The sequence below is a fragment of the Xenopus laevis genome, chromosome 5S (genome assembly GCF_017654675.1).
Source record: "Xenopus laevis strain J_2021 chromosome 5S, Xenopus_laevis_v10.1, whole genome shotgun sequence".
Lineage (NCBI taxonomy): Eukaryota > Metazoa > Chordata > Amphibia > Anura > Pipidae > Xenopus > Xenopus laevis.
The window spans coordinates 36,549,667-36,693,845 of record NC_054380.1 but is presented as its reverse complement, the minus strand read 5'-3'; the positions used below and the strand labels follow the sequence as shown (position 1 = coordinate 36,693,845).

Genomic DNA, 144,179 nt, shown 5'->3' with positions numbered 1-144,179 from the left:
CTATTTTAAATACATGCCATCTCAACTTCCTTCAATCTTTTGTCACTAAAGAGAATGCTGGAATCTTAATTTACTTTAGTGCCCATGGGATCAAAGCAAACATATTTTTATGGTCATCTGTTTCACTAAAGCAAAAGCAGCACAACACAAACTATGGACAGAAATGCCTGGGAGCATGTATACAAATGTATCTACCATATAAAGGGGACCCGTCACCCCAAAAAAATATTCAAAATCCTATTTTATCACATTAGTCAAGCAAAATTAACTTTAATTACACTATAAATTATTTGAATCTTGTTTCCTTCAGTCTGGGAATTCAAAATGATAGCGAGCAGGCAGCCGCCATTTTGTGGACACTGTTATTAAGACAAGTCTTGCATTGTCTCAGAATCTTGTTTGTGCACCAGAATAGGGGACCCAATGTACATCCCCATGACCTGGCTACACAATTAAATGGTAAAGAGAACGGGGGAATATGTGGAGAGCAGTGACATCTAGGAAGTGCTCAATGGAAAGTGAAAGTAATTGTCTGCCCCGCCTCTATGCCCATGGCATAGAGGAGGGGCAGACAATACTTGATTGACAGCTGAAATTTTTAAATGAGCTTACAACAGCTATGAATGCTTTAATAAAAAATGTTTAATTTGAAAAGGACTTTTATTATACAGATTTTTGTGTCTGGGTGACAGGTCCACTTTAAGGCTAAGGCCACACTAGGCGATAGCGCCGCGATTTGACTCGCGGCGACTTTTCGCCGCGACTTTTAAGCCGCAATCGCTGGGGAAACTTTTGCGCTGGCGTCTATGGGGAATCGCGAAAAATCGCCAGCGTAAAAACACACGCGGCGATCTTTTCTCTACTGTCGCTCGAAATTGCCTCGCTAGGCGATTTCGAGCGACAATAGAAAAAAGATCGCCGCGTGTGTTTTTACGCTGGCGATTTTTCGCGATTCCCCATAGACGCCAGCGCAAAAGTTTCCCCAGCGATTGCGGCTTAAAAGTCGCGGCGAAAAGTCGCCGCGAGTCAAGTCGCGGCGCTATCGCCTAGTGTGGCCTTAGCCTAAAGTAATGCATAGAGTCATAGACCAATCAAAAGATGAATGAAATGTTATCAGCTGATCCACCACCAATTAGTGAGGATATGTCAATAAACAAACACAATGCAACAGGCTTGTTTTTGGTGGCCAACAGATGGTTATACATTCATAAACACATTTATTAATATTAACTTTGCCAGAGCTTGTACTTCATGAGAAAACAGTCTTTTGCCTACATAAGTGAATAAGTATAAATATCAGATAGTCACTCCATCTAAACCTGTAATCACTATAGAAGTTGTGCTGAAGGAAGGAAACCATACTGAATGGAAGCTGAACATGCCACATGCAATTTATATTTGGGCTCTACCATATAAATCAGATGGCTGATTTATATGGTAGATATAAATTTACATGCAATTTACATGCAAAGGAATTCTCCAGTGAGGACCCCCCACTGATCTGTCTCCATGTTATTTGTTCCTGTAACTGGAGATGGGAGCTTTAAAGGAGACATTTTGTGTAAAAAATAAGAATGTACCAGTGTGTTATACTCATTTAGATATAGAAGAATTGTGCTTAAAAAAGTAGTGTTTCAGGCTGATTTATTGAATATTTCTGCAAAAACTCTAATAATCCCTCCCTTCTCTTCTACTTCCAGCTCACTGCACTGTAGGACAGGAACCAATCAGCAGCTAGCAGGACCTGATAGGGAACTGAAGCCTGTATTTGCTTGTGTGACTGCAGGGCTGCGATTGGCTGTCCCCTCCTACTGTCCTTCTGGCAGGGACCGTTAGGACACACCCACCCCTCATTTGAAACACAGACATGGACCAGAGAACATCTATAGGGAGCTTCAACAAAGGGGCTATTTTTAAAGATAATATTAATTTTTAGCACCATGTAAAAGTAACACCATATATTACTTCTAATTGCCTAAAAAATTAAGGTTTTTTCATTTATCCGATATGTCTCCTTTAAACAAACTTTTTCTGTGGCACAACAACTAAACACCAGTACATCCTCCCATTTGATATTTGCCTACTGTGTGATATCATGAAGTCAACATAACACAATAAAATGGCATAAATGCTGGCACAAAACAATTTAATTGGTCAGTTCTCCTGCACCTGTAATCAAGTTTACTCTCTAGAACTAGGGGGCGCAGTGAGACAGTTTTATGGAGAGTTTACAGTATTTCTTTTTTACCCGCACTGCACTTTTCTGATCACTTATACTCAAAATGATTCTATCAACTTTTATTCACAGTCTCAGCCACAAACCCATCTGCAGCTTGCAGACCACAAGTTAAATCATCTTCCTTACAGGAGCTTAAACATACCAATTCTACTATATGCATATGGACTTGCTGTACCTGCAGATGACAGGCATTGAACTACAACTTCCATAGAGCTCAAACTGCTAAAAGCTACAAAATGCTTGGCTTCTGCAGGGCTGAACAGGGGGGAAATAAGGGATAGTGGAGGGATTTATTTAGTTATTTGCTGAAGGAAACATGGGGGTTTTACAATCAGAAAGGATGCAGGACATCCAAAGTGATGGTAAATAGGCAGGAACTAAGAAATGTGTATTCATATATAAATAGGTCTCCATATATTACTACAGTACAGTGTAGAACCTTAACAACACAAAGATGCACCTACCTCTCATAACGACACAAGTTTACAGGGTAATTGGCCCATCTCCACCAGTCTACCCCTGCACAGCACACATCTTATTTCCCTAATCAGGTTCAGCTGATAACAACCCCAGGGCTACAAAATAAACTGGGAATTCCATGGCCCCCATACAGGTCAGCACATATAGGCTTAAAGTTTCTGCTTTATTGTTTAGTTTAGACTTTCTGTTATATTGAGAGTATATAATTCAGGGTATAAATTGACCATCAGACAAGCAATTCTTAACAAGGTCTCCAGCTCCCCAAAGGAAAAAGCACCCAAAGCAACAATGTAGGCACTTACCTTTAACCCTATTGCTGTGTATATGAGATCTCTTTCTTTGAAGCTCCTTGATTCTGTATTATAGAGCTGGCAAACTTATCAAGATGATCGCCTTCAAGCCTCAAGCCATCCCCATGCTTGGCACACACACAGGGCGCTTCCTCTTTACTCAAAGTGAGCAGATAGACGGCTGTTGTGCTGCTCAGTGGGAGGTGAAGTGTCAGAAGAGGAAGCAGAGTGAGCACATGTGAGTAAGCAGGAGGTGTTTCCATACAATGACAGGCAGACAATATGTTTATGCTTTCTTTAGTATCGGAAAATGAGTGATTCTAAAGAAAGAAGCCTTTATCCATACAGAGCTGACCCTCAAACATCCCATATCTGCCAGTTGAGGCCAGTCTATACTTTTATACTATATCCTGTAGCATTTTTGATAGGTTTTAGTAAAAATACATAGTAACACAGTATGTTAGGTTGAAAAAAGACACCAGTCCATCAAGTTCAACCTTTCAACTATTTTAACCTGCCTATCTGCTAATAGTCAAATATAATATAATATAAAAAGTTTACATTAAAGTGGTTGTTTTCCTTTACATTTATGCTCAGTATGATGTAGAGGGTGGTTTTCTAAGATCATTTGCAATTGGTTTTAATTTCTGATTTTTTTGTGTGTTTTTTTTCAAGTTAATTAACTTTTTCATACAGCAACTTTCTACTTTGAAATTTCAGAAGCTATCTGGTTGCTAGGATACAATTAACCCTAGCAACCAGGTAGTGGTTTGAATAAGAGTCTGAAAGATTAATATGTGAGGGACTGAATAGAAAAATAAGTAATAGAAAAAATAACAATGGCGTTAAAATTGTAGCTTCTCAAGGCAATCATTTTTTGGTTGCCAAGGTCAGTGACCCCCGTGATTAAAAAAAAAAAAAAATCCACATTGGTGTCAGTGGAATTGAACTCATGGCTTCAGGACTTCAATTATAGATGTTTTCATGACTTTGGGTCTTTTCGCCGCTTCAGGGTTTCAATGTCAGCTCCTGTCGTGCCACCAGGTCTTTTCACTGCTTCAGGACTTCGGTGTCGGCATCTTTTCGTGACTTTGTTTCTTTTTGCCGCTTCAGGACTTCAGTGTCGGCTCCTTTCGTGACTTTGGGTCTTTCCGCCGCTTCAGGACTTCGTCTGTTTGGCACTTCCGCATTTGGCTGTTCAAGACTTCGATTGGGCGGCACGGCTTCAGAGCTGTCAAGGGGGACCCAGCTCCTTGAAAAGTGCAGCACTGCCAGGCTCGGGACACTTGTCCCCCCCTGATGGCGGCCCTGTATCAGAGTAACCGTCTGACTGAACTCTGACTAACAATTACACTAACACCTTCTCTGTTAAACTTATATGGTTATAATACACAAAAGCCATGAAAGCCATCCTGTAAATTATATCCTTATAAACGGTGAGTTCTGATGTCATCAGTTATAAATGGTGAGTTCTGATGTCATTTCTGTCACATGACTCACTGAAACTTGTGTATTATAATAAATAAAGTACCCCCAGTTGTAAAATATGAGGATATTAGAAGTTACCTCGGAGTTCCATGACCTGTATAAAAACACTCGGCCTTCGGCCTCGAGTTTTTATATGGTCATGAAACTCCTCGGTAACTTATAATATCCTTATATTTTACAAGAGGGGGTACTTTATTCACTATATGTAATACAATCTTGTGACTTATAGCAACTAGTCAGCAGGTAACATTTACTGTTTAAAGCAAACATCTTTATTATATATATTTGTGTGTGTGGAGGGAAAGAGAGCTGCATAGTAGTTGTGATACAAAACAGCACTAGACTGTCAGGTTCAAACTTGTAGAATGGTCAGAAGTCATTAGTAAATTATATTTTAACACTATGCACTACTTTCCCCTATATAGCCCAGCCCAACACATTTATACTTTATTTATCAATGTTTCCTTTGCTTAATTCTGCTTAAACAACTTGACCCTGCACACCATCTTTCGGAAAGTCATTTTTGATGGTCAGTGCTCCCTAATCCCTGTTTCATAAAACAAATCTACACCCTCAGTGATTGGGGATTTCCTTGTCCTTTAAATGAAAAAAAAGGCAAGTACTTAAAGCTTCTGTTTTCAGTGTAATCTCCTGTGAACTAATGTATTTGTCCCCCCCCCCCCAATAACTGTGTTGCAGGATTATCATGGGTTTCCAGTTTCGTGAATGAAAGCCCTGAGCGACTTCTTGTCATTCCACCATGTGCGCTATATTTAGTCATGTGAAGCTGCAAACTGAGGTGATTCATTTATCGTATGTCACTCCCTCCTCCCACTTGCTGCTCTTCTGAGAGGACAGTGGCCTGTGGGGACAGTCCCACCTCCAAGGTGGAATCCCCCTTTCAGTTCATGGGTGGATGAAGTAAGGTTTTCAGATTGTGTTAAAAATAGTCGTTTAATAGAAAGAAAACGAACTCCTGTGTTCAAGGAAGTAACCCTGAATGTAACGTTCTAAGAGACCTTGGGATTTCATTTATTCATATATTGCACAGTGCTGTGTGTCCTTATGGAGATTTATAACAGTAACAATGTCAGCCAATCACCTTCTTGCTTTCATTGTTCTGCCAGAAGCTGGTTGAAAAAGTGAATGTAACAGTCGGCACCCTAAACCCAGAACCGATTCCAAGCACACTGATATCGGCAAATGCTTCTGCCTGAAGCAGCCGCCTTTGGCTTCGGGAGGAGCCCTCAGCTACTCATATGCCGCCAGGTCTTAAAATGAGAGATGCAAGACAAGGGGTTCTGGGCAGACAAAGGGGCACAACTGTAAGCAAGTCTTTGGGCAGAAGGTCGTGGTACAAGGGGTTTAGATAGAATTTTAGTCAGATCAGTCCGGTTCGGGGCAGGCGGAGAGTATTCGTAGTCAGGCAGGCAAGGGTCAAACCAGGAAGTCATTCAGGGGGTTAAGCAGAATCGGAGTCAGTAAACGGGCAAGGGTCAGGAGTAGAATCGTCAAAGCCAGGCAGGAGTCAAAAACGGGTATCAGAATACAGAAGCTCAAAAGCACAAAGCACCAGGAACAAGATCCTATAACGGGCAATGATCACAAGCCCCACTGTGCTTCCAATATTATTAGAAATTCGCACCAATGCGCACTGGCGTCACACGACATCGACGGGGCAGGTCGGTGCGGGTCTATAAAAGGAACCCGGAAGTCGGGCACAGGTAGGCGCAGGTTTAACCCGACCCGCACATCACTACAGCAGACTGCTGCTGTCAGAGGCGAGTTTTTCAACTCACCTCATAGCAGTAGTACCCCTGTCTCCAGCTTGCAATTTTAACAATCTTATAGCTAGGGTCCAAACTACTCTAGCAACTATGCCTTGATTTGAATAAAAGACTAGAACATGAATAGGAGAGGGCCTGAATAAATAAAAAAGTAGCAGTAACAATTCTTTTATATTTTATTAAAACAATTATTTGTACTGATTTTTTTTAGATGGAGTCAGTGACTCTCTTGAAAGCTGTAAAGAGTCAGAAGAAAACGGTAAATAATTAAAATCAACTGAAAAGTTGCTTAAAACTGGCCATTCTATAACATACATACATCTATTAACTTAAAGGTGAACTAACCCTTTAAAGTCGATTTTACATTTCGTTACCGCATTCTTCACAGGGACATTTCTTGTTTATTTTACTATTATTGTTGCATTCTTGAGAGCAAGAATGTAGGAAACAGGCTCTCACTTTTGTCCCCTAAACACCTACCTCTCATATTACTCTTTTTTTGTACCAATGTTTAGTTTTATTTTTTTTTCATTTCGTGTTATGCCTTAAACTAAGAGGGAGAACATCAAGTCATTAGACTCCGTCTGTTATGCTTGCTTTGGTGTGCTGTGCTTTTTAGATTTGTCATCGTCTTTATGTCAATAGAAATAGATGTGAAACTTGTCATCAGCCATTTTAGTTTTTTATGACTAATGAAAATAAAAAATGTAGCAGTTTAGATTTACTGGATTTCTTTTATGTCAACACTAAACATGTAACGATGTATTTGTTAGACAAGTAGAGGATATGTGGAGCACTTGTTTCTAGGGATTTGGGCAAAATTAAAATGGCACAACTAAGAAGAAAACATTTTAAGAACTGTAGGTTAAACAGTTTATACTGTAATCAATGCCATTATTACCCAGACTGTAAGGCTCATGAATAAGCAGTTGGGGCATGGAGTAGTGAGCAAGCAGTTTGAAGGCCAGCTAGGTAGAGCATAGGGGGAGAATGGCCATTGGCTCCCCAATATACACCTGGCCAAATCCTTCTGCTGGGCCGAACCGAATCCTAATGTATATGCAAATTATGGTTGGGGAGGGAAATTGTGTGACTTTTTGTCAGAAAACAAGGAAGTAAAAAAAAAAAGTATGGCATTTATTCATGAGTAAGAAATGCAAATGGAACTTAAGAAATATGCCAAACTCATTTTGCACGATTTTTTTTATAGTTTTATAAATACATTGCTCAAGTAAGGAGAAGGAACGAAGAATTCAAAACTTTTAATTGAAGTATCAAGAAAGAATATGTAATACATTTTGTAGGTTTCGTATTTTGTACCAGTCACCAAAGAGTTGTGCTGTTTAGTGGACACAAACACTGACACGAAAAGACACTAAAGTCTAAATGAAGTCCCAAATACTCTGAAGCAATATGTAAAAAAAGCACCAACTCCTGCCTGGTAATTAACATGTGTTTGACCCTTAATGTACATAAGCAAAGTTGTAAGAAGAAACAACCTCCTTATCAGTAACTTAGCATGGTTAAAACATATTTCCTTCCTCGTTTCAAAACGGCTATGTTGCTCAAGATTAGTAACTATGATTGTGTGCTGAAAGAACAATTTTTTCTGAAGTTTAAAGGCAAACATGCCTTATTTTTCATTTGTATTTAAATTCCTGTTTAGTTAAAAAAATATACAGTACATCCAATGTCAGGCTTTTCAATTGGTCTTGATTTTTTATACGTTAAAAAAAAAAACTCGAATGTCTAAGGGGCAAATTTACTAAAGGGATTTTGCAACTTCGCAAATTTACTATCAGTCACCCTGGCGAAAATTCACCACCGATGCTGATAGCCTAGCGCAACTTCGCACCCTAATGCTGGCGAAGTTGCACTCTGGCGAAGGGGGCAAAAATACGCAAATTTACTAATATCGGTCTTTTTCTGAACCAGAGTTTACTTCGCCAGGTTAGAGCAGATGAAGTGCAATACAGTAGATAGGAGTTTTAAAAAAAAAAGTTGCCCAAAATAGTTGGTGGTTTTTGGGTGATAGACTGAAAAAGATCGAATTTTTTTTAGGGTGCCCACCTTCCCCCCTACATTTCTGGCACCTTAACTATACTTTTGGCACATATTTAGGGCATTAGAACACCTAAATAAAATTTGGCGCCGTAGGCAAATTAGCCTTCACTAGAGCAACTTCGGAAACGGACCACTCATCGTAACTTCGCTAGCGCAACTTCGGAAACGATTGGTAACTTGTGCGGAACTTCGGATCTTCGTGAATTTGTGATGTCCTGACGAATCTACACCTGGCGAAGTTCGGGGGAGTGCGGCGAAGACAACGCTGGCGGATCTACAGAGGTAAGTAAATTTGCCCCTAATAGTCTATCAAAAATTCGCATCAAATTACATCAAATCAAACTTGGATGTCATGAAGGCAATTAACATATTCAAGTGGTTCAACTGGCCCCTGCCATTGACTTGTAAATAAACTGGGCAGGTTTTAGGTGGGCAATATTTGAATTAGAACTGTTTCCAGGGTCGAGGTGTGATAAATCTCACATTCAAATTTACATTCGAATATGGGGATTAAAATTAGAATGTGTGAATTTTAATAGACTATTCGACCCTTTATAAATCTGACCAATAAAGTTAATCTCCGCTTAAATGCACTTCATTTTTGGCATAGATAATATTTTATTTTATAAACTAAACTAAACTAGAAGGTATAGATACACTTCTACTTGCGTTCTCAGTCCAACTTGTTCACCATTGTAGAACTAAATGTAAATGTGAACTGCCTAATTTCTTTATTAGTGATGGGCGAATATATTTGTTAGACGTGAATTTGCAACGAATATGCTGGTTTTGTCACCGGTGAATAAATTCGCCAATTTGCTTTGATAATTCACTGGCGAAAATTTGCCAGCGTCGAATTTAGACGCCTTTAATCGGTGCCAGTAACTTTGATGGCGGCGCTCATTTTGATGCTGGCGAATTGTCGCCGGCATCAAAATTGTCATTTCGCAACTTTTTCACCAGTTTCGCGAATTTCACAGGAAATTTTCGAAATTCGTGGCGAAACGGGACAAATTCGCCCATCAATACTCTTTATACTCTCAATCTTTATACACATATTTCAATATTCCTTATAGAATTTGGACTCTTTATACAATCTTCTAATTTTTGGCACTTTCCATGCCATTGTTTCATCATTTTTGTTTAGGGTCATATGAGCGAACGTAGATACTGTGTCCACATGATATTAAAGGCTTCCCGCTTCACATATGTTTAGTGACTGACACTGAATTCTGATTACAGCAAAAGGTATAATCCCCAATAAACATTTGTCATTTATATCCTTTATGGTATTTAGCTAATCCCAGTGTAGCCATAAAAGAGAATTTGACCTTGAACTTATTTTTAAAGGACAAGTCAACCCCAAAATAACAATTTGCCTAATACAATAAAACGTAATTCTAAGCAACTTTCCAATATACATTCATTAAAAATGCTCCGTGCCTTTAAAGATATTTGTAAAACCAATTGCTATTAAAAGCAGCATTTACTTAACTCCTGGTTGTTACTTTTTAAACAACGTTGCAAAAGTCTTAGTTCCCCAGCAAAGACAGGTCTGTTAATCAGCTGCCTTGACTTACATTGTATCAACAGTCTGAGTCACCAGGACAGAGAATAGAAAGGTAAGCACTGCTTTCAATAGCAATACATATACAAATATCTTAAAAACCATAAATAATTTGTAATAAATGTATTTTGCAGAGTTGCTCAAAAATTATCTTTCCCCGATTTTTTTTTTCCTCCTTGAGGCAACTTCGGGCGACTATGGAAAACGCATCGCCGTGTGTGCTTTAGCGCAGGCGACTTTTCATTATAGCCTATGGGAAAACACGCTGAGGCAGTTCGGGGAGATTGTCGCTCAGACGAGGCGATTAGTCGCCAGGTGACAAAATCTCCCCAAATCTCCTTGTGTGAACTAACCCTAAATTGATGATTTTTTTTGTTCTGAACCTCTCCAATATGAAATTGAAACTTTTACCTGGTTGCCGTGAATACCCTAGCAACTAGACTATGTTTTGAATGGCAGACTGGGAAACTAATAGAAAGATACAGTATATACGTCAGTTGAGCCGGCAGCCAGATTGCAGTTTATATTTCACAATTGTAGAATAGCAAGGCAAATAGTTAAAAAAAAAATATAAAGCCCAACTGCAAGCTGCCTTTGTCAAAGGTAAAGGTCATTTTAAGTTAAGCTGCTCCTTTAATATTCTACTGCTGCATACATATTTATATACTCTGAATTTTTGCCAGCTGGGAGACTAAGAATGGGTAAAAGTTATTTAGAATTTAGAACCACTTTTTTCTTCTTATTACAAGCTCTGTATCTCAACTGCATTGCAATAGTGACAAAAACTGCACAACATCAGTATGCATTTTAGTTTTTGTTCTGCTGTCTATTCACCTTGTACATTAAGCCTTTCCTCCCTGTATTGTGAGCCTGTGAGCTATGAGCCATGAGTACCCAGTGGCCCTGTAAGAATAAATGTGCACGACTGTATTTGTCTCATGTCTTATTATTTCTAGCTATGGCTACACCCATTGTACAGACAATTGTTGCTTTCTTGCATTTCAGTTTGTTATTATGCATCCCAGCTTAGCCTGTTTAAGAGGAGGAATGTGATGGGCGAGGTTTTTCTTTCCCAGCAAACAAAACAAAAGTAATAAAAGCTCAAAAGGAAGACTAATTATGTGACACAAAAATAGGAAGCTTAAGTGTCTATTTGGCAGTGCAAGACATAAAGTCATTGTTCAATATCATGATCGTCATTATTTAAAGGTCAAATAAATGCATTATTTAAAGTGATACTAACACGTCCATGGTTTTCATATGAATGGATCAGGAGCAATAACTGTTTTTAGAACTGTTTATTCTTTTTAACCCTAATAGTTTGTTATGCTACAGTCCCCTCTTATGTTATTGTGTTGGAATTTTCCCTTTGCTACTGCCGCTGATACCTGACTTGGGGGCTAAAAGGCTAGAGAAGCTGTTCTGTTCACAGTGATGATCCAGCCTATTGGGTTTTTGTCCTACATCAGTAACAGGAAGGAGGCAGACTGGAGCCCCCACAGGAATATAATATGAGGCTAGAAGGGTCCAAGAATTTTGTTTGGGAATTAACATTTAATACTAGAAAGGAAAGAAACTGGATGTTCATGTATAAATCTAGAAAGTGTCAATATCAATTTAAACTTTCTCATAAATGTGTACAGTTATTTCAAGGGAGATTGCTAATAATGATAGTACAGGCTTAGGACCTGTTCGGGACCTGGAGATTTCCAGATAACTGATCTTTCCATAATTTGTATCTTTATACCTTAAATCTAATAGATAATCATCTAAACATTAAAATACTCCAATAAGATGGTTCTGCTTCCAATAAGGATTACTTTTATCTTAGTTTGGTTCAAGTACAAGCTACTGTTTTACTATTAGAGAAAAAGGAAATCATTTAAATTTTTGATTATTTTGATATAGTCTATGGGAGACATTCCATAATTCGGAGCTTTCTGCATAACTGGTTTCCAGATAATGTCATATCTGTATTAAGACATTATACACAGTTCAGAGAGTTATGAATCACTACATTATTTCTTGTGCAGGTTGAAATGGCAGCCATATTTGCTGAAAGCTGGTGACAGTGTTGGCGGGATTGATGAATCACTTCTGTTTATGTTATACGTGTGGGAGCCAGGGGTTGGGTGCTTGGCTCCATACACTGGCACCATAAAGAGAAACACCAGGATAGATTGCTGCTGTGCAGTGGCATGAATTGTAAATTTTGCAGAGAAATCACATGGAGAGGATCCCAGGAAGAGGAACATAATTGCATCAGGAACAGAAAAATGATGCTCCCTCTTTAATTATGACAACACTGGCTCATACTAAAGACTGAAATACATACAGATTTTATAAAGAAATGAACACTACCAATTAAGAATCAGATAAGCCAAGTGTTTTAAACATCAGATACAGCTCTGTCACGAGCGCCGCCCGGAGCAGGTCCAAGAGCTCCGGGCGGCGCGTCCTCTCCTGCCGGCGTCGCTCCCAAGATGGCGGCGCCCATGGCCGCCACGTGGGTAAGCGGCGCCGGCGCGATGACGTCAGTGCGCCGACGTCGGCGCAAGGACGTCAATGACGTCACTAAGGCGCCAAATTCAAATAAAAAGCCTGTTTAGACGCCAGAATGGCGCCCAAGTATAGGATTACCTTCCCTAAAGTGTATCCTGGGTTTCCTGTGTACCTTATTGCCAAATCTTGTTCCTGATCTGTTTCCTGACCCCTTTGCCTGGACTTTGGACCTTGTTGTATTCTGCCTGCCTGTGAACTCTTGCCTGATCCTGACTATTCTTCGTTTAACCCTTTGGACACCGCGACCTTGTTCCCTCAAGAGGGCTTCCTCCTTGATCCTGACAACCTCCCTGGAGGGAGCTCCCGGCTCCCTGACATTATACTTGGGCCCTGGATCCTTCTGAGGAAGCCACACCTCATGTCGGACGAGCGCTCCGCGGACTGGCATCCCGCATGGAGGACTACGAAAACCAGCAGGTTCGCATTGGGCAAGCACTTGATGTCCTGCTGGCTCAAGTGCCTTCTGCGTCCTCCACTGCTCCACCTACTGGGGACCCCCCCATGACGGCAGCCCCCACGAACACAAGCTACCCGACAGGTGAGCCTCGCATTCCACCTCCCCCTCGTTTCAGTGGGGACCCACAAGCCTGCAGGGGATTTGCCACGCAATGCCAAATTCAATTTGAGTTCCAACCCACACAGTTTCCTAGCGAGCGTTCCAAGGTGGGGTATGTGATGTCTCGATTGGAAGGCAAGCCACTAGAGTGGGCCACGTCTCTTTGGGAGAAGAATTCCCCGCTGACTTTTGATGTTAAAGACTTTCTCCAGGCTTTTCGTATAGTTTTTGATGCTCCAGGTCGGGTTACGAACGCCCCTGCCCGTCTCTTGCAGCTCCGGCAAGGAAGCCGCAGTGTCAATGAGTATGCTATAGACTTCCGAACACTGATGGCGGAGACTTCCTGGTGTGATGACGCTTACAAGGCCGTATACTACCAAGGCCTATCCATCCGCATCAAAGATGATCTCGTCTCCAGAGAGACTCCTGACACCCTGGAAGGGTTGATCGCTCTATCCATTAAGGTGGACACTCGTCTCAGAGAGCACCAGGTGGAGAGAGAGCGCAGTAGACGATTTTCTCCCATGTTGGCCCCTCGCTTTCAAAGGCCGATTCTGCAAACACCCGCTGTTCCTGTGACCCATGTGTCGACGTCTCCCTTGGAGGAACCCATGCAAGTAGGAAAGACTCGCCTCTCCGAGCAGGAAAGACTCCGAAGACGTATGGCAGGTCTCTGTTTATACTGTGGTGGGCATTCCCATTTTGCCAACGCCTGTCCTGCCAAAGCCAAGAGTTTTGTACCCCGAGGTATGTCTCAGGTTTCTCATGTAGGGGGCATCACTCGAGGTTCTCTGGAGAAGTATCAAGAAAATTCACGCAGGCTTCTTCTTCCTTTGCAGATTCACCTGGCAAGTAAGTCTATCTTCGAAAGGGCCTTCCTCGACTCCGGAGCGGATGGCAATTTCATGGATGCCTTTTTTGCCGAACGCATGAAGATTCCTCTGCTTCCATTGTCTTCTCCCCTGCGAATTACTGCCATAGATGACAAACCCCTGGAGTTTGAATTCGTCACAAAGTTCACGGCGGAACTATCTGTACAAGTTGGGGCGCTGCATCAAGAAAAACTTTCATTCTTCATCATCCCCTGTCCTTCTACTCCAGTGATATTGGGTCTTCCATGGTTACGTCTGCATAACCCCACCATAGACTGGTCCACTGGGCAGATCTCTCGTTGGAGTTCATTTTGCCTGCAACATTGCCTTCCGCCAAAACCCCTCGAGAAGGTGAATGTCTCCTCTGCGGAATTAAAGACTTTGCCCTCCACTTACAAGGGATTTTCCGATGTATTTTGTAAAAAGTCTGCAGAGTTCCTTCCCCCACATCGCTCCTACGACTGTCCGGTTGAACTCCTGCCTGGAGCTATGCCCCCCAGAGGGCGCACCTACCCTCTCTCTCCTGCAGAGACTACCGCTATGAAGGAGTACATCCAAGAAAATCTCCAGCGGGGGTTTATCCGCCCTTCTACCTCTCCTGCAGGGGCTGGGTTCTTCTTCGTGGAGAAGAAGGACGGAGGCCTTCGGCCTTGTATAGACTATCGGGGTCTGAATAAGATCACCGTGAAAAACAGATACCCTCTGCCCCTGATTGCCGAGCTCTTTGACCAGCTGAAAGGGGCAAAGATTTTCTCCAAGTTGGATCTCCGGGGGGCCTACAACCTCATTCGCATCCGGGAGGGTGACGAATGGAAGACGGCATTCAACACTCGGGATGGGCACTATGAATATCTCGTTATGCCCTTCGGCCTATGCAATGCCCCTGCCGTCTTCCAGGAGTTTGTGAATGATGTGTTCCGAGATCTCCTAGGAAGGTTCGTAGTCGTATACTTGGACGACATCCTGATCTTTTCCAAGGACCTTGAAAGTCATCGCTCCCAGGTGAAGGAGGTACTCTCTCGTCTGAGGAAGAACTCTCTCTTCGCCAAGTTGGAGAAGTGTGTTTTCGAGGTATCCAAGATCCCCTTCCTAGGATACATTATCTCTCCAGAGGGATTTGAGATGGACCCCGTGAAAGTGTCGGCCATCCAGGAGTGGCCTCTCCCACTGAGTACCAAAGCAATCCAGAGATTCATCGGATTTGCTAATTATTATCGACAGTTCATCCGGGGGTTCTCTTCCCGCATTGCACCTATCCTGGCCCTCATCCGAAAAGGGGGTAAACCCAGCCTGTGGCCTCCATCTGCCATAGAAGCCTTTCAGTCCTTGAAAGAGGCCTTCACGTCTGCTCCTGTTCTTCGACATCCCAATCCTGCACTACCCTTCTGCATCGAAGTTGATGCTTCTGAAGTCGGAGCCGGAGCTATCCTGTCTCAGAGACACTCCTCTGATGGAAAATTGCACCCCTGTGCGTTTTTCTCCAAGAAGTTCTCATCCGCAGAGCAGAACTATGATGTCGGAAATCGAGAACTCCTGGCAGTCAAGCTTGCCCTTGAAGAATGGCGTCACCTCCTGGAGGGTTCTGAAATTCCTGTCCAGATTTTCACTGATCACAAAAATCTGGAGTTCATACAGTCCCTCAAGAGGCTAAATCCCAGACAAGCCAGGTGGGCCCTTTTCTTTTCCCGATTTAACTTTGTTTTGACTTATCGCCCAGGTTCCAAAAATCTGAAGGCCGACGCCTTGTCTCGTAGCTTCACTCCGGTGGACCGTGACCCTGAGAGACAGGAACCAATCATTCCACCAGTCAAGATCATTGCCTCTCTGTATCCCCAATTTGCCGACCAGATTCTGGCTGGGCAGTCCTCGGCTCCTCAAGATACTCCGATTGGCATGGCCTTCGTCCCTCCAGAACTTCGCCTAGCCATCCTGCAACAAACCCACTGCTCCAGGCAAGCTGGACATCCTGGTCCAGCCAAGACCCTTGAACTTTTGAGGCGCCTAGTCTGGTGGCCTGACATCCGCAAGGATGTAAAGGACTTTGTGGCTGCTTGTAATGTCTGCGCCACTTCTAAGCCTAGCCATTCCCGCCCCAGTGGGTTGTTACAGCCTTTGCCGGTACCCTCTCGTCCATGGACACACCTCTCTATGGACTTTATTGTCGAACTTCCTCCCTCCGGTGGGAATACTGTGATCTGGGTTGTTATTGACCGCTTCTCCAAAATGGCCCATTTCATCCTCTGAAGAAGTTGCCCTCTGCGGTGGAGTTGTCCCAGCTATTTATCCAGTACATCTTCCGCCTGCATGGTTTCCCGGTGGAGATCGTCTCCGATAGAGGCACCCAGTTTACTGCCAAATTCTGGCGTTCCCTATGCAAAGACCTGGGAATTGTTCTTCAGTTTTCATCTGCATACCATCCGCAGACGAATGGGGCAGCTGAACGTGTCAACCAAGCCCTGGAACAGTTCCTGAGGAACCACGTATCCCTCTGCCAGGATGACTGGTCTGATCTCCTCCCATGGGCGGAATTCGCTCATAATAATGCTTGTCATTCCTCTACAGGGAGGTCTCCGTTCATGTCGGTGTATGGTCTGCATCCTCAAGCTTTTCCCCAAGACTTTGTGCTATCTGATGTCCCGGCTGCTGACGACTCCGCAGCCCATATGTCTGCTATTTGGGCTGCTACCAAGTTGAACCTAGAGAAGAGCGCTCTTGTTCATAAGACTTTCGCGGATCGTCGTCGAAGATCCTCTCCTCCCTACAAGGTGGGTGATAATGTCTGGCTCTCTTCCAGGAATATCCGGTTGAAGATACCATCTCCCAAGTTGGGTCCAAAATTCTTGGGTCCATTTCCAATCTTGGAGATAATCAACCCTGTGGCTGTCAGACTCCAACTGCCACCAGAGATGAGAATCCCCAACGTGTTCCACGTGTCTCTGGTGAAACCCGCCATCACCAACCGGTTCTCTGGCGGTCAATCTCCTCCTCCTGCCATCTCTGTGGAGGGTCAACTCGAGTACGAGGTGGAGAGAATCCTAGACTCCAGGATCTCCAGAGGGTCTCTTCAGTACCTCATTCAGTGGAGGGGCTTTGGCCCTGAAGAATGCTCCTGGGAAGGTCACCGTGATGTTCACGCTCCTCGTCTGGTGAGGGAGTTCCACTCCAAATTTCCCCAGAAGCCAAATCCTGGTGGTCCGGAGGCCCCCCGTGAGGGGGGGGGTACTGTCACGAGCGCCGCCCGGAGCAGGTCCAAGAGCTCCGGGCGGCGCGTCCTCTCCTGCCGGCGTCGCTCCCAAGATGGCGGCGCCCATGGCCGCCACGTGGGTAAGCGGCGCCGGCGCGATGACGTCAGTGCGCCGACGTCGGCGCAAGGACGTCAATGACGTCACTAAGGCGCCAAATTCAAATAAAAAGCCTGTTTAGACGCCAGAATGGCGCCCAAGTATAGGATTACCTTCCCTAAAGTGTATCCTGGGTTTCCTGTGTACCTTATTGCCAAATCTTGTTCCTGATCTGTTTCCTGACCCCTTTGCCTGGACTTTGGACCTTGTTGTATTCTGCCTGCCTGTGAACTCTTGCCTGATCCTGACTATTCTTCGTTTAACCCTTTGGACACCGCGACCTTGTTCCCTCAAGAGGGCTTCCTCCTTGATCCTGACAACCTCCCTGGAGGGAGCTCCCGGCTCCCTGACAAGCTCACAGCAAATAAGACAAAGATGGGGAAAAAATGTGTCCTGGTTATTTTAAAACCTGATGGAAGGTGCAGCCTTGCCCAGGCCAAGATTTGTGGAAGGGCCACCAAGGCCTAGGGCGGCAAGATTTTAGGGGGCAGCATGCTGACCAGCCACACCCACATTGGTTCATAAACACTGGGGATGTGCTGGAGAAAAAAAAAACATGTTAAACACTGCATTACAGAGATTCTTCTTCATTCACATCAGTCTCTGCCCCTGTATGGTCAGCAACTAATAGACAAGCCTTTGGGTTTTTTGGACTACAGAAAGAAAACCATGCATGCACAAGGAGAACATTACAAAATTCCAGGTAGATATTGGTTTGGCTACAATCAAAGATCCCAAATAAAGATAGAAAAAAGATGAGACTGCTTAGAAAAATTGTCATAATAATAGAAAAGAGCATGGCAAATTCCTTCATATAAATTTAGTTAAAACAATCATTAAAGAAGCAAAGTTGGACTGGTGGGCCCGGGGCCCACTGGGACTAATGTCCAGAGCCCCCCCCACCACCCGACTATGACGCGACGAGCACGCCTGTGTGAAGGCGACGCTCAGCGCTCCTGAATGAATAGGTTCCGCGCTGCGTGGCGCCGATCGGGAGAGGGGACTGGTGTCGAAAGAGGGGACTGGCCCGACAATGAAAGAGATACTGTAATGGAATTTTTTTTTTCAAAACGTATCAGTTAATAGTGCTGCTCCAGCGGAATTCTGCACTGAAATCAGTTTCTCAAAAGAGCAGGTTTTTTTTTATATTTAATTTTGAAATCTGACATGGGACTAGACATATTGCCAGTTTCCCAGCTGCCCCAAGTCATGTGATTTAGCAGCTCCCTAACACAGTTGCCTTAGTAGATCTATGAACAGGACTCAATAGAAAAAGCCAGGTCCCACTGTGTCACATTCAGTTACATTGAGTAGGAGAAACAACAGCCTGCCAGAAAGCAGTTCCATCCTAAAGTGCTGGGTCTTTCTGAAAGCACATGACCCGGCAAAATGACCTGAGATGGCGCCTACACAGTAATTTATAATTGAAAAAAAAACCACTTGCTGGTTCAGGAATAAAATTTTATATTGTATAGTGAATTATTTGCAACGTAAACAGTGTATTTTAGAGATAAAAAATACATCATAAAAATCAAGACAGAATCCCTTTAAATAAATATTTTGAGCTCCACCCTGTGGTCAAGGCCAGAATTTCAAGCTAAAAAAGAAAACAAAATAATTTGCATATATGTTCCAGGGGCATTCATCCCTACTTTAGGTTCAACCTAAAATGTATATATACATAGTAAGTTAGGTTGAAAAAAGGCACATGTCCATCAAGTTCAACCTTTTTACTTTTTTTACTGCCTATCTGCCAATTGATCCAGAGGAAGGCAAAAAAACCCCATCTGAAGCCTCTCCAATTTGCCTCAGAGGGGGAAAAAGTTCCTTCCTGACTCCAAAATGGCAATGGAACTAGTCCCTGGATCAACTTGTACTAAGAGTCATATTATAGCCTTTTGAGAACTGTATCAATTTTAAAGGTTTTATTAGTTGTTAATCAACGAGTTTGCTTTATGTATGTAGTCAGACATACTGCCACTCACTTGTGGAGTTAGTTTATATCAGGTTTATGATTTGGCACCTTGAGACATTTATGTAGATTCCTTTATTCGGTTTATTAAAATCCTGAATCAAATCCTGTAAAAACATCTGGGACTTGGCCAGATTAAATGGCGATTTCTGATTTTTTCCTGCATCTGGCAAGAATCAAGATGCACCTAATGCATAGTTTTTGGATCACTGTATATCCTCTGCTAAAGGGATTAAGTTAGGACAAGAACAAAGCATTTGGTTGAGTGGAATATTGTAAAGAGATCTAGGATTTATCATGTTTTTGAAATGGAATACTCAGTTACACATACATAAAAATTGCGTACCTTTAAGAATTTTGAGTGTCAAGTTGGAAAATGTTTTGCCACACCACAATACACCAAATCTTTTTTCAATTTACCTCAATTACAAGCCCTGTGCATTGGAGCAGTATGAATTGGTGACTTTGCAGTGTATTATGGAAACCAGTTGGACTTTGTATAACGTGTAGCATTGTGAACTTCTTTTTTTTAGGACACACATGAAAGTGTTTGCACTTTTTTCTAGAATGGCCCCACTTGCGGTTATATAGGAGGCTTTAAACCCCATGCCGGGAGAGGGGTTCCAACCCACATAGACATAAGTCACTTAGGTCTTAAGTACAATGCCTTGACCAGTTGGATCCTGCTGGGTATTGCATAAGACTGCTCTTGCTTTCAAATATCCATTGTTCACTATTCATATGCTGATTTGTCTCAGAAATTAATTTTCAGCCTGCTCAAATCTTGCAGAATGTGTTGGAGTTTGCCAAAGTAATTTTACACTGATGGCCCTCAGCAATACAATAAGGCATAATTCTTTTTGGGTTTCTAGATCTAAATTTACGCTTTACATTGGGGATGAACACATTTGTAATGGTTTAACTTCATTTTAAGCACTCATGACTGGAATTTGCTACATAAAGTAGCTTGGATTGGTACAATACGTAGCATTGTGAAATTCTCTTATTAATGGTTATTCCTTAAATCAAATTTGAAAGAATCACACAATAGCACCTAAGTATGCACAACTTTTCTAGCATTGTCCCAGTTGGGAGTCATTAAAAGACTAACCAGGAGCAAGATATGCTTGGGTCTGCATTCCTTTTAAGATTAGTACTGATCTAGGGAATATTGAACTCAGCTGAAAAACTTAAATTTTGTACAATCTGACCACATTAGGTGATTTAAATTACTGAATTCTGTCGAATGGGTGGCACACCTAAATATAAACATATTGTACAGTTCTACAAATAATCAGTTGCTTTCAGTGTCGGACTGGCCCACCGGGATATCAGTAAAACTACCGATGAGCCCAGGTGTCAGTGGGCCTCTTTCATGGTCCTTCCCTATTTCTTAAGAGGAAAAAGAGGCTTAATAATGGGAAAATAAAGTAAAGTAGAGTAGGGGGCCGATTCATGAAGCTCGAGTGAAGGATTCGAATTAAAAAAAACTTCGAATTTCGAAGTGTTTTTTGGGCTACTTCGACCATCGAATGGGTTACTTCGACCTTCGACTACGACTACGAATCGGACGATTCGAACTAAAAATCGTTCGACTATTCGACCATTCGATAGTCGAAGTACTGCCTCTTTAAAAAAAACCTCAACCCCCTACTTCGGCAGCTAAAAGCTACCGAAGTCAATGTTAGCCTATGGGGAAGGTCCCCATAGGCTTGCCTAAGTTTTTTTGATCGAAGGATATTCCTTCGATCGTTGGCTTAAAATCCTTCGAATCGTTCGATTCGAAGGATTTAATCGTTCGATCGAAGGAATAATCCTTCGATCGTTCGATCGTAGGATTTGCGCTAAATCCTTCGACTTCGATATTCGAAGTCGAAGGATTTTAGTTCCTAGTTGAATATCGAGGGTTAATTAACCCTCGATATTCGACCCTTCATACATCTGCCCCTAAGTAAATATAAAAGACTAGGAGAATAAAGAGGTTGAGTGAGGAGGAATAATAGTTTGGAAAGTGGGCCAATGGTCTAAGGTTTTCTGGTGGGTCCTTGGCATACCAGTCTGACACTGGTTGCTTCAGATGGTGCGGGGTCCTTAGAAGTATTTTTTTTTTTTGAGACCCCCAGATGCAAAAGCATGCCTGTTCATTTACAGAGCCCTTATGCCCAGGATCTAGCAGTGTTGAAAGACACAATGTAGCCCTTACCACCAGCAATAGGGTAGACAGTAAGCACAGATACCTGTTGTGGTCTGAAGCCACCGACACTGGTAGGAAGCAGGACACCTTTGTGCCTCCCCCTGCTACTCATGAATACAGCCGTGATGAATGCTACATGAGTGTAGAGAACTGCAGCAATTTTTCAACCTACATGCCAAAAGTGGAGAACTGTGCCATTTTATGTACTTTGCATCCTGCTCTGCACAAAGTAAATAAGCCCTTTTATCTCTGTAAAATCATAGATCAGTGATCTCCAATGTATGACCTTTTAAATGTTGTTGAGCCATGACTCCCACAATTTCAATTAAATAAGCCCTTTTATCTCTGTAAAATCATAGATCAGTGATGTCCAATGTATGACCTTTTAAATGTTGTTGAGCCATGACTCCCACAATTTCAATTAAATAAGCCCTTTTATCTCTGTAAAATTATAGATCAGTGATGTCCAATGTATGACCTTTTAAATGTTGTTGAGCCATGACTCCCACAATTCCAACGACAGACAAAATCTGTCGAAGGGTGTGGGAGATACAGTTAATATCTAAAGGAAACAGGAGACCTATTACTGCCATCAGTTCATTAACTTGCCCTCAAACTAGGGATGCAACAAATCTCTGATTTGGCTCAGGAAATAGCCAAGTCTACCTTTTTTTAACAGGACTAGTGGCGGAACTACCGGGGGAGCAGGGGGTGCGATTTGGGGCAGGGCCCGCACCCCCTCAAACCCCCCGGCAGCTTGCGCACCGCTGATTCCGGGCAGAAAATCGAATACGAAGGGGGGTGGGGGGGCCAGGCTGCATGTCCTGCACCAGGGCCCGCCCCCTTTAGTTCTGTTACTGAACAGGACTTGGGTTTAGCTATATTCAATAGCATTGAAGAACGAACGCCGAACCCTATAGAAAGCAACGAAGCCACTATTTTGTGTAGGAGAGCATTTAGGGAATAGTGATCATAACATGGTCTCCTTTGAGATTCTGTTGCAGAAGCAATTCTATAAGGGAGTAACTAAAACACTAAATTTCAACTTTGACAGTATAAGGGCATCTTTGCAACATTAAGTTGGAAATGCTTTTCACAGGGTTAAACACAGAACAAAAATGGCAATTTTTTAAAATGCTGCTTAATAACTATACATGTCCGTATATTCCCCTTGTAAGCAAGGAACGTCGTTGCACAGCAAAAGCTTTTTGGTTCAATAGAAGCGTTGATGTTGAGGTGGGTAAGAAAAGACGTGCTTTTAAGGCTTTCAAGTTAGCTCGGACAGCCAAATCATTTATAAGTTACAAGGAGGCCAATAAAATGCAAAAAAAAAAAACTATAAGGCAAGCTAAAATTGATATAGAAAAGTATATTGCAGCAAGCAGTAAAAAGAATCCAAAATTATTTTTTAAATATGTTAATAGTAAAAAAATGAAGCAGGAAGGGGTGGGACCCTTACTATCAGAGGGGGGTCAGCTGGTTGATGAAAAAAAAAAGCACAGATTCTGAACTCATTTTTCATTTTTTCCCTCATTTGTCTACACAAATGAGGAACCAGTTAATGAAGGTTTCCTTCTTAGTAGTCCCAATTCTAGTAATAAAAAGATTGTATACTCACTGTTAAATCTCTCTCTTCAGTCACTTGGGGGACACAGGAACAGTGGGTATAGCTGGCACCACTAGGAGGCAGGACACAATACTAAAAATAAACTAGTCCCTCCACTTGATATACCCCCCTCCTCTGCAGGCAGGAGCATGCTCAGTTCGTACCAAAGCAAGAAAGCAGGCGGTTACCAATAGAAAAAAAATGGTAACTAATCGAACTATGTACAAAGAAACTGGTGGTTGACTTTACCAACTGAGTTGAAAGAATGGCCTCTTGGGGGACACAGGAACAGTGGGGACTTACCAAAGCTGTCCCCTAAATATATGGGCAGGAAGAGAGGCCTAAGTGGAACCAGTCACTGTGGCTTGAAGAACCTTCCTGCCGTAGCTGGTGTCAGATGCCGCAAAGGTGTCAAATTGGTAAAATTTGGCAAATGTATGAATGGATGTCCACGTAGCAGCCTTGCACAATTGTTCAGCTGAAGCTTGATTCCAGAAAGCCCAGGACATACTCAATAGGGATGTCGCGGACTGTTCGCCCGCAAACTAATTCGCGCGAACATCGGGTGTTCGCGTCCGCCGAATGTTCGCGAACGTCGCGCGACGTTCGCCAATTTGGGTTCGCCTTAGCTGGCGCTTATTTTTGCCCTCTCACCCCAGACCAGCAGATACATGGCAGCCAATCAGGAAGCTCTCCCTCCTGGACCACCCCCACACCCCCTTGACCACTCCCCTTCCATATATAAACTGAAGCCCTGCAGCGTTTTTTCATTCTGCCTGTGTGTGCTTGGAAGAGCTAGTGTAGGGAGAGAGCTGTTAGTGATTTGAGGGACAGTTGATAGTAACTTTGCTGGCTAGTAATCTACTTGATACTGCTCTGTATTGTAGGGACAGAACTCTGCAGGGATTTGAGGGACATTTTAGGTTAGGTAGCTTTGCTGGCTAGTAATCTACCTTCTACTGCAGTGCTCTGTATGTAGCTGCTGTGGGCACTGCTGCTGATCTCTGCTGACTGCTGCCTGTAACCCAATAGTCCTTGTATGGACTGCTTTTTTTTTCTTTTTTGTTTTTTTAGTTTGCTACTATAAGAGCCCAGTGCTATTAGTCTAGCTGTGTTGGGGAGTGGGACTGGTGTGCTGCTCCTAGTAGTTCAGCACCAACCAGAGTAATTTTTTTTTTTTTAATATACATATACATATTTTTTTATTTACTTATCTTACTGTTCTTTAACGTGTCCAGTGCTGTTTGCTGTTCTTCATAGTAGTGCACCAATAGTAGTGCACTTGAAGGCATTATTTGCCCAGTGTGTTCTTCAAACAACTGCCACCTAGCTGTGTGAGCTTGTTCACATTCTGTCTAAATATCAATAATAATACCATCTCCAGAAACACCACCTAGTGACGTTTTTCAAGCAGCAATAATATATTCCGTATCCACTGCTGTAGTGTATATACGTTGACCTTGCAGGCATTGTTTCAATTTGTTTGCCCAGTGTGTCTTTCATTTTCAAACAACTGCCAGCTAGCTGTGTGAGCTTGTTCACATGCTGTCTAAATATCAATAATAATACCATCTCCAGAAACACCACCTGAGTGACGTTTTTCAAGCAGCAATAATATATTCCGTATCCACTGCTGTAGTGTATACGTTGACCTTGCAGGCATTGTTTTCAATTTGTTTGCCCAGTGTGTCTTCATTTTCAAACAACTGCCACCTAGCTGTGTGAGCTTGTTCACATTCTGTCTAAATATCAAATAATAATACCGTCTCCAGAAACACCACCTGAGTGACGTTTTTCAAGCAGCAATAATATATTCCGTATCCACTGCTGTAGTGTATACGTTGACCTTGCAGGCATTGTTTGCCCAGTGTGTTCTTCAAACAACTGCCACCTAGCTGTGTGAGCTTGTTCACATTCTGTCTAAATATCAATAATAATACCGTCTCCAGAAACACCACCTGAGTTGTTGTTGTTGTTGTTTTAAAAAAAATGCCAGGCAAAGGCAGGCCGTCATGCAGAGTGTCAGGCCCGAAGGCGCAGTTGCAGTGTGGACCAAGGAGGAAGTGGTGGAAGCCAAGGTTCGAGGTACAAGGGGTTGAGCAAAAGAGTTGTCAGTTCAAGCAAGGTCGGTGCAGGCGGCAATCAGACGTGGTCAAGAAACAGGCTGGAGTCAGTTCAGGCGGCAAGACAGACGTAATCAGAATTCAGGCAAGGAGTCGTAAACAGGAATCAAACAATGCAGATAACACCCAGGAACTTAACAGGAGTAAGACCTATAATCGGGCGCAGAGTGGAGCATCAGACGTCCTAAAATAGGCAGAGTTTGGCGCCAAAACGTGAATCACGACGTCATGCGCCATGCGCCAATTGCGTGCTGACGCTGCACGTTTTTTGACGCAAGCGTCAATACGCAGCGTCAAGTTTGACGCATTCGCGTCATGTTTGACGCATCCGCGTCAACACTGCGCGCGGATCGAGCGCCTGGCGTCCGTCGACCGCGTGGTCCCTCTGGGCGCCGCCATTTTGGATTTGGCGGCCCTTCTGGACGTGGCGTCCGACATTGTCCCTTACAGTACCCCCTCCTCTACGGGGGGCCTCAGGACCACCACGATTGGGTTTAGAAGGGAATCTTCTGTGAAATCTTTGAACCAGAAGAGGAGCATGAATGTCCGAATGCTTGACCCAGGAACACTCTTCAGGCCCGAACCCCTTCCATTTCACCAGATACTGGAGGGAACCTCTAGAAATTCGAGAATCCAAAACAGTCTCAACCTCAAATTCTTGGTACCCGTCGACGGATACAGGAGCAGGAAAGGGAGAAGAGTGACCCGCCACGGCTGGTTTCAGAAGAGACACATGAAAAACGTTTGGAATCTTCATCTCCGGAGGTAACTGAAGACGGACAGCCACAGGATTTACTAGTTCAATTATGGAGAAAGGGCCAATGAACTTAGGGCCTAATTTAGCAGACGGGACCTTGAGGTGAATGTTCTTAGACGAGAGCCAAACTTTATCACCGAGAGCATACTGAGGGGTTGGAGAACGCTTCTTATCGGCATGAAACTTCTGGCTGGAGGAACTCTTCTCCAAGTTCTTCTTAGTGGTTTGCCAAATGGCGGACATATGAGAAACTTGATCGTTAGCAGCCGGCACATCGGAGAGAAGAAAATCTTGAGAAAAGGCCAAAGGGTGAAGCCATAGACACAAAAGAAAGGCGATTGGTCCGATGAAGCATGAAGAGAGTTATTGTGAGCAAATTCGGCCCAGGGAGCAATTCAGCCCAATCATCTTGACACAATGAGACATGACATCTTAGAAATTGTTCAAGAGCTTGGTTAACCCGCTCAGAAGCTCCATTGGATTGAGGATGGTAGGCAGAAGAAAAATTAAGGGAAATATTGAGGGATTTGCAAAGAGACCTCCAGAACTTGGAAATAAACTGTGAACCTCTGTCAGACACAATCTCTAGAGGAAAACCATGCAGACGAAAAATGTGTAAAAAAACAGTTTAGACAGTTCCAATGCAGAGGGTAGTTTACGGAGCGGAATGAAGTGAGCCATCTTACTGAATCTGTCGATCACTACCCAGATGACTGTAAAACCTTGGGAGGAGGGAAGTTCCACGATGAAGTCCATGGCCAAGTGTGTCCAAGGGCGGGAGGGAATGGGAAAGAGGTAACAATAATCCCTTGGGAGAGGTATGACAAGATTTGGAGGCAGCACAAATGGACAGGAAGCAACAAAGTCCTTAAACATCCTTTCGTAAGGAGGGCCACCAGACCAGCCGAGACAGCAGATCAATCGTCTTCTTAACCCGGGATGACCGGCCTGCTTGGAGCTGTGGGATTGAAGCAAAATAGTTCTGACGAAGATCTGGGGGTACAAAGGCTACCCCAAAGGGAGTATTGGCAGGTGCTGAGACTTGAGCAGACAGAATTTGGGAAGCCATAGGAGGAAATAAGGCAGCGATAATTTTGGCGGATGGAACAATTGGTTCTTCATCTTCAAACGTGGAATTTACGGAAGAAAAACTTCTGGATAAAGCATCCGCCTTTTTGTTCCTGGAGCCAGGTCGGAAGGTGATGATAAAATTAAAGCGGGAAAAGAACAGGACCACCGTGCCTGTCTGGGATTCAGCCGCTTAAGGGTTTGGATATATTCTAAGTTCTTATGATCCGAAAAATAGTCACAGGAACAGTGGAACCTTCCAAAAGATGTCTCCATTCTTCCAGAGCCAATTTAACTGCCAGAAGTTCACGATTGCCAAACATCATAATTCGTTCAGGCGGGAAAATTTCTTGGAGAAAAAGGCGCAGGGATGAAGCTTCCCATCATTGAGTTGCCTCTGGGAGAGAATTGCACCTGCCCAACATCAGAGGCGTCAACTTCTATGAAAAATGGAAGAAGAGGATCAGGATGTCTTAGGACTGAGGCGGAAGAAAAGGATTCCTTCAGGGATTCAAAGCTGCTTTGGCAGGAGCAGTCCAAATATCAGGCCTCTCCCCCTTGCGAATAAGGGCCAAGATAGGAGAAATTCTAGAAGAGAATCCTTTGATGAACTGCCTGTAGTAATTGGCAAACCAATAAATCTCTGGATGGCCTTAGTACTGGTAGGCAAAGGCATTCTTGGATAGCAGAACCTTGGCTGGATCCATTTCAAAACCTTCAGACGAAATAATGTAACCCAGAAGGGAATCTTCGGGGTCTCAAAGAACACTTTTCCAGCTTGGCGTAGAGGGAATTTCCCTCAAACGTGAAAGGACTTCTCGGACATGACCTCTATGCCGTCAAGATGCTTGGAAAAAATGGGATGTCGTCAAGATAAACAACCACACACAGTCCCAAAAGATCTCTAAAAATATCATTGACGAACTCTTGGAAAACTGCAGGGGCGTTGCAAAGTCCGAACGGCATCACGAGATACTCGTAATGTCCATCCCGAGTATAAATGCCGTCTTCCATTCGTCGCCCTTCCGAATTCGGATCAGATTGTATGCCCCTCTGAGATCCAGCTTGGTAAAGATACTAGCCCCTTTAAGTCGGTCAAAGAGTTCTGAAAATAAGGGGTAAGGGTAACGGTTCTTGGCTGTAAATCTTGTTAAGGCCCCGTAGTCAATACAAGGTCGTAGAGTGCCATCCTTCTTCTCAACGAAGAAAAACCCAGCTCCAGCAGGCGATGAAGAAGGACGAATGAAGCCACGCTGGAGATTTTCTTGTATATATTCTCTCATGGCCTTAGTCTCGACGGAGACAGCGGATAAGTCCGGCCAGAGGGGGCATGGTGCCAGGAAAGGAGATCAATGGGGCAATCATAGGGACGGTGGGAAGGAAGGGTTTCTTGCGGATTTTTTTACAAAAAACATCACAAAAGTCCAGAGATATGCCTGGGGAAGTGAAGGAAAATTTATTGAAGAGCAGGACAACTTCATAACAGCATTGGAAGGTAAACAACTCTGTTGCAAGACAAACTCCACTGAGAAATCTGGCCTTCCGACCAGTCGATGACAGGATTATGGAGTTGAAGCCAGGGTAGTCCAAAAACAACAGGTGTGGAGGGGCAATTAATAATAGAAAAGAAAGTCTCTCCACATGCAGTGCCCCACCGATAACGGAAAGTTCTGTAGTGGCATGTGAGATATAAGCATTGGACAGAGGTCTGTCGTCGATGGCCAATACTCGAAGAGGTGTAGGCAATGACTTCAAAGGAATCTTGTGCAGAATGGCAAATGACTGGTCCAGGAAGTTCCCAGCAGCCCAGAATCCAGAAATGCTTGCGAAAGAAAATCTGCTTAGTGTGTACTTGAAGCTGTACAGGAAGCAAAAGACGTTGAGGGGTCTGTTCAGGATAAGAAACAATTCCACCCCAGTGTGTCTCCCACACTTACCAAGGCGAGAAAGATTCTCTTGCTTCACCGGGCAGTTAAAGGCGAAGTGTGCCTTGCCTCCACAATATAGGCATAGGCCGGCAGAGCGTCTGCGGAGCTTCTCTTCCTCGGTCAGGCGTGCCCCCCGATCTGCATGGGTTCAACAGGGGGCGAAGGGAAGAAGAGGTAGTTAGAACGATGGGCTTCTGAAAAATGTGGAGCTAGGAGAGGCTGGAATCTCTTGCTCTTATCTCTATCGGACAGATGCTCCCGCATTCGAGTGTCCACCTTGGTGGCCAAGGTAATGAGATCTCCAATTGTCAGGAATATCACGGGACACTAAATCGTTTCAGACGAGTGGAAAAGTCCTTGGTAAAAGACCGCATGGTAATGCATCGTTATTCAAGTGGTCTCGGCCGCTAGAGTACGAAAGTCAATGGCATAATCACTGACTGGGCGGTTGCCTTGACGGATCTGCAAGAGAACGAGAGGCGGCAAGTAGTGACCCCGCAGGAGCGTCAAAGACTTTGCGGAAGGAATGCAGGAAGAGGTCTATATCGTAAAGTGGCGGTGAATTCTTTTCCCATAAGGGAGATGCCCACTCCAGAGCTTTTCCTTGCAGGCGGGTAATAACGTACCCACTTTTGCCCTCTCGGATGGATACTGAGTAGGTGGAGCTCCGAACTGGATCTGGCACTGGGTTTACAAATCCTCGGCATGCCTGCGGATCACCATGGTAGAGAGGAGGAGCCGGCACCTTGGGTCCAGTACCCTGAGCAGGAGCAGCAACGACCACAGGAGAGGAAGCAGCAGGGGGGATTCACAGACAGTTTGTCCAAGATTGCCTCCAGGGCTTGCCCAAAATGGACCTGTTACTCTCGTAAGACTCCATGACGGGAAAGCTACCCAACGGAAAGCTCTTCCGAAATCCGGAGGAGGAGTCACTTCCTCAAGTGGGGTCCATGGCCCGGATTATACTGTCAGGCCCGAAGGCGCAGTTGCAGTGTGGACCAAGGAGGAAGTGGTGGAAGCCAGGTTCGGGTACAAGGGGTTGAGCAAAAGAGTTGTCAGTTAAGCAAGGTCGGTGCAGGCGGCAATCAGACGTGGTCAAGAAACAGGCTGGAGTCAGTTCAGGCGGCAAGACAGACGTAATCAGAATTCAGGCCAAGGAGTCGTAAACAGGAATCAAACAATGCAGATAACACCCAGGAACTTCAAGGAGTAAGACCTATAATCGGTGCGGCAGAGTGGAGCATCAGACGTCCTAAAAATAGGCAGAGTTTGGCGCCAAAAACGTGAATCACGACGTCAATGCGCCATGCGCCAATTGCGTGCTGACGCTGCACGGTTTTTTGACGCAAGCGTCAATACGCAGCGTCAAGTTTGACGCATTCGCGTCATGTTTGAGCGGCATACCGCGTCAACACTGCGCGCGGATCGACGCGCTGGCGTCCGTCGACCCCAGTGGTCCCTCTGGGCGCCGCCATTTTGGATTTGGCGGCCCTTCTGGACGTGGCGTCCGACATTGTCCCTTACACAGAGGCACTAGGGGCCGTGCTGCTATGCTATCCTGTGGCCCTAGGAAATTGCCCAGTTTTTACAAAGGCAATTACCCTGAACTCCAAAATGCTGAAAGGTAGTTGACTGGCTTACACAGCACACCCCATCCTCTACCCGTTTCTAACTTTGCCACAAACATCCTCATCTCCTCTGCTATGGGCACCCACGTAACACTTCCTCCACCACCGGCGCCCCTTCTTCACTGGAGTCAAGAGGAGTTATTTTACACATGAGTTTTTTGAACTGAGTGATGCGCAACGATTATTGGCAGAAGAAGATGAAGGAGATGAAGGACGTTACAACACAGATATAATTCTGGCAGACAGAGATGGACATAATGAGTGATGAGGAGGTCCCCGCTGCTGCTTCCTTCTGTGAGCTGTTAGAAGAAATTGATGCATCTGAGGAGAATGATGATGAGGAGATTGATGTTTTGTGGGTGCCCAGTAGAAGAGAGCAAGAGGAGGATAGTTCAGATGGAGAGACGGAGAGTCAGAGAGGCAGGAGGAGAATAAGACTTAGAAGAAGCAGGGAGGACAGCTCGCAGGGAACAGTAGGGCAACAACTGTATCGCCACCTGTGGTCAGCCGGTCAACGCACCCGCCATTGCCGCCAACTTCTACTGTTACACCGCCAGATTGCCAGCTTCAAATAGGTCAGCAGTGTGGGATTCTTTTAATGTGTGTGCCTCTGACAAAAGCGTTGTAATTTGCAATGAGTGCAGTCAGAAACTGAGTCTTGGGAAGCCCAACACCCACATAGGTACAACTTCAATGCGAAGGCACATGAACTGCAAGCACAAAGCACTATGGGAGCAACACCTCAAAGGCAGCAGACAAACTAAAAGCCACCCTCCTTCTGGTCCAGCATCTTACTTGCTTTACCTCTGCTGTCCTTGACCCGTCTGAACCACCCTCCACTCCGCCTTCCACCTTGACCACCAGTTCCAGTCATCTGCCCCCAGCCAAGTTTCTGTGAGGGCCATGTTTGAGCGTAAGAAGCTAATGTCTGCGAGTCACCCCTTGCCCGGGCGTCTGACAGCTGGCTTGTCTGCACTCTTAGCCGCCAGCTTTTACCATACAGTCTGGTGGACTCTGAGGCCTTCCGCAAATTTTGTAGCAATTGGGACACCCGAGTGGAAGGTACCCAGCCGCAATTTTTTTTTCAAAGAAGGGAATACCACACCTGTACCACCATGTGCAGAGCCAAGTCACCGCATCTCTGTCACTTAGTGTTGGGGCAAAGGTCCATATGACTACTGACGCATGGTCCTCCAAGCATGGTCAGGGCAGGTATGTCACCTACACTGCCCACTGGGTGAATTTGGTTATGGCTGGGAAGCAGGGAATGTGTGGCTCAACAACAACAAGTGGAGTTGGTGTCACCGCCACGGATTGCACGCGGTTCTGCCACCACCTCTACTCCTCCTTCGCTCTCTACCTCGTCTTCTTCCTCTGCTTCCTCCTCCTCTGCTGCTGGGTCCTCCTCCTCCACACCTGTGCACCCCAGCTCCCCTAGGCTATTCGACGTGCCGGGTACGCCGTTGTCATGCTGTCTTGGGGATGACGTGCCTGGAAAGCAGAAACCATACCGGATCTGTACTCCTGTCAACTCTGCAGTCACAGGCTGATCGGTGGCTGACCCCACACCAACCTGAAGATCGGAAAAGTGGTGTGTGACAACGGAAGCGATCTGTTGGCAGCACTGAGACTGGGCAATTTAAACATGTGCCCTGCATGGCACATGTTCTGAATTTAATAGTCCAACGTTTTATCTCGAAGTACCCAGGCAGGTTCCAGGACATTCTCAGGCAGTCCAGGAAGGTGTCGGCCATTTCAGACGTTCCTACACAGCCATGGCACGCCTTGCTGACATTCAGCAGCGTTACAACATGCCAGTCAGGCGTTTAATTTGCGACAGCCAGACTCGCTGGAATTCAACGCTCCTCATGTTTGAACGTCTGCTGCAACAAACAAGAGCCGTCAATGAATACCTGTTTGAACTGGGTGGTAGGACTGGATCTGCAGAGCTGGGGATTTTTTTCCCCCGTTACTGGGTGCTTATGCGCGATGCCTGCAGGCTCATGCGCCCTTTTGAAGAGGTTACAAACATGGTCAGTCGCACCGAAGGCACCATCAGCGGACCTAATACCCTTTTGCTTTTCTTCCTGGAGCATGCCATGCGACGAGTGACAGATGAGGCTGTAGACCAGCGTGACGAGGAGCAGGAAGCGCACGATTTCTGGTCGGAATCACCAGAACGAGCCCAGGCACCTGCTGCAACGCAGGGAGAGGTGTCAGAAGTGGAGTCAGAGGAGGAAGGTGGCTTTGTGGAGGAGGAGGACCAACAGGAGCAGGCTTCCCAGGGGGCTTGTGGTGACCGTTTGGGGACCCCTGGTCTTGTACGTGGCTGGGGGGAGGAGACCGTGGATGATGTAGTCCTTGATAACGAGGAAGCGGAGATGGATACCTCTGCATCCAACCTTCTGAGAATGGGGTCTTTCATGCTGTCATGCCTGTTGAAGGACCCCCGTATCAAGAAGGCTTAAGGAGAAGGACCTGTACTGGGTCGCAACGCTACTAGACCCTCGGTACAAGCATAAAGTGGCAGAAATGTTACCAACGTACCACAAAGTCCGAAAGGATGCTGCATTTACAAACCAGCCTGCAAAACATGTTGTACAATGCTTTTAAGGGTGATGTCACTTCAGGAACTCATCAACATTCCAGGGGCAGAGGTGCCAGTAATCCTGCCACGAGCGCACCTGCAAGGACAATGCACTTTGGCCACTCTGTAACGTCAGACATGCAAATGTTTTTCAGTCCAAGGCAGCGCCAGAACCCTTCTGGATCCACCCTCAGAGAACGCCTCGACCGGCAGGTAGCGGACTACCTGGCATTAACTGCAGATATCGGACACTCTGAGGAGCGATTAACCCCTGGACTACTGGGTGCGCAGGCTTGATCTGTGGCCAGAGCTGTCACAATTTGCCATGAACCTCTTGTCTTGCCCCGCCTCAAGTGTCCTCTCAGAAAGGACGCTTCAGTGCAGCAGGAGGGATTGTAACTGACAAGAGAACTCGCCTAGGTACAAAAGTGTGGATTACTCTGACCTTTATTAAAATGAACGAGGCATGGATCTTCGGAGGGTTACTGCACGCCGGAAGACTTGTTCTGACTCCCCATGCAGCTGTCCTTCTCTGCACGCCGCCATGACTCCACACACAGCTGTCCTTTAGCGTCCTCCTCCCTCCGCCACCGTTACAAACTAGGGTGCAAACCCTACTGGTTTGGTTTCATTTGAATCAAAAACTTTTTGGACAGGTAAAATCCTGAGTTTTTCTGGCCTCTGTGCTTCAGCGGCTGCAACCAAAAAATGACTATTTTCAGCATTTATATGGCATATTTTTTCTGGCCTCTGTGCTTCAGTGGCTGCGACAAAAAAAATGACTATGTTTCGCATTTATATGGCATATTTTTTCTGGCCTCTGTGCTTCAGTGGCTGCGACAAAAAAATGACTATTTTTTAGCATTTATATGGCATATTTTTTCTGGCCTCTGTGCTTCGGTGGCTGCGACAAAAAAAAAGACTATTTTCAGCATTTATATGGCATATTTTTTTCTGGCCTCTGTGCTTCAGTGGCTGCGACAAAAAAAATTACTATTTTCAGCATTGATATGGCATATTGTTTCTGGCCTCTGTGCTTCAGTGGCTGCGACAAAAAAAATTACTATTTTTAGCATTAATATGGCATTTTTTTTCTGGCCTCTGTGCTTCAGTGGCTGCGACAAAAAAAATTACTATTTTTAGCATTTATATGGCATATTTTTTCTGGCCTCTGTGCTTCAGTGGCTGCGACAAAAAAATTACTATTTTTAGCATTTATATGGCATATTTTTTCTGGCCTCTGTGCTTCAGGGCTGCGACAAAAAAAAATTACTATTTTCAGCATTTATATGACATATTTTTTCTGGCCTCTGTGCTTCAGTGGTTGCGACAAAAAAAAATGACTATTTTCAGCATTGATATGGCATATTTTTTCTGGCCTCTGTGCTTCAGTGGCTGCGACAAAAAAAACATAATTTTTCAGGAAAGTACACATGCCTAATTTTTCAGGATTCTGCAACAGTGGCAAAATCGCATCTTTTATGGTCACCACAGGTGATCAATAAAGTAGACCAAAACTGGGCCCACACTGCAGAATCAGTGTTTTTTTGGTTCACTTCACTGTACATTGAATTACCTCTGCCTGACCGTGCACGTGCGCACAAAGCACGGTGACTGCTAAACACACCACTACAGAAATATTGCCACCAACAGGAACGAACATCCTGGAGGTGACAAGCAACTAGTAATTAAAAACTATTATTTGCTCACTTGACGGTATCATTCATAAAAATTGTTACAAAGTATCTTATTTGCACCTGTTAGCTGTTCTGAGCTCTCTGCCAAAAGCTAATTAAGTTAGAAACTGTTTTTTTTTCTGGCTGTTCAGTGCAAGAAAAGAGGGACTTTCCAGTACAAAAGAGGGACAGGGGGTTGAGTGGTCAAAAGAGGGACAGTTGGGAGGTATGCAAGTGCCCCTAGCTGTGTGAGCTTTTTCACATTCTGTCTAAATAATAACAATAATAATTCCGTGTCCGTAAACATCACCTGAGTGATGTTTTTACAGCAGCAATAATATATTCCGTATCCACTACTGTATACGTTGCCCTTGCAGGCATTGTTTGCCCAGTCTTTAACCAAGTGCCACCTAGCTGTGTGAGCTTTTTCACATTCCGTGTCCAGAAACATCACCTGAGTGACGTAGTGTGATTTCTGCCCTTTACAGCACAAAACGCAGCGCTGTGTCAACAATGTATTTTTCAGAAACATTTTTGCCCTTGATCCCCCTCTGGCATGCCACTGTCCAGGTCGTTACACCCTTTAAACAACTTTAAAATCATTTTTCTGGCCAGAAATGTCTTTTCTAGCTTTTAAAATTCACCTTCCCATTGAAGTCTATGGGGTTGGCGACGTTCGCGAACCGTTCGAATTTTTGCCCGGAAGTTCGCGAACATTTTTTCCGACGTTCGCTACATCCCTAATACTCATTCCTCTGGTGGAGTGTGCTTTGACACTAACTGGAGGGTTAAGTCCCTGTTCTGTGTAGGCCCTTTGAATTGTCTGTTTGATCCAGCGTGAAATCGTTGCCTTAGAGGCTGGGGTGCCCCGACGGGGACCCGTACGTAGAATGAAAAGGAGAATCCGACTTGCGGATGTCTTTGACTCGATGAAGATAAAACTTGACAGCCCTGAAAACGTCCAGGGAGTAGAGTGCCACATCCTTGGAGTTGGAAGGAGATGGGCAGAAGGTAGGAATAGTAATTTCCCGATTTAAGTGAAATTTAGAGACCACATTGGGTAAGAAAGACGGAACTGTGCGGAGGACCGCCCTATCCTGGTGGAATGTCAGAAAGGGAGATCTGCAGGATAGAGCGGATAGCTCTGATACTCTCTGTGCTGATGCTATGGCCAGGAGAAACGTGAGCCATTGTAGGAAAAACTGAAGCTGACGGCTCAAATGGTGGTCCTTTTAGAGATTGCAGAATGAGAGGAAAGGTCCCAGGTGGGGACGGGTGCTCAGACAGGAGGCTGTGCTACCCCCTGTAAAAAAGTCTTGACGTCGGAAAGGAGAGCAAAGCGTCTTTGGAATAATATGTAAAGTGACGATATTTGGGATTTGCTTCCCGAGAAGTGTCCAAGTGTAAATCATATTTACAGGATACACAGGTGCCCGGCGTAAAGCCAAGCACTTAAAAAAAAAGAGCTCCATAAAATGAGTTAAGGCCTGAATATTCCACTTTTCAAAGGGGCACATGGTAAATATAAAAAGGTACATTTTCTGGTGTCAGTATCTCTTTAAAGCATAACTTACAGAGTTGCACAAAGTGTTCCCAGTGCGCCCTGGGAACCAGGGGTTCTAAAAAAAGACACAAACTTTCAGAAAATCCAAAGAGGTTACCTTTCAGTGCAATTAGTGCAGATGTTTTGAAGCTAGAGCCACAACACCCACACTTCAGTGAGTGATAAACTGCAGGTGACACAGATCATCATTCAGCAACTAACACCAATCCCAGCTTGGATTGTCTTATAGAGAAATGTTCTCCCCAGAACCTCTGGTTCCCAGTATACACTAGAACTCCCTGTACAGTCCTGCTTGTAACACTTTAATTAATGCAAAATCTGTACTAGCCAGACTGGAAATGACAGTTACAAAGAGAGGAAAAGAGATAAAGCACATTACACATTTGAAGAGGTAGAGGGATGTACATCATATGAATCCAAACCTGGAGTTCATGATCTGCCAAGATAACTGATTACTATTCGCTGATACTGCTAGAAGAAGTGCATGGTTATACACATCATATGATCCAATGGCAGGAGCTCATGATTCATGGACATTGCTAGAAGAAATGCATGATTATACAGTATATAGTTATACGCATCATATGAACCAATGTTTGGAGCTCATGATTCACCAAGATCACTGCTTGCCATTTGCCAACAGCAGTAGAAAAAATGCATGTTTATATAAATAGGCCTGAGATATTAAAGCAAGACTTGCAGAGCTGCATGAAGAGTTCCCAGTGTGCCCTGGGAACAATGGGTTCTAAAAAAAGACTCAACCTTTCAAAAAATCCAAAGGGGGTTATCTTTCAATTGGATTAGTACAACTGTTTTAAAGATACAGCCACGACACCCACAATTTGGTGAGTGATTAACTGCAGCCAGCAGTCAGTCACATAAGGGTAGGGACACACTGGGCGATTTGGGGAGTTTTAGTCGCCTGGCGACTAATCGCCGCGACTTTTCTCCCCGAATGCCTCCCCTCGCTCTGCGCCTGGCTAAAATGAAAAATCGCCTGCGCTAATCACACGCGGCGATTCGTTTTCCGAAATCGCCCGAAGTTGCCTCACGCAGGCGATTTTTCATTTTAGCCAGGCGCAGAGCGAGGGGAGGCATTCGGAGAGAAAAGTCGCGGCGATTAGTCGCCAGGCGACTAAAACTCCCCAAATCGCCCAGTGTGTCCCTACCCTAACAGTCACAGGTACCGCAACTCACACCTCTAGCAGGCGCACTGAAACCAACTTGGATTCTCTTATAGAGAAGTGTCCTCCCCAGGACCCCTGCTTCCAGATACGTTACAACTTTCCATACAGTCCTGCTTCTAACACTTTAATTAGTGCAAAATCTGCATTAGCCAGAAGGGAAATAGGACATTTATGAAGGTGAGAGAGTACAAAAAGGAGATAAACACATTACTTATTTGAAGAGGCAGAGTGCATTACATAATATGAACCAATGCCTGGAGCTCATAAATGTATGGTTATACACATAGTTATCCCCATCACATAAACCAATGTCTGGGCTTACGAATTGCAGAGATCACTGCTTACCATTTGCGGACACTGCTATAAGAAATGCATGACTATAGGCATCATATGAACCAATGGCTGGAGCTCATGATTCGTTAACAGAGCTAGAAGAAAAGCATGGTTATACACATACTGTAGGCCTGAGATATTAAAGCAAAACTCACAGAGCTCCACAAAAGAGTTCATAGTATGCCCTAGGAACCAGTGGTCCTAAAAAAACACAATTTTTCAGAAAATCCAAAGGGGGTTGCCATCACTGGAACTTGTACAACTGATCAAAGTTAGAGCCACAACATCCATGAGAAATGAGCTGCCGAGCCCTTGCTGACCAAATACCACATGTGAAGCAGCCCATACCTCTAGCAGCCACACCGCTTGCAACTTGGATTCTCTTACAAAAAATGTCAGGACCCCTGGTTCCCAGGATACACTAGATCTCCCTGTATAGTTGTGCTTGTAACACTTTAATGGATGCAAATACTTTTTTAGCCAGGCTGGAATTAAGACATACATTTGAAAGCGTTAGAGAGATGTATAGCACAAGAGGAAATAAACTCATTAAATGTGAAAGGGAGGCAGAGAGATGTACATGATTTAAAACAATACCTTCCCTCTCTTTGAATGATATTACTGTAGATCAGGGGTCTCTAACCTTTTTTTACCTGTGAGCTACATTTAGATGTAAAAAGAGTTGGGGAGCAACACAAGCATGCCATATGTTTCTGGGTGGTGCACAGTAAATGCTGGGATTGGCTATTTGGTAGATGCTATGTGGACCTGCAACCTACAGGGGGCTCTGCATGGCAGTACACTTGGTTACTGTGCAACCGAAACTTGCCTGCAAGTTTGGAATTCAAAAATAAGCAGCTGCTTTGAGGCCACTGGGAGCAACATCCAAAGGGTTGGAGAGCAACATGTTGCTTGTGAGCCACTGGTTGGGGATCACTGTTGTAGATGATAAAATTCCCAGATTCTTAGCAATTTTACATCGAGAAACATTAAAGGGGTTGTCCACCTTTGAGTTATCTTTTATGATGATGATGTAGAGAGTGATATTCTGATACAATTTGCAATTGATTTTAATTTTTTAAGTGTGGTTTTTGAGTTATTTAGCTTTTTATTCAGCAGCTCTCCAGTATGCAATTTTAGCAATCTGGTTGTTAGGGTCCAAATTACCCTAGCAACCATGAACTGATTTGAATAAGAGGCTGGAATTTGAATAGAAAGATGAGTAATAAATAGTAGCAATAATAATACATTTGTAGCATTACAAATCATTTGCTATTTGACAGTTGAAAGATTCAAAAGAAGGTGGATAATTCAAAAACTATAAAAAAAAATGATAAAAACCAATTGAACAGTAGCTTAGAACTGGGCATTTTATAAGATACTAAAAGTTAACTTTAAGGTGAACCACCCCTTTATATAGTTGCAATATTTGCTCCACTCTTTTTATACCCAATCTTGTTACTGACCTGTTGCCAGTTGGTGAGACCACTGGGTGTTTTTATTACCATTACACAACTTTTCCTTTTTTTTTTTGCCCCTGTTCCAACATTTCTGAATTGTGTTGCTGGCATCAAATTCAAAATAAGCATATATTTTTCAGAAAAGAATAAGATTTCTCAGTTTCCACATCTGATATGCTGTCTTTGTACTATTTACAATTACATAAAGGGTTTAAATGATTTGTAAATGATCCCATTCTCTGCTAATTTATATGTTAAACAGTAGGCCTTATTTAGAAGGCCCCACACAGCGGTCAAAGTGCACAAAAAGTCCACAATTGGCCTCTTGCACCCAGGAGACTAGTAAATTACTCGTTGTACCCCAACTTTTTAGGGCACAGGGCTGTTATAATTAACTTAGCATATGCTCCAAGCCCAACCAAAATAAGCAACAATAGTTTGCTTTCAAACATCAGGTAAATAATACCTGCTGGAGTACTGTATTTCTATTGGCCCGGGAATTATTATCATCCTTACCTTACATTTGTAACTAGCCATTTAGATGCATACTACAGACTGCACCAGTTTTCTTTCCAGCCATTAGCTAGGTAAACATTTCACCCAAAATCAGCTATGTTATGTTATATATGCATTCTGGTACAGACATTATCTGCCATGCATTATTTTTGGCAGTTGCAAGTCATCAGTAAGAGACAGACATTGACTCCTGGCATTTCACTGTGGATCGGTTTCCAGAAAAATTAATACAGACAGAAAGGCTGGTGCCATAGATCTTGTGTATTAGGCGATTCACCTTGCGAGTGCATTTTAATTTTTTTTTATTTTATTAAAATGAATTATACTCAATTCTTACTTATGGTGCCGTCCTCACGTCAACGCAGGTGAACGTCGAACGCAGTTGGAAAGGTGGCTGGCAGTACCTTAACTATAAGTGGAAGCCGATCCCGCAAGGACTGCAGGGTCTGCTTCCTCTTTAGTTTTAAGTCAGATATCCCCTCCCCCAGCCACTTTTTTAAGGTGGGAGCGCTGGGTAGGGTTTGCTGTGTGTCCAGGCCCCTACAATCAGGGTGCAACTGTCAGAGATTCACACACTGACACAGGACTGCCAACAAGCAAAGTAGCAATGAGAGATTACAAAGCTGGCCCCTATTCGGATAAATGCCCATTTATTAAAGGGGCCCTTCTCCACAAGACACCGCACTAAAGAGAATGAAATAGTGGTTGGTTCAATATAATATCTAATGTGAGTCACAAAAATCACAATACCCCATTAACAAAATAACACAATGCCCTTCACCAAAGAAAAAACACATGAATTCAAGAATTTTTTTTTAATATGATGAAACCCTGAAGTAGCTTCAAAACACACAAAGTGTAAGAGCACATTCATTCAACAACTTATTTTTATAGCTTTTTTGCTGATTTCACATTACTTAAAAGTTGGCTCACAACTGTCTCCTATTCATGGGGGGAGGGAGGGAGAGAGAAAGACCTCAACCCACAAATAGAGAAAAAACTGTTCAAGTTTTGTATTGGTATAAAAAGGTATCAAAAGTGGTAAAGAACCCAATTTCTTAATTGCACTTTAAAAAAAAAATAACTTAAGAAGCAAAAGGTCCCGGCCAATTGCCTGTATAAATGAATATCTCCTTTCACAGCTTCTTGTCACAGCGAGGGGAGGAATCCGTGTTCAGCACCTCGATCATTGTTCTCAGTGTTGGGAAGGTTTCTGATACAGATGGAAGACTCTTGTAGGATGTAGAGAGGCTGGGATGGAAAAGTACAAAGAAATTAGCTAACTGGTTTGTTCTCTCACCAAGTTTTCTTTCTTATGATTGAACCTTAGGAAAAGCTACTGCACTTGTAGCTCCCACAGGAGTATGTTCTAATAATGACAAAAACTGCTTTGTGTTTTGGCAAAGGCTATGTTTTTTTTTTTTAAAGCCTTTGAAGGCCAGACACAGGTTTCTGTTTAGCACCTGTTCACTATCCACAAACCTGTTATCAAGAAAGTTCTAAATGATGGGAAGGCCATCTCCCATAGACTCATTTTAATCATATGATTCTAATTTTTCCAAATTATTTCCTTTATTTCTGTAATAATAAAACAGTACTTTGTACTTGATCCCATCCCATCTCATTTATGCTCCCAACAATTGCTGGTAATTTCTGCACATGCAGGGAGAACCCCATGTCCAGGATGTATAGGAGTGAGGCAGCGGCCATGTTGTTGTCATCATTAGGGGATAACCAAGAAGGAAATATGTAGGTTCCATATGATCATAGACATCCAAGGGCTTATCCTTGAATTTGCAGAGCTGTTTAACATTTTATTAAAACAAGCCTCCATTCCCAGAGCACCTTGGTCAAGGATTGCTTTGTAAAACCTCCACCCTTAATGTTTATGACTAATTCTTCCTTTTTAGAAACAAAGCTAGCTGTAACCCAATAACCTATAGAGCCCCAGTTCCCTCTCTAGACAGAGCTTCTTGGCTCTAAACTCTTTCCCTTGTTTAAACATAACAATAACTTTTGTTGTCCGGGAACCGAGTAAAAAGGCAGCTCATCCATGGCGGAGCTAGGAGAGTGGATTCAGTGGGCAGGTATGTAAGGAAAAGGACATTTACCCTATACTTCATTTTGAGATATGCTACTATGGGTTCATGTATTTTAATTTTGGCTACAGATTTCCTTTTGTTGAGAAAATGTATTGTGTTATATATCAGTGAAGTCTGGGTTTGCCAACAACGCAGCTACTGTACTTGGAGGGAGCCACCCCTTAGCATATTTAACAAACCTTTCAAATTTCACAATCCCTTTAAAAAATCCCTTTCAGGTTTTTTGGCAATTCTCAGTATTGTATTTGGGAAGATACTTTCTGGCTTTTAGTAGCCATACATTATTTCTAAACAATCAACATCATTCTGCATGAATCAAATGGGTAATAATAGTGCTGCTGTTAATTCAGGTGGGTCTTACCCTTGAAGGATTCTGAGCATTCAAGGGAACTTATACTATTGGCAGCAAGAAAGGTATATGGGTGTTTGGATGGTGGGGAGGCAAAAAAATGGTTTTACTAAGGGACCCAATAACTTGAAGCTATGCTAGTAGTTTTTCTAGACCAATAGGGAGAACTAGCAACAGTTAAATTATACTGATTTCATGCAGAGTAATAAGAGTAACATCTCCTTGTTTTCTATGGGTTTCTAGTCCATGATGATCTGCTGGGAGGGTGAATTTATCCTTCCTTTATCCTTTGGAAATACAGGTTTGTAAAAGACTAATATTATGGGAAGGACAAAATAACATTTTATAATATACAAATATGATTATTCTTATTAGATGAACATTAACCCATAAGCAAAAACGTACAAACTGAAAGAGCCTATTAATGATGATATCTGAGCAGTGTAGCATTGTATAATGAACTCTTTGATTCTGAAAATAAGACTTTATTTACCTTCTAAGATTCATCCAGCTTTTTGCCGTCTTGCTAAATGCTTCTGAGCTGGGTGCGGTCATCGCCTCAAAATCAACAAGCTGAAAATAGAAGTCATGCATTAAACTGTTAAGACTCTCTGTATCTCAGGAATTCATTTATTATTGTAATGTTTGATTTAGGAATATAAAGAATTATCTGGGTTATCCACAGACGATTAGGTCGTTTCCATGCCAGCATTATTTTTGCTTAGGGGGACACTGACAAGGAAGTCAAATGAAGTTATAAAGAAGGTTAATGTGGCTTCTAAATACACCCCCCCCCCACTGCTCAGAGAACACATAACAGGGAACCCTCATGTTGTCCAATACATAGACAGAGTGGGTCATTTTTCCAATCGAAAAGATCAACACATTAGAGGCAACCCCTTTTGAACTTTCATTTAAAGTCACACAGGTGGTTCTTCACCGTGAGGGCAGTGAGATTGTGGAACGCCCAGCAGATGTGATGGCAGAGATTCTACTAATGTCTAAACAGTAACTTGGATAAAAAAAAAAAAAAAAAATATAAATATAAATATATATATATATATTATATATATATTATTATATATATATATATATATATATATATTATATATATATATATATATATATATATATATATATATATATATATATATATATATATATATATATATATATATATATATATATATATATATATATATATATAAGCTGCAAGGATTGACAGCACTCCTAGGCAATAATTCACAGCATGTCAATATGGCAAATAAAGTGGAGAGTTTATTTGTGGTCCAACGTTTCGGCTCCACACAGGAGCCTTCGTCAGGGAAGAACAGTGCACAAGTGAAATAAAACTTATATAGGTTACAAATGGCGCCAAAAACCTATATAAGTTTTATTTCACCTGTGCACTGTTCTTCCCTGACGAAGGCTCCTGTGTGGAGCCGAAACGGGACCACAAATAAACTCCACTTTATTTGCCATATTGACATGCTGTGAATTATTGCCTAGGAGTGCTGTCAATCCTTGCAGCTTTTCTACATATCTTTCGGATATATATTTATATATATATATATATATATATATATATATATATATATATATATATATAATATATATATATATATATATATATATATAATATATACACAACAATTATATTCTATTTAAAGTATATCTATTCATTCATTCTACTCATTTAGGTCAGTAAAATTAGTATTTGTCGAGTTAGTTCACAAACAACATGGGATGAAAAACACATACCTTTCCTTTTGGAATTTTTCCTGTGACTTCTTTTCCACTGGCCATTAAAGCACCCATAATGACAGAATACGCTACCACACTAGAAAAGCAATGGTTCGACCATTTATTAATGGTGTATTATCTGTGGAAATCAGCTTTGTAATTTGTATCAATTTAACAGCCACTGAAAGTATACAACCTAAACTGGTCATACACCTGAACATCCATCTCATTTGTTGCTGGCCATCTATTCTGCAAATAAGTTGCCTGTCTTCTGGTCTGTTCATCTTGCCAACTTCCACACAAGGAGTAATGTAATAAAAGGTGTAACATTAGATAAAGGTCTAGTCACCTATAGCAACCAATCAAAAGGCTGCATTTACTAATCGCCTGTATGAAAGCAAACAGGTTTGTTAGTTTCTCTCCAACGGAGTACCTTTCTACATTTAAGCAGGCCATAGAAGTACCAACATCTTTGCTTTGTGTGATTTACAGCGAGTGTTTGGTGACCCCATGGTCCTGATAGTTCTCCATGTAGTTTGGATGTTGGTTGGTTCATCAACTGGGCCTGTCTGATAATCTTATTTGCCCATATACTACATCTTTATGTATGGTGCAGTGGCAAATGTGGAAGCTCCTCTTCACTTATTGCTTATTCACTTTACATGTCAATCAGATGGATATGGTGCCTTGCTGGCTTTTATATGAGTGCTTCATTCCCAGTATGGATGGCCTGCTTCTACTTCCTCCTCTTACTATTAAGGGGGAGATTTTGGATAGTGTTGTTCACCCTAGTTTCTTGCAGGCATACAGTGAGAAGCCCTGATTACCGAGCCTTATTATATTCATGGGATCTCACTATAAAGTTATTGCTGCTGCAAGATTTGAACAATTTTTATTTGTCAAATGAATTCCCGTTATACTACAATAATTTATTTATATATTCTGAAAACAGCTCTTTCCAGCTGCTTGGCTAAGTTTTCTGCATTCATGGTGGAATGAACAGTACATCTGCATTTATTCCTCCTCAGTCTGCTCTCTGTAGCTAATTTGCTGCCAGAAATGCATTAGTCAGCAGGGTTGCAGTTTAAAGGAGAAGGAAAGCTACGGAGGCATTTTATTGCCAATAGATTAGCCACAATAGTGCAAGCTAGAATGCTATATTTATTCTGTAGAATGCTTTACCATACCTGAGTATAAAGCTCTAGAAACTCTCTGTTTGTTTAGGATAGGAGCTGCAGTATTAAGGTGGTGTGCGACATCACTTCCTGCCTGAGTCTCTCCCTGCTCTGGGCTCAGATTACAGAAGAGAAGGGAGGGGTGGGGGAAGAGGAGCAAACTGAGCATGCTCTTGCCCAGGGCAATGAGGTTTAAGTTGAAGGCAGGAAGTCTGATACAGAAGCCCATGTGTACACAATAGAAGGAAAGAAATGCATTGTTTCTTTTGACAGGGGACTCAGAGCAGCACTACTTTGGGGGTTTACTGGTATATTTAGATGGACCTTTCTGATAAGGCTTACTTAGATTTAACATTTCCTTCTCCTTTAAGGGCATATTCAGCGCAAAATGGGGTAGTAGGTTCACAAATTTGATAACTTTGCCCAAAGTGTGAAGGAATATTAATCAGAGTGAAACTTACTGGGAAGCATATAGGTGGTGTTTGAGCTCTAAACATTTGGCCAGTAGTAAAACAAACAACCGAACCCCCCAAACACACTTTGCCTTAAGTACTGTGATACATGCAAGATTACAGCTTTTATTCTTAATAGACTTAAGGTGGGGGTACAGCATTTATTAAAACTGTGAGGTACATTCCAAAGATGAAGGTCTCTAGGTTTTCCTTCTTTGTTTCCATTCACAAAACAATATAGCATTAAACCAAATGAGTTGTACTCTTAAGGGCTTATTTTGCATATGTTTTGGTAAATTACAAATTGCAGCATACTTAACCCTGAATTGGTGATCTAATAACATCACTTTCAGCGCATGGCATCAGTGTTCAATTCACTTTGCACTAGTTAAACAGTCTACTAGTCAATCAACTCCACACTCTAAGGTCTAGGCTGTTAGAAACTCTAGGGGTCCTTTGCTACAGTAAATGCACTTGTGGGTAATTTTAACAGAGCAGGCTGATGGGAGACGTGTCAAATATTTGTGTTGCCTTATATTGGCTTCCCCTATAGTATATTTGGGTTCCACTTGTTTGGTGAGCAGATCTTACAGTGTATGTTCAGTGTATGTTTTAGTGTAGGGTTCCAAATTGTGGAGAAATCCTTTTCTGGCAAGCCTTGAGGCTTCTTGATGAGGAGTCCCATTTCATTTTCTTTCTCTCACTAATAGATAAACTAAATAAGTTCAAAAGGCAGGAGAAAATATCATATTTCTGTGTGCAGAGACCGAATTTACTGACTTTACAATCACACCCACTAAGTAAGAGAACTAGAGATTTTTAATCTATTTTAAGTCCAGCATAACCCCTCTTTTTGAAGCCGATTTTTAGCGCAAGAATATATATCCCTATACTAAATCATCTAATAATAGACCTACCTTGATCCCCGAGACAGTGGCATCAGATTGTAGAAATAATACACCAACGACAGAATCAATTCACACACAAGATCTGGTTCCTGGACAAAAAAAAAAAAAAAGAGAGAGATTATGTTATGAAATTACACACAGACATCATGATCACAAACATAGTATATAAAGGTATTTTCCATAAAAAGGAGAAGCTTTTCTATTGGTATGGACTGAACAATTAACCATTTAGCAAAATTCTAAATGCTAACAATCAGTTCTACTGTTACTCTGTACCCTAAAATGAATTTAGCCTTACTGTTCATAATATGTCCTTCATAAATGGCATAATGATATGTACTGTTGTAAATACAAATGCTTACTGAAAAATTAATAATCAAGAATGAGTTTATTTTAAGATCTTTGTTTATAGTTGACAAAGTCACTCACCCCCAGCTCTGTGGACAAGGCCAACACTCTGCCTTTTGTGGTGAGATCTTTATAAAGGGCTTCGAGCTCTGCATGGTACAGTTGTGTTCTCTCTTCTGTTGTCTGAGTTTCTACTGAAAATAAAATGTTGCCAACTCTGAAAAATACAGAAGACAGGAAAAAATGTAAACGTCATGCAACTTTGGGTATGTTGAAGGCCTGTTTGGAGAACAATAAGTCTGTAATGACTAAATCCTATTAAAATGTGAATTAATTTTTTTCCAACTATGAAAAATCTTTTATTATTTCGGTAACACAGGTATTCATAATCTGAGTCCCATCAGCTGCTTAAGTGAGACATAAAATGATTTTGTTAGCAGAGCCCCTTCCCAAACCTCTGCTGTTCCTCTGCTCTGCTCCCTTGAAACAACAGAGCTGGCACTCAATATGTTTGACCAGATTGGGCTTCAGGTACAGGAAGAGGAAGGGGTCAGATTTGGTGGCTGACAACCTTGCTGTGCAGCTCTGCCTTTTTTTTTTTTTTTAATGATCAGAACCATTGTTGAGATTTTGATCCTTGAGGTTGGGAAAGGGGAAGTCTGTGCAGTGCCCTATACTTAAAATGGTCTATAGTGACAATTTGCATTTAATGGAACTTTGATTAAACCATGCTATACACATAGAGCAAAGGTTCTCCACTACATCCCATATACCACATCCAAACACTGTTGTAGGGCTCAATTTTTAACAAATTTGAACCTGGGCAGTATTCCATTGCAACCAATTAAATTTTTACTTGCATTGGTTTTCTGGCAGCTGGGTAAAAAATATAAAAACTACACTGACTGGTTGCATTGCTACTGCCATTTTAGCATTTCCCTAACAAAAAAGGAACATAATATTAAGTGTCAGAGTGATTAAAACATGTTCCCCTATGTTATTCATACTACAGGTATGGGATCAGTTATCTGGAAACCCGTTATCCAAAAAGCTCCAAATTACAGAAAGGCAGTCTCCCAAAGACTCCATTTTATCCACATTGTAAAAAATGATTTCCTTTTTTTCCCTGTAATAATAAAACAGTACATTGGACATGTTCCAAACAAAGATAAAATTAATCCTTATTGGAAGCAGAATCAGACAAATGGGATTATTTGATGTTTACATGATTTCTAGAAGTCTTAACATATGGAGATCCAAACTCCAGAAAGCTCCAGAGCATTCTGGTTAACAGGTCCCATAACTGTACAATAAGGGGTGGGATTGCCCAAAAGGATACCAATATCAAGCAAATCCCAAAGCTAATGTGTATAAACATCTATATCTATAAAATTAAAAATAAACAGGTTTATGTAGGTTGTGAAGTTTATTCCGCATGCCTAAATAAAAGAGATATATGTTGCAAAGATTTCTGGGATTATTTTCCTGAGTTCTGTGTAAGATGAGAGAGGATAAAGAACTGAGTGCAGTGGTGCAACTACGGGCCTAGGAGGCAAGTGGCATGAAATAATATTTGTGCTAGAAAGAGATATTAAGGACTCTGGGTCAGTTAAAGGAACAGTAACATCACAAAATGAAAGTGTTTTAAAGTAATAAAAAAATAATGCAGTGTTGCCCTTCACTGGTAAAACTGTGGTGTTTGATTCAGAAACACTACTATTATATATAAATAAGCTACTGTGTAGCAATGGGGGCAGCCATTCAGGAGAAAAGGCTCAGGTTACACAGCAGATAAGCTCTGTAGAGCTCAAGGCTGTTATCCACTATTTAACCTGTGCCATATAGCCTATTTTCCATTTCCACCATTGCTACACAGCAGCTTGTTTGTATGAACTATAGTAGGGTTTCTGAAGTAAACCGATCAGTTTTACCAGTGCAAGGCAACACAACAGCATCATCTCCAGACTACAGTCTGGAGAGGGGGGAAACTCTTCTGAGATTGCTCTGCTTAGTTAAGACCAGAGAAAAGTCATGTAATGTTTTTCTAGTAGTTACTAAGCAGAGCCAGGGGTGTAACTGTAATCTCAGAAGAGTTTCCGCATCTTCTTAAATTCTCTCTGGACTGTAGTCTGGTCAGCCCACCTGAACTGGAGATGACGCTGTTGTTTCAATATTATATTAGCAGTATAACAATTGTTTAAAAAGAGAAGAGCTCATTTGTTTCATTTTGGAAGGCGAGGGTAAACTAAGTAGCAGGCAATGGCACTTTACATAGTACCAACTTTTTAGGAAAAACACACGGCACAAACAACTAGCAATAAATATACAGTATATCATAAATGGCAACAAAAAGCCATCTTTCATTGCCCTGCCAACAGCCAAGACACCACAAATAAAAACAGGTTATGTAAAGAGAACTCACACAGACACCCAGCTTTAAGACTTCAGAAACATTGCTCCCTGTGTCTGCAGTACTTAAAGGAGAAGGAAAGCTACGGAGGCATTTTATTGCCAATAGATGAGCTGCAATAGTGCAAGCTAGAATGCTATATTTATTTTGTAGAATGTTTTACCATACCGGAGTAAAAAGCTCTAGAAGATCTCTGTTTGTTTAGGATAGCAGCTGCAGTATTAGCTTGGTGTGACATCACTTCCTGCCGTAGTCTCATCCTGCTCACTTATAGCTCTGGGCTCAGATTACATTAGAGAAGGGCGGGGGGGAGGAGCAAACTGAGCATGCTCACACCCGGGGCAATGAGGTTTAAGCTGAAGGCAGGAAGTCTGATACAGAAGCCCATGTGTACACAATAGAAGGAAAGAAATGCAGTGTTTCTTTTCACAGAGTACTCAGAGCAGCATTACTTTGGGGATTTCTGATAAGGCTTACTTATATTTAACCTTTCCTTCTCCTTTAAAAGCAGGGCCTGGCCAAACTGACCAGGCAACCTGGCCGGTTACCATGCTGCCCACACAACCCCCATTCAACACCTCCAGAGTGCAGAGTGCCAGAGAGTAGACAGCAGCAGAGGGGATTGTGAAAGAGAGTGACAGAGGGGAGTGTGAAAGAGGGGAGCAAACATGGACTAGAGGTAGGCAGAAGAAACTTTAACAGTTACCTTGACAGCGCCCTCCATCATTGTGCCCTAGGCAGGTACACCTTTTGCCTCCCCCTAGTTCCAGTCCTACTTAAAAGTGTTACAATATTCAAACACAGATCTGTTCCACCACGTGTTTAAACTGCTGACGGTGATTCTGTTTTTTCCTTCTGGTGTCTCAGGCCCATCCCTCCAGTGTAAATTAACATACCATATATAGACACAAAAACCAAAGTGCCCTTTAACTCACACCAGTAAAAGCAACAGTCGGTAAAATATCTGAAGGAGTTCTCTTGAAAATGTCAAAATCGTACAAACCAAGCCATTTGGAAATTAACAGCAGTTTAAAAGGGATCCTGTCATCAGAAAACATGTTTTTTTTTCAAAACGCATAAGTTAATAGTGCTTCTCCAGCAGAATTCTGCACTGAAATCCATTTCTCAAAAGAGTAAACAGATTTTTTTATATTCAATTTTGAAATCTGACATGGGGCTAGACATTTTGTCAATCTCCCAGCTGCCCCTGGTGATGTGACTTGTGCCTGCACTTTAGGAGAGAAATGCTTTCTGGCAGGCTGCTGTTTTTCCTTCTCAATGTAACTGAATGTGTCTCAGTGGGACATGGGTTTTTACTATTGAGTTTTGTTCTTAGATCTACCAGGCAGCTGTTATCTTGTGTTAGGGAGCTGTTATCTGGTTACCTTCCCATTGTTCTTTTGTTTGGCTGCGGGGGGGGGGGGAAAGGGAGGGGGTGATATCACTCTAACTTGCAGTACAGCAGTAAAGAGTGATTGAAGTTTATCAGAGCACAAGTCACATGACTTGGGGCAGCTGGGAAATTAACAATATGTCTAGCCCCATGTCAGATTTCAAAATTGAATATAAAAAAATCTGTTTGCTCTTTTGAGAAATGGATTTCAGTGCAGAATTCTGCTAGAGCAGCACTATTAACTGATTCATTTTGAATTCTTTTTTCCCATGACAGTATCCCTTTAATGATCCCCTTTAAGGTTAAAACTTGGGGACACAAGATATAGAAAATGAATCCTATACTGATGAGTTAAAGTTCACTATGGCTGCGGACAAAGAAATAGCAAAGACTGATGCACAGAGGAGAAGAAACATTTGGGTAAATCTTGAAGCTGTGACTTTCCTACAACGCATCATGGCCAGCAACATTACTCTCTGTTTTTATGAAGAAGTATTTCGATTTTATTTGACCTTAAACGCAGGGGACAGAGAGAAAAAGACTTGAGTGATTTCCTGAGAACAGGGATTCCTCACAGAATATAATAAAAGGAGGTTCAGATACAGAAATGTGTTTCTTACTTATCTCCTGTTATAGTTATTGTGAATCCATCATATTCTTTCCTTTCATCTTTGAGGCTGGGAACTTTTGTGTTCACTGTGAACCCATCTCTTGTTTTGCTGTTTAACTGCTCACAAAAAGTAAGATATAAGTATTATCAGTTCATGGATTTCTGGATTCTCTTAAGATTGAATATATGTGAGCGCTTGGCACTACTAATAAACAAACCTGGGGAACAGATTATGTAAGGAAAAGACAATATCACTAAACATTTTGAAAGGCAAGTGAACTGTCCAACCGATTGTGGCATAAGGAATAGTGCAATGGAGGAAAACTCAATAGTTATATTCTAAATAGAGTTTACATTGATTTCAAATATCATCGAGGTAGACAAAAAAAGTGGGGACTGTATTAACTTACTGTAAAAGGGAATCTAATGAAGATGTTAAAAACATTTAGAAATAGGATTGAGTTTACAATACATGGTTATGTTGTGTTTAAACCAATATCTTAAGCAACTGCTCACTCAGTTTCAATAGCAATTTTTTTTCCAAATTTCAGAAAATACTGGCACCAACAGATGATTTGTTTTTATATCTGACTTTACAGAAAGAAGCGGTTACATTTTCAGATACATTTTTTAAAAGTTATACCTTCATGATGGGCAATAGATCTTCTACTTTCTTAACTCTTTCTAGAGCTTCCTTAACTTCTAAAAGACCCCTTGGGTTATTGGCACTAAAGAAAAAAGAACAAGCAATCATTTAGGAATATTGAAAAGATTTTTACCTAGTGAACTTATTCAGGAAATGATTATCAAAGCCTTGGTTATTACCTTTAACCAGCAATGCTCTAAGATATTGCAGAATTAGAATACAAAAAAAGGGCATCCAAATTAACAACAACACAGTCACATAAATTGTGAACAATTGATAAACAACTGATAAAAGAAAAAATGCAGACGTTGCTGATTGGTCGATTGATATGATGGCCAAGCCACACTGTGGGATATAGAAGGTTTGGTTAAAGGAAGTTATTAAAGGAAAGAGATACAGTGTTTAACACAATTCATGAGAACGATGGGATTTTGTTTTGTAAAATTATCTACTTTTAACATTTTAAGGCTGATTATTTCCCTGTAGAATTGAAAAAATACAAATATTTACCTGTGATAAATAAGGATCCTGTCTTTTATGAAGCCAAGTATTGTGTCAAAATAGTCCAGATATCTCATATTGATGATCTGGCCTCTGAAAAAAAGACAATACATGGAAAACATGGTCACTATTTCTGAAGCAAAATACAAACGTTTCCAGCAATCCACTGCACGTACAACTTTGAGTGGTCATACATAGATATAGTTGGGTCTGATTTAGCAGACACTATGGACATGGCGCCGTGTTATCCAATCAGATCATATTCATTCTAGCAGGACAGAATTTCCAAATTGCAAATAAGGCATGTATAAGGTGCTGACAGATCTAGAAAGAAGAGAGGCTCCAACATGGGTGAGTTCTTCAGAGGTGTAAAGGCAACCAGACACAGGCCAGTCCTGTATGGTATCTAACCTAATGGTATCTATAGGCCAAAAGGAAGGATACCGCACAAGGGGCCATACAGTATGACCACCTTTGTATTGTTCAGGCCGAGAGGCCAAGCAATTAGGATAGCAAGAAATAATGAGGAACCAGTGTTCCTGGCTTCCTCACTGTACGACGCATCAGGCACTGGTGACAAGGTTCATCAGAAGATGACATTTCCAAACACGTTAGACTGGCAAACTGCCAATATCCATAGTATCCATCGCGATTAAAGAAACAGTTCAGTGTAAAAATAAAAACTGGGTAAATAAAATATATTTCTAATATAGTTAGTGTAATGTATAAAGTCTGGAGTGACTGGATGTCTAACATAACAGAATACAGCTCTCTAACTCTGAGTTATTCAGAGCCTTTAAGGGGGTCCACATGGGATATAACTGTTACGGAGTTTGCAATTGATCCTTAGCATGCAGCTCAGATTCAAAAAAGTTATGACACATGTGGCCCTCCTTTTTTTATTTTGCACAGTCTACCTATTTAGCCAGTTTTTATTTTTATTCTGAACAATTCTTTAAGGCTGCTGTACCTGGTTAAAGGACAAGGAAAGCCCATATTAATCATTTTGCCCCTTAGTTACAAACCCTTTTGCTGCACATAATGGCTATGTTTAAATTCCTGAAAAACACCTTCTTCACTTACAGCATGCTGATTTGTGACTTTCTCTCCCATTTCTTTCCATGCTGCCGTGATTTATTGCAGACATCCACAAGATGGCGCGTGTGCTATTTGTGTACATGTGCAGTCATCGCACAACCTCTTTCCTGAACTGTAATGTGTAATTTGAATCGGCACATTGCCATGGCAACCAGACACGAAATTTACTTTTGGCTGCTAGCAGACACTAGGGTGGTTACTCATTCCTTCTACTCTGCCACGCAATCTGTTCTGCTTGCCTTGGAGACACTACTGCGCAGAATCACAGGTCTTGGTCTTGTCTGAAACTGAAGCTTCATGGGAGATTTAGAAAAGGCAAGTTGGCGTTTTTTTTCACTGCATGATAGTGCTGCTTGGAAATCACCGCTGTTGGAGGGGATTACAGAGTGCTGCTGAACTTATTAATGTAAGCCTTTTCATATAAGAAGACATGTTCTGTGGGCTTTCCTTGTCCTTTAAAAATGCCCCTGAGGGCTCTAAAGAACAAAAATATTTCTAAGAGCTATTTTAAATATGCAGCACATATTCCTTAAATAAACACATCTGTGTATTAAGACATGTAATCCCTTTCACATTATGTACAGTACACTGTAATAGAACTGTAATTGCATGTTAAAACTAGTACTGCCCTGACTGCACATAAAAATACAAAGACTGGAGAATCAAATTGGTTACCTGATCAGATTAATGTGGTTGTTAAAGCCCCTGATAAGGCTCTGAGCTGGCATCTGATCTAACCAAAGTACAGGCTGGTCTGGATCAGAAATCCTATCAACACAAAACAACAAAATATATTTGACACAAGCACAAATTGAACACTTTACTATAGACAAATCAAGTTATTATACTAAATTCTCAATGTATTTTACAAAATGAATAAACCGATCTCATGAATTCGCTCAACTGATGTAGAGCATAATGCATCCTTGGTCAAAGGGATATTTTGGTAGGTCTAATTGATCCCTGCTGGCAGCAGTTAGAACTCATGTGGTCATCATAGGAATGCAATGATCCACTTTGCTCTGGTACCCATTTGCTCTAATGACTAGTATATCCTGAATTTGCAAAAAAATATATTTTTTTTGCAGGGGGAGGTGGAGTTTTAAAATAATGGTCCACATCAGGGAACACTGACATACAATGAAAATGAATGTATTGACTTCTCAAAGCAGTCAAGCACATTTTTATGGAGTGACATATACATTTTATGTATTGATAACTGTGTCAATTTGTTAACACTTTCTTGACGGTCAGGAAAATTTGTGGGTGGACACCTAATTCTGAGAATCACCCCCATTTCATTTGAAATAGAATTGTGGGTGCACTGGGTTGTCTTGACTGGAAACTCATCAAACAGCGATTCTGTTTACTTGATTATGTGTTGTTGCTTGCCCATAGAGAGATTCATTGTGGGCCAATTTCCTTATATAATGTCAGTATAAACAATACATATTTTGGTGTAGTGTATTTGAATCACAAATCTTTGTGACATGTAGCAGATAATGAGTTGTAATCAGCCACAGTAACCTAGGATAATACTTATGTGATATTTGCAGAAAATTTAGAGACATTGGCCAGGTCAGATTTCAGCCAGCCATCCATACCTTCTCCATTTAACAGCAATATCAAACATATCCCTCCACTGCATCAATCTGGTTTTCCCATTGATTCGGACTTTTGAATTAGTCCATGTTTTGTGCAGGACTTGCATGATTTCCAGTGCAGCCAGGCCCATTGCTGCAAGACACAAAAACAGCAGGGTTAGCACAGAAGGAGACACCAATTAGAGATTATATAAGTGAGACATAATCGATCTGCCACAAGGCTAACATGGCTTTCTTAGCAGAACTTCTGTGAATCTCTTATCAAGACCTGTCATATTCTTTGGAAGCAATAAACACATTCAGCCTTTTGTGTGAACCAATCGGTTACAATGATATGTTTTTCAGTTTTGCGTGTTATATCTGTTGCGGTCTTTCAATGGTCCAATTACAATATACTTGGTAAAATATTATGAAACATTGTTGCACATCTTAGAAACAGAAAAAAATACTATAACATTTTCTTAAATCAGTGTTCCCTGTATACATACAAGTGATGATTATTTAAAGGGTTGGTTCACCTTTAAGTTAACTTTTATGTTATAGAACGGCCAATTCTAAGCAACTTTTCAATTGGTTTATTTTTTATAGTTTTATAGTTATTTGTAGGGATGCACGAATCCAGGATTCAGTTCGGGATTCGGCCTTTTTCAGCAGGATTCGGCCGAATCCTTCTGCCCGGCCGAACCGAATTTCAATATGCAAATTAGGGGTGGGGAGGGAAATTACATGACTTTTCGACCACAAAACAAGGAAGTAAAAAAAATTCCCCTTCCCACCCCTAATTTGCATATTGAAATTCGGTTCGGCCGGGCAGAAGGATTCGGCCGAATCCTGCTGAAAAAGGCCGAATCCCGAACTGGATTTGTGCATCCCTACAAATAACTATAAAATAATGGATTCTGTGCATCCCTAGTTATTTGCCTTTTTCTTCTGACTCTTTGCAGCTTTCAAATGGGCGTCGCTGACTCCCTTCTCAAAAACAAATTCTCTGTAAGGCTACACATGTATTGTTATTGTTACTTTTTATTACTGATCCTTCTATTCAGGCCCTCTCCTATTCATATTCCAGTCTCTTATTCAAATCAATGCATGGTTGCTAGGGTAATTTGGACCCTAGTTACCAGATTGGTTGGGATGCAAATTGAAGAGCTGCTGAGTAAAAAGCTAAATAACTGAAAAAATTTCAATAATAAAAAATGAAAACTAATTGCAAATTGACTCTCTACATCATACTAAAAGTTCTCACATGTGAACAACCCCTTTAATTATGTTTCTCTGATTTGAGCAATCAAATTAATTTCTTTCCTATGGGGATGTTCAGCAGTAGTACTGAACTGTAACACTCCTTTGAATCAATAACTCCCTAAACAGAACAGCTATTGTGTTGAAGAGGAACTCTGCTCAATATTTTTTGTTTAACAAAAGGAGATTACATTTGAAGCAAATTTCCTGTATACATTAAAGGGGTTGTTCACCTTCAAACAACTAGTTGTTTTCAGATAGATCACCAGAAATAACGACTTTTTCCAACGACTTTCTAAGTGCGACTGTTCTTCTAATATTGAAGTGTAAAGTGTCTTTTTTCACCTTCTGAAGCAGCTCTGAGAGAGGGGGTCGCCGACCCTGTAAACTGCTCTAAATGGATACATTTAATTGATACATGTCTTATCTTTGTCCCTGCTGAGCAAAAGCTTTGGGTTTCATTACAGGCAGTTGTTTATAATTGATACAATAGTTGCTAATACTCCAGAGATGCTGCTGAGAAATGTATAAACTAAATGTTGCAAAATTGTAACAGTTTAGTCTGCGCCTGAATTACTAAGCTGCCAGACTCAAACACCGTAGACACGAACATTCAACTTTAAACTTTTGGAAAAACAGTAAAAAAACAAATATTGGAAAGTATTTATTTCTGGGGAACAATCTAAAAACAACTGAATTGAAAAAAAAAAGTTTTTGGAAGGTGAACAACCCCTTTAAAAAGCTTTACTGGTTTTAAAGTTATCTGTAATTTGCATTTTCAAGCCATATTTTTTGTCCCTATATGCAATTGTGACTGTCTGCACAGTGTAGCAGCCAAGCCTTGACTACAATTCCCTTCTACTATATTGTTTCAGCAGTCAGAACCAGCGATAATAACAGACGGGATATGGGACAACAAAATACTACTTTCAATGACTATTAGGGATGCACCGAATCCACTATTTTGGATTCGGCCAAACCCCCGGATCCTTCGTGAAAGATTCGGCCAAATAACAAACCAAATCTGAATCCTAAATTAGGGGTGGGAAGGGAAAACATTTTTGACTTCCTTGTTTTGTGACAAAAAGTCATGTGATTTCCCTTCCGGCCTAATTTGCATATGCAAATTAGGATTCTGTTAGGTCGGGCAGAAGGATTTGGCCGAATCTGAATCCTGCTGAAAAAGGCAGAATCCTGGCCGAATCCCAAACCGAATCCTGGATACGGTGCATCCCTAATAACTATTGACTTATAACTTTAAAACCACTGAAAACACTGAATTAGCTTGCAAAGAATAATAGTTTTTTTGCAAAATAAAAAGTAAGTGAAGTTCCCCTCTAAATCAATTCTTGCAAATACTGGACTTACTAAATTGGATTTACGTGTTACAATGAATCAGTAGCAAAGAAACAACTAAAATCCCCATTTGATAAGATACACTTGCTTTGTACAGACTATTTCAGTAACATTTTGGGGCAGATTTTAAAATGTGAGATTAAAGCTCACCACAGAAAGACTCACTCACTTTCTATTCATTCTTATGGTTTTTTTTAAAAGCATATTTATCAACCGGTTAACAGATAAATACGATTCTAAAGATCCCATAAGAATGAATAGAAAGGGAGACTTTCTGTGGTGAGTTACATTTTTATAAATCTGCCCGAAAAAGTAAAGGATAAATGGACAGAATTCACATTCAGGCCTCTGCTGTTGTGCTAAGTTAGTACCATAAATGTTTACATGAACAATGACTGTTCTGTGTGAGGATCATCGTGTCAGTTAATGCAAATGTCTTTCTTCCATAGAGTTAATGCCATACCTCTGTGAATTCTTCTGTTGGGTAAGAAGCCATATGTCTCATATTGCATTAAAGATCCAAGACTGTCTGCTACACAAACAAGCTCTTGTATTTCTGGCTTGTAGCTTTCAAAATTTTGAGGTAGAACATCCCTAAAGAGTGGAGAAAAAAAATCACATTCATGAGCAGGCAACCTACTTTCCTGCTTTGAACACAACAAACCTGTAATAGAGTTAATAACGTCTAGGCCCAGCATATACTTGGGTCCTAAATGCATGTGAATACCATCTGTTTTCAGAAGGCTTTACACTGCAAACTTTTATTATTAACACATATTTATAAAGCACCAAGATATTCTGCATGCACAACATAAGGGTGTAGACTTAAAACATACAGATTATAGCTTGCAATCAAAATATGAGAAGGGGGCATGAGATCCAAGGTGTAGGGATTTAATTCAGTACAGGTATAGGACCTGTTATCCATAATGCTCGAGACCTGGGGTTTTCAGAATAACGGACCTTTCCGTAATTTGGATCTTGATACCTTAAGTCTACTATAATGTAAACATTAAACAAACCAAATAGGCTGGTTTTGCTTCCAATAAGGATTACTGATATCTTAGTTTGGATCAAGTACAAGGCACTGTTTTATTATTACAGGTATGGGATCCGTTATCCGGAAACCTGTTATCCAGTAAGCTCCAAATAACGGAATGGCCGTCTCCCATCCAAATAATCCAAATCCAAATCAATTTCCCTTTTCTCTGTAATAATAAAACAGTGCTTTGTACTTGATCCAAATAAAGATATAATTAAACTTTATTGGAAGCAAAACCAGCCCTTTTGGGTTTATTTAATGTTTAAAGGATTTTCTAGTAGCCTTAAGGTACGAAGAACCGAATTACAGAAAGATCCCTTATCCAGATAACCCCAGGTCCTGAGCATTCTGGAAAACAGGTCCCTTACCTGTACAGAGAAAAAGGAAATCATTTTAAAAATTTGGGCTGCTGGAGAATGAATGTTGCTGCTTCCACAGAGGTCACATTTCTATGTTAATACTTACTTTATATGTGGCTGCAAACCTGGTTGTTCTTCATAATCTTCTATTAAAAATGGTAAGTTCTTTGCCCAGTGGTCCTTGAAATTCCCAGGCAAGTCAGCATCAATATTATATTCTGTTACTGGGGTGTCTAGATGTGCATGTAAATAGCGAGAGTACTCTGTGAAGAAACAGAAGTGGGTAAAATTTTGTCCCCCCCCCTAGTGCTTCAATCTTAAAACTTTAACTGCGGAGTTAGGGAGTTGAACATGGCACAATAAGTATGTTTGACTAAACAATTATAAATAGATGCAAACTTTCTTATTGTTTTTATAAACTAAATTTATAGCATAAACACATCATTCATTTTCTATCCAGGAGTCTAATAAAATGAGTAACAGGAAGTAATAAAGTGAAAAAAAACCCCACTGTATAATTAATAGCAGCAAAGCCTGCATACAATACAATATTAATCACTAAAAGAGATGAGTTTGTAAAGAGCCTATTGCTTTCGGAAACACAGTAGAAAACAGATGTCCCTTCAAAAAAAAAAAAAAAAAGGAAAAATTACTGTGCACTGAAAGCAATTCCTCCACTCTAGCAATCATAGGTTTAAAATGTTTGAGATGTAAATATATCTTACACTCTTTAAACCCTGTAAAATATGCAAGGATCTTTGTTAATAAGTCTCTGACAGCAAGCCTTTTGAAATTCTACATACACACTGAGTACATATGGACATCTTCTTTTCTGAGCCATTTCAAACATTAGGAGAGCTAACATGACACTCAACAGCATTACAGAGAATAGGAGTGGGAAAATAGTGGAAAATTATTTAAGTCTGTACATAAAACTGCGGCTTAATGACACCCTATTGCCTTTTGATGCCACTAGAACCATCCCAAAAAATGTGGCTTAACTAAAGCAATTAGGGCTTGTTAAGGGGATAAAGGGTAATTTATGAATATAGTGCATTGTGCAAAGTTCTTTTTATCCAAACTTTTAGTGTTTTCCCCAGAATTCCAGCATAAATGCAGTTCTAAGGAGTTGATGAACGTCATTGCTAATGTATGTGTTTAAACATTTCCAGAGAGTCACTTCCAGTTTGTGGCTTTAAAATGGCATTAGCATGCTGGGTATTACTTGGTTCTAAGTCAATTCGGCTAGAGCAGTTGGACAGGAAATCAAGAGAAGCCCATATCTGGGCTGATAAGTTGCCAACTTCATCTGGAGGAACTTACCTGAAAATGCTAAGTGATTTAATCACTGTTGGTACCTAAGAAATTGGCACCACAGGTGAAACTAGCTTTTCTAATATGGTAGTGTTGAGAACAGCTACTTACCTCTTAAGTATTTTACTTTCAAATATTCTTGACTTGCTTTCTGGCCCGGCAGAGGGTCATTTAACATTACTTTAGTCTGAGCTTTTATTCCTTCATAAAAATGTCCCATTGACACATGGCTAAGTCCTTTCATGTACTGGCACACTTCATTGTAAGGCTCCAACTGAAGGCATCTCTAAAACAAAAAACAGAATATGATATGGGCTTTTGTTTTCAGATAAGTAAGTGGCCTCCAAGAGAACTGACAACTGGGCAGTTCTGGATTTCCAAAGTAGAGTGAATGTCCATCATAATAACAAGTTTGACACAAAGCAAACAGTGTAATTGAGTGTCAAACTCCGACAACAACTTTTGACAAATAGAAAGTGACGTTTCAAGCATCAATTGAGTTTGCAGATAATTCTACTAAACTCCATGGCATTATGTCTATTTCAGCTTAGTGGAGGATGTTCATTTTTTATTAACGTTTAGCATGTTATAGATAGGCATATACCTTATCAAATTCTGTATTTTCTAGATGTATTTCTATATCCAGCCTGCATCTCTGCAGAAGCACACTCTGTTCCACATATTGTATCTGCATTTTCCAAAGTTTTCATTTTAATACATATTTTTACACAATTTGAGAATTTACATGAAACTACAACATCAAACTGACCACTGCTCTTGTATTAGTTATAGCAAAATGAACTGTTTACCACTAAAACATTTTAAATTATTAAGAGGATAATCATTTTTTTTTATTTCTTGAATCAGATGAATATGAATGTAGGAGTGGCCAAGGATGACTTTGATGCAGTTTTCCAGCTTTAATATATTGCAAGATTTGGGCAAATAATCCCAGTTTTGTATAAATGGGGGGGGGGGCATTTTAGTGCCTGTATGTACTGTAAGATATGGGTGTCTAAAGGGCACGATATTTTGTTGCTTGGTAAAAGCTGGATTAAGGGTCCCTGGAGTGGATGGAGGAGAGCAGGATGGGTTTCCATCCCTGGCTCCATATAATGGTTTTGCAGCTGCCAAGCTAAAGGCAGTTAGAGTTTATTAACTACAGGTATGTGGTAGTTAAAAGGAGATGTGGAGCAAAACCCCAGGGCTGCTTCCCTCTCGATACCTCCTGAAATGGAGGAGAGTGAGGGGTTACATGTGTTTGTGAGCACCAGGGAACAAGAGAGTGATTCCCCTGAGTTGGAGAGAGCTCCAATAGTCTGGAGAGAGGACAAGAGAAACCGCTCACCAGGAGACATGAGTGTCTCAAGTATGCCCAGAGAGGATTCTGGGATTTGTGGTCCACTGAAAGCCATTGAGGGAAAAACTCAACTGTGAGTAAAGTGAACATCAGTGAGGGTGCTAGAATTGGGACTGTTAATGCTATGATGTGAAGCATATGTGATTCCCCATGTGAAGCCAGTGGGCTGAAGATTTTGTGTTTTGTGCAAATAAAAGCCAGCAAAGTGGCAATTTGAACTCTTTTAAAGTGGTAAGTTTCAGTTTCTGTGCTGGGGCATTGGGTTACGCTATCGGAAGCTCACAGTACAAAATGTGTTAATGTTCCAATGGTCTCTCCTTCGATGCACAGCCAGTTCATAACTTAAAAATCTTTAGTGGTGAACGCAACTTTCTCTTTGCACAAGGTGAAAGGTCATCCTGGAAACTGTTAAGCACTATTCAGGTCAACCATTGTGTGTATATGTGGAAATCAGGCTAGTATAACTAGGGTTACAGATAAGGTCATAAGAATAGCATTCCTTTAAACAAATAAAAAACCCACACCTTGAAGTTTGTTAATGCCTCCTGCAAACTCCCATGATGATACAGCATCATGCCTCTTAACTGAAGAGTCTGCACATGATTTTGATTTAGCATTAAGGCCTTCTGAAAGTTCTCCATGGCTGCCTCAAAGTTGCCAAGCTCTCTAGGATAATAGAAAATAAATGAATATATCTGTACAAATATAAACATCGTAACACCAACAGAGTAGAGCACACATCTGAATTCAATATTTCATCATATTTATAAATGAACCTAATATCTGTGCTCTTGCTTAGAAACAGAAAGTCTGGAAATCAATCCAAAGTAGATTTGGGCCAGTATTTCAATCACAGAACAGGAGACAACAATATTAAAGCGAGATAAAAAGGTTTCTTTATTTTGGGATTATAACATAAATGTATTTTATGATTCCTTAACAAACGTTGTTACTGTTGCCTTATTACATGTACATAACTACAAAGCAAATGCTTGCTTAGCATACTGTACTGGTATTCTGCTTACCAATGCCAAGGTTAAAAAAAAAAGGAAGTTCTGCAGATGTTGCAAGATGTATAAATAAACATGAAGTCACTTACCGATAGGCCTGACCAAGACTTTTATATGCTTCAATGAAATTTGCTTTCTGCTTCAAGGCTTCTTTGAATGAGTCAATGGCTTCCTAAATACATGAATGCAAGTTTAAGTACTAGTTATTCTACCCAGTCTAAACAGGCATTCTGCTACTTATTCTATTATCTGTTCGCCTCTTTATATAATGAGAGGGGCGAAGCATGCAGAAAACAAATTTAAAAAATGAATAACAACATGTCCACATATATAACTGAATTTAAAAATATAATAACTGAAGGTGTGTGTGCTATACAGTTCTAAAATTATTTTCATTTAAAATTCTTCTTGTTTATACTTGATTAGTGGAAATACAATGGTTGTTAATGTATAACCAACCATTATTTTCTTTCTTCATTCTCCTATAAAGTGGTAAAAGCGAATTGCTCCTATGAAGAGGTATTGATTCATTGCACAACTTGTGTAAGCTGCCACTATCCTGGAGTTGCTGTTCATAAGCCTTTCCCCAGTAATACTTGGCTATGGCTGGGGAAACATCAAACTCTTTGCCAGCATCTACAGTAAAGCAATATAAAGAGTAGCAGAAGTGTGGTAGTCCCTTGTGAGCAGCCTTTCTACATGAGCTTTTCTGGACATCAGGTATGTTATCACAGTGGGGGATTACTTTCATGTATTATATAATAGGCCCGCTCGCACACCTTGGCTCGGTGTTGGAGGGATCGGCACCTTGGCTCGGTGTTGGAGGGATCGGCACCCTCCCAATTAATCACATACACTGGCACTCGTGGCAAATTCAAGCAGGGAGGACCCCCCCCCGCGAGGTCTGTGAATTTGCTGCGAATGCCAGTGTATTTTTCTATGGGATTACTTTCATGCACATCTATTCCTATACCAGGGGTCCCCACATTCAAATGTAAAAAGAGTTGGGGGAGCAAACAAGCATGAAAAAGTCCCTTGGGGTGCCAAATAAGGGCTGTGATTGGCTATTTAGTAGTAGTAGTGGACTGGTAGTGGACTGGCAGCCTACAGGAGACTCTACTTGGCACTATACTTAGTTTTTATGCAATTAGAACTTGCTTTCAAGCTTGGAATTCAAAAATAACCTGCTTTGAAGACCCTGAGAGCATCCAAGGGGTTGGAGAGCAACATGTTGCTCACAAGATACTAGTTGGGGATTACTGGCCTATACCAACATTTAACCCTTTTAACCACAAGACAACTGCATACATTTGGTTAAATGGGTGGTTCACCTTTAAGGTAACTTTTATTATGTTATAGAACGGCCAATTCTAAGCAACTTTTCATTATTTTATTTTTATAGTTTTATATTTATTTGCCTTTTTCTTCTGACTCTTTGTAGCTTTTAAATGGGCGTCACCGACTCCCTTCTAGTCAAAATACAAATTCTCTGTAAGGCTACGCATGTATTGTTATTGTTACTGATCCTCCTATTCAGGCCCTCTCCTATTCATATCCCAGTCTCTTATTCAAATCAATGCATAGTTGCTAGGGTCATTTGAACCCTAGCAACCAGATTAGTGAAACTGCAAACTGGAGAGCTGCTGACTAAAATGCTAAATAACTCAAAAACCTTCAATAATAAAAAATGAAAACAAATTGCAAATTGTCTCAGAATATCACTCTCTACATCATACTAAAAGTTATCTCAAAGGTGAACAACCCCTTAAGGGTACTGCATATGAATACATGCCTAAATATCTACAAAGTGGTTTCCATGCAAAACCTTTTCTTGATATTAAGCAATAAAGCCATTTTCATCTACAACAAATTTAGCTTGTCTGCAAAATTAATTTGCATTTTTGTAACTGCTGGAAATTCTCAGTATAGGCAGAGCCGCAGAAAGGAAGCACAATTTCTGCAGAAGTGTCATTGCATCAAAGCAGGCAAGGTGTTTATCTGGACCACTTTAAATTGCTCTAGGAGAAGTAACACAACAGGAACATGGTCAAGCAGCCTATAACCTAAAATAGTACTAGAAATTTAGTTTGATGTAACTGTTTTGATGCGCTTGTTTTGACACCATATAGTTGCCCTGCTTACTAACACCACGGATTTATAGCGAGTTGTTGGTCATAATGCAGCACTTGGATATGATGCCTTACCTATATAACCTTAGGATAACCAACATGTAATCACAACTCATAAATAACTTAGGCCCAATGTATTCGAAGGTAACACACATGCACCCAGCATTGGTTGAATATTCTTGATTTGCACTGGTGCTCCGTCACAGGCAACCACAGGGTTAACTTCAATATATTAGGATAGCAAATCACGAAAAACAGCAAAGAGCAGAATACCTGCTATTCAATCTTTATTGTGCATTCCACACAACATGTTTCGGGCAGCAAGTGCCCTTTCTCAAGTGACTTTCGTGATTTGCTATCCTAATATATTGAAGTTAGGCCCAATGTAGACAGGATGTATTCTCTGTGGGGCATTTACTTGAATGCGATTCAACTGACTGACAGTAACTAGACAGTGTGTCATGGTCCTTGTTGTTTAAATAAGGCTTGCTGTTTTTACATGCTTAAAAAATATAACTGTGATCTGTTTTACCTTCAATAACCCTCTGTGAAAGAATGTCAAACCTTTGTACAACACGGCAATGGGCTGCTTTTGATTCAGGTTCAACGATCGCTGGAAATCTTCCTGTGCTGCCAGATAGTCCTGTGAAACATAAATATTTTAAACAAAAAGATGGTTTGAGATGGAGTATTTTTTTTATTTGGACATTTAGCAGCTTTGGGGATTAATAAATCATAAAAAATTCGAGTTTTCCTTTTTCCCTCTGGAAAAATGGTGATTTCCCCTTTAAAACTCTGACCAGAAAAAACATGGACTTTAATAAATAACCCCCACAGTGCTTGGAAGATTTTATAGCACTTACCTCAGATAAAAAGTGTAGGGTACCACAATGCCTATACAGTCTTGCAGTAAAAGCTTGTACTCGATCCCAACTAAGATATAATTAATCCTTAATGGAAGCAGAACCAGCCTATTGGGTTTAGTTATTTTTTTCTAGTAGACTTAAGGTATGGAGATCCAAGAAAGATCTGTTATCCGGAAAACCCTAGGTCCTGAGCATTCTGGATAACAGGTGCCATACAGTATAACATAATTTATCAGTAACCAATTGTTAGGCAGCCTACCCAAGTGAATACCATTTCTTCCCAAACCAAGGTTTTTTTATGCAAGTACTGTACCTGCGTTTCACTTGTGCCTAGTCTTAAAAAATATCCAATAGAATAAAATTGGAAAATTTTCCTATACTGCACAAGTATTTTTGGACACAAGCGATCTTTGGGAAATGCAGGTAAGATGGCATGCAATTTAATTCACTGAAGGGATGGGGTGCTCAACAAATTGGCAATCCCTGATAAATTACACTTTTTTTGTTCTTTAAGCCAATAGGGAATCAATATCCAATGGTGTATTAAGCAATGGAATTGAATTATTATTTGCAACGACGGATATAATGATATAGCACTAGCTATAATCTTTGATATAAAGCAGATGTTTTAAAAGAGATTTTTTCACATTAACAAGTACACACCGGGATTCATTGACTAAAATTCGAAAATTTCTCATTATTTTCTTAAAACCACTTCAACCAAACTCGCATCCACATTTTTACCATATTTATCAATAAATGAACTTGAAAAAATCTGGTGCAGGAAAAGACTCAGTAAAATCATAAAAAAAAATGCAAATTGTATTTGTAAGTACAAATCCGATTTTTTCGGATTATCTCCCAAAAACCACAAATAAATCGGATTATTGTACAAAACCCAGAACAGATCATGATATCTTCCAATTGTAAATGGGACACCTGCCATTCCACATGACCTTGGTTTGAGATGGAGTATTTTTTTTTATTTGGACATTTAGCAGCTTTGGGGATTAATAAATCATGAAAAATATGAGTTTTCCTTTTTCCCTATAGAAAAATGGCGATTTCCCCTTTAAAACTCTGAGCAGAAAAAAATGGACTTTAATAAATAACTCCCACAGTGCTTGGAAGATTTTATAGCACTTACCTCAGATATAAAGTGTAGGGTACCACGATGCCTATACAGTCTTGCAGACGGTTGCAACTGGATGGCTCTTGTGAGGTCACTTAGTGCTTCACTAATGCGTCCCAAAGGAGACAAAATCTGTGTAAAAAGAAAAATCCTATGTCATTATCTAAAATGCAGGACATTTTTTCTATGTGCTCTTCTTACCACTTGGCAATGTATTTTTATAATTAAACTATATCTTTTGTAGAGTGGTCTGTATGCTTGTACAGCTCCCTTCATACACATGCTTTCAGGATTTCAATATGCAATAGAATTCAATACTCTATATGTACTGTAAGGCCTGGGGCAACATGTTATTTTAACTGGTGGACTAAATTGGGCCCCTGCTGGGCTCTATTCACTTAAATGGGTCACACCATGCTATGTGAGCACTGATGCTTCTCAGCTTGAAAGTGTATGTATGTGAAAGTTGTGTGCAGGGGGGAGACTACAGAGAAAGCAGATGTTGTGGTTGCAGGGGAGGGCAGGAGTGTAGGGGGTGCAGTCAGGTCCTTATTAATGAGTAATTTTAATATATCTTGGTAGAATAGGCCAACTTATCAATAATATAAAAAAGCAGTATAATATGACTGCTTGTGCTGTGCATTTCCACTGTATACAGGTACATGTCTGCCAGCTTACAAATTCTAAATGGCATGGTATGGTAGGTGCTCCATGACTGGACAGTGAACTCATATAGCAAGAAAAATGGGTCAGTTTTTATAATTTTCGTTTTACATGCTTCAAAAAAATGAAAATTCAGGGCCCTAAGATTTGCTGAATGTTGATGTAAAAAAAGGTGGATGCTCACTTCTGCTCTTTGCTCAAACACTTCTGGGTGATCTGGTTCCAGGCTGATAACACGACTTAACTCAAACAAAGCAAGTTCTGCATTCTTTATATCCTAAGAAAAAAAAGTACATATTCGTATAATAATATATGCAACAAATGCATAATTTTTGGATTCAGCCCAATCGACTGTAAAAGATCACCCTAGTGACCTTCATAGGAAGAATTCCTTGTATCACAATTAGGGATACACCAAATTCACTATTTTGGATTCAGTCGAACCCCCGAATCCTTCACGAAAGATTCGGCTGAATACCGAACTGATTCCTAATTTGCATATCCAAATTAGGGGTGGGAAGGGGAAACATTTTTTACGTGATTTCCCTCTCCGCCCCTAATTTGCATATGCAAGTTAGAAATTCGGATTTGGTTCGGCCAGGTAGAACAGTTTACAGGGTCGGCGACCCCCCCTTCCCAGGGCTGCTTCAGAAGGTGAAAAATTACACTTTAGACTTCAATATTAAGAATATGGTCACAGATAGAAAATAGAAAGTCATTGGAAAAAGTCATTATTTCAGGAGATCTTTCTGAAAACAACTAGTTGTTTGAAAGTGAACAACCCCTTTGAGCTAATCAATAAGGTTAACTAAAATAAAATCAGACAGAAAACTAGAAGGAACCTTCATATTTGCCAGTTTTATTACTTCAACAGGAATCGTATATAAGCGGTCATAATTATGGCCTTCCTAATTGATATCTAGTCAGCCACATACTGTGTGCTAATAAACATAAAAGAAGGGGTGCACTCCCATTGTGTAAAACTGTATCAGCACCTTTATTCAAATAAAGATATATTGCACTTACAATTTAGCAGAGAATGATTGTTCATCAAAAAAAGTCTGTTAAATCTGTTCCCAACGTGTTTCTTTGTATCCTGACTTTCTCAAGAGTGGTGGAGCACAGACACAATTTTACTTGATGGGAGAGCACCCTATCTTTTATATTTATTTGTAGACTTTGCCTGCTTGGGACTAGCAAATCAAGGAGGCAGCACCCCATGTGAAGTAACAGTAACACCAAAAAAACAATGGAGGAAATTGAAAAAAAGCTATATGGCACAAGTTAAAAAGTGGATAACAGAAAACGCCATTATATTCTACAGAGCTTATCTGCAATCTGCTGTGTAACCTGTGCCTTTTCTATTTGAATGGCTGCCCCATTGCTACACAGCAGCTTATTTATAAAAACAATAGTAGTGTTTCTGAAGCAAACACAGCAGTTTTACCAGAGCAGGGCAGCACTGCATTATATTTGTATTACTTAAAACACTTTAATTTTTTGATGTTACTGTTCCTTTAAGGGGAAAAAAAAAACCAGACGAATTGCACTCTGGCAGTTCGTATACAATCATAACATTAATTCAGTAATCCACATCTGATAAAGAAGAAAATGGTGGTAAAGAAAATGTCAACAAGCTATAAGTAACTACAGAAAAAAAACAACTTATTTAATGGATTTACCTGCAGTCCTTTCCTGGCATAAGCAATTCCCCGACCATAAATTGCGCTTACAAGATCAGGTTCTTCCTATTTGTATAAACAGAAAATTAAATAAATACAATTATAAGGAAATTCTGAACAATTAAATCATTTTAAGGATACTGTACTAACTAACATACGGACATGATTTCTCTAAATTAAACATAACCAAGGGTACAAACTTAATAAGATGGGTATGGAACAACTTCCTTCCCTACAGCAGTCAGTCCTTGCTTTAAAAAAAAAAAAAATGTATGAAAAAATGCTTCTCCTGCTGACACTGCTTTTTTTTTTTTACTCTTTACTGTTAACAGTTTCCTTCCAGACTCTGGAATCTCTGCACTAACCTTACTTGGTCCTTGTACTTAAGGCAGACTTAAGGAGAAGTTACAAATGGCCACATGATGTCTGAAGCAAGAAAGGAAGTCAGATGGAAATGACAGCTAAATATATGTGTCAATACATAATCAGGCAAATATGTCATCATTTTGTGACCTTCCCAGGAGCTTCACCAGCAACGGATCTTATTGTGTATGGCCAGCTTTATACATGTCTGGTAGGGCACGTCTTTTATAGTTCTCATTTAAATGGCAAAGGGGACTTACCTGGAGCATGGATGAAAAATGTTTTATGGCTTCATCCTGTAGACCACTGCCTATTAACACATAGCCAATAGCTTCAGCAATAAAAAAAAAAATAAGAAGATTATTGTGACTTCAGAAATGGGTGGGTTTAACATTTCTGCATTGCAGAGGATTACGGAAGCAATATAAATATTCATTGTCAAGCCTGGCAGAATGCAATGGATGGCAAATAATAATTGAATGATATAGAGATATATATATATATACTACATTCATAAGCATACGATGCATAACACACTTTAAAAAAAGTAAATCTTCAGCAGCAGCGTTGAACATGACAAATACCGTTTAAGATTTGGTACCGGATTTCCTACCCTCACTGAATTTCTGTAGCAAGAACATATTTATTCAGATTATACTCACCTAGTTCTTCATTAGTGTCATCATCGTTTGTGATAAATGGAAGTCGCTTCTGCTCAGCTAAAGACTTGGCTTGGCTCTGGTGTAATAATGCAAATAACAATAGAAAAAAAAAAACTATTATATTTGTGACATCTGAAATAAAAGGAGAAAATGTGACTGCCTAGCTTGACTGCAAATCACCTATACAGAAGTAAGGGGCACATGAAAAGGGGGAGAAAGATCACTTTGTACTTCAAAAAGGGACAGACGTTTGAATACGTTTATATGGTAAAGTCTTTCCATCTCATTTTAAACACAGCTCACCTCATTTTAGGGATATCCCTGTATATATGCCCATGGTCTTTCCAAAAATGTTATTTTAGGGGCATGATAACACATTTTGTGCTAGAGATTTGTTGCCATGACTTTTCTGTAAAGAGTCTCTATTTTATTGATCTACAATTCCACTGCCTCATCACATCCTCTAAACATAATATGAATTTCATAAAACTGCAATACCTTGCAGATCATAGGCTTTATTTACTATTAGGAAGGCAGTGTATATGGCACTCATTTATCAACAAACACAAATAATACTAATGAAAAACAAAAAAAAAGGTATACCAAAATCTTTTCTGTATTAAGTGAGATGATGGATTCACAGGCCGGGGATCCTCTTGGCTCACAGTCAATCTCACGGAAAGTAAAAAATGCTGAATCTGCAATAAAAGAGAGGAATTTATTGTTGTGAAGATAATAAATGGGGGTTACTTAATCCCAAATGAAGATAATACCTTTCTGCAATAGGTCCCTTTGTACCTCCCTTTTAAAGATATATATTTACAACCCTACAATATTTAAGCTATTTAAAGGTTTCCAGCTGATCAAGCAATTTCTTTTTTCAGTGCTTCAAACAGGCTTATTGTACAAAATGCAATGTTTTTTGTCTAGATTTTCTTTAAAAACTCATGCTTCATTCATAAAAATAATCTCTGTGCTTTCAGTAAATTGAGATGGAAAAAAAAAACCACAAAGCAAAAAACAGGATGTACTGTAGATTAGGGACAATAAAGGCTTCATTTTTTTCCCTCCAATACTACATACATCACACTCAGTGCTTGCTAGTAGATATACTTGAACGTGTGTTTATGGGATGTGGATTCTGATTTATACATACGCAAACATAACAAAGCTTAAAGGGAGTGTAAAGTCAATAAGATAACTGTAGAACTTGCTGACAGTGCTCTTCTAAACAGCTGATATTTTTTTAAAGAGTTGGTTATTTACAGTTTGATATTGCTAAATTGGACCTACAGCTCAGCCACTCTCTGCCACTCGCTACCAATACTGAATGAGGTGTCTCCGAGACTTTCAGATGGGCGTCGCTGACCCCATCTAAAAAACAAGGCTAAACACTTATTATTACTCCTACTTTTTATTCCTCGTCTTTCTAGTAAGGTCCTCTCCTGTGCATATTCCAGCCTCTTTTTCAAATCAATGCATGGTTGCTAGGGTCATTTGGACCCTAGCTACTAGATTGTTTATAATGCAGATTGAACAGCTGCTAAACAAAAAGCTAAATAAATAAAAAAAACCTTAAATAATAAAAAATGAAAACCAATTGGAAATTGTCTCAGAATATCACTCTCTACATCATACTAAAAGTTAACTCAAAGGTGAACAACCCCTTTAAAGAAGAAGTAAACTTTAACTAAAGAAGTAGGCTAGAAATGTTGTACATTATGTTTTACGTTTCTGTACCAGCCCAAGGCAACCACAGTCCTTTAGCAGGGAAGATCTATGTCTCCAAAGATGCCCTAGTAGCTCCCCATCTTCTTTTCTGCTGATTCACTGCACATGCTCTGTGCTGCTGTCAGTTAGGGACCCACTCAAAATATACTGTACACAGAATATAAATGTCACAATATAAGGCTAATTAGTAATTAATACAGATAATTACTACAAGGCAGCACAAGAACCAGTGCAAATAGCATCAGAATGTCATAATCAGCCCTGTAGCATCAGTTTATATTACAAGCCAATCTCATTGTCTGTTTGATAATTTGCGACGACCCCTAATCTTAGCTTCTCAGCAGCTGCTCAGAGCCCACTGAGCATTTGAGTTTCGCAGACACTTTCCAAAATGGTGTTCCCCCAGGTCCGGACTGAGAATTAAAATAGGCCCTGGCATTTCAGGTACACAGAGGCCCAATCAGAGGCCCAAACAGCCCCCACCAGCCCACTAAATGCTGACTTTCTATGGGACCTTATAGCAGCCCCTCTGGCATTTGCCAGAACCCACAGATTGCTAGTCCGGGCCTGTGTTCCCCTGTGACAAATTTGAAGTCCTGGATCATTGCTGCTATTGAGATGCTGAAACTTTAGGCTGGTGCAATAAGTTCAGTATGTAAATATGGCAGTTTTGGCCATATGCATCTTTAGGGTTTAGTTCTCCTTTAAGTTGTTCTGTTGTGATGTAGGAATAGGTTATGCGACCAGTACCTGGCTGTGCCCTTTTTGAACAAGTGGGTTATGTAAATGTAACACTGCCCACACTTGGTGGTATCATATTGTAGGGCTGCGCCTCATGAGCATGTACTGGGCATTGTGTCAAAACAGAAAGCTCAAAATACCTAATTTTTAGTGACCTCTCCCCACAAACACTTAGGGGCAGATTTATCAAGGGTCGAATTTCGAAGTGGAAAATACTTCGAAATTCAACCATCGAATAGAATCCTCAGACATTCGAAGTCGGAGGATTTTATTCATCGTACAATCGTATTCTGATCGTAGTGCGATCGTACTTCGAATCGTACGATTCAAATGATTTTATCGTGAGATTTTCCTTCGATACCCAAAAACTTAGAAAATTGCTTTGGCAGGTCCCCATAGGCTAACATAGCACTTCGGCAGGTTTAAGTTGGCGAAGTATTGAAGTCAAAGTTTTTTTTAAAGAGACAGTACTTTGACTATCGAATGGTCGAATATTCAAACGTAAATTATGTTACATGATATCTGGATTCTACAGTGGCTCGGCTAACTAATAAAAGGGGTATCAAATTTCCTGAACCGGATTTCTAATTGTAAGAATTAGATCTGTGATGTGCAGTTTGACAACAGCAGGCAAAATTCACACCAAGGATAAACAGATAAGCAGTTTAAGAGAAGCAAAGATCAATGCGCACTGATAGGGCTGTACAAGACCTCATCTGAGCTGTCAATGCAAAGTAGGAATCAATTTAATGGAAGGAAGGCTAAAGATTTACTTTGCCAACTTTCGTTCTCCAGCAATTTCAACTACTCAATAAAAACTAATGAATTTATTAGCGCACACCTTTATTCTGCTTACAGGCCAGATTGTTCTTTACACCCGCTGCTTTAAAATTCAACATATAAACTCTGTGAATATGCCGACACAATGCAACCAATAAGATGTTTGTTTCCAAACAGCTGACTTGTACATTATACTTGCTGACTGGTTGCTATGGGTTATTAGACTAGCAGTAAAGTTTGCACCCTTTATTATGTTACTCCCAACAAAAACAAAGGTGTCTGCTGGATGATGTTTGAATGGTATGATCCAAACTTGCTTTGCTAAGGCTCCTTTGAACCCCCATAGCAGAAAACCATATACCAGAAAGGTAGGGGGGGATACAAATTGAATATTCCATTACTAATAAATCTACTACATTCATGAAACTCTGTATTAGTTAGGGTTGGGAGTTGTTGTGCACCATTAGTTAAAGGGACTTGTACAGATATGTTATTCTTACCGCATTCTTCTGCGTCCCAGGAGGAGTCAGAGTTTGGGTCCCTTTGCGCGCACCCCCCTGTTCCTGGCCCAGATTGTCGATTCATGTCAGGGCTCAGGAAGAACTGGAGCGGCTGATACACCGAGCCCTCGCCTTCCCCACTGCAGGTCACGCAGCTTCCCACGATGGCCAGCACACAAATACGCACAGCCACGCTTAGTGCAGGTGCCATGGCTAATAGCTCACAGCGGCAACCCCCTGACTGTGTATACTACTACTACAGGACACCGCCTACGTCTCACGCCCACCGCGCATTGCCCACTAGGCCTCGTAGTTCTCTCAATTGCAGGAGACTTGCTTTTGTGTCTGGAAAAGACTTCGTTTCCCATGATGCTCCGCGGCTCTTTCAGCCAACCAGGAAGTGTGCGGCGGTGAGTAGCTGTCAGAGCTGAAGCTTCTGTTCAGGTGTCAAGCTGGCAGGAAAGGTAGGTGTGTCTGTCCCTTGTTCTGCGCAAGGCAGTCATCATGCTAGGGGGGAGTGGAGGGGATGCCCGGGCCCTTGAGCACTGGGTCTTGGAACTAGGGGGTAGGCAGAAGAGACACGTGTCTAGGGCGCAAAGCTTGGGGCGCCAGGCACGTAACCTCACAAGCAGCCTACCGTAGCCAGTCACTAAAAAATTAAGCCGGTGCCACTGACCCAGTCCCGGCCGCCCTCCTGCGTGTCCTCGTTTGCCCAAGGGTTGCGCGTAATTGTTTGCGCAGGGGGGAGGTTCCCTGGGGCACTGCAATTCCTTGCACGTTCTCCTTTGTTATGGGCAGACTAATGAATCCCCTTACATGGGAAATGCACGCTGTAGCATTATTTGTCCTTTGTGTAGTGCAGCTGTAGAAAATATTGGCTAATAAACTTCTCTTCTAAACTAACAGGCGACTCATTGGTTAAAGCACAAATTAGGCCTGGAATGAGCAGCAAGTGGCCCTCCAGGCGGTGCCGGGGCCGGTATTACGAACGTAGTTGCCGGTAAATTTGTAATGCCCTTAATAAAACCCCTTGGCCCGTCCCTATGTGCTAGAAACTTAACAGTTCTCCTCCTTCTGGTCTTCGCTGTGCCGTGCCTCCACCCCTTTTACATCATGACACACCCCCTTTTCATCACAGCCTGCCCCTTTTCATCACAACCCGCCCCTTTTTTTCACACCTCCACCACTGGCCGGTAGAACATGTATGAAAAGGTGGCAACCCTAACTGCATTACATAGCTCTTCTTTTCCATATTTTGTATGTGCTCCGTGTGATAGGGGTGTTAGGTTCCTACCTAAAATATTTACTTATTTGTGGGTACCAAACTGAATGCAGGGCTCTACCCTGTGCAACTTGTTTTGCTCTAAATATTTTTAAATGGAAAGTGCCCTGGCCTTCACAGACTGATAGAAAGTGTTTTTTGTTGATTTGTGGAGAGGCCACTAAGGCCCCAGCCTGGAGCTGCACGATTTTAGGGGGCAGCCACAACCACACTCATATTGGTTCAAAAACATTGGGGATGTGCAGGAGATACAATAGTTTTTTAAATTTCCCATGCGCCAATCCAGGTCTGCCAGTCATCACTCCATGTGTGTCAGCCAAGGTGCTTTATATGTTTTATCTAATAACATAAAGAGCAGAGACAGGTGCACAGGGATGTATTGACTGCTGCTTTTTGCAACTTATGAGTGTAGCAGTAAAAACTCCCAGTGTGCCATTAGCCTTAGAACCAAAGTACTGCTTATCACTAGGTGGTCTGTAATCAAACAGAATACACTCAGAAAACTGTTGTAACTGCATGGAAGGCAGAAGTCTAGCATGAAATTTATAAGTCTCTCCTGGCAATGTTGAGAGCTGACTTGTCCGGATCAGTCTTAACTGACTTAGTAGAGCTGAATGTTGGTCGCAATACAGGTTTTGTAATTGCAAATTAACTTATGCAGGTCCACACTAAGTTTCAAAATATGCCTTTCAATAAGCATCTCAGGTACAAAGAAGCCCCCCTGGGCCCAACAAATAGTTTGCTGTAACTTACAGTTGCCTTATTTGTCCGAATCTACACATTTTCAGTCTGAGCCTAAACCCATTTTAAGGCTTCTACTACTGAATGATGGCTGATTTCTGTATACCATTTGTGACTAAAACAGCTTCCCTTACACTTAAACTATATTATAATAAGCTGTATAAACCATGGCACAACATTATATTTAAGATTGCTATATATTATAATAAAATGTATTGCATTTAAAATATGCCCTTTTTGTTTTGCAGGGGAAGTTCAGTGAAAAAGTCGTCTTCTGAACAGAACAAATGGCAGCAGAGAAGAATCTTGTGTACAGGTGTATTGAATGCAGTAAGGAATCCAGAGAACTGTACAGAGACTACAAACACGGTGTGTTGAAAATCACCATTTGTGTAAGTTTTTTACACACATTTTAACTCCTTTGTGACCACTGCTGTTGTTATTTGTCCATTACAAATTAATATTGTACTTAGTATATATAAGATGGTGATGAATATGGAGGCACAAACAAACTCAACTATTTAAGATTGATAGGTGAAGCTAGAATTTAAGTACAGTGCCCTTGGAAAACTAGTTTCACATACATTGCATTTACTGTATGTGCATTTACATATATGGCTGCCTAAGGGTGGTGGCACACAGCAAGATTAGTTGTCAAGCGACAAATTTTCGCTACTGCGGGCGACTAATCTCTCCGAAATGCCTTCCCGTAGGCAAGAATGCGAATCGCTAGCGGGATGGCATACGTATCGCTTCGGTTTTCCGAAGTTGCCTCATGAGTAACTAAAGTAAATATTCACATAAGATATAGACTAATATTGGATGTATATGTTAGAAACATATGTGTTAGGTGCTTAGAACTCCCCCCTTGAAATACAGGCGTACCTCCACTCGTGGTGTCTGCTCTAATGGCTGGTCTCCGCTCCAGTTGAATGCAAATGCAATTTTATTCAGCAAAACAAGAATGGGCAAGGAGTCTCTTTGAGTCACGGGTTAATATTGAAAAATCTTTATTGCCAAGCGTATATTAAAAACAGTTGACTGGCATCATCTGTGAGACTTATCTCCTAAACTTATGACCTATGCGGTCACCTGACGCGTTTCATTCCTCGTTCTGGCACTTCATCAGAGGTGGAGTCTACAATTACCGAGTGCCTTATATAGTGACATCCATTAAAGTTATAAATTACTGACACATTAAAACCATACTCCAATATCTACACAACAAAAGTTAGGTTTATCACAGGTAAGTATTTACTATACATAGCATGGCTTATTGGGAAATGTAATCTTATATAAATGCTCTCAAAGCTATACAAAAAGCTATACTCAACTATACAAATCAGCTACAAATGATAGTAAAGCATATTAGAGAGCAAATCAGAAAAAACAGAATACTTCCCAATCACTGTTTAATCCTGGGTAAAGTGGGTTTTTAAAGTGAATATTCAATATACTTCTCTCTGGTCTATAATTTTGCATATATCCAGGGGCGATCCTGGCCCCTCCGCCGCCTGAGGCAGCAGGAGTTGCTGCTGCCCCCCTCCCCCGGAAATTCGCTCTTAAAGTACCAGGAGCGGCATTTTTGGTGCCCCTGGTACCTAGTGGGGCACTGCCATCTGAGGCGACAGCCTCAACTCGCCTCATTGGCGAAGCACCCCTGCATATATCTCCTTCCTTTACTCCTAATTGAACTTTTTCTTTACCCTGAAATTTTATTTTACTAAAATCACTATTATATTTTTGCACAATAAGTTTACTTATGGCTGAAGTTATTTTATGACGTAAATTTGCTTGTTCACAACTATCAACATCTATAGGTGTAATGTGTTCCCTCACTCGTTCTTTAAGTGATCTATAAGTTCTACCTACACACTACACACGCCTATGATTAAGGGAGTTACTCCCGAAACACGTCAGGTGATGTTGGTTAGTGACCTGTTGGAATAAACCAAATTTTTCTTTTAACCGGAGTGCCGCCTTTCCATTTTTTGAGCAAATACTACCTACACACTACTCAGCACTGTCACATGTAGCTAGGTATATGATAAATTCACAGTTAATATAACTACGTATTGGAAACATTTTTCCTGTCGTGTTACTCTTAAAGGTCTCCTGCACCAATATATGGTTACAGACCGCTATTCCTTCCGCATTTTTTTTATAGGCATGGGGAGATATCACTCACAATAGGTTTCCACATCTGAAAACGAATTTTATGTTTTTCAAAATGGATTGATCCAATAATGGATACATCTTTAAAATATCCAATCTCTTCTGAATTATTTGTCTTATTTCTGTAGCCTGCTTACTATACGAAGTAATAATGAAAACGGACTCAGTATTCTGTTGTTTCTTGTCCTTATTATTTAGTTGGTTATTTTTCGTATTGTTTTTATTTTTTATGAGTTCATGTCTGGAGGTTGTTACTGCTCTCTCATATGCCCTCCGGATCAATGTCACATCATATTTCCTATCTAGGAGTCAATCCCAAAGTGCCATACTTTTATCCTGGAAGGCATCCCCAGTTGTACATATCCGTAGAAGACGTACAAACTGCCCAACCAGGATGTCCCCCAAGACCATTCTAGGGTGGCAACTATCTGCTCTCAACAAAGTATTCCTGGTAATGGGTTTCACATATACATCACATTTGATCCCATCTTGCACTGTACTTTTAAAGGAAATGTCTAGGAAGTTGATTTCTTCCTTTTGTGATGTGTGTGTGAAATGTAAGTTACAGGTGTTGTTTCTACAATATTGAACAAAGTTCATGGCCTCTTCTTCACTGCTGTCCCATATAAATATTAAATCATCTATGTAGTGATGATAAGATTTAATATTGTGTCTGAAGGGGTTATCCCATCCATAGATGTTGCACCGCTCCCACAAACCCATGACTAGGTTTGCATATGTGGGGAAAAATTTAGCCCCCATTGCCGTGCCTTGTTTCTGGAGGAAGAAAACCCCATCAAACATAAAAAAGTTATGGGTTAGCAAAACTGTATGGCTTGTAAACCCATTACATGTTCTATATTTGTATATAAAGCTTTAACAACTAATGTTAACCAACTTTTACTCTCCAACCAGGAAAAGTCCTGTATTACCTGTAAATAATGTCCGTATCTCTCAAATATGATGGTAATATTTTTACAATAGGTTGTAATAGCGTATCTATTGTACAAGGCTTATTTAGACTATCTATACCTGAAATAATAGAACTACCTCTACATTTTCTAGTCCCCTATGGACTTTTGGTAATATATGAAAGATGGTGTTTTGGAGGTACTTACTACTATATCATCATGTTGGTCTTTCAAAAAAACATTTGCCACTACACCAAAGTCAAAATATGTTCCAAAATGAGTTTGTATTCCCATGTAGGATCACATTGCAAAGGCTTGTACGTTTCAAAGTCCTATAATTATCTTGAACATTCTCTAAAATAATCTAATCTGTTCATCACTACAACAGAGCCTCCTTTATCTGAATTTTTTACTATAATGTCTTTATTACTTTTTTCTTTTATTAAAGTTTAAGTTATTTTTGTTATAGTTATTCCCTATTTTAGTTTTTACCTTGTGAGATAACTTTTCTAGGTCCTGTTCTATCAAATTTCTACATATTGTCCCCTATGTTGTATGGGGCAGAAGGTGGAAGATCGAGATACAACATTCTTAGCAGGGAGAATATCAGAATAAACACTCTTACCTAAGTTTCTACCATATCATATAACCCTTGAAAATCCAAAGATCCAAATTGCATCAAAGCATCATTGTTAATACTATTCTTACTAGTGAAATCAATATCCATTGATGAATCAGCCTATGCAGGATGATCAAAATCTTTTCTAGAAAATAAGCGTTTTAAAGTAAGCTTTCTAGTGAATTTGTTCAACTCCAACATTGTGGTAAAAAGTAAAAAATCTGCATACGGTACAAAATTCAAACCCTTATTTAAAAGACTAGTTTGTGCTTGTGTTAAAGTGAATGAAGATATATTAATAACATTGTCATTATTAGTGTTTATCTTGGGTTTATCAAATCCCTTTCCCCTATGCTTTGATCTCCGTTTTCCAAAAATCTTTTCCTCTTGGCGTTTAAAAAAAACCTTGATTTTTCTTGTAAGGGAAATTCCACATCCTTTTCGCTTGTATTAGCTGTATCTGAAAAAGACACTCTAGTTGATGTCATATCCGGATGTGCATATCGTGACTTTGATTTCTTTTTAACCAATGATTTTTTTCTCCTTTTTATCACAGATCGTGGATATTGTATAGGTCTCATTTTATGCCAAGTATAAACATTATCATTATCCATGTCAATTTTGTCTCTGTTGAATTTCTGTTGTTTCAGTTGCATAACTGCATTATCATTACTGTTTAACTTCCCCTTTAATTTCTTATCTCTCTGTTGAAATTCACTGTTTTTAAGCAGATTGTTTATATTCACTTGTAAAAGATTAATTTCTGCATGTTTATACATTGGATGTATGTGTAGAGGAAACCATAGTATAATATAGTATCACTATGCCTTGTGACTGTTGGGCATTAATAAATGTTTAATTTAATTTAATCATAAATGTATTTTCTTTATTTTCCTTTTAGAAATCATGTCAGAAGCCAGTGGACAAATACATAGAGTACGATCCAGTCATTATACTGATTAATGCAATGCTATGCAAAGCACAGGCATACAGACATGTCCTTTTCAACACTTCAATAAATGTAAGTTGTATTTCCCCTCTTGCTTTCAATCTACTTTGAAAATTGTTGTCAATTTTAGAAAGGTAAAAAACTATTAAAGTCACAGGAGCATGCTTGTGTGATATGCTGTACTCTTCACTGCATGCAACGAAGCCTCCAGACTGCAGTAGTATACAATGTGTAAATTGCAGGAGCAGAATTGAATTCTGTACAGAATAATGAAGTCTTCAAACACCGTCAAACACTTTTTTTAAATCAGTTTATTTCTGATAAACTATCCGAAACCAAAACTTTTTTCAATTACTTTCTATATTCTATGGGGTTATTTGCTAAACTCCAAATGCAAAAATCCCGAAAAAGTTGTGATGTTTTTTGTTATAAAATCAGACTTTTGAAAAATCACAAATTTTTTTGGAATTTATTAAACCCCGAGGATGGAAAAGTCAGAATCAGAAAATCCGGTATCTCAGACCTGTCAAGGTTGCATATAAGTCAATGGGAAAAGTCCCAATGATTTTTTGATGTACGATGGGTTTCGTGCAATACACCCAATATTTTCGGGGCAAAAAAGCATAAGGGAAAATTGGATTTTTCCCGCAAAGCAAAATTTCGGGAAAATGTGATAATAAATAAGCTTTAAAACCCTGAGTGGATTTGATCTGAGTTTGTAGCAGAAAATGTTGAGATCAAATCAGACTTTGATAAATAACCCCCTATGTGTGACCATTTTGCTAATTGAAGTGTATAGTTTGATTTTTCACTCCTAAAGCAGCCATTGCCCTAATAAGATAAATATAAATATGATCTAACTCAAACTGATCTGGACACACTAGCTTCTTTGAATTAGCTAAACAAATAAACCACACATACAATTATGTCTTAGAACTGAAGGTGATTTTCATTAGCTCTGGCAATAAATAAGGAGGCAAATGTAATTCTCCTTTAGAGGAAAATTTACCCTTTTCATAAAGTATTTAGGGTTTGGGAGTGCTGCATACAGATAGCAATATCATCTCATCTCAATATCATCTCATTTCATAGATTGATGTTGTGTATAGATTATTCACAGGCATAGCACATCTCTCAGCTTTATGCATAAATGCAAGAAAAATGCTCAAGTGGGAGCTAAATTCTGCTTTTTCTTATCAAAAGGATATTTTGCCTTTATATGAAACACACGGCTCACCAAATATGGGTATTGTTTGATAAATAAAACCTTTTGACGTGGATACCAGTAAAATACATTTAAAATACATATAATTAGAAAAGTTAAAATGAAAGCAAATCTATATTCCTGACACTCTGGGAATTTTAATTATGGTTGTGGTTTTATGTCTGCATCTGCCACTGTCCTCATACCACCTATACTTGTAGCACTGGTAACTTTTCTGAAGCATCCTCCTTCCCCATGTTTATTGTGAGTTTCTCCAGTCATTTCTATAAAAACAGATATGCCATTCCTGTATTTATGAGGTGTCACAGCATACACAGCAGTCTGTAGGAGGGTGTATTTTGTAGGTTCTGCAGTAGCTGAAAGCATAGATGGGTACCTTTAAAGGAAAACTAAACCCTCAAAATGAATGTGGCTAAAAATGCCTTATTTTATATACTTTACTTATTGCACCAGCCTAAAATTCTGTTCAGCTTGTCAATAGCAGCAATGATCCAGGACTTCAAACTTGTCACAGGGAGTCACAATCTTGGAAAGTGTCTGTGACACTCACATGCTCAGTGGGCTCTGAGCAGCTGTAGAGAAACTAAGCTTAGGGGTCGTCACAAATTATCCAGCAGAAAATGATGTTGGTCTGTAATATAAACTGATACTACAGGGCTGATTATTAATTACTAATCAGACTTATATTGTGACATTTCTATTCTATGTGTACTGTATATTGTGAGTCAATCCCTGAGCTCAGTAAGTGACAGCAGCACAGATCATGTGCAGTGAATCAGCAGAAAAGATGATGGGGAGCTACTGGGGCATCTTTGGAGACACAGATCTTTACTGCTAAAGGGCTGTGGTTGCCTTGGGCTGGTACAGAAGCACAAAACATAATGTACAACATTTCTAGTCTACTTCTTTAGCGTGGTTTTAGTTCTCCTTTAATCCTGTCCAGGTTTCCTAAATGCAGAACAAGCTGGAGCTGGGAATGTTTGTGTGAGCTCTTACGCCTATGACACTTGAGCATTTTTGCGTAATGATCCAATATTCACTGCTCCGTGAGCATCAAACATAGGGCACATTTTTTATTGATCATAGCAGGGGTAGTTAGCACAGCAAGCTTTCCATTAGACCTAGCAGTTGCATTTGAACATTTGGGCTCATTTCACTGAGTAATTTTTCAATTGGTCAGTAATTCACAGAAACCAGTGATTAGCATGTTCAGATAGCTGCAGATAGCAAACATATGACTTTTTGACATTGGTTACTGAACTAGGGCACATTTGCTTAATTTTATTAAATTAGCCCCAGTGACTCCATATTAGTAACTTGGCAAAATGTTACACATATTCATGCCTTTACCCTATACATTTTAGATTGTTGTTTGAGCTTGTTAAGCTTATAGCTTTAATATGACTATTCTCAACTGAAGCCATCAAGCTAATATATTAACAACAATAAAATATGTTTATATGTTATATGTTTATTGTTAATTTAGATCCATGGGAAGCTATGCATATTTTGTTTGCTTTGCGAGGCTTACACCAGATGGCTGCAGCTGCCAGGCTCCAGCAATATAACTGACCCAGAAGATATCATTCGATACGCCAAAGAATGGGATTTCTACAGGCTGTTTGGAATAGCTGCTCTTGGTAAATAAGGGGAACTGACATATGATAAACGTGCTTGGCCTTGGGAAATGTGGAGTTTGTACTATGTCAGAATGGTCCAGTAGCGTCACTAGAGGTGGGCGAGCCCTGGTGCATGATGTGCAGCCTGGCCCGCCCCCCTCCGTACGGCCGCATTTCAGTAGCGCACGGGCTGCTTGGGGGGCCCTGAGGGGGTGCGGGCCCTGGCCCGCTCGCACCCCCTGCTCCCCCGGTAGTTCCGCCACTGGAATGGTCTGTATTTTATTGGGCATTCTTATAAAAGGTCGATTTTCGAATTTATTAGATTTTCTTTTACCCTAATAAATTCGAATTTACTCACAACTCGAATGGGAAGTTATTTGAGAAAAATTTTGAATGTCTAATATTTGATTGAATAGTCTCGACAAGAAAACTTGAATTGAATTTGAATAGAATTCGAATTGAGCCTCCTTCCAAAAAAAACTTGAATGTGAAGAAGTCAATTAACATATTCAAATTGTTCAACAGACCTCTGCCATTGACTTGTACTTGAACTCGTCAGGTTTTAGCTGGCGAATATTCGAATTAGAACTGTTTCAATGGTCAAGGTATGATAAATCTCACATTCAAATTTACATTCCAATTGGGGGATTAAAATTCGAATGTGTGAATTTTGACACCAAAAAAATATTCGAAAATTTTAATTAAAATTTACTATTCACCCTTAGGGGCAGATTTATCAAAGTTCGAAGTTAAAAAAAACTTAGAATTCAAAAAGACCACACGAATGGTGGTCGAAGTTTTTTGGGGTCGCAATGGGCCTACTTCGATCTACTAATGAACCTGCCACTAACCTTTCAAATTTAATAAAGTAGTTAAAGAACAAATCAGATGATGTTCTGTCTGTGACAGCAATTGTACGAAAGTTATGTCTGACAGATTCTAGTGACAGTCACCCATTGATATGGTCAGATAGCTGACAGAAAACTGTAACCTGTCCAATCGACTAAACGACTGATCACCATGGTATGAAAAATGTCTGGACGATCCACAAGAGGCCTGAAAATCGGATAAAACTTTGATTCATACAACTATATCTTTACATCTATGGCCAGCTTCAGAGTTAACTGCTTTTGTTTCCTGCTGTTTATTTTTTTTTAGCAATTAGCTAAATTAGACAAAATTATCAGAGTATCCAGTAGCCCGACAGAACACCAGCCATGCTCCCATAGGACCCAAATCAAAACATTTCCCACTAATCAATTCCTTGATCCATCATAGGTCTATGTAGCATACCTCCCAACTGTCCCTTGTTCGGAGGGACAGTCCCTCTTTTGACAGCTCAACCCGCAGTCCCTCATTTGTACTGGAAAGTCCCTCTTTTCTCTGCACTGAACAGCCAGAAAAAGAAACAAAGTTTCTCACTTAATTGGCTTTTAGCAGAGAGCCCAGAACAGCCACAGGTGCAAATGAGATACTTTGTAACAATTTTGAGACACAAAAACACAGTTTAGATAAGGAGAAATATTTTCAAACTTTCATAACCTGTCGAATATTGTAAAACAAACATGGTAATTAGGGGTTGTGGCCACAGAAAGGGGTGTGGTCAAAAAATTGCTGCGCTACATGCGGAAAAAATTTTTTTGTCCCTCTTTTTACTTCCAAAATGTTGGGAGGTATGATGTAGTACCTATATGGTTCTTGAAATCTGAGTTATCAGAGTCAGCCCAGGATACAATAGGCTCTGGTGGGCCCTAGAAAGCCCCAATAGACCAGGAACCAAAGTTACAGGTTACTAAACTTCTGCCAGGCACCTAGCAGTCAGTCTGCAGAACTGTTTTCCAAGTATATATTATAGTGAAGCATATGGCTACTGTATAATTGCAGACTAGAGATGTCGCGAACTGTTCGCCGGCGAACTTGTTTGCGCGAACATCGGGTGTTCGCGCTCGCCGGAAGTTCGCGAACGTCGCGCGACGTTCGCCATTTTGGGTTGCCATTGTGGCGCTTTTTTTTGCCCTCTCACCCCAGACAGCAGGTACATGGCAGCCAATCAGGAAGCTCTCCCCTGGACCACTCCTTCCCTATAAAAACCGAAGCCCTGCAGCGTTTTTACTCTGCCTGTGTGTGCTGAAGAGATAGTGTAGAGAGAGCTGCTGCCGTTGTAGTGATTTCAGGGACAGTTGAAAGTTTGCTGGCTAGTAATCGTTTTGATACTGCTCTGTTATTGGAGGGACAGAAGTCTGCAGGGGTTTGAGGGACATTTTAGCTTAGGTAGCTTTGCTGGCTAGTAATCTACCTTCTACTGCAGTGCTCTGTATGTAGCTGCAGTGGGCAGCTGTCCTGCTTCTGATCTCATCTGCTGACTGCTGCAATAACAGTAGTCCTTGTAAGGACTGCTTTTATTTATTTTTTTGTTGTTTTACTACTATACTACTACTACTACTATAAGAGCCCAGTGCTATTAGTCTAGCAGTGTTGGGGAGTGGGACTGGTGTGCTAATCTGCTGCTCCTAGTAGTTCAGCAGCACCAACTTTAATTTTTTTTTTTAATATCATTTTTTTTTTATTTTACTTTTTTTTATTTTACAACCGCTGTAGTAGTGTATAAGTTGACCTTTTAGGCATTATTTGCCCTGTAGGCAAATTATTTGCACCTGTTTTCTTCAACCCGCATCGAGCTGTGTGACCTTGTTCCATTCTGTCTAAATATCCATAATATTACGTCTCCAGAAAAAACACCGGAGTCACTTTTTTCAAGCAGCATTCATATATTTTACGTAATCCGTATCCACCGCTGTAGTAGTGTATTTGTTGGCCTTGTAGGCATTATTTGCACACTGTTTTCTTCAACCCGCCATCGAGCTGTGTGACCTTGTTCCCATTCTGTCTAAATATCCATAATATTACCGTCTCCAGAAAAAACACCGGAGTCACTTTTTTCAAGCAGCCATAATATATTTTACGTAATCCGTATCCACCCGTGTAGTAGTGTATACGTTGGCCTTGTAGGCATTATTTGCACACTGTTTTTCTTACACCGCGCCATCGAGCTGTGTGACCTGTTCCCATTCTGTCTAAATATCCATAATATTACCTGCTCCAGAAAAACACGCGAGTCACTTTTTTCAAGCAGCCATAATATATTTTACGTAATCCGTATCCACCGCTGTAGTAGTGTATACTTTGGCCTTGTAGGCATTATTTGCACACTGTTTTCTTCAACCGCCATCGAGCTGTGTGACCTTGTTCCCATTCTGTCTAAATATCCATAATATTACCGTCTCCAGAAAAAACACCGGAGTCACTTTTTTCAAGCAGCCATAATATATTTTTACGTAATCCGTATCCACCGCTGTAGTAGTGTATACGTTGGCCTTGTAGGCATTATTTGCACACTGTTTTCTTCACCCGCCATCGAGCTGTGTGACCTTGTTCCCATTCTGTCTAAATATCCATAATTTACCGTCTGACGCATTAGCTTTCGGTACGTTACTGACCCTTCAAATCGAGTTCTCTTACCATGTGATACTAATCACCGTCCAGAAAACACCAGTCACTTTTTTCAAGCAGCCATAATATATTTTACGTAATCCGTATCCACCGGTTAGTAGTGTATAGGTTGGCCTTGTAGGCATTATTTGCACACTTGTTTCTTCAACCCGCCATCGAGCTGTGTGACCTTGTTCCCATTCTGTCTAAATATCATAATATTACCGTCTCCAGAAAAACACCGGAGTCCTTTTTTCAAGCAGCCATAATATATTTTACGTAATCCGTTCACCCGCTGTAGTAGTGTATACGTTGACCTTGTAGGCATTATTGCACACTGTTTTCTTCAACCCGCCATCGAGCTGTGTGAGCTTGTTCACATTTTGTCTAAATATTGATAATATTATCGTCTCTAGAAAAACCACTTGAGTTACTTTTTTTCAAGCAGCATTCATATATTTTACGTAATCCGTATCCACCGCTGTAGTAGTGTATACGTTGACCTTGTAGGCATTATTTGCACACTGTTTTCTTCAACCCGCCATCGAGCTGTGTACCTTGTTCACATTTTGTCTAAATATTGATAATATTATCGTCTCTAGAAAAACCACTTGAGTTACTTTTTTTCAAGCAGCATTCATATATTTAACGTAATCCGTATCCACCGCTGTAGTAGTGTATACGTTGACCTTGTAGGCATTATTTGCACAGTGTTTTCTTCAACCCGCCATCGAGCTGTGTGACCTTGTTCACATTTTTGTCTAATATTGATAATATTATCGTCTCTAGAAAAACACTTGAGTTTACTTTTTTAAGCAGCATTATATATTTTTACGTAATCCGTATCCACCGCTGTAGTAGTGTATATACGTTGACTTTGTAGGCATTATTTTGCACAGTGTTTTCTTCAACCCGCCATCTAGCTGTGTGTATTATCGTTTCCAGAAAAACCAACTGAGTTTTTTGTTGTTGTTGTTGTTTTTTTTAAAAATAATGCCAGGCAAAGGCAGGCGCGCACGCAGAGGCCGTGCTAGGGGCCGTGCTGATATGCAATCCTGTGGCCCTAGCAAATTGCCCAGTTTTAAAAAGCCAAGACCCTGAACTCCCAAAATGCTGAAGAGTAGTTGACTGGCTTACACAGCGAACACCCCATCCTCTACCTTTCTAACTTTACCACAACATCTCCTCATCCTCCACTGCTATGGCCACCCACGTACATTCCTCCACCACCGGTGCCCCTTCTTCACTGGGTCAGAGGAGTTATTTTCCAATGAGATTTCTTGAACTGAGTAATGCGCGCACCATTATTGCCAGAAGAAGATGAAGGAGATGAGGACTTACAACCAGATTTAATTCTGGCAGAGAACACGATAGAGATGGACATAATGAGTGATGAGGAGGAGGTCCCGCGCTGCTGTTCCTTCTGTGATGTGTCAGAAGAAATTGATGCATCTGAGGAGAATGAATGAGGTAGGATGATGTTTTTGTGGGTGCCTAGTAGAAGAGCCCAAGAGGAGGGTAGTTCAGATGGAGAGACGGAGAGTCAGAGAGGCAGTAGGAGAATAGCGCTTAGAAGAAGCAGGGAGGACGCACCGCAGGGAGTCAGTAGGGCAACAACATGTATCGCACTGTGTGTCAGCCGCGCCAACGCACCCGCAGTTGCCGAATACCGCAAACTCGGCCAACTTCTACTGTTACGGTTGAGAGTAGCAATCGGCTGTAGATTGACTGTCAAGGATATGCGGATGTAGACAGTGATGTTCAGTCGGATGAAGCCGCAGATGGTGGCGTAAATCGGTGGATAACGGACTGTATCGTGACCTGATGGTTCATGCCGGCCACGCACGCATTGGCGCCATCCGCAAACCCCCACTTCTTGGTAGCACACCACTTCCAAAAATAGGTCGAGCAGTGGTGGAGACCTATTTTTTAAGGTGTGATGGCCTCTGACAAAAGACGCGTGTAATTGTGGCAGATGAGTGACAGCCGAGTAAGACTGACAGACCTTGGTATAGTGGCACCAAACAGCCACATAAGGTACAAGCTATCTTATGCGAAGGACATGGAGCGGGCCAATGCTAAAAGCATTTGGGACAATGGCAGACCGTCAGAAGGCACAGGCAAACTAAAAGCCACACTCCTTCGGTCCAGCATCTTATTCTCTACTCTGCTCTCCTTGACCGTCTGAACCACCCTCTCACTCCGCCTTCCACTTGACCCACCTGTTCCCATTCCCAGTCATCTGCCACCAGCCAAGTTTCTGTGAAGGCCTTGTTTGAGCGTAAGAAGCAATGTCTGACTGTCACCCCCTTGCCCGGCGTCTGACAGCTGGCTTGTCTGCACTCTTAGCCCGCCAGCTTTTACCATACCAGCCTGGTGGACTCTGAGGCCTTCCGCAAATTTGTAGCAATTGGGACACCGCAGTGGAAGGTACCCAGCCGCAATTTTTTTTCTAAAAGGGAATACCACACCTGTACCAACATGTGCAGAGCCAAGTTACCGCATCTCTGTCACTTAGTGTTGGGCAAAGGTCCATATGACTACTGACGCATGGTCCTCCAAGCATGGTCAGGGCAGGTATGTCACCTACACTGCCCACTGGTGTAACTTGGTAATGGCTGGGAAGCAGGGAATGGGTAGGCTCAACAACAACAGTGGAGTTGGTGTCACCGCACGGATTGGCACGCGGTTCTGCACCACCTCTACTCCTCCAATCGCTCTCTACCTCGTCTTCTTCTTCTTCTTACTCTGCTGCTGGGGTCCTCCTTCTCCTCCTCCACACCTGTGCACCCCCAGCTCCCCTAGGCTTATCGACGTGCCAGGTACGCGTTGTCACGCTGTCTTGGGATGACGTGCCTGGAAAGCAAACCATACGGATCTGTACTCCTGTCATCTCTGCAGTCAAGGCCGATCGTGGCTGACCCCACACCAACTGCAGATCGGAAAAGTGGTGTGGTAACAATGGAAGCAATCTGTTGGCAGCGCGTTGAGACTAGGCAATTTAACACATGTGCCCTGCATGGCACATGTGTTAAATTTAATAGTCCAACGTTTTGGTCTCCAAGTACCCAGGATTCCAGGACGTTCTCACCCAGTCCAGAAAGGTGTCGGCCCATTTCAGACGTTCTACACAGCCATGCCACGCCTTGCTGACATTCAGCAGCGCTACAACATGCCAGTCAGGCGTTTGATTTCTGACAGCCAGACCCGTGGAATTCAACGCTCCTTATGTTGGAACGTCTGCTGCAACAACAAAGGGCCGTACACGAGTACCTTTTTGAACTGGGTGGTAGGACTGGATCTGCACAGCTGGGGATTTTTTTCCCCCGTTACTGGTGCTTATGCGCGATGCTGTGCAGGCTCATGCGACCTTTTGAAGAGGTGACAAATATGGTCAGTCCGCACCGAAGGCACCATCAGCGACCTAAATCCCTTCGCTTTCTTCCTGGAGCGTGCGTGCGACGAGTGACAGATGAGGCTGTAGACCAGCGTGACGAGGAGCTGGAAGCGCGCGATTTCTGGTCGGAATCACCAGAACGAACCCAGGCACCTGCTGCAACGCAGGGAGAGGTGCCAGAAGTGGAGTCAGAGGAGGAAGGTGGCTTTGTGGAGGAGGAGGAGGAGGACCAACAGGAGCAGGCTTCCAGGGGGCTAGTGGTGACCTTTTGGGGACCCCTGGTCTTGTACGTGGCTGGGGGGAGGAGACCGTGGATGATGCAGTCCTTGATAATGAGGAAGCGGAGATGGATAGCTCTGCATCCAACCTTGTGAGAATGGGGTCTTTCATGCTGTCATGCCTGTTGAGGACCCCCGTATCAAGAGGCTTAAGGAGAAGGACCTGTACTGCGCCAGACGCTACTAGACCCTCGTACAAGCATAAAGTGTCAGAAATGTTACCAACATACAACAAGTCCGAAAAGATGCGGCATTTACAAACCAGCTGCAAACATGTTGTACAATGCTTTTAAGGGTGATGTCACCTTCAGGAACTCATCAACATTCCAGGGGCAGAGGTGCCAGTAATTCCTGCCACGAGCAACACCTGCAAGGACAAAGCCCTTTGGCCAGTCTGTAACGTCAGACATGCAAATGTTTTTCTGTCCAAGGCAGCGCACAAACCTTCTTGGAATCCACCTCAAAGAACGCCTCGACCGGCAGGTAGCGGACTACTGGCATTAACTGCAGATATCGACACTCTGAGGAGCGATGAACCCTGGACTACTGGGTGCGCAGGCTTGATCTGTGGCCAGAGCTGTCACAATTTGCCATGAACCTCTTGTCTTGCCCAGCCTCAAGTGTGCTCTCAGAAAGGACCTTCAGTGCAGCAGAGGGATTGTAACTGAGAAGGAGAACTCGCCTAGGTCACAAAAGTGTCGATTACCTGACCTTTATAAAATGAATGAGGGTGGATCTCGGAGGGTTACTGCACGCCGGAAGACTTGTTCTGACTCTATGCAGCTGTCCTTCTCTTCAAGCCTCATGACTCCACACACAGCTGTCCTTTAGCGTCCTCCTCCTCCCTCCGCCACCGTTACAAACTAGGGTGCAAACCTACTGGTTTAATTTTTTCTGGCCTCTTGTGCTTCAGTGGCTGCGACCCAAAAAAATGCCTATTTTCTGCATTTATATGACTAATTTTTCTGGCCTTGTGCTTCAGTGGCTGCAACCAAAAAATTTATTATTTCAGCATTTATATGGCATAATTTTTCTGTCAACTGTGCTTCAGTGGCTGCGACCAAACAAATGCATATTTTCTGCATTTATATGGCATAATTTTTCTGGCCTTGTGCTCAGTGGCTGCAAACCAAAAAAATTACTATTTTCAGCATTTATATGGCAATATTTTTCTGGCAACTGTGCTTCAGTGGCTGCGACCAAAAAATGCATATTTTCTGCATTTATATGGCATAATTTTTCTGGCCTCTGTGCTTCAGTGGCTGCAACCAAAAAATTTATATTTTCAGCATTTATATGGCATAATTTTTCTGTCAACTGTGCTTCAGTGGCTGCGACCAAAAATGCATATTTCTGCATTTATATGGCATAATTTCCTGGCCTCTGTGCTTCAGTGGCTGCAAACCAAAAAAATTTATATTTTCAGCATTTATATGGCATAATTTTTCTGTCAACTGTGCTTCAGTGGCTGCGACCAAAAAAATGACTATTTTCAGCATTTATATGGCATATTTTTTCTGGCCTCTGTGCTTCATGGGCTGTGGCCAAAAAAACTGGGCACAATGCCTACAAGGTCAACGACGTTGACCTTGTAGGCATTGTTTGCCCAGTTTTTTGGCCACAGCACTGAAGCACAGAGGCCAGAAAAAATATGCCATATAAATGCTGAAAATAGTCATTTTTTGCCATACGTTGACTCAACGTATATGGCAAAAAATGACTATTTCAGCATTTATGTGGCATATTTTTTCTGGCAACTGTGCTTCAGTGGCTGCAACCAAAAAAACTGGCCAAACAATGTCTACAAGGTCAACGTATGGCGAAAAATTACTATTTTCAGCATTTATATGGCATATTTTTTTCTGGCAACTGTGCTTCAGTGGCTGCGTCCAAAAAAACTGGGCAAACAATGTCTACAAGGTCAACGTATGCGCGAAAATGTACTATTTCAGCATTTATATGGCATATTTTTCTGGCAACTGTGCTCTCGTGGCTGCGTCCAAAAAAACTGGCAAACAATGCCTACAAGGTCAACGTATGGCAGTTGTTTAAAGAAACAGTAGATTACTAGCCACAAAGCTACCTAAGCTAAAATGTCCCTCAAATCCCTGCAGACTTCTGTCCCTCCAATACAGAGCAGTATCAAGCAGATTACTAGCCAGCAAACTTACTATCATCTGTCCCTGAAATCACTAACAGCTCTCCCCCTACACTATCTCTTCCAAGCACACACAGGCAGATTTTTCAGATACATTTTTGCCCTTGATCCCCTCTGGCATGCCACTGTCCAGGTCGTTGCACCCTTTAAACAACTTTAAAATCATTTTTCTGGCCAGAAATGTCTTTTCTAGATGTTAAAGTTCGCCTTCCCATTGAAGTCTATGGGGTTCGCGAACCGTTCGCGAACCGCTCGCATTTTTGCGCAAGTTCGCGAATATGTTCGCGAACTTTTTTTCCAACGTTCGCTACATCCCTATTGCAGACTAATTGCCTCTTTCAGACTGGAGACATTAGTCAAATGGGTCTACACCAGGGGTGCACAAAAGGTAGATCGGGATCTACCAGTAGACCTTAAGCTGGTGATCAGTAGATCTCAAGACACTTTCAATGAACAGCTTGTCTAAATCACCCTCCCGTTTCATGTTTTTCAGCTATTTATTCTGTTAAGGTTACATAAGTTACATGTTTGTGAAATATAGCAATATACAATAAATTATCTTAAATCAATATAATATTTAAAGGGATACTGTTATGGGAAAACATGTTTTTTTCAAAACGCATCAGTTAATAGTGCTACACCAGCAGACTTCTGCACTGAAATCTAATTCTCAAAAGAGCAAACAGATTTTTTTATATTCAATTTTGAAATCTGACATGGGGCTAGACATATTCTCAGTTCCCTAGCTGCCCCCAGTCATGTGATTTGCGCCTGCACTTTAGGATGGAACTACTTTATGGCAGGCTGTCAGTCTCAGTGGGACTTGGCTTTTACTATTGCGTGTTGTGCTTAGATCTACCAGGGAGCTGTTATCTTGTGTAAAGGTGGCCATACACGGGCATACTTTTATCGTTCTGCGATGAACGATCGTATTGTTAAACGATTGTCTGACAATAATTTTACCATACGATATGCCATCCACAGAGAACTATTACATGAACAGGTATAACCGTATCGTTTGCTTCGTGTAAGGACGAACGTTGTTCAACAAACGAGGAGTGGTGCTAGCTTTGTGTCACTGTCTGTAGTATATAGTTCATTTCTCCTTCCCTGCTCCATGCAGACATATGGATTTATGTCTTGCTATGGCTTAATAAACTTCTTTCACATATGAGATGAAAGGGTGATATTCCTGCAGTCAGCACCAATTTATTTCTTTACATAGTTCATATAGTTACAAATGAAGCTTTCGGCAAAGAACGTTAGGGTTCTTCCATATATGTTTGTTGTTCCGTATAAGTTCATTGGCTTGTGCTACAATCCTGACATGCGCAAAAAGGGATTTTATCCCTGAACGACTAAAAATTTTAAACTCATCCGATCAATTTTGCGAACGATAATGTCAAGACGATCATTCTTCCGACGATCGTTCGTACACCATCAACCATCTGATTACATCTGGCTACACCCCAGTGATGTAAAGCCAAGCCTCTTGTCCATACTTATTTGCTGGTTTATTGTAAAAGGATTATGTGACTGACAGGAGTGCTTTGGGAGTATATAAGGAGGATTATGGAAAGAAGAAACAGATAATGGTTGAGACAGGACTAGACAGGTGGTTATGTAAGAAGAATATTAATATACAATAATATTTTTATTTAATACTTCCAAAATACACATGAAGTATCCATCATACTATTTAGTTTATAGCAGAAGACAAAGCAGGTTGTAGGAAATGGCAGTTGTTCTTTTGCACATTGTTAAAATGTTACAGTAAGAAATATACTTAGGGGCAGATTTATCAAGCTATTTTTTGTGTACTTCGAATAGGGAATAGTCCAAATTAGATTCAAATTTGATAAAAAACGAAAATTCAAATATCGAAATTTATCATGTACTTTCTCTTTAAAACTTTGACTTGGACCATTCGCCATCTAAAACCTGGCAAATTGCTGTTTTAGCCTATGGGGGACCTCCTAGAATCTATATGGAGTAAATTGGTGGACTTTGAAAAATCAAAGTTTTTTTTTTTTTTAAATACTTCAAATCGAATTTGATCTTACTTCATTTCAAACGATTGAATACAGCTTATTCACCTGCAAAAAAAAACGTAGATTTTTTTAATACATTTCCGTTGGTCTTTTCTTATTTGAATTTCAAAGTTATGGGAGTTCAAAAAACCTCCCATTATTTCGAAATTCGACCCTTTATAAATCTGCCCCTTGAAGTTGTGGGTACAGCACAACTGTAGATATTTTTACAGTTTTAAACATACACTCTATACTGTAACAAAATGCAATATAAATGCATTAAAGATACTCATCCACTTGTCCATTTGTGTTCTAAACAAAGGACTTAGTTTAAGGAAAAATACAGGAATTCCATTAATTACTTCCAGTTATAATTAATGGGGAAAGCTGTTATTATGGTGCATGGATGAGATTATCACCCACAAGTGTTCATTCAGTGCTTTTACCCAGTATTTGTGGAATAAAACTGGGTGCTTATGGCACATAGAGTGAGTACTGCATGATAATGGGAACAACTGATAACACAACAAAGCTAAACAAAGGCATATTACTGTAAAACGTGTGTAAAAAAACATTAAAAGGAGCAAATTAAAACATTTAATTCTTTCTTTCAGAGCAAACTGCTTACCTCACTGGGGTCTTCATCGTTCTGTGTCTAGCAAGGCCCAAATCTCTTCACTCATATTCGGACTTTGCTTTGCTTTTAAAAGCACTTTTGCTGTCGAACTATGGAAAGCTTTTATTGATTCCGGCAGTTATTTGGGAGCATGATTACACCAACCTGTGTCTCAGGCTCATAACACTTTTTGTCTTAACATCAAATATGCAAGCAATACGAGGTAAGACCAGAACACACAAACTGCTGTCCTTGTAAACATGTTTAGAACAATATAATATATCTATATACTAAAGGCACTGCAAGTGGAGTACATGCATATAATAAAGTGGCCCCACAGTCCTCCGTTCTTTCATTTCTTTGTGTAAGAAATGACACACAACCATATAAAACAAAATAGGTTTTTTTTTTACAAAGACTGTGTGAAAGGACACAAGAAGGTGCACCTTAATGCCTATTAAATCAGCACTTCTTTCCCCGGTCTGGCTGTACTCCTCTGCACCCCATGACGGATCAAAAAGTTGACTGCAGTGTCAGAATGCAGACGATGCCTTTCCAACCTGCATCCTCTGCTACTTCCTAACTTGTGTGCCTGAATGTCTCCTGCCTCTCATGAACCCAGGCAGCACTGTATTTATCAGGGAAGCTGTAAGTCTCTTTGCTCCAAAATGGCAGATCAGAACCAAAGAAAGGCAGTGTACAAAGGCAATAAAATGGCTGATTGCGTGTTGTTTTTGCACACTGCCTCTTGTTAGGTAAACTACACCTAATATATCCTCCAGTAGCCTCAGGTAATCTGCATAAAAACAGACCTCTGTTTGTCTGCATGTGAGTCTACTTAGAAGCTGGCAGTTGCTGTAATCCATCTTGGAACGTTATCATTAATGTCCTGATGGTGTCACTGGCTAGCTATTCTGTGGTTTGTCTACAACCAACACCTACCATTGAGCTGCTGGCAGATGTAGAACCACAAGTTGAATAGCTATTGAGGGCATAGCTTATAACACAGGCTGCCCATAATTGTTTATATGACAGGAGCTAAAACTTTGTTTGATTGTTCTCTTTGGGGCTTGATACATGGGTAACAATACCAGAAAGAAGAAATTGGGTTTGTTTTAACTTCTACAAATAGCTTGAAGGTGACTGGATTGCCTCCTTTTAACTAATGCATTTTTTTCATTTACAGTAACCCTAAATGTAAGCAGAAGGCTGTCATTTTTAGCAATCCTTTGTGGACTACTTTTTGAAGCTGCACTATTTTACATCCACCATGAACAATAAGACATTTGAACTGAGCAGATTTTTCTATCCTTGGGAATATACTGTATTTTGACCATGTTATTTATCTTTTTTTTTTTTTTTTTTTTTTTTTTTTAACAAAATCTGAACATCACGATTCATTAAAGATAAAATATATTTTTACTGTTGCACAAACTTTTTTTTTTATGTGATAAAGTAAAGCTGCACTGGTTGCTGTTGATAAGCAAAAGATGTTTTTAGAATATTTGTTATAAAAAAGTGATATTCTGGTACATCCTTAAATGTAGGTTTCTTATATAATAACAGAAGTTTAAAAGAATCACCATGTAAGTACATATACGTTTATACAGTATATGTGCAGATGATTGGATTTTACCTGCACCAATTTTCCAGTTTTAAGGTTCTGGTGGAGTATCACATGTATTGTTCATATTTAAAGAGCAATTCTTTACTGGAATCACACAATCAATTGACTTTGGGCAACTGGTTTAGATATTTTACTTCGGACTTCATGTCAAGTTCAACACGTGATTTCCCTTTAGTTATGGGGTGGCCAGTGGAAAATTATTGTCTTAAAATTCAAGGGTACGGCGGATACATTTAGTAACAGACCTAGCACTGTAATAACTGAACGCAGTGAAGGGTGGAATATAATTCATTCTGCATATGGAATACAGATATTTTTAACTCAGAGCTTATAGGTAAAGAATGTAATAAGATGAGCCTACCTATACTCAGTTCAGATGTGCTAAAGATTTTCCTGAATATGGTCAGACTTCCTGCACTCAGGGCCGCCGTTAGAAATCACGGGGCCCGTACAACAAAATTTTCAGGGCTCCCTGGGGCCTACCCATCCCGGTCCCCAAGCCCCACCCCAGATCCCACCCACTCCACATCACAGTTAAAAGACCACACAGACATCACACGAGTTATAAAAAGCTATTGGGGACCAGGGCCCCCATAAAAGTTTTTTTTAAAAAAAAAAAAGCATTGGTGCCAGGGCCCCCCTTACAAGAAAAAAAAATTGGGGCCCAAAGAACATTTTTTAAAAATAATGAAGACCAATTGGAAAGTTGCCATTCTACGTTTTTTGACGTTTCTCCCATTTCGCTTTGCTGAAAAATTCACGAATTTCGCGCAAAATTCGCAAATTTTTCAGCGAAGTGAAACGGGAGAAATTCGCCCAACACTACATGTTAATATTAATTACACAAATTTCTACCTCAAAGGATCTGGGTCGTTCCCCCATATGAGGTCAGAAAGCTATTGCGGTCAGATTAATTTCGTTCACATAAACCAAATAAGGCCTGGGATACATATTAAGTGCTGTATGTTATAGACTACAATGTAAGGTTAAATAATTCAAATGTTTTTAGTGGATTACTAGTTACAGTGAATGCCAAGAATGCAAAAGGCAATGCACAGTAGTAATGCAGGTCTGTTGTGCAAAGAGCTGGGTGTTACCCCAGACACTTCTATTATTACCGGCATCACATGGAAAAGCTAATGGGCAGTAATCCTGCCTGACACCCCTGCTATGTTATAAACCTAGCATAGTTGGTTGCAAGGATGTTTTTTTTGTTTGTAGCGTGTTTATGCAAATCTAATGAAAATCTAGTTTCTCCGATTGTTAGAATAAAAAAAAAGACATAGGGAAACAAATTTGTTTCATAAGGATAAGGATCTCTACTGTAAATATATATATATATATATATATATATATAAATATATATATATATAAATATATATCTCAGATTTAGAATAATACTGTGTTAACCTTTGTGCTCATGCTGACAAATACTAGGACAGCTGGCAGTAGCATGAGTGGGAGCAGATGCTATGCTCACGGGTGGATCAAAATATGAGAGATCCCAGTAGCAACCTAAAACGTGCAGTCTCATCACATGCTTTCGAGACAGGTAATTTCCCAGCACTTGGTCTTGCCCACATTTTGGAGTCAACCAGCTGCTAGAAATGCTAAATAGCTATTATTGTATACAAAAAGGAGAACAATTGCCAGCACACAGTTTGCCTTTAAAGGAGAAGGAATAACATTTTACAATTGTGGTGCCCAACTTTTGTCCAGTTACTATTTTTACTTACCTGACACCCGGGCTGGTGCTCCAATCAGCAGAAAACCGCAGCTACCGGGGTTTTTTTTAGGGAGCACCACGGAGAGATCCTCTTCCTGCTTCATCGGTTTTCAAATTTCCCGGGGCAGACGCATGCGCAGTAGAGTGAAATAGCCTGCTTTTCATTAAAGTCTGGCTTTCCGCTCTACTGCACATGCACAACTGCGAGAAGACCCGAAGAAGCAGAAACAGGTTCTCTCCACGGTGGTCGCTAGAAGAACCCGGGGACGGTGAGCTTTTTTTACTCAGTCATGTTCAACATGCTGCATATTTAAATTCGATAAATGCGTGCTGAATGCACAAAAGCTCACTTTCTTGTTCTACAAAACACAGTATGTGAGCTTTGATGCATCCAGTGTGCATTTCAATAGGCACATATTCATTCCAAATATTGTACACATTATGGGCATATTGTTTATTTTGAAGCCTATTCAAGTACAGACAGGTAAGATTCATTTCTAAAGGTCTTATAGAAATTCCCCCCTTGAAAATCCGGTTCCTATTCCAAAGGAAGTTGTGATACAGTGTTTCTTTTTACTTGCCTAAGGCTATGAAGACCTCTGTTGCTGGCACAATCTCTTTCATCTCACAGGTCCCATCTTGCTGCTGACTGTGCTATCCCGCATTAGCAGAATTCTTCACCATACAAGGAACCAAGCTCATGCTTAAGCACACCATACACAGGGATACCACTTCTACATTCCTCACTTATACAATTTGGGCCTCAGGGTAATGCTGAAAGAGACAAACCTAGTAATGCAAAAAAACCTAACAACAAGATATCCATCAATTGCCTTCTGCCTGATCTTTATCCCTTATCTGGAAGCCGGATAGTTAGAAAGCTGCAAATTGCAGGAAGGCCATCTCCCATTTTAAGCAAATAATTCCTTTTTTCCCCCCGATTCTGAATAGGAGGAATTATATAAAAACAGTTGAGCCTTGGAATTGTAGTTCTGACAGTTACAATATTCGAGTTGCAAGCCAATATAAATCTGCCTTAGCCGACATCTTCCAGGTCGTCGGTAAGCTGAGTGGGATACCGGAGAAGTGGCGCATGCGCAGTTGGAGCAATTTGTCGGTTTACGACAACTGCGCATTCGCCGAAATGGACAGAAATTGGCAAAGCCCCGGAAGATGACATGAAGACCCAGAAGATGGCTGTGGTGAATTCCGATGCCAGAATCTGCGCCGAGGGGCAAGTATAAAGTTAGGGGCATTTCCCTGGGGGGCAGCTTGGCTGGGGGGGGGGGAGGAGGGAGGGGGGTCTACGTGGGGTGGGGGTAGGGTTTTTTTTGGAAAACGGTTGAATTCTCCTTTAAATAGCAGTGAATATTTCTGCTTACATATACGTTAGAGTATTTATATATATTTTATCGGACTTTCTTGTAATGCAGGGCTGCCTTGATATATGGGCAAAAGATTACTTTGCTCAGGACAAGTGGTCCTTTCAGCTGCAATACCTTTAGAAGCCTTTCTCAAATAGACTACTCATTTTTAATTAGCTTAAAGGGGTTGTTCACCTTTGAGATAACTTTTAGTAAGATGTAGAGAATGACATTCTGAGACAATTTGCAATTTGTTTTCATTTTTTATTATTTGTGTTTTTTTGGTTATTTAGCTTTTTATTCAGCAGCTCTTCAGTTTGCATCTTAAGCAATCTGGTAACTAGGGTCCAAATTCCCCGAGCAACCATGCATTGATTTGAATAAGAGACTGGAATATGAATAGGAGAGGGCCTGAATGGACGGATCAGCAATAAAAAGTAACAATAACAATACATTTGTAGCCTTACAGAGCATTTGTTTTTTTAGAAGGGAGTCAATGAAAGTTTCAAAGAGTCAGAAGAAAAAGGCAAATAACTATAAAAATATAAAAAATAAATAATGAAAACCAATTGAAAAGTTCTATAACATAATAAAAGTTACCTTAAAGGTGAACCACCCCTTTAAATGGACCAAATAAATTATTCCGTATAAGGTTATATTAATACTTTAAAGTAGTGCCAGTGTCCAGGGATGTCATTGAAAAAAGCTAAAGGTTGTTGAAAATGATCAAAACAGTAGCAGAAATTAAGGCAACATCTATTGTATTAGCTGATACTACAGGACTGATTGATCAATTGTGATTATCATATAAAAACACTGGTTTCTATGCTGCTGTGTCATGCTAATCTGAAGTAATTACTAATCAGCCTTATATTGCGACTGTTATATTGTGTATTTTAAGTACATTGGTCCCTAAGCTCAAGTATCTTACAGTAGCCAGACCATGTGCTATAAATCAACAGTAGATAAGATGGGGAGCATCTTTGGATATGTATTCACTGATAATGGGATATGGTAGCCTTGGGTTTTTACGAAGCCAAAATATTTTGCGGAGTATTCAGTATTCACACGAATGTGCAAATTATGGATACTGGGTCAGGATCCAGAGTTGGTAAGAACAAAGTCAGGACTGGAGTGCTTCTGACAACCCAGAAGCCACTGGGATAAATAGAGTTGTGCAACTCCACCCTAACAAGCCTCCTAAATACTTTAAAATAAAAGGTTGCATCATATGTAAAAGGGGGACGGGTTTGGAGAACTTTATGCAAATGAGATGTAAAAATACTTATGGATAAGTCTTTTTATGATGTACAGTATCTGCTGCATACAAAGCATTAGGGACTTGTGAGGAGTAAAAGAAAAAGAGGTCTTGTGAGACATAAAAGAGAAGTTGGTGCCAACACTGGCAGCTTACAAGCAGTTACAAGGTCATAACTGAAATGAAGAGTAATTTTTCCTCTATTTTGCAATGTGGAGTATGACTGTGTTGCATGTAGAACTGTTTGTTCCAAGGTGAGAAAGTCCAATACATTGATGACAAGGGAGGGTAATTAAAATGAGAGCTAACAGCCTCATGTCATTCTAATCATTGACACCCAAATTGATTGCCACACCTTAGAAATTTAAAATATGTACGGAGTAATGGAAACACAATGTTATAGAAGAAAAATGGTGTGAAAATTCCAACTGGCACTGTAACATTTCTATGCACAATTGTAATGTTTTCCAGTGAATATCTTCTAAAGCAGCGGTGTCCAACCTTTTGGCTTCCCTAGGCCACATTGGAAGAAGAAAGATTTTCTGAGGCCACACTCGAAATACACACAAAGGGGCAGATTCATTAAGGGTCGAATTTCGAAGTTAAAAATACTTCGAAATTCGACCCTCGAATTGAAATCCTTCGACTTCGAATATCGAAGTCGAAGGATTTAGCGCTAATCCTGCGATCGATCGATCGAAGGATTTTATGTTCGATCGAACGATTAAATCCTTCGAATCGAACGATTCGAACGATTTTAATCCAACGATCGAAGGAAAATCCTTCGATCAAAAAAAGGTTAGCAAACCTATGGGGACCTTCCCCATAGGCTAACATTGACTTCGGTAGGTTTTATCTGCCGAAGTAGGGGGTCGAAGTTTTTTTTAAAGGGAAAGTACTTCGACTATCGAATGGTCGAATAGTCGAGCGATTTTTACTTCGATTCGTTCGATTTCGTTCGAATTCGAACGAATTTAACCAATTTGATGGTCGAAGTACCCAAAAAATACTTCGAAATTCGAATTTTTTTCATTCGAATCCTTCACTCGAAGTTAGTGAATCTGCCCCAAACACTAAGGGCAAGGCCAGACGTGGCGTTTTTACGTAGCGTTTTTAAAAAAGGAAAAGCCGGGCGTAAATACGCCACTGAAACCACACGCGACGTCAACATGCATTTTTCATGTGTTTTTCAGCACTTAGGTTTCTTTTCCCAACATGCACTTCTCATTGTTCTCATTTAGAATTTGGACGCCATTCAAACATGCAGATCCCATAGAGTCTATTGATTTGGTAGTTTCTTGACGTATTGGCGTTTCTGCTGAAAAAACGCCAATACTGGCGTCCTGTGGCGGATTTCAGCTTGCAAGCGCCCTGTGTGAATTGCCATAGTGCGTTTTCCATTAGTTTCAGTGGTAGTGCAGTTTATGCGTATTTATAGTTACATAGTTACATAGTTAAATTGGGTTGAAAAAAGACAAAGTCCATCAAGTTCAACCCCTCCAAATGAAAACCCAGCATCCATACACACACCCCTCCCTACTTTTAATTAAAATTCTATATACCCATACCTATACTAACTATAGAGTTTAGTATCACAATAGCCTTTGATATTATGTCTGTCCAAAAAATCATCCAAGCCATTCTTAAAGGCATTAACTGAATCAGCCATCACAACATCACCCGGCAGTGCATTCCACAACCTCACTGTCCTGACTGTGAAGAAACCCCTACGTTGCTTCAAATGAAAGTTCTTTTCTTCTAGTCTAAAGGGGTGGCCTCTGGTACGGTGATCCACTTTTTGGGTAAAAAGGTCCCCTGCCATTTGTCTATAATGTCCTCTAATGTACTTGTAAAGTGTAATCATGTCCCCTCGCAAGCGCCTTTTTTCCAGAGAAAACAACCCCAACCTTGACAGTCTACCCTCATAATTTAAGTCTTCCGTCCCTCTAACCAATTTAGTTGCACGTCTCTGCACTCTCTCCAGCTCATTTATATCCCTCTTAAGGACTGGAGTCCAAAACTGCACTGCATACTCCAGATGAGGCCTCACCAGGGACCTATAAAGAGGCATAATTATGTTTTCATTCCTTGAGTTAATGCCATTTTTTATGCAAGACAGAACTTTATTTGCTTTACTAGTCACAGAATGACACTGCCCAGAATTAGACAACGTGTTATCTACAAAGACCCCTAGATCCTTTTCATTTAAGGAAACTCCCAACACATTGCCATTTAGTGTATAACTTGCATTTATATTATTTTTGCCAAAGTGCATAACCTTGCATTTATCAACGTTGAACCTCATTTTCCAGTTTGCTGCCCAGTTTTCCAGTTTATGCCTGGCGTTTCTTTTTTAAAAATGCAGCATTAAAACGCCACGTCTGGCCTTGCCCTAACACTAACATTTGATTTATTTTATTGTAAAAATAAAAGAAAAGAGGGTATCATAAACCTATTGGGATTTTTGACATTGTGTTTGAGAAACTAATGTATCAATATCTGGTTGAATGGAAGTAGTTGCAATTCTCAAGGTGCTCATCAGTTAATTTGGTTCTAATTTTACTCTTAGGGGCACATTTACTAAGGGTCGAATTTCGAAGTGCTAAAACGTCGAAATTCGACCATTGAGTTGAAAAAATTCGATAGTCGAAGGTTTTTTTGTTTGAATTTAGCTGTTTTCGATCGAATTAAAATCATTCGATTGAACGATTTTCAAAAGAAACCTTTGACTTCTAAAAACGTAGCCAAATATTAGCTATAGGTTCTAGGAGGTGCCCATAGGCTAACATAGCAATTCGGCAGGTTTAATGTATTAATGTGGCGAAGTGTCGAATTTAAAGTTTTTTAAAGAGACAGTACTTAGATTTTTTGAATGGTCGAATATTCAAAGTTTTTTCAATTCGAATCTAATTTTGGCCTATTCGATGGTCAAAGTACCCAAAAATTACTTAGAAATTCAAAGTTTTTGAATTTGGAAATTCACTTCAACCCATAGTAAATGTGCCCCTTAGTGAATTCATTCTTGAAAAAAGTTGCTCACAAATGTAGGTGTTGCATATAACCCTAGCCTAGCGGGCGATACTGCTGAGGAATGCTTACCTGCCTTTGTAAGTAACCGAACGCTCACTTGTTAACTGCTTTTCCTGCTCTAGGAAGCCACACATCGCACACATCCGCTCTCTGTGCGTGACATTGCAACATGACGTTTCCTGGATTGGCGGAAGTTCAAGCTGGGCCACATTCATATCCATCCCGCAGGTTGGGACACCCCTGTTCTAAAGCTTTGTATTTGTAATGAAAAATGTCCTTCTAAATGCTTTCCTTGGTCCTTGGTAGAGGGATGCTTTAAAACTGAGCAAAAGTTTCCTTTGCAGATGGACACCAATTACAATACGATACTTTCAACTGAATGAATTAAATGGAAGGACTATCACTTTAATCTGGATGAGCTCTACAGAATATATACTTTGATAGAAATAGGCACCCTACCCCATAGTGCAGATTGTGCTCAGTTAGATTGCTGTTTATAGCAGATAGGCTAAACACCCTGTGTGGTGCATTGTGTAAGTAGCCACAGGCCTCTGCGCTCCTTTTTCCAGCATTAGGTGCCACGCGCATCAGGGTCCTGTCCTTACTGCCTGCCCAAAGGCAGGATAGGGTTTGACTGTGCTTACTGATGTTGCTATCTGGAGCGTGTGCCGGACTTTAGATCCAGTGCTTACTGCAGAGAGCAGCGGACCCTTGGTGCAAGTGCTACTTAGATGAGCAATAAAGGTGGCCATAGACGTTACAATTACGATCTTTACTGGAAAGATCTTTCCAAGAAAGTTTGTTTCTTTCAACACACACATGTAGAGCTGAATCGTCAGATATACAGGTAGAAACAATAGAATTCTACCTGTATCTGACGATTCAGCACTAACAATGGGCGATATTCCGGTGCCTGATCAAAATTCTCCGGCCAGCCCGATCGATGAGCCGACCAACATCCAAGTCTTCTGCCGATACCGGTCGCCTTGTCTCCCACCATATACGCACCGAATATCGTAAAAAAATTTAGTTTTACACAATATTATTGGTCGTCTATGGCCACCCTTATGAAACAGGCTCTTTTGCCCGTTAGTGCTCTTGAAAATGAACTTGTACTTAGTTATAACCTATGGCTTCCCCACCTAACTAATGTTCTAGAATATCTCATTCAGGTGCATCTACAAAAAATTTGGTTTTGGGTATAAATTGGAGAGAAGTTAGCTATACAAACGTCTTCTAACAGCAGAGTGATATCCTAACCAGGGGCAGAGATTTACCTGTGTGGCCACACCAAGGGGGTTAACTAAAAAGGGACAGGACATGTTTATTGTTGATACTGTGGCACATGGTAAAAGCACAGCAGTACAATTGCCCTGTACTTAAAGCAAGGGGGAACAGGTCCATTTCTTTCACTTGGCATTACAGTGATTGCTGTTCCCATGCCATCCTATGAAATGCGTCCCATAGACTGTGTTGTGGTCACACCTCAAAGCAGTCATACGAGTTCATTACTTAGTGTTTTACAGGGTAAAAATGTATGTTGGTTATTTTCACTCTATTTTGTTTCCGCACATAGAATTTAGTGCGCTGAGGTCAATACAATGGACTTCACACTGGTATTAGAGTGATTAGAGCAGTGGTTCCCCAGGCTCGGGTTCAAGCACTTCTCTCAAGGTATGATTGACAATCTGCCATGTAAATATGTAGCTTGTACTGTACATTCCACTCTGAAATGACAATGGAACAGAAATCACCAGCAGAAATAAATCTATATAGCCAAATCCCTCACTACATTGCTACACACAAGGTTAAAACTAGACTCAAGCAGTCTAATGTATCCTAAATTATTACTGTGTATTTATGAAGCTCTGACCTATTACACATCACTTTTCAGAGAACTATTAATCATTCATATCTGTCCCTGACTCAGTATATAATTTACCATTTCTTTCATTGCAAGATGTCCCTGCCTTTAACACTTACCTAAGGGCAACATGAACAGACCAGTTCTACAACTAGTGAACACATTAAAGGGAATATGTGCAGCTTCTTAGAAATAAAGAGGACCTGGTTTATTAGATACAGGCAGATTGTAGCTTACCTTGTTCTATTCCAGTCAAGCTTCTTGCTACCCTACCAGTCCATAGACTTTGGGCAAAATGCTTAACTTTTTAAGTTAAAAATCTTAAAGGAGACATATCGTGTGAAAAGCAAGCATGTGAGCATTATACTCTTTTAAATATAGAATGATTATGCTTATAAAGTAGTGTTGATTTATTGATTTCTTGAACATTCCTGAAAAAATCCTACTAGCCCCATCATCTGTTCCACTTCTTGCAGCCTCCTTTCCCAGGCTATGAAGGGGAGCTGATGGCACTCAGCACACTTGACTGTAGGATAGGAACCAATCAGCAGGTAGACTGACCTGAAAGGAAACTGAAGCCTGTCTTTGCTTGGGTAACTGCAAGCCTGTGATTGGCTATCCCCCTCTTACTGTGCTTCTGGCAGGAACGATAACAGATCTTTAAGGAGCTCCAATATAGGGGACTTTTTTAAAAAGATAGTATTAAATTTTTAGCCAGAATTTTAGCCAGAAGAACCAGCTCAAAGGAAGCCACCCCACGAGGAACTAAATTTGTTTCCAAGCTGCAGCAGTTGCATGTAAAATGTGATTCCATGTGATGGAAAACATTGCTCTGTATTATATCTGTACTACTCTCCCTGTATGCTATGGAGATCCCTGCAGTATACATATGCAATGCAGTATAATGTGTGAGCCAGTAATGGAGGTGTTCAGCTGGTTATTCACAGCTTGGTTTGATTAAAGCTGCCGATATCGGTCCTTTTAGACCAATTCAGCATCTTATCTGCCCAACAGGTCCTCCAGATGGATATCAGGCCAAAAATCTGGCAGATATCGATCAGGCAAGTTTGATTTTTCTGCGATCCAGGACCGCATCGGCTAGTTGATGCGGTCCTACGACCCGTCGGCACCCATTCTCAGCATTTTAATCCGCTCGTTCGGGCCACAAACGAGCGGATCTAATAGTGCATGGCCACCTTTACACAAGACAATTTTCTAGCAATCAGTGTCTGTACAGCTCCTTCCTGCGTTTTCATTTGGAGAAGCTTTGGTTTTGGTCCCACATGGTTCAATAAACTGCCAACTGGATCCAGGATGAGATAAATCAGTAGGTGACTATTGGACCCTGTATGACCATCTTTTAAAATCAATCTATAGCCAATGAGCTCATCAAAAATTTCACAACACACAAAAAAGGTTAATTCCACTATAATAATACAATACAAATAGCTCATATATTAAATTAAGTCGAAACATTTTACTTTCTATTTCTCTATTTTATTGGTGACAATGTATGATGGCTTCTTAATAAATATAAACATAATGAACAAAATAAAAAGTTTGACTTTGATTATATGTATTCAATGAGAATCTTTGCTATTATAAAAAGATCTACTAAACTCTATTGGATGTTTCACAAATTATTAAATCTCGAAGGCCAAATGTAGCTACGCTGCTCTTGGCCTGCGTATTTTTTTTCAGGCTGAGAGAGAAGCGCATCTTCTCCATCTTCATTGTTTTCAATAAGATCCACCTCCGTCCAGTCACACGCAGCCAAGAGGAGGCTGGTTTGCTTTTGTTAGGCCAAACTCCACTGCATGTGACTGAACACAAGTGGATCTTGTTAAAATCAATGGTGATGGGGCACAGAGTGGATCCACTTCTCTTAGCCTGAAAAAGAAACACAGGCTGAGAGCAGTCGAACCATTGCTCCATCTGTCCTTGGCCTAAGATATTTCTCGGACTACTAACAACACATTGATGCTGTGAAATTCCAGCAATTTGCGGTGATATGCACAGCATGGTTGAGTTGATTGCAGCAGGAACAAATATTGAAGAAGAAATAATCTTGAACTATAACCAAAAAGGTCATGAAAACTGTTTGTGAAATTAATTAGGTCTTCTATACAGCTTGGGAGTATGTTAATTTCCCCTTTAAAATTCTGCCTGGCAATGCAGATTCCAACCAGCAGATAATGCACAAGTGCAACTTACAATTCTAGGTAAAAACTGAATGATGTTTGTGGAGTTGGAGTGCTCTGTGCTAGCACAGGAAAATGTTCAAAGAAAAGTTCATTAAAAAAACAAAAAAGTAAACAGCATATGGATTTCCTGTAAAGTGTCAAACCGTTATAAAATAAAATACTGGCAGATGTTAAACATATTTCAAAATATAAGCAAGGTTACACAAAATAAACTACGGTACACATATACACTCAGATATGGCTAATATTTTGTGGTCAGAGTATTAAAATCGATCCACACAGCTCAGCAAGGAGCTATAATCCTTCCAAATAGTTCTACTAGATGCCTCTATCGATGCAGGATGGAGGACAAACATTTCAGTATAAACTAAGGGGCAAAACTGGCTGCTAATATTCAACAGTTCCTTTCCCTATCTCAAAAAGAGATCTCTTGTAATTTATGTAAAATAAGATGTAATCGGACAATTTCTAGGCCAGAATATGGTCTAGTATAAGGATTAGGATGTAATTGAACAACAGCCCTGAACCATTAGCATGATATGCTCTAGTGTCTTTCCAGGCTTCATACTGAATGCATTTGCAAGTCAAATAAATGTTATTTTAGGGTGAACTACCCCTGCAACTTTTAATAGGATGCAGACAGTAGTATTGCAAGACAATTCAAGTTTTTTTTTTTAAAGACTAGTTAAAAAGTTGCTTAGAATGTTTCTTGTTGTGCAACTTTTTGGGACAAAGCAACCCAGAGATAGCTGCGTTCAGCTGCTACAAATATGTATAGGGGCCAGGGCACATGCTGCTATTTCGGAAGATTATTCGCCCAGCGACAAAACGCTTCTTCTTTGGGCAACTAATCTACCCGAACTGCCTGCCCGCCGGCTAAAATGTAAATTGGCGGCGAGATGGCAGTTGGAACACTTTAGCTTTCTGAAGTTGCCTGATGTTTCCTCAGGAAAACGAAGAAGCAGTGTGGGCCCTTAGGGTAAGGACACACGGCACATTCCCCGAACTGCCTTCCCCTACATACCCACCAGCTAGAACGAAAAATCACCAGCAGAATGGCACTCGCATCGCTTCATTTTCTGAAGTCGCTACTTCCTCGCGAGGCGACTTCGTAAAATGAAGTGCGGCGAGTGCCATCCTGCTGACGATTTTTTGTTATAGCCAGCGGGAAGGCAGTTCGGGGAGATTGTCACCCCGAAGAGGCGATTTGTCGCCGGGGCGAATCTACCCGTGTGTCCTTACCCTAAATGGTATTAGAGTTTTCAAAGCAAGTTCCCAATGTCTACATTAGCAGGGTATTGGTACAAATATATACTGTATGTCCTATTTGTTTTGGTGTTACAGTTTACTTTGTATAAGGCAGGAGCTAGTCCTCTGGGGGGCTAATTACATTTTACCATGTTACTAAAGGGTCCCAGATATGAACCACGTGAAATAGCAAATGGGCGCTGATGATTGGTATGTACAATATTTTAGGCCATTGTAATTTAAGGGCATATCAATAATTTCTGTAATATTCAAGCTCTGTAGACCGAATGCATCAAACACTGGCCTGCGCCTTGCAGTGGTAGATAGCATTAGAGAGTATTTCTATGTAGGAAAGAGCTGTCACAAACAAGATGGTGGGATAGAATACTCCCCTTAGCAAACAGAATGTTGCAGGTAATTGGGGTAATTTTCAGCAGGTTTGTGCTGATATCATTACCCTGTTCTTTTTTTTTTTAAAGATTGGCCAAGACCATTACCTGCTTCCTATAGGCAATTACATGTGACATGATCAAGTACAGTATGTCTGAATCTGTAAAATCAGCTATTACTTCATACTCTTTCAAATAAGCAGGATAATGAAAACATCCTCTTGTCTACCATACAAAATGTATATTTGTAGGTGTTTAAAGGGCAGTATACCCCCTTTTTTCAACATGTACTCCGTGAATAGGGTTTGCATGTAAACTGAGCAAAATCTGAAAATAAAAGTAAAGTCGCATTTTTCTTTTGGTTAATAGGAGCACAATCAAAGCAAATAAGCAGTCCTCTGTATAATCAAAGCCATCCCTTCCCCCAGCTGGAGCTTTTGTTAGGCTTTGTGAGAAGGAGCAGCTTATTATATAGCGCAATGATGCCCAACCAGTGGCTTGTGAACAACATGTTGCTCATCCATCCCCATTGATGTTGCTTACAGTGGCTTCAAAGTAAGTGCTCATTTTAAATTCCTGGCTTGAAGGTAAGTTTTAGAGGCATACAGACACAGGTGTTACTTCAAACAGATCTTTCTGCAAGCTAGCAGTTCATGTAGGGCTACAGTTAGATCAGGGATCCCCAACCTTTTTTACCCATGAGCCACAATCATTCGTAAAAAATAAAATAAAAAATAAAGAGTTGGGGGAGCAACACAAACATGAAAAAAATCCTGGGTGGCCTGATATGGGCTGTCACTGCCTATTTGGTAGCCCCTATTTGGACTGGCAGCCTACAGGAGCAGCGCACCTACTTATTATTCAACCAAAACTTGCCTCCAAGCCTGGAATTCAAATATAAGCTCCTGCTTTGAGGCCACTGGGAGCAACAACAAAGGGGTTGGTGAGCAGTTTTGTTTTTTTTTGGTTGTTGCTCACAGATAAAAATAATGTTGGGGATTCCTTATACAGAGACTCCTCAGTAATCAGATCAAGAAATATATATATAAAAAAATATTTCCTAGTGTTGACAGGCAAAAAGTACATTCAGCACAAGCCCTATTCACTGAACTCATGTTAAAAAGGGGGATATAAACAGTATATACTGTAACAGAACTACAGAAACCACATTATCATACATGGAAAAATCATATTGAAATACCTGTAAATATGACAGAACGCTTATACATATTAAACATTTGTACCATAATGTAAAGCTGCACGTAAAGTGTGTATTGAAAAAAAGTCAGGAAGGAGGAGACAAAGCAGCAAATTTATCACACAGTCGGCCCCTGTTCGAGCTCTGTTTCACCATTTGATAAATATTCCCCTAAAAGTGGCCATAAATATCATACGAAACAAATCTTCATACGATATTCGGTGCGTGTATGGTGGGAAAAGAGCCAACCGATATCAGCAGAAGATTTGTATATCCGTTAGCTTGTTGATCAGGCTGGATGGAAATTTTTGATTGGGTGCCTTCAATTTATGGTGGGAGAAGAGCCGACTGATATTGACAAAAGACTTGGAGGCCTTTGCCTTTGAAGGCACCCAAACATCAGCCATTGTTAGTGCTGATGTTAGAATTCTATTGTTTCTACCTGTATATCTGATGATTCAGCTCTACTTGTGTGTATTGAAACAAACGATCTTTCTTGTAAAGATCTTTTCCAAGAAAGATCGTAATTGTTACGTCTATGGCCACTTTTAGTAGCAATAGAATGAGCCAATCGTCTTTCCTCTTTTTCTTTGCACATAAGTAGATTTTATGCATAGGAAATGTAGTTAAACTACCTGTAATGTAACCTTGTAAGCTCTGAGAGGTGCTTTATGGCTGCAACTTATAAAAGTTCTGGAGAAAGGAAGATCAGACAAATTTGATCCTTAACACAACAATGATAGACATTTTTAGAAACATGAAATGAGGAGTTCTCAAATTAATTTTCCCACAATTAAAACAAGTAAGTGCTTTCTTGGATGTTAAAAGGCACTTGATTAGAAAGTTTCTTCTAAGTAGGTTGTAGCAATGCTAACAGGTCCAGTGGCCTCTCCAAAAACAAGCCTGCAGATGTCCCGTTCCTATAAAGCTGCCTGGAAAGCAAGGCAAGTAAACGGTTTCAACGCGACAACAACATTTCTTGGCTCCATCCATCAGTGCACTTGAAAAGTTAAATATTTTCTAGCATCCAGTCCTCGTTGGATATGGACGACACAATCCCTTCAGAGTTTTCCCTCCCAATCTTGTGAAGGGATCCAGTTTCTTGAAAATACTCCTCTTCCTCATCAAAAAACCCATTCTCCATTGCATAGGTACAGTCGGCACTGGATGCAGCCTGACAAGCACCTTTGTATTCCTGGATTGATTCATACAGGGAATACAACTGACATAGGAGAGACATATCCAGTTGCCGAAGTCCAACCTCCAAAGCAGAAAACAAACAAATGCATTAACATCAATACATTTACTTAACTTTCCTATAAAAGATTTGTACAAAACATAATGAAACAAAATAAAACTTGTACAAAACATAATGAAACAAAATAAAACTTTATTCTGCACAGAAGACAGCAAGCATTTTTAAATGATAACCGCCTGATCTGTGATTGTACCAGGACAGCCAGTGAGTATTAGTGTAGTCTATGCAGGAGTATTTTCGAACATGTTGCTGCCTGCCCAGACATAGAAAATCACACATGCAGCAAAAGTATCAATATGTAATTGCCATAAAATGTGGACTTCCTTCCTATTTCTGCAGCCTAGGTTTAGCGCTAGCTACAGGCCCTGGGCCCCACTTTCCAGGGCATCTTCCTGTTAGAAAAAGATAGACCATGAGGGTCAGGTGTTATCTTTATTTTAAATTGCGTATTCTTTTCTGGCCCTCTCTTATTTATCTGGTTGGTAAAGTAATAAAGCCTTAGAAATCAGGCAGCAATTGATATTCCAAGCCAGGGAGATGCAAGAACTAAAAATGTAAATATTTGAAAAACCACAAAGAAGACAAATTGCAGATTGTCTTAGAATACTGCCATCTATAGTAGAGTCCTGCAGCCGGTCAGATACCCGCGGGTTACCCGCAAAAACCTGCAGTACCCTGCAGGTTGAAGTTTCGGGAGTGGGTATAGATGCGGGTTGGCGGTTGTCCGGGTTTGCGGGTCACGGGTGAGGACGCGGATCTTCTCAATAGCAAGTTTTACTCCTTTTTTTCTGATCACGCCTACTTCCAGTTTATAATGACAGCACTTCCTGTTTTACTCCTTTTTTTCTGATCACACCTACTTCCAATGATGTCACTTCCAGTTTATGACAGCACTTCCTGTTTTACTCCTTTTTTTCTGATCATGACAGCTTCTAATGATGTCACTTCCAGTTTACAGTGACAGCACTTCCAGTTTCTTGATGGTCAGCAGGTAGCGGATCGGGTTGCTGTTAAGGTACTTGCAGGGTTGGGTAGCGGATCCAAGCAGGTAAGTATGCGGGTTGCGGGTCGGTTAAACAAATTGGTTCCACGCAGGACTCTAAATCTATAGCATTGTAGAAGGTAATATTAGGGTGAATTGCCCATTTAACCGCATTCTTTCAAAAGGGAGAAAAGTTGACTATCTGCACATTGAAATTACATTTACAGGCAATTTCAAGAAAAATAAAAGACTTGAAAAGTGCTGGATTGTTCCGATGCTATTATCCTTTGCATGGCTTCTAAGAAATGCTCTTGAAGACTGACAATAGGAGGCCATATCCTTGTACTTATCTATGTAAGAAGGATGCGGGGAAACAATTAGGTCATGTATTTAAGGATATCCTAGATCTGCAGGTCACTGTATGCAACATATTGTCTACTCAAAAAAAATCAGGGAGGGGAGACGCACCTTAATTCAGAAGTATGGTGGGAAAATCTGGGTGCTACAATACCGACCTTACAAACGGTCTCCAGGGGAGAAACAAATACCCTATTTAGGGAGTATTTTACGGACATCAATTAATGTTCTGTATGCCACTTCCTCCTGAGTAGCACATTGGTACAGAGGAATGATTTGTTCTAGATTATCACTCATAAAGTCAAATATTGTAATAAATGTATTAAAAGACACAATCATTTACATTAACACTATACTACATGGGAAGTATGTAAGATAAGCACAGAAGTAAACAAATGGGCCTAGAATGGTTCTTGGCATGTTCAGTGTTGCCCAATCTGAAAAAGTCCTGGTTAGAAATCAAGCTGTAGCAGATTGTTTAGGTGAACACAGGCCAGTAGGGAGCACACTGCTCACCAGGCCTCTGCTGAACAATTATGTATGACATTAGCTACGATAATGAAAAAAATAAGAAAACAAAGTTGTGGAATGGGAAATATTATTAATTAGCTTAAAGCTCAATTAGGGTGAACACTTATTGGCTGTCCTAGATATTGTTTTAAACGATGACTGAATGACTAGTGCAGCTCTGTAACCTTGTAGTGAGCGAAGAGGGGAATTGGTATACGCTCATTCAGTTGGGCTTATGTAAAAAAGGGCATAAGCAATGTGATTAAAGATTAGTTTCCTTTCTATGGCAATCTGTGTAGGAAAATATTATAATTCTTTTTGAAAAATCATTTTTATGTTTATGCACCTTTTTTGCATACAACCAAATGAACGACCCTTTGGGTCTCCCTATGATAGAATGAACTCTGGAGACCCACAGCAAATTCAGTGTAATTTATTTCTTACAACATGTTTCGGATATAAATATCCTTTATCAGGGGCCACTACTCTGTTGAGGACACCCTGAAACATATGGAGTGAGGTGCCACCAAAAATTTCTATTGATTCGTCTCCCTATGATAGTATCCCTTTAGAAGAACCCATGAGATGAACCCTTTATTACAGCCCTTTTATTGGTGTTATCTAGTTGGGCAGTTAGCAAGCTATGCAAAAAAAATGACAATTTGCCCAAGAATATTAATAAATATCATGGTATTTTAAGAAATGTAAAAATAAAGTACATCAAGGGGACCTTTATATTTAATTAGAAGGTAAAACAACACTGGAAGTATTTTTATGTCTCACCATTGTTTATGTTCCATTACAAACTGCTCACTAATTACACTATGTGACATGGAATTTAGGATGCAATGTATTTATTCAGTTAGAGCTTAGCGTGACTGCACACATAACCTTACTGTAATCCCAATCACTTAATGTCTAAAATTGTACTGTATATCCTGTCCCATAATCACCTTACCTTGCCTAAGTCCCAGTAATGTAAATCTGCTAAGGAACAACTAAACCTTGTACAGCATAAAACAAAATAAATATTCTGAAGCAAATAGTTTACCTTGTAATTCAGTGTATCATGTTACTTCTACAGTATTCCCTAGTATGTGGAAATTTTTACACCACTTAAAGGAGAATTCAACCCCTAGGCGCAAGAATTATACTGTTTCTACCTGTATATCTGACAATTCAACTCTAACAGTTCGTATTAAAAATGAACGATCTTTCCTACAACCAAATTATGATGTCTATTGCCACCTTTACTCTAGGAAGGAGAAGACTCACCATCTCTTTCCTGAGGAGAGCTAGAGCTGCATCCAGATTTGGAGGTTTAGGAAGGGATTGGACACTACCACTTGTGCCACCTCGGCTTAAGTCATCCTGGATGCGGGACTTCTGAGCATAGACTCTTTCCAGGTCCCGCCAGCCAGATCCTCCACTAGAATTAAGGAGTCCACTAAGGCTTTTTGGCAATGGTGGAAGACCCTCCATACAAGGTGCTAAAGGGGCTATAGCAGTATGTGATCCACTCATCTCTTGGTGTTTAAACACGACACTTTCAACTGCAAATGGTCACGCAGAGAGAATTCTCCTCTTAAATATCCTGCAAAAACCAATGAAACAATCAATGAAAAATGTATTTACAAGATGGCACAGAACACCAACAGTTTTAAAAAAAAAAAATGGGCCTGATAGAAAACGATCTCTGTAGGCGATGTGAAAAAAAATCCAGGGACAATAGAACATTTATGGTTAACATGTCCCTCACTCCAACCATATTGGAATGAGATGTTTGATGTATGCTCTGCTATTATTGGTGAACACGTTATAACAAACTCTCCAGCCATACTACTATTCCTTGAACCAGAAAATTTCACTAAAAAAGGACTGAAAAAAGACAGCGTAATATGTGTTGTTATATTGATAAACATCTAATTAAAGAAAAATAATAGAATGCAATGCTTAGATACAACTGAAGAATGTAGAAATTAGGAAAATATTGAGTTGAATTGTCTACATATTAACAATGTATATTGTAATCACGAGGTATCTTATCTATGTTTTTCTCAATAAAGTAAATATGAAAAAAAAAAAAAAAGTATTTACACAATCATAAAATACTGTAGAGCTTTCCAAACCTTAGTTTGATATGTGACATACACGATAAAAGTATACACTCATATTTAGGATGTCGATTTGGCTCCTTCAGACCAAGTTGTGAGCTTCTCTGCCTGTGTATGGGCCCTTTCAGATTGCCTCCCTGACAGATATCAGGCGAAAATAGGACAGGTTTGAAAATCACATTGTGTGAGGACCACTAAGGCCTCTGTAATGTCCAGACGGTTGGCCTGAGTGGCCTTATTGGCCCTGCATGTAAATGGTCAAAATTAGCAAAGTTCCATTCCTTTGGTCTCGCAAAACAAGTGAATCTTGTGCATAAGTGATTCCCCAATGATTACCAACTCATCAGTGGGAAATAATTGTATAGCAATGTGTTTAGTCAGACAGTAAAGCTGTCCATACATACAATAAAAATCTTAAGCATATCCTGATTTCACCACCCATGCGCTGGGCCAATTCACTCGTTGACCAGGATCGCCAAATTGCTAAAGGCTGAATCATACTCCAGGCCTATGGAAACCAGTTATTTGATGGACTGACTGCTCAACCAGTGGGCCGGGCAAGTGACACATATGCAACCTTGTGTATGGCTGCCTTAACTTTCTGGGAAATTGTGCTTTCATGATGAAATCAGCAACATAACTAATACCACATGGCAGAGGGGCTTGGAGAGCTGCACTGGGAGGAAGTGGCTTTCTCTGTATAATAAAGTATAATTAACTTACAGGGGCCACAGTGTTCCATATGCAGAGCAGCTTCTCACTGAAAAAAACTACTGTATGTTTAACAGATACCTAGATTTCTGGTAAAAATGCCAAACTCTGCTGTGCCAAGTATACAACAGGAAATGCTTAAATATTATTAACATCAATGGGGAAAAAAAACAGAAAAAAAATTAAAAAAATCACAAAAATACTCAGCCTCTACAGAAGACATGTTGATACAAATAAATGGACAGTATACACATAAAAAATGAGCACATCAAATACAACTTGTTGAAATGACATTCTGCCTATTTTTTTATGTAAAATATTTTATGCCATTAGAAAGCAATAATTTGAAAGTCGGGCTATGTTCCCTGAACTCACCTCTTCCTTACTTTATAAACAGGGCTCCCTATCTTCCTATAAACAAACAAACAGCCTTTGAGCTGCTTATTATCAGGGGCTTCTAAGGGTGGAACGAAAGCCATCCAGAAAATAAAGTGATCCGAGGACCGGCGATCCACATTCTTGCCGGCGGAAAGGCATTTTGGGGAGATTAATCACCCAAAGAAGAGGAGAATCTCCCCGGAATAGCCACATCTGCCACCAGCCTAAAGTTGGCCATAGATGCAAAGATCCGATCGTACGAATCATTGTACGATCGGACTTTCCCATCTCCATTCACTAACCATTCAGATCAAAGTCTTACCAGTCAGATTAGTTAAAGAACAGATCAGCAATGTTCTGCCCCTGACAGCAATCGTACGATATCTATGTCCAACCAAAGCTAGTGACAGTCTCCCACTGAAAATCGTACGATCGGCAATACACGCAGAGATATTATCGGCAGCCGACAGAAATTTTCTAACCTGTCCGATCGACCAAACGACCGATCTCCGCCGGACGAAAAATGTCGGGACTCTCCACACACGTTCCGAAAATCGTACGAATCCTCGATTCGTACGATCAGATCTTTGCGTCTATGGCCAGCTTTAGGGGAATAGTAATTTGATTTATCATCTACTATAAAGTTCTTTGGAACCATAAGTGACAGGACATACTAAAGTGAAATTGGTTTTATATTTTTGTTTAGTGCAAGAAATAACTGAAACCATAGACACTTCCAGTTCACATACATAAATACAAATATGTAGTCAAAAATGTGTGTGTAAACAATAAGCTATGTGCATATAATTAGCACGTTTTAATAGGGGACTTAAAGGGCAAATATCACTTAGGGTTGGTTGCTGTATCATTGTATACCTTTGGCTGTTTTTATTGCACTTGTTTCCCCTTTAAAACTTGCCTGGTTTGTATACCCTGCAAACTTTGGTCATAAATCATGTCCCCACATCATATTAACAGTCACAAAAGCCAAGAACAGGTCCCTGCTCTGTAACCCTGCAGACATCAAAGAAAGGCTCAGTAAACAAGCGAGGAAATACCGCCAGCTCAGCAAAATACAAGGGAAGTACTGGGTCACAATGTGTTTGGCCAGATAGGGTAAAAACAACAAAAAGGTCATATCCCTGTTTTTTTAGGTGTAAGAAACCTATAAATCCACTAGGGTCTCGTAGTTTGTTGGTATCCCTGTGTATCCAGCCTCCTTTGGAGTTACAGGGTGCCAGTCCCAGCTGTCAGCTCAATTCTGCATTCCTATGCACAGAAAGGGAGGCTTAACTGGGAGAGCTGCACCACTTCACCCGTTGTACTAAGCAATACTGGAGACACATGCTTGCATCCAACTGCAACGTGACCCTCTGTTTATAAAGGGCCTGTCTACCCAAATCCCTATTTTTAGAATTCCACCATACCCCCAAACTTTCAGGAAAGATTCAGGCAAAATCCTAAACTGATTTGCATATGTAAATTAGTCAATAGAAGGGGCAAATGAGTCCACGTGCTGGGAAAATTTTTTGATCCTATTAATCACGTGACCTAAAGTCACATGGTTTTAAGGGTTTAAATTTGGTTCAGCCAGGCTCTTGAATTTGACCAAATCTGTATCCTGAACCAACTCCAGGATTTAATGCATCTGTAATGCTAAGCAGCTTAATATACATTAAACCTTTTTTTAAAGTTATTTGTAAATGTAATGCCACTGAAAGCAGTACTTTTGTATCCCTTTCTCTTCTCTGGTTCTGACTCTTGAAATGAAGTAGCAGAATCCAGTTCTCCTCTAGGTCTGTTGATCAGCTGGCTTCTGATACATCGTTACAGGAGTCCGAACCAGCAGTACAGAGAATAGAAACAGCCAGAGTGATATCACTTTTAATAGCAATTACATTCAAAAATAACTTTCAATCTACTGAGGACTTTTAATATAAATAATATTAATATAAATAGAATGAGCATGACAGTCCCCCACAACACTTTTGTAAAAAGCAAAAAAAAAAAGTTGGATTTATCTTCCCATATCCTGCTGAGGGAATAAATATAATAATTGTAATATTATGAAATACTTTTTGCATACTAGTCACATTTAAAACATTAACTAGCTGCTTGAACTCATGTGTTCCTGTCCATTCAAGCACCAAAGTTTGGGTGCAGGAATTTGAATCACGCAAGGTTAATAATGCATGTATTAGTAAGAACAGAGAGGGCAGATGCTGCAAGAGCTTTGGAAGAAGGGGGATTTAATGAAGACAAAGGTTACTGATTAAATAACAGTTACAGCAGCCTAGGCAGTCAGAACAGACTGTTAAATCAATGTGTCTTTAATGCATGTCATATCTCATCCCATGTGTTTCTACTATTATTTGCCTCTAAAGGAGGGACAGTTAGGAGATGATTCTATTAGCACTGGAATAATCACGAATAGGGCTACAAGTTCAATATCGCCGTGTGCCAGAAAAACACTGGAATGGTAACAAAATGCAGCAATTTTGCTTCATTATATACATAGGGGAAAACACAGACATCTGCATTACTTTCGTACGTGCTCAAATGGTAGTGTTTGAATTACACTCAAATACACTGCAATTTGCCATTAACCCAACTCACGGCTGTTTGGCCTTCATTTACATGACTTGCAAGGGGCTGTGCCCCTATCGCCTAGGTCCCTAAAAACAGATCCTCCAAAGCCAGCAGCTGTCAATAAACAGATCAACTCTACATGTCTAATTTTGAACCAGTGCCTAAAGTGGATTAAGACTGGATTAGAGTGTGAGCGCTTATGGAGTTATATATGTGTGTAAATAGGCATTTCCTGGTCCTTATCACAGCGAACATGCTATAAGCGAGTCCTGAATATGGATCACAGGACTGCCAGTACTCAGTTAGTTGACAATCACTCAATCCCTGATGCCTAGTCCTCTGTCCCAGAGATCCCACACACAGGTCCTAGGCAGCAAATCAGCAAAACCCCAACAATTTCTTTCCTGGTTTTCTAACAGATTTCATTGGTACCCTATGTCAGAGCCCCTGTGGTACCAAAAATTAGGATTGCCACCTTTTCTGTAAAAAATACTGCCCATCTTATATTTTAACGGTTTTCCCCCTATTAACAATATTGTCCCCAAGGAACATTTTTACCGGCCAAGTGGCAACCCTACCCCTAAATACCCCATGTCAGTGCCCCTGTGTTACCATAAATACCCCAATGTCAGTGCCCCTGTGTTACCATAAACACCCCATGTCAGTGCCCGTGTTACCATAAATAACCCACATCAGAGCCCCTGTGTTACCATAAATACCCCAGATCAGTGCCCCTGTGTTACCATAAATACCCCACATCAGAGCCCCTGTGTTACCATAAATACCCCATTTCAGTGCCCCTGTGGTACCTCAAATACCCCATGTCAGTGCCCCTGTGTTACCATAAATACCCCATGTAAGTGCCCCTGTGTTACCATAAATACCCCACATCAGAGCCCCTGTGTTACCATGAATACCCCATGTCAGTGCCCCTGTGGTACCTCAAATACCCCATGTCAGTGCCCCTGTGTTACCATAAATACCCCATGTCAGTGCCCCTGTGTTACCATAAATACCCCATGTCAGTGCCCCTGTGTTAGCATAAATACCCCATGTCAGTGCCCAGCTCTGTCCCCATTACTAAACTGCCTGGTCCCCTCCCAACTCAGAGTCCATCACAAAAGCGGTATTTCAGGGGCAGCCACGGACAATCCCCTCAAGCCTCAGTCTGCCCCAATCCCATCCCTCCCAATGTGTCCTTCAGTACCAGTACTAGCACGTGTCAGTATTCCCGGCCCACTCGCTGCCCATAGCTCTCCTACTGTTTAGCTCCCAGTCAGCACACCAGCACTACACCAATAAGCATCTGATGTGCCCAGCAAAGGGACAGTACCCACATACCCACCTCCCAGATCCGGGGAACAAATGTGCCAGTACTCCCAGCAGCCTTTAGTCCCAGCTGCAGCAGCGACAAGATTAGCTTTGTTCTCGCTTTCCAGTAAGTGAAACAGCCAGGCAGATACTCATCCAATATGAAAATTCTCACGTCTGATCTCTCTGTCGCCTCCTTCCCTTTATTCTCAGCCTGTTCCCCGCCTCCCCCAACCTTCACTGCCTCCGCTCTGCCTTTGATTTTGTCGCCTTCTCTTCACAACTCCCTCCCAGCTCTCCCCTCTCCTCCCCCCACCTTCAGAAGTGGTGAGTCCCAGCGCAAGTCCTGCGAGTGGAGAGGGAGAGCAGCTGATGTGTGATTTAGTGGAGGGCGGGGGTGTTCAGTCAGCACTGCTGTGGGAGGGGGTAGAGCAGTGAGCAGCAGGCTGTTGAAGTAGGAAGGAAGGCAGAATGTTATATCTGTACAGTACTATGTGCTAAAGCCAGACATTGCACATAGTGATTATTTAGTCGTACCCTTGATGCTGATTATTATTAAGCTTTGCTCGACTAAGTAACCTTAGGTACCCCAAACTTCATTGTGACTGCACAGCTGTAGGAAACAGACACTGACACATGTAAAGGGGAAATAAATAGCATGTGACATGCCCCTGTACATTTTGCACTAGCTGAGGCGCTGCATTGCATGGTGGGTAACTATAGAGGAAATCGACCCTGCAATCATGAGGGTGGAATTAGGGAGCCCAGGGGCCTGGAGGAGTCTTCTTCCTCTTTAGCTGTAAAGAACCCCCTTCCCCAGCAGCTCTCTACCTGCGAGAGGGGACACTAGTGGCCATTGCACCAACTGATTTCATGTTAACGAGCCCAGCAGAGATTGACTTATTTATAAAAATAACATTTACTTCAACAAATAATTGTTTTTGTACTAGTTCATGCTAACACAAGGGACATTTATATAGCATTCATCAGGCCTGGACTGGCAATCTGTGGGTTCTGGCAAATGCCAGTGTGGCGGCTGTAAAATGCCATAGACACTCAATATCTATTGGGCTGTTTGGGCCTCTATGTACTGGGGACCTTTACGTCTTGCATGACTCAAATTCCTCCAATCAAACTTTGGCACTTGAATGGAGAGAAACATACGTGTTCAATCAGCTAGTTAATGTTTTAAATGTGACTGGTATGCAAAAAGTATTTCATTATATTTAAATTATCTTTATATCCTCAGCAGGGTAAGGAAAGATAAATCCAACTTTCTTTGTTTTTACACTAGTGTAGTGGATAACAGTCATTCTAAGCATTCCATTTACATTAAAAATCCTCAGTAAAGTAAAGTAATAAAGTAAAGTTATTTGTAAGTGCAACTGCCATTGAAAGCAATATCACTCAGGCTGTGTTTACTTTCTGCACTGCTGTTTCTGGCTCCTGTAACAATGTAGCAGAAGCTGCTACTTTGGATTCTGCTACTTCTTTCATGACCCAGGCACAGCCTAACTTTGCTTCCTCACCCCCCCATTAACAACGCGTGACACTATCCATATTTTGGAATGGTATTGGCCACAGCTTTTATTTAATCACCTCCCAACAGATTGTATACATAACAAATATCTGTCAATTAAAACATAGTAAATAAAAAACCGTTTCCATAACATCACATAACAGTACATATCATTAAATGCAAACCCTGGGCCCCCCTGTCAGTCTGCCGTTCCTCCAAGCCATGTCAGCTAGCCGCAATTCCTAGCTCAGCAGACCTGCAGAACACAGTCCAGTTATCACCAATCTGATGTACTTTTTCCAAGTAGCTAACTTATCCCCTTCCAAGATTGTTACCTCTTTTGAGTTGTTACCATAGTTACCCACCTCAGGGGTTAACTATACCTTTTTTATATCGTCCCATACCATGAGTATCACCCTAGCAGACTGACAATGACCCGCCATTACAGCTGTGACTTGTTACTGCTTCTTAACCTTGCCTACTCCTTTTTCCTCCATCTTCTCCATTCTCTGCTCTTCCTTCTGCCTAGCCTCTATCCCTTTCCTCTATCACTTACTTATCTAGGGAGGGTGGGTGGGGACCAGTTTCTTCCTTTGTAAAATGGCCACTGACTGAAATCCTTTTGGCGCCACAACCTCTGCCCACAGTAACCCCCCTTCCTTTACCCAGACTATGCTGCCTACCCAATCCCTGCTAAGTATGCTGGCCTGGTCATGCCTCCCTTCCACCTATGCTGTGCTTGTCTCCAGGGCTCTCTTGACCCAGGCACAGCCTAACTTTGCTTCCTCACCCCCCCATTAACAACGCGTGACACTATCCATATTTTGGAATGGTATTGGCCACAGCTTTTATTTAATCACCTCCCAACAGATTGTATACATAACAAATATCTGTCAATTAAAACATAGTGAATAAAAAACCGTTTCCATAACATAACATCACATAACAGTACATATCATTAAATGCAAACCCTGGGCCCCCCTGTCAGTCTGCCGTTCCTCCAAGCCATGTCAGCTAGCCGCAATTCCTAGCTCAGCAGACCTGCAGAACACAGTCCAGTTATCACCAATCTGATGTACTTTTTCCAAGTAGCTAACTTATCCCCTTCCAAGATTGTTACCTCTTTTGAGTTGTTACCATAGTTACCCACCTCAGGGGTTAACCATACCTTTTTTATATCGTCCCATACCATGAGTATCACCCTAGCAGACTGACAATGACCCGCCATAATATGTGTGTTTGGACTCCTTTAAACACGCATATGACCCCATACCTTGAGAGCAAAATCCAAACTTTCTTGCATGCCCATGTTGAAGAAATCGTGACCTATGTCATTCAAATGCACTCCATCTTCTGCGAAATACGCCCCTTGACTTTCTAGCTCTATATGGCGGATTATTGCCCCTCCATTGCTCTGTACGAATTTTCCGACAGCTTTGTTGACCTTGATCCTTGCTTTATTAATGGCCATCTCTGACCTGACCCCCTTCCAAACCCGTCTTGGGATGATATCAGACCATATGATAAGCAAATTTTTGAAGAGGGACCATAATCTTAAGCAATCCCGCCGTATGTCTTTTATCAACTGTTTCCTTGGGTATTTCCCTAAATCATTGCCCCCCGCATGCAGGATCACCACGTTCGGCGGCCCTTGTTTTTTTGCATTCTCTACTAGCATGGGTACTATACTTTCCCATTTCAGACCTGACACCCCCAACCATGTTAACTGTAACTGATTTCTAGGGAAACCTAACTGCCCACTGGCTTCCCGGACCCTGGCCCTCATTTCAGCCCGCCGTATGTAGGAGTGGCCCACGATCCACGCCACACAAGGTCCTGAACCTGTAAAACATAAGTACATTCTAACTTTTTGATTCTCATTGTGGCCTTGCTCGCTTATTGATTTTGACCGTCTTCCCTCCTAAGCGGTCTTACATATGATTTGAACCTAGAAGACTCCCATCGCCCAATTTTCCTAATTGAATCTTCCCCTAGGCCCCACCTTGCTGCCTCAGTTGCCGCTCCAATACGAAAAGAGTGGCTGCCATACTCTGAAAAAGTCAAACCTAAAACTTTTATCGCTTTTTTGAATATGGCAATGAATTGGAAGATTGATAAGCATGCTCCATCCTCGTGTATCAAGCAAGGACCTTGAGCCATTGGCCTAAGTGCCCTAAACGTCTTGAAATTTTGAATTGGGCAAGTATCACAACCCTGAACCCCGTAAAGAAATATTTGTAAACCTGCCCCTTTTTTATCCGTTTTTGAATGTCTGACCACTATATGTAGGCTCTCTTCTGTCAATTGAATGTCTTCCCATTGTATTCCGCCTGATCCTCTCCTATTTTTGCTCACTAGTTCCGAAATACGAAAAGCGCCAAAGAATGCCCATGAAAAAGCCAATCTAAATAACACCACTTCGTATTGGGAACGCAGCATCCTCGGTAATACACCCAGTAATTCTTTCAGAATCTGTAATGTGACAGGTCGTCTCTTGTCTATCGCCTATTTCCCTTTCTTAAAACCTTTCAACATTTGTTTCACCATAAAATCTTTTGTCACGTCTCTCCACCCCATTAATTTAAATAAAAATGCCAATGCGGCCATCTTCTTATTTAACTGACTGATAGATATTGCCGCTTCAAAATACCGAGTTAAATGCCATAGTAAAATATTCAGCCTATCGGTGTCATTCTGTGCTCCCCCATTCTCCCTTTCCCAACTAAACCATTCTTCCCAAAGTCTTTTGTAACTTAACCATGTTGCTGGTGCTACTGATTGTTCCAGCCATTTTAGCATACCTCGCACACGATTTTCCAGAGATATGCTGGGCAGCGAGTTCCTTCCATGTCTGCTCCTGGTGCCAGCTGCCTGAACCTGTCCCACTGGAAGCGAGATAGAGCGTCAGCAATGTCATTGACAACTCCAGGCAAATGTTTTGCCCGAAACACAGTGTTCAAACGTAAACAGCTTAACACCAATGACCTTAGCACCGCTATGACTGGTTGTGAGGATGAAGTGAGGTTGTTTATAGCCATCACCACTGACATATTGTCTGTGTGGAACAAGACAGATTTATTGGCAAAACGTTCCCCCCAAATTTCGATGGCCACCCGTATGGGGAATAGCTCCAACAGTGTAAGATTACCCGTAAGGCCACCTTGTACCCAATCCTCCGGCCATTGTTCTGCACACCAACTGCCGTCCAAGTATGCTCCAAACCCCAGAGCCCCTGCTGCGTCTGTGAATAAGTGCAGATCTATATTCGATTCCGTCTCCCCTAACCAATAGGACTTGCAGTTATAGTTCTCTAAAAACTGCTCCCAGACCAGTAGGTCCGCCTTATGCCTTTTGTTCAAACGAATAAAGTGATGTGGTGATTTTACTCCTGAAGTGGCCATTGCTAACTGTCTTGCGAATACCCTGCCCATTGGCATCACCCTGCAAGCGAAATGAAGCTTACCCATAAGTGACTGCAATTGCCGTAACGTGACCTTTTTCGCTGCTAACGCATTGTGAATGTCTGCTCTTAGCCCTTGAATCTTATCGTTTGGGAGCCTGCACACGCCCTCCTTTGTATCAATTTCAATGCCTAGAAACTTTATACAAGTTGTTCGGCCCTCGGTTTTTTCTGGCGCTAGCGGTATGCCAAATTGGAGCGCCACGTCTTGCATCGTTTGTAGCAATACAGCACATACCGTGGAATTGGCGGGGCCCACACACAGAAAGTCATCCAGATAATGAATCATGGAATTCAGGCCAGCCCTACGCTTCACAGCCCATTCTAGAAATGTGCTGAACGCCTCAAACAGCGCGCATGAGATTGAACACCCCATTGGCAGACATCGATCTATATAAAATTCACCTTCAAAATGGCAACCCAACAGGTACAAAGAGTCTGGATGCACTGGCAGTAGCCTGAAAGCTGCTTCTATGTCTGTCTTGGCCATGAAGGCGCCCCTGCCTGCCTCTCTGACCAGCCGTATGGCTTCATCAAATGATGTATATGATACTCTAGTTAACTCTTTATCAATGTCATCATTTACTGAGCCCCCTTTTGGATAGGACAGATGATGAATCAATCTGTATTTTCCTTGCTCCTTTTTTGGAATCAGACCAAGAGGGGACACCTTGATGTTACGCAATGGTGTTTCCTTAAACGGCCCAGCCATGCGACCCAATCTAACTTCTTTCTCCAATTTCTCCTTTACCAATTGCAAGTTTTCATTTACTGATTTTAGGTTTTTAAGACTGCTTGCTATTATCACCTCCCTCCCAGGGATACGGAAACTGTCTTTAAAACCTCCAATCAGTAGTTTTGCCTTTTCCCTATCAGGGTACTCATTTAGAAAAGGAAGCTTCTCCCTTAATTTCACTGGTGTCTCCCCTTTTTGTATAACTATCCTTTGTTCTGGGTGAACCTGCCTTATTTCTTTTAAAGCATCTGGAAAAGGGGTGTGATCCTGCACATGATGAGCACTCATGCTTAAATCGACATGTGTTACCCCATTTGCAGTAGCTGTCATTAAACAGCCAGCAAACTCCTTTTTTGTGGGCTCCCGACGAGCTGGCTGCCCCCCGCTGGAGCCCCCCTGAAAGGGCTGTGCGTTAGTCGCAACTGAATAACCTTGATAACCTTTTTTGTTCATGAGTCTCATCCAAAGCCCAATGTCTCTATGATCCCACTGTAAGTCCTGTCTGACCGCCATCTTTTGCCTAAAATGTTCGTCGTATCTTAGCCATGCCATGCCACCGTACACCCTGTGTGCCTCCCAGATGCCATCTAAGTAACAAAATAACCCCGAACATTGCCCTGGATGTTTCTCGCCTGTCACACTGGCCAAAATTGCGAATGCCTGTAACCAGTTCCCAAATGTTCTAGGGATCAACCGGAAACGCCTTCTGTCCTCATCTTCTTCCTTTCTGTACTCCTTCCCTTTTTCCCACTTCTCTACATTAAACCTCTCCAGTGGTAGTAACGTGAAGATATCGACATATTCTCGTTTCCATATTTTTTCTCTGACCTCCTGCTTAAGATGCGCCCCTAGCGGCCCTTCATAACACACATAGGTATGCCCCTTAGCTGCATCAAATATAGGTGTGGGCTTACTCCCTGTATTCTCCACAGTTTTTTCTGTGTTGGTTGTTGTGGTTCCCCCAGCCCCTTTTGAACCCTCATCTATGCTTACCACTGCTGGTCTTACCACACTTGATGTTGCCGCTTGTATATTTTTTTCCTGAGCACCACCCATCTGCATCAGCAATGTGCACAAACCACCTAAAAATGTCTCCATAGAATCAGCCGAACCATGGGAATTCCCCCCTTGTCCAGCCATAGCCCTTTGTCCCCCATCTGGGATTGATATCTCCCTTCCCGGCTGCCCCCTTTTCATTTGTGTATTCTGTGAGGTAAAATTTTGTGTGGTGTGGCTAGTGCTACCTGTGTTAGCTGTGTTGCGCTGATCCTCTTCTCTCTCTGTCATGCTGGCTGTGGAAGTGCTAGGCTGCACCTCATTGTCTGTCATCGCCTCTCTTGGGAATTGTGGGGATCCGGTGCCTGACAAGGACCTTTCCCTGCCGCCCATCGGCCCTGACTGCCTGTCCTCTCTTTGCTGCTCCATCTCACCTGGTTGTCTGTGTCCCCGAAAAGCTTGTTGGCCTAATGCGGCCTGTGGCGATTGCCTCGATGTATCAGCACCACTTCACACTCATTGAATATCTTGATTTACTGAGAATACCCAATGTCCACATCAGGGGCGATCTGAACCCCTCTGCCCGCCCCCCCACAATCACCTGGAAATTTGGCTATTAAAGTTATCAGGAGTCACATTATTTTGCAAAATATTGAGGTGTTTAACTTTCATAAGAATGTTTAGAGGAGGTCTTGTCATGGAAAATTATACTTTGCAATTTACTGGTTCCAATTTACTTTCATGTTAGTGCTGACACAATCACATCTATACCATTCTAGGTATAGGGTGTACAATCAGTTGCTGGTACACATATGTAGAGTATTACATGAATGAAAGCTATATTAATATTGCCCTTATTTCTACAAGTAAATGCCATTTTTTTTTATAAATAATTATATTTAATCTGCTGGGGATGTTAGTAGGAAATCAGTTGGTCCAATGCAGAACCTCAGCTAGTGTACTAGGGCATTTAATATTTTAAAAGAATGTATTATATAGTTTATTGATTAGTAGGGATTAGTGATGGGCGAATTTCTCCCGTTCCGCCCAAAAATTTGCGAATTTCCCGCAAAATTCACAAAACAGTGAAAAATTTGTGAAAAATGGTGAAATTGGAAAGTTCATAGAAAAAAACGTGAAATTCGTTTTCACGAAAAATTGGGGAATTTGAAGGTTTTCACAAAAAAATTGTGAAATTTGAATGGTTTCACCAAAAAATCGTGAAATTCGAATGTTTTCATGAAAAAATCTTGAAATTCAAACATTTTCACAGAATAATTGTGAAAATCGGAAATTGTCGCTGGAATTTTCACTGGTGAATTTTCGCAGGAGATTCGCAAATGTATTCACCGGCGGCGAAACGCGGAAATTCGCTGCAAATTTTTGACAGGCAAAGTTATTCCCCCATTTAGTAGAGATGCAACGAATCCACTATTTTGGATTCGGCTGAACCCCTGAATCCTTCACGAAAGATTTGTCCGAATACCAAACCGAATTGGAATTCTAATTTGCATATGCAAATTAGGGGTGGGAAGGAGAAATTTTTTTTTACTTCCTTGTTTTGTGACATAAAGTCATGCAATTTCCCTCCCCACCCCTAATTTGCATATGCAAATTAGGATTCGGTTCAGCCGGGCAGAAGGATTCGGCCGAATCTGAATCCTGCTGAAAAAGGCCAAATCCTGGCCAAATCCTGAACCGAATCCTGGATTTGGTGCATCCCTACTGATAGAATGGAGTTTGAGCTGCACATCTTCTGATAAAGGCCAGGCTGACTAGTCCGTTTCTCACTAGGGTGGCTCCCTGGTGTAATCTGATTGCATTGACTATACATAATATACCATTAAAATGTGTGAGGTTCTACGTCCCTGCTGGATGACCTGCAAGCTGAAGTATCCTTGCAGAAAAACCTGCCTGAGACTGTTTTGAAAACATTTAAGGGGAATGAAAAAGTAAGGCTTCATATACTTGTAAATATAAGTCAAAAGATATGCCAACATAGTGCTTTTGTATTTTAATCATGTCTTGTTACACCTCGAAAATGCCTTGTTAAACACCTGGCCACAGTTTCACTTGAAATCCAAGCTTTATTAAATGTTGCCTTTATTTGAGGTACTGTAGGTTGGTGAGTTTTAGACAGTTTTAATGGCTATGGGTTGAATATAATTCAGTTGCAAATTACACAGAGTAGGTTAATAGTCTGTTACTGCCAATGACTAGATGGAAGAGAAAATCATGGTGACTTCTGAAGATTCCATGTCTCAAGTAACCTTACTCTGCATGTATTGCTAAACAAAGACACCTTTAGTCAATAGAGGGCAGGGTCAGATTTACAAAAAGCCAGTCTGGGGCAGTTGCCTGGGTTCCTTAATTCCAAGGTTGCCCAAGCTTTAGGTAAGGGTCATATCAGGACAGGGCCTGGGTGCATTTGACTGAGTTGGGAAGAATCAGGGCAGATCCAGGGTACAGCCTGGGGTCAAAATAATAATTTTACCACCCCTGCTGTGGAGCTCCAGCTTGTGATCAATCCCCAGTGGCTAATTGCCTACCCCTGGCCAGAGCTCCTCTTGTTTAAAATGTGCACTAGCCCAGAGTCGTTTTCAGTTTTCCCTCTGCCTTAAAGGGGTTGGTTACCTTTGCATTTTAAAACTTTTAGTATGATGTAGACATTGATATTTTAATACAATTTGCAGATGGTCTTCTTTTTTTTTATGATTTTTCAGTTATTTAACTTTTTGCTCAGCATCTCTTCAGCAGCCATCTGGTTGCTAGGGTCTAATATACACTAGTAACCAGGCAGTGGTTTGAATGAAAAACTGGAATGGGGAACTAGGGTAGGAGATCGCCTGCTATGCTATAATTATGAATTCCCAGACTGATGGAAACAAGATTCTAATAATTTATACAGTATAATTAAAGTTAATTTTACTTGACTAACATGATAAAATAGGATCTTACATAGCAGTGCCACAATATACCTCCCGGATGATCTACAAGAATTTTTATACTAATGGAAAAGCAGAGTCAGATATTTAATCATCCCTAATCTTTACATTTTAAAAGGGGGCAGAAATTAAACAAGAATTAGCAGCACACACACATAGCCCCTGATCATTTTAGTAGACAACACCCATTTTTAAAAGGCCATGCAAAGGTTAAAGGCATCAAGAAAACTAAAAAGACAAATAAGATCTCAGATCATCTACAGCATAACCAGGCATTTTAGAGTCCTTACAATGTTTGGATGCAGGGACTAGGGATTTAGCGAACGGCGGAAAAAATATTCGCGAACTTGCGTCCAAAAATGCGAACGGTTCGCGAATGTCGCAAACCCCATAGACTTCAATGGGAAGGCGAATTTTAAAAGCTAGAAAAGACATTTCTGGCCAGAAAAATGATTTTAAAGTTGTTTAAAGGGTGCAACGACCTGGACAGTGGCATGCCAGAGGGGGATCAAGGGCAAAAATGTATCTGAAAAATACATTGTTGACACAGCGCTGCGTTTTGTGCTGTAAAGGGCAGAAATCACACTACGTCACTCAGGTGATGTTTCTGGACACGGAATGTGAAAAAGCTCACACAGCTAGGTGGCACTTGGTTAAAGACTGGGCAAACAATGCCTGCAAGGGCAACGTATACAGTAGTGGATAAGGAATATATTATTGCTGCTGTAAAAACATCACTCAGGTGATGTTTACAGACACGGAATTATTATTGTTATTTAGACAGAATGTGAAAAAGCTCACACAGCTAGGTGGCACTTGCATACCTCCCAACTGTCCCTCTTTTGACCACTCAACCCCCTGTCCCTCTTTTGTACTGGAAAGTCCCTCTTTTCTCTGCACTGAACAGCCAGAAAAAAAAACAGTTTCTAACTTAATTGGCTTTTGGCAGAGAGCTCAGAACAGCTAACAGGTGCAAATAAGATACTTTGTAACAATTTTGACTCTGGTTGGTGCTGGTGGTGGTGAACTACTAGGAGGAGCAGCACACCAGTCCCTCTTTTCTCTGCACTGAACAGCCAGAAAAAAAAACAGTTTCTAACTTAATTGGCTTTTGGCAGAGAGCTCAGAACAGCTAACAGGTGCAAATAAGATACTTTGTAACAATTTTGACTCTGGTTGGTGCTGGTAGTGGTGAACTACTAGGAGGAGCAGCACACCAGTCCCTCTTTTCTCTGAACTGAACAGCCAGAAAAAAAACAGTTTCTAACTTAATTAGCTTTTGGCAGAGAGCTCAGAACAGCTAACAGGTGCAAATAAGATACTTTGTAACAATTTTGACTCTGGTTGGTGCTGGTGGTAGTGAACTACTAGGAGGAGCAGCACACCAGTCCCTTTTTTCTCTGCACTGAACAGCCAGAAAAAAAACAGTTTCTAACTTAATTAGCTTTTGGCAGAGAGCTCAGAACAGCTAACAGGTGCAAATAAGATACTTTGTAACAATTTTGACTCTGGTTGGTGCTGGTAGTGGTGAACTACTAGGAGGAGCAGCACATCCCACTCCCCAACACAGCTAGACTAATAGCACTGGGCTCTTACAGTAGCAAAGTAAAAAAAACAAAAAAGAAAATAAAAGCAGTCCTTACAAGGACTATTGGGTTACAGGCAGCAGTCAGCAGATGAGAGATCAGCAGCAGGACAGCTGCCCACAGCAGCTACATACAGAGCACTGCAGTAGAAGGTAGATTACTAGTCAGCAAAGCTAACTAACCTAAACTCACTGTCCCTCAAATCCCTGCAGAGTTCTGTCCCTACAATACAGAGCAGTATCAAGTAGATTACTAGCCAGCAAAGTTACTATCAACTGTCCCTCAAATCACTAAACAGCTCTCTCCCTACACTAGCTCTTCCAAGCACACACAGGCAGAATGAAAAAACGCTGCAGGGCTTCAGTTTATATATGGAAGTGGAGTGGTCCAGGGGGTGTGGGGGTGGTCCAGGAGGGAGAGCTTCCCGATTGGCTGCCATGTATCTGCTGGTCTGGGGTGAGAGGTCAAAAATAAGCGCCAGCTAAGGCGAACCCAAATTGGCGAACGTCGCGCGACGTTCGCGAACATTCGGCGGACGCGAACAGCCGATGTTCGCGCGAATCAGTTCGCGGGCGAATAGTCCGCGATATCCCTAGCAGGGACAAAGGAGGATGATGTTGGTAAAACTATGGGAGCTCTAATACAGCATAACCTATGGCACTACTCAAACAGCTGCTGTATTATAGATATTGACTCTCCCACTTATTTTAATTGAACTGCTGTGTAACGCAGCAATATTGCTTGCTTTCTAGTTCACAGCCTTTCCCCTGCATTCACTGAATGAGCTAATGTGCTTAACGGGATACTGTCATGGGAAAAACATTTTTTTTTTCAAAACGCAACAGTTAACAGAGCTGCTCCAGCAGAATTCTGCACAAAATACATTTCTCAGAAGAGCAAACAGATTTTTTTTATATTTAATTATTATATTTAGTCTCACATGGGGCTAGACATATTATCAGTTTCCCAGCTGCCCCCAGTCATGTGACTTGTGCTCTGATAAACTTCAGTCACTCTTTACTGCTGTACTGCAACTTGGAGTGATATCACCCCCTCCCTTACCCCCCAGCAGCCAAACATCACAACAATGGGAAGGTAACCAGATAGCAGCTCCCGAACACAAGATAACAGCTCCTTGGTAGATCTGAGAACATCACTCAATACTAAAATAAAGGACCCACTGCAACACATTCAGTTACATTGAGTAGGAGAAACAACAGCCTGCCAGAAAGCAGTTCCATCCTAAAGTGCTGGCTCTTTCTGAAAGCACATGACCAGGCAAAGTGACCTGAGATGGCTGGCTATACACCAATATTACAACTAAAAAAATATACTTGCTGGTTCAGGAATTACATTTTATATTGTAGAGTGAATTATTTGCAGTGTAAACAGTGTAATTTAGGAATAAAAACTGCATCATAAAAAACATGACAGAATCCCTGAGAACAACACATGAATGAAGCAAATAAGGTTATGGATCCTATAATCCTAATTAAACAATTCAATTGAATTTCATTGGCTCAGCTCTAGTATGATCACACTAGAGGCCAGACTGATTAGATGGGACACACATGCACAGTTGTTCATAAGCTCAGTGGAAAATCACACAAAATGTATAAAATATCTGTGTGTGTGTTGGCCAGTGATAATCATACCGAAGCAGAGCAGCACTGTTTTCTGAAGGGATAAAAGCATCCTCTAAAGGTTTGAAAGCTCCAATTGCATTTCCTTTGAGGAAAGAGAGCAAGCAGAAGATAAAATGATAACAAATGTAACAGTAGGGGTTTCTAGGGAAAATATTTATTATATTCTATTCGAGTCAAAGGAAGTTCTGTAGGATGTTTCCTTTCCTCTTAGGGACACATGTTATTGGCCATTATCCAGATAACAAATGTTATCTGAACAGTTACAGCTGGACTTCACATGAAAGGTCTAGTACAAAGTTAGTCTGTAAGATGCTCAATGGATCGGTACTTTGGAGGAACGCCGGCGAATGGACGTAACTATGCCAATTCACTAAGATGCAGATTTTACTGAACGTTACGTTAGGCTGCAAAAGAGCGTACATTTGTTTTGGGGTAACCGGCTTCCCCCTTACATTTCCTAACATATGGTACTTAAACTATTCCCTGGGCTCATGTGTAGGGCATTATAAAAACTATTTTATTTTATTAAGGTTTCTGGGCTTGTGTAGTGTAATGTATTTGCTGCAACATACAGTATATGTCCATTGAACTTTAACTTCTCGCCGTATGCAAATTAGGCAATGCTAGCACAACTTCGCTTTGCTTGGCGCATTAACGCTAGCAAAACTTCGCCAGCGTATTTATTGAATTAGCGTTGTCCTGGCGAATCTACAGCTGGCGAAGTGTTGCGCTGTGAGCAAAGTGGTTGCTGGAGAATTTTCGGAGGTTAGTAAATTTGCACCCATGTCTTACTATGTAAGAATTATAATGGCTACATCCAGTTACACTGGAAATTATACCATCCATTCAGTACATTGCTTCTTTATTGCCTGAATATTGCCAGTATATTAGGTTTCTATATTGCCTTATAATGAAGTCTCTTCTGATTAAAATAAAAGCAATCTAGCCAATGGTGCGTAGTACAGAGACTATATAAAACCAACAACACCAGTAACTCCTCCTGCTTTTCTCTGCTAAATGTCATGACCAGAGTGATGTCAATTTCTCATTGTATTTGTAAGCCTTGAACGAGAACCAAAGGTAGAATTAAGTGATAAATGATGCACAAGATACAGACCAAATCACTTGTGTACACTTAATGGCTTTTCCCTGCTGTAATTCAGTTCCTACAGAGGGTGTAACACTTAAGAGGAAACAGTCAATCGTGCCAAGCAGACGTGATCTCACAATACTGGCAGGTCTAGCTGAGACTGATAATATGCAATGGCATTGACTGCCAATGTAATATCAAGGGTAAAATAACTGCAGACATCGAGTAATTTTAAAGTGCCAAATGCCAAAGTGATGTGCAGTGCTGTAAAGAATATTAGGAGATATACATTCATACATACCCAATACATGCAGTTCAGTTACAAGCAGTATAAAGTACATTAAATGTATTTATACAGGTATAGGACGTGTTATCCAGAACGCTTGAGAACTGGGGTTTTCCAGATAACAGATCTTTTCATAGTCCGGTTTTGCTTACAATAAGGATTGATTATATCTTAGTTTGGATCAAGTACAAGGTACTGTTTTATTATTACAGAGAAAAAGAAAATCATTGTTAATTTGGATAAAATGGAGTTTATGGGAGATGGCCTTTCAATAATTCAGAGCGTTCTGTTAATGGGTTTCTGGATAATGATCCAAATCTGTATCAGAATTTTAAACAGTCTGAAAATGAGTTTCAAAAGCAAGATTCTGATACCTATTATAAGAGATTGTGACATTTTATGAAATCTTTGGCCTATGAAATAGTACAGCAAGGGGCACATTTACTAATGGTCGAATATCGAGGGTTAATTAACCCTCGATATTCGACCGTCGAAGTAAAATCCTTCGACTTCGAATATCGAAGTCGAAGGATTTACGGCATTTCCTGCGATCGAAGGAAAAATCGTTCGATCGAACGATTAAATCCTTCAAATCGAACGATTCGAAGGATTTTAATCCATCGATCGAACGATTTTCCTTCGATCAGAAATTTGTTAGAAAGTCTATGGGGACCTTCCTCATAGGCTAACATTGATGCTCAGTAGGTTTTAGGTGGCGAAGTAGGGGGTCGAAGTTTTTTTAAAGAGACAGTACTTCGACTATCGAATGGTCGAATAGTCGAACGTTTTTTAGTTCGAATCATTCGATTCAAAGTCGAAGTCGTAGTCGAAGGTCGAAGTAGCCAATTCGATGGTTGAAGTAGCCAAAAAAAGTAAGTAAATGTGCCCCCAAATGTATGAAGCGATTTAGAAGTTCTGTTTCCTGATATGTTAAAATAAAAAAACAAGGACTTAACAAGACTAGTGTACATGCTTATCACTCCTGCATGCACCAAGAACTTCTTTAATTTTAAAAAGAGAATAGTAGAAAGTACTGTATTAGTGGCAAGCCCCGTGGAAGTAAACTTTAAAAAAACTGGGAGGAATTGTGTGTAGGAGAACTTTTACGATAACATTTTTAAAGGTTTATGAAACAAGTGTGGCTGTGTGCTATGATAATCAATGAAATATAGGCATTATCCATGTAAAATTCAGATCACAACAATTTTATTTCATAGGCCATAAGTCTATGATATAATTTTATATCAGACCCATCCTTTTGGCATCATACCAGGCTGCCAGCTGCAAGGGGCATGAGTCATTCTGTTCAAGAGAGACAAATCACTGTTATTAACTTTCATTACATTTCATGAACTTCGCAACTCACTTGCCCTACCTTTGTTTAGCAATGTAATTGTTATTCAGTGTTTTTGTTTGATATCAATAGAGCCATCTCCCTTTTCTACTTGTGTATGAGTTTAAGAGCTCTTGATTTGCAACCTTAATTGCTGACCAATAGTATGGACAGCCAAAGTCAGGACCTGATCAGCCTGAATTGCGTAGGCTCCTGAACATTGCTGGACATCACTAGTGGTGCCTCTGTGGGGAGATAAGAATAGCAATAAAACTAAAGCCTCAAAGTCAACATGTGCAGGTTCAGCCTGACAGTAATTTAAATTTTGGTGTGTGCTGTGCGCATTTGGCTGGCACAGACTTGATAGGACTAAAATTGGCAAAAATATAAAATACATTAGAAAGTGAAGAAGACAAAGCAGAAAACAAATTATATTAAAACTGCACACAAATGATTTGCTTAAAACTACAACAGGTATATTTATTTTCTAAAAGTCAGTAGTGACCCTCATTTATCTAAAATGGGGTAAGGTATATATCTATATATATATTTTTCTCTTTGCACCTTGCCTCAATGTAATTTGTGCTTTGTTCACTGGGGTACAAATCTTATTGCTCCTAGAATGATCATTTAGGCTGACAGTAAAATAGAAATGTGTCCATGCCTTGTATTGTTAGATATCATACAGGATCTACTTGTGTATGGTTTTGTAGCAGGCCAGACAATCACGTTGAAATTCAGAACTCAATTTTTTACTCCGAGAAGTTTGTGGTGCATGCATGAGTGATAAGCATGCAAACCAGTCTTGTTTAGTCTATTATGTTTTTTTATTTTATCATGCAGATATGGGATCTGTTATCCAGAATGCTCAGGACCTGGGGCTTTCTGAAAAACTGATCTTTCCGTTAATTTGGATCTTCATACCTTAAGCCTACTAGAAAATCATTTAAACATTAAATAAATCCAATAGGCTGGTTTTGCCTCCAATAAGGATTAATTATATCTTAGTTTGGATCAAGTACAAGGCACTGTTCTATTATTATAGAGAAAAAGGAAATCATTTTTTAAAATTTGTATTATTTAGATAAAAGTCTATGGGAGATGAACTTTCCGCAATTCGGAGCTTTGCGGGTTTTTGGATAATGGGTCCCATATCTGTACCAGGAAACAGAACTTCTAAATCACTACATACATTTGCTTTACAATTTGTAGGCCAAAAGTGTAAAAGTGTAATTCTAGCTGTTACATTTCATAAACCCATGTGACTCTGTTTTTATAATTGGTATCAGAATATTTGGGTGACAGATTTGGTTTATTCGCTTCGATTTCCATTACTATTAGAAGTAATACCCAGCATTTGATCAATGCTATTTCATTTGCATGAATCAAACTGCTTTGTGGTCAAGATGGAGAACACCTAGGATTTCCATCTGGCCAGCCTGCCCAGTAAAAATATATAAAGGCCGGTGTTTTTTTGGCCTTTATATATACACCAGATCATCAAACTGAAAGCATTTGAACCCTTCATGATTTTATTGAAACGTATACTTTAAAGAACACAGATGGCAGATGCATGTTCTACTGGGAAACTTCAGACACCATCTGGAAAAGGCATTTGGCTTTGTGCCATGTTAGCTGTCTCAATCATCACAGACCTTCCTTCTTATCTTTGTTCAAAATGTTTTATTAAATTAGGTCTTCAGTTCAGTGCAGCAACTTGAGAAGAAATGTATTGTTTTTTTCTGAAAGAGAGAATGCAGAAGGCCAGGTAAAAATCCTTAAAAACAGGTTATTGTTTGCTGCTTCTTTTTTTTTTGCACCTAATTCCTATTTAGGCTTTGGCACCTCATATGCATCAGATTTTCAAACACTATAGGGCAATAGCACTCCGAATCGTGTTATTGTTAGAAAACGCAGAAGGGAGCAATTGTCATTTGCCCAGTGAAGCTGTAATATGGTATTGGATTTACACCTGCATTTGAATATTAGCACAGAGTAAATGTCAGCATCACTAAATCTGTTTTAGGGCAACACATAGCAATTCTGGACTTTTATGTTTGTGGAGCTGGAAAATATAGCAGCAGACCCCGTGAAGTCTACTGTATGCCACTACTGTTACACTACTGTTGTATGCTTCAATGGGGCAGCGACTCATGTGAATTATACATGGAATATGTTGGAATTGTATAAAGAATAATAATTGCCATAAAGCAACTGACAAATGTGTAATTAGATGTGCTGAGCCAGATGATAAAGAAAACAGTAGAATTTTTAGTATGATTGTGCCTATTGTTTTAATCACAAAGTTTTTCTTTTTATTCTTGACTTAAACTGCGTAAATTGAAATTCAGCTACTCCATGTTTGGGCTTACTTAGATAATTAAATCACCATTATACAACCCCCACTCCTCACCCTTTGCTGTGACTGTTTTGTAAGAAAGAATCCATTAGGCAGGAAGATTATCTTTGCACCTGTACTTACCTATTTCCTGTTTGTCATGCTTAGCTTAAGAAATAGCATAAAAGAAAGAATAGCTTTATTGTGATTAAAACATTAGGTTAAAAGTATGTTCAGCCTAAGTCCTATTCTTTAAACTCAGCTTAAAAAGGGGGGTTGTTGTGTCTATAAGGACATCAGAAGCTGTGAATTTAACCTGGATTGTGCACAGAGATTTTGCTGTCTACGAGGTCCTGCCTTATCTATTTGGTTTTAGCCTTAGGTAACACATATTCATGAACTACCCGCAAAATCTCTGCAAAAATAGACAAATAGATAAGTATATTTTAAAGGGCTTCTGCCATGATTTTTATGGTATAGTTTTACTACTAAATTATACTGTGTACATTGTACCTAATTCATTCAACTATTTAAAATATTATACTTGAACCAACACATTGTTTTTTTTTAGTTGTAATGTTGGTGTGTAGGCAGCTATTTCTGGTAATTTTGCCTGGTCATATGCTTTCCCAAAGAACTACTTTCAGACAGGTTATTGTTTCTCCCCCTCAATGTAAATGGAAGAGTTGCAATTTACGTTAGCAGAATGTTTACAATTGAGTGTTGTTCTCATATCTACCACTAGTTGGCATAGGAGCATTTTTAGCATAACCCATCCTGCTACTACCCATGCCCGCCCGCACCCGCTTCCGGGGGTCCTTTTATAGACCCGCACCGCCCCGTCGATGACGTCACAATGACGTCACAAAAGTGGCGGGGCGAGCAGACGCAAGACTATAAAACTGGAAGTCGGATGCCGGCATTTGAAAGTGGTGGGCTGGGAGAGCAGGAGAAGAGCTCAACCCGCATCCGTCCACCATCCGCGAGAAGCACTGCAAGGTCGACCCGAACCTTCCCGACCCGCGGGTAAACCCTCGGGTCCCGTGGGTATCGGGCGGCCCGCACATCACTACAGTGCAGGCATCAGGGAGCTGTTATCTGGTTACTTTCCAATTGTTCTGTTGAAGGGCTGCTGGGGGGGAAAGGAAGAGGTGATATCATCCCAACTTGCAGTACAGCAGTAAAGAGTGACTGACATGTCTAGCCTCATGTCAGATTTCAAAATGAAATATAAAAAAATGTGTTTGCTCTTTTAACAAATGCATTTTAATGCAGGATTCTGCTGGATTAACCGATGCATTTTGTAAAAAAAAAAGACGTTTTCCCATGATAGAATCCCTCTAAATAAGAATGGCAAGCTTTCTATAAAGGATTTAGAATATTTAATGTAGATTTGCCTCATTAAAATTGTTAAATGAGACTGCTTTTTCAGAGACCTTTATAATAAGCACCACTCATACTTGAGTTTCTAACAACTAATATATATATACTGTATACAGACTTATCCAAATCGATGCTTTCAAACAAAGCTGCCTGCAAATTCCTACAAGATATAAATGCTTGGAATGACTTTCAGTGGTGGCATTCCAAAATCCGCTCTGGTATGTTCCAAGAAAACATTTGTTCATAAGAAGATGCAACTGTTAGGTTAGGATAAGCCAGGCTAAAAGGAGCCAAAAAAGCCATTCACAATGCAAGCCATGCAAAGTGAAGGTATTACTTGTCTCATGCCATAAACACAGCACTGCCTAAATACCAAAAATTAGAGTTTTGATTCTCTCATAAGGCATCATGGGCGGAGACATGTAAATCACTCCTTTATATCCCTTTGGCCAACTATGCATCCAAAACGGGTGGTTTATAGCACAGATACAGCCTAATGGTTCAGAGCCATATATCCATCTTGCAGACAGCCTGTTCGATCTTGTTTCCCTTCATGGGAAATGATATGCTCAGTAAATTAATATATTTTTTTACTCAAATATAGCTTTCTCATTTGTAATTTTCCAGTGGGATATTAGATTATTATGACATCACAGGGTTTGTTGGAGGTCTCATTTGATGACTTCTTTTTCTGAGGTCAAATCATAGTAAAGTTATGGGATCTAATATCCAGAATGCTTGGGACCTGGGGTTTTCCCAGGTATGTTTTTTTTTTTAAACATAATAGGATAGTTCTGCCATCAATATGGGTTTGTGCAGTTACTCTCAAGTACAAGGTAGTTTTTATTATTACAGAAAAAAAGGAAATAATACTGTATATTCGCTTATGCAATATTTTTCCTGCATATGGTGATCTGGTTAAAAAATGCCTCTCTTAGAAGTGAGGAGGATTACATTTAATTTGGGTATAATAAGTGCTAAACTGTCCAGATATGGAATCTATTACCTGGAAACTCATTATATAAAATCCAAAATCTCCAAAATACAGAAATGCTACTTTCCTTTTTAAACAAACACTACTTATTTTTAATTGATTACCTGTTTCTCTGTTATAGTAATACAGTAGCTTGATGGTAAACATACGTTCATATTAATTAATTATTGACACTGATATTGATTTTTGTAATGTTTACTATGTCTTTTAGTAACATTAAGGTATGGTGACACAAATTAAGGAAAACCCGCATATGAGACACATGGACATTCGTTGTTATTAGAGATAGAAAGCTTCAGTCATCATCACGGGATCTGGTTCCTCTTTGCTAAAGGAAGTGAAAAGGATGGAAATCACTAGGGAAGGAGTGATGGCAGTCAATAAAACTGAACATCTTAATAATTGCAAACAATAGTGTAATTACAGGAAGCAATGTGTTCAGGTACCATCTGTTTGCCAACATTTTCATCTCAGGAAAGAATATTGTTTCCTTGTTGATTAACTGCCAATATTTAGCATTTTCCCTTTATTGGAGCTTGTAAAGCCAGATTTCAAAGACATATTTAACTATAAACCAATCAAACATTGAAATGTTGTGAGTGAGTGTGAAGATCTAAAGGGCTATATGTATCACCATCTATCAGTCTTGAAAGGGTAAAACGTGCTTTCTTAAAAGGCTTTAAAACTGGTTTGTTTTCTCACTAGATTGCTTGCAATCTTTACAATTGATGTAAATAATACTGAAATGTATCCTTCTGTAAGGATGTACCGGTGAAGACAAATTTAATTCAGAACAGAGGACTTGTATTCATGACATGACTGGTAGTTATAATTTCACATGCTGGCTACTGTTTCATTTTTGTTGTCTTTATGTAGATTGAATAACACGGGTGTGCCAATGAGTTCAACATTAGTAAGAGAATAAGATGTGCAGCTGGAGCCTTTATTAAAGGGAAATTTAATTGGTGGCACAGTTAGAAGGCTTCTTCCTTACACAGCTATTGAAAACAATGGGAACACTGTCCATTAGCAAGTGTCTATGAATAACCTTTACTAAAAACCTACAACTTAAATATATTGGAAATGGTGGGTGATCTAAATGGTTTCTCTCAAAATGAAGGTGTGCAGTCAGGTCATAAAAGTCATAAATCACCAAATTGTAGTGATCAGTGATCAGATTAGTTGGACAGCAGGCTAAGCTATCTTAAAGGAAAATTATCCCCAAATTGAATACCAAACCAAACTGTAGTATATACCTGTGTCAAGTTTTTTGCATCTGCTTCTGCTACCTGGGCTAAAAACACCTACTCATATGGGAGGCCTTTGCATACTGTATGCAAAAGCCAAGCTAAATATACTTTAAAAACTCATAAATATAAGTGATGTATAATATAATTGACTTTGCTAGAATATTCCTCAGCACAAACCATCACTGAATAGTTACACACATACATGGATGTTGATATTTATGAGCGGTTAACTAGTTATGGTTTCCAGTTTAGTCACTAGAGGGCAGTAATTCCTAAGCTTGGGCTCACTCCTGGAAGATCTTAGAGAGGTGGTAGGTCTATAAGCTGGGTCCTATTAAACAACACTGGGAATTGCAATGGCTTGTGAAAACAGTGTTAAAGAATCAGTAACACCATATAATAATAGTGTTTCAAAGTAATTAAAATATGAGGTTAAATATATATATATATTTGAAAAAAGTGCACTCTTTTGGAGGTTTTTTTTCGAGGTGTACAGTCAAAAATATGTACAGTTTTGCTGGCACCTTCTAGATAAATAAAAAAAATATTTATTCAAATACCATTTATGTCCAGCGTTTCAGTCCTCATTTCAGATGCATGCCTATTGATGAATTAGCAAATAAGTCAAGGGGTGGAGCCGTACAAAATGAATTATTGCAGTTGGAGGCTTACTGGATAAATGATTTAGATCATATCACACCCAAAGTTTTGAATAGTCATCTGAATTTAAGTTGTTTTCTGGGATAAAAAGAATGAAGTTAAAAAGATGAAAGCATCCAGCTAAAATATGTAGTTATAATCATAATGTCCTTTTTTGCTTTATTTTTTTTAAAAAAGTAATTAATTATATTTCAGCACATGCACTTAATTTATATTAATTGTTTGGTTCACGGT

The 144,179-nt window shown here is 40.7% G+C and overlaps 4 protein-coding genes across 10 annotated transcripts in view; 1 reads left to right on the top strand and 3 right to left on the bottom strand.

Moving 5' to 3' along the window:
* stx11.S (syntaxin 11 S homeolog) overlaps nt 1-3,156 on the bottom strand; it is a 17,430-nt gene extending 14,274 nt beyond the window's left edge. The window contains 1 exon segment of one of the 2 annotated variants that reach the window (NM_001093177.1): nt 3,022-3,156. Coding sequence is in view for 1 of the 2 variants with exons in the window: in XM_018264451.2 (XP_018119940.1) it covers nt 2,704-2,710 (7 nt within the window). In the remaining variant the exon portion in view is untranslated. 2 annotated transcript variants of the gene reach the window in all.
* A 37,489-nt stretch (nt 3,157-40,645) lies between these two features.
* Nucleotides 40,646-74,327, bottom strand: ttc13.S (tetratricopeptide repeat domain 13 S homeolog). Its single transcript, XM_018265193.2, has 23 exons — nt 74,117-74,327; nt 70,968-71,062; nt 70,365-70,440; nt 69,963-70,033; nt 69,340-69,405; nt 67,842-67,934; nt 67,010-67,126; nt 65,529-65,639; nt 62,957-63,039; nt 62,382-62,523; nt 60,609-60,783; nt 59,290-59,446; nt 58,246-58,376; nt 55,185-55,317; nt 54,256-54,348; nt 52,492-52,575; nt 51,979-52,063; nt 51,346-51,452; nt 47,004-47,139; nt 46,584-46,663; nt 44,058-44,136; nt 42,790-42,869; nt 40,646-41,096 (listed from the first exon to the last, which is right to left on the bottom strand). The coding sequence occupies exons 1-23, from the start codon at nt 74,325-74,327 to the stop codon at nt 40,982-40,984; spliced, it is 2,520 nt and encodes an 839-aa protein (XP_018120682.1). The 3' UTR covers nt 40,646-40,981.
* A 115-nt stretch (nt 74,328-74,442) lies between these two features.
* On the top strand, nt 74,443-96,972 carry arv1.S (ARV1 homolog, fatty acid homeostasis modulator S homeolog). Of its 5 annotated transcripts, none has more exons than XM_018265196.2 (6): nt 74,443-74,580; nt 76,388-76,531; nt 80,746-80,865; nt 83,505-83,658; nt 95,604-95,828; nt 96,792-96,972. In XM_018265196.2, the coding sequence occupies exons 2-6, from the start codon at nt 76,427-76,429 to the stop codon at nt 96,884-96,886; spliced, it is 699 nt and encodes a 232-aa protein (XP_018120685.1). In that variant the 5' UTR covers nt 74,443-74,580; nt 76,388-76,426; the 3' UTR covers nt 96,887-96,972. The 5 variants fall into 5 exon arrangements, with proteins under 5 accessions (XP_018120685.1, XP_018120683.1, XP_018120687.1 ...); XM_018265194.2 differs by lacking the exon at nt 74,443-74,580 and adding an exon at nt 74,872-75,116 and having other exon boundaries at nt 76,388-76,508; XM_018265198.2 differs by lacking the exon at nt 74,443-74,580 and adding an exon at nt 75,021-75,116.
* A 10,977-nt stretch (nt 96,973-107,949) lies between these two features.
* On the bottom strand, nt 107,950-122,092 carry fam89a.S (family with sequence similarity 89 member A S homeolog). Of its 2 annotated transcripts, none has more exons than XM_018265192.2 (3): nt 121,758-122,092; nt 115,896-116,214; nt 107,950-112,774 (listed from the first exon to the last, which is right to left on the bottom strand). In XM_018265192.2, exons 2-3 carry the CDS (start codon nt 116,142-116,144, stop codon nt 112,523-112,525), a joined length of 501 nt encoding a protein of 166 aa, XP_018120681.1. In that variant the 5' UTR covers nt 116,145-116,214; nt 121,758-122,092; the 3' UTR covers nt 107,950-112,522. The 2 variants fall into 2 exon arrangements, with proteins under 2 accessions (XP_018120681.1, XP_041420351.1); XM_041564417.1 differs by lacking the exon at nt 121,758-122,092 and adding an exon at nt 116,750-118,060.
* Between the last annotated feature and the right edge of the window lie 22,087 nt (nt 122,093-144,179).

Bases quoted from the DNA above. Each gene is read 5' to 3' on its own strand.
- ttc13.S (XM_018265193.2), bottom strand. From the start codon at position 74,327: ATGGCACCTGCACTAAGCGTGGCTGTGCGTATTTGTGTGCTGGCCATC. The intron at 70,034-70,364 runs GTGAGTATAATC...TTATTGCTGAAG, and splicing joins TGACACTAATGAAGAACTAG to CTATTGGCTATGTGTTAATA. The intron at 69,406-69,962 runs GTAAGTCCCCTT...TTATACAAATAG, and splicing joins ATTTTTCATCCATGCTCCAG to GAAGAACCTGATCTTGTAAG.
- arv1.S (XM_018265194.2), top strand. From the start codon at position 75,058: ATGAGCAGCAAGTGGCCCTCCAGGCGGTGCCGGGGCCGGTATTACGAA. The intron at 76,509-80,745 runs GTGTGTTGAAAA...TTTTCCTTTTAG, and splicing joins GTACAGAGACTACAAACACG to AAATCATGTCAGAAGCCAGT. The intron at 80,866-83,504 runs GTAAGTTGTATT...TTGTTAATTTAG, and splicing joins TTTTCAACACTTCAATAAAT to ATCCATGGGAAGCTATGCAT.
- fam89a.S (XM_018265192.2), bottom strand. From the start codon at position 116,144: ATGAGTGGATCACATACTGCTATAGCCCCTTTAGCACCTTGTATGGAG. The intron at 112,775-115,895 runs GTGAGTCTTCTC...TCTGCTTTGGAG, and splicing joins CTCTCCTCAGGAAAGAGATG to GTTGGACTTCGGCAACTGGA.